Genomic DNA, 121,896 nt, shown 5'->3' with positions numbered 1-121,896 from the left:
GTAATCATACTTATGCACTATGATAGAAGTTCGATTTTTACTGATTTTCTTTCATCTAATAACTAACTATTTAATCCAGTAATGCTATACTTCTACTGAAAAGAAAAAATATGAGCACTGAGTTGCTCTAAGTCCGGACTCATCTCAAACCTACTTGTTTTTTCTCATTTCAAGTAAGTAAACATACACAGAGATAATTCTGATCAAGTTAAATGACATTTTTATCCTTGCGGAAGTCTTCAAACGAGACGTGGTGAAATAGATAATCGATCAAACCTCAAGCCCTGTTCTGTAAATTCAGACATTTCCATTGTCTTTCTTGCAAGTTATTACAACAATCGAGCTCAAATATCTCTGCTTTCCTTTGTACTCTTCTTCCAAATTTCAATTTCCAACTCCACCATCAAAATTCAACCACCATACACACACTTACCAAAATCTTAGATAAACCCAGTTGAATTCAACCCCAAATTTCCCAAACGCCTCTCCAAGTTTTCATTTTTTCACCCAAAAATCCATGTTTCGATCCTAAATTTCCCTCGTTTTCCTTCATTTTCCCGGAAAATTCCTCACGCCCCCAATGGCCGCGGCGCTCAGATCCAAGCCCTCCAGAGACACGGCGTCATCCGCCGTCTCCCAATTCAGGTACTTTGTCTTGAACTACATGCACGCCAGCAGGGTGGCCAGCTCTCACTATGCCCACCGCACCAAAAGCGAGGAATTGTTCATGAACACTCCCTATCACTTCACTTCCTTCAACCCGGTGTTGCTCGGCGGCAAATTTGTTGGAAAGGGTTCGCAGATTTTTAATCACCCGCGAGCTTCCCAGAGAGTTAGCAAGAATAGTGATAAGAATTGGGGACGGAAATTGAGCAGCAGCAGGTGTAACACTGTTGTGTCGTCTCAGGGGGACCCACCGGAGGTGTGGTCCGGTGATGGAATTGTGGTTCGGACTGCTCCCGGCTCGAATTTGGTTCGTGGAGGAGGCGGTGGAGGCGGTCCGAGCCCTGGCTCGGGAGGTGGTTTCGATTCGAATTCGAAGGATGATAATTGGGGTGGTTCCAATTTGGGGAATAATTTTCCTACTCCGAAGGAAATTTGTCAGGGGCTTGACAAGTTTGTAATTGGGCAAGAGAAGGCCAAGAAGGTGAGTTTTTGCTTTGGTTTTTTTGTGCCTTTTGGAGTTCCATATAGGAGAAGTTTATGTTTCTGCAATTCTTATAAAATATATATATATATATATATATATATATATATTTTTTTTTTATTTTTATGCAGGTGCTATCTGTTGCTGTTTACAATCACTATAAGAGGATATATCATGAGTCCCTGCAGAAGTGGTCAGCTCCATATCCATATACATATCTTGTTTGACTCTATGTTTTATGTTAAGAAGAATCATTTCGAGGCTCGCGTCGTAGATTGAAGGCATTTGTACTAATTATATCTCATAGCTTTAACTATAAGTCATGAAAAGTGAAATTCAGTTTAGTTTTGGTGTCTACTCAAAACCCGACTGGACTGACTGATGCTGACTCCTACTTTCTAACATGCTGCTTCTTGGGAAATTAGGTCCACAGGAGATTCAAGTAACGGGAAAGTAGATGCAACGGATGACGATAGAGTGGAGCTTGAAAAAAGTAACATTCTTTTAATGGGGCCAACAGGCTCAGGTAATTTAGAATTATCCTTGAAAACTTTGAACTACATTTTCACTATGTATTAAACTGTTCAATTGCTGCTTGGATTCGCCTGGCATCTTAGTTTCATGGATGTTGCATGTATTTGCATTATAGCTGGAAATTTGTATCTTTAATGCTTTCTTGTTTGGATGCCTTTTAACAGTTTGCTTTTGAAGTGTTCATTAGTTTGTTGCTTTGGTTACTGGTCTCATTTGTTCTCTTTGATGCTCTTTCAAGGACAGGGAAGACACTACTCGCCAAAACCTTGGCACGGTTTGTGAATGTTCCATTTGTTATTGCAGATGCAACAACATTAACTCAGGTAAGTTTTGTTGTTCTTCGTTGTTGTTTTGTAATTGAAGTTCTTTTGTAATAGAAAGTGGTTCTTCCTTTACCATTAAATTTGGAGTCACTATGCTCTAGGCAAGGATCAACCTTGGATGTTTTTTGAAAACGCTGGCCATCATGGTCCCTAGAATATTCATCGTACATGCATGGTTTATTATTTAGGTTCTTTTCCAAATTTCTATTGCTATGTAATGAGAACTGTAAGAGATTAATATGGATTACAATGGCATTGTTCTCGTCAGTATGGTGGTCATGACGCAATGTTGTTACTTGCAGGCAGGATATGTTGGGGAAGATGTGGAGTCAATTTTATACAAACTCCTTACGGTAAATTTTCTTGAACATATTTTATTTTTGTCCGTCTGAATCCGTGTGTTGATAGTCTATGCTCAATAGCAAGGGCTCCCTTTGGTGCTACATGTGCATCGCATTGTTAATTGTTTTCCGCTTATTGTGATTAGTTTTGGAATTGGCAACAAGAATCCTATTATTGAAACATCTTTTATGCATACGGTTTCATTCTTATCTTATATTTAAGTCTATAAGAAGCACAAACCTGTTTTAATTGTTTTATGCCATAATTCTGTGTGGAAATTTGAAAGTTGTTTTTTTGCCATAAACCTTTGTTATCATTACCTACCGAGTTCCCACTTATCATGAATTTTTTATTGAAACGTGCACTTATATGCTTATAGTGCTTAGTAATCCCAAGTTCATCTATGTGCTTCTGTATTCAATGCCAGGTTGCCGATTATAATGTAACAGCTGCACAGCAGGGAATTGTTTATATTGATGAAGTTGACAAGATTACCAAAAAGGTGCGTTTTTATGTTCATCTTTCTCTCTTTGTGGAAGAAGCTTTCAACTCTTTTATGTGTACCGACCTCTGCTCCTATTTTGCAGGCTGAGAGCCTAAATATTAGTAGGGATGTATCTGGAGAGGGAGTTCAACAGGCTTTACTTAAGATGCTGGAAGGGACCGTAAGTGCACATTTTACCTACTATGTTAGTACTAATGCTAGCGGGCATCGTGGAGATGGCATGTTGGTTAAGGCTGTGTCAAGGGCCTAAAGGCCCATCTCAGGATATTCTTGTACGCGGTCATAGATGTCTCATTTATGACTTGGATTCATTTAAACAATTTTAACCTGTGTGGGTTTAATTCATTGTATTCTGATCTGTTGATTTCTTATGATCTAGGTTGTCAATGTTCCTGAGAAGGGAGCTCGAAAGCACCCTAGAGGTGAAAACATTCAGGTATATCAGTGGCTGAAGATACATGTCTGAGTTATCTACACATTATATTAAACTGCATTACTCATGGATACAATTAGATATTGATCATAGTCATAAAAATAAGCTTATTCTGCTTTTCTTTACAATTTAACTAGTATTTAGCCTAGTAAATATCTTTGTGTGTTATGGTTGACTGATTTTTGGTTGGGTAGATCATTGAAAATGAGTTCGTAAGTTTACCCTTTTTTCCCCCATGTTTCTTCACAGATTGACACAAAGGATATTCTCTTCATATGTGGTGGTGCGTTTATTGACTTAGAGAAAACAATCTCAGAAAGGTACTTCTATACCCCCAACACTGAAATTATGTTATCTTCTTGTTCTCTCTCTCTTTAAAGTACTTCTTTGCCTTTTGCTTGTCCTACAGACGCCAAGATTCTTCTATTGGGTTTGGTGCCCCTGTTAGGGCAAATATGAGGACTGGCGGTGTTACAGATGCTGCTGTTACATCATCCTTATTGGAGATCGTAAGTTCCCATCAGTTTTGAATCAACAAGTAGCAGTTTATATAACCGTCTATTTTTATCTCTTCTTTAGAAATTTATAAATATGTGAGAACTGGTTTTGTTGACAGGTTGAAAGTAGTGATCTTATACGATATGGGTTGATACCAGAATTTGTTGGCCGGTTTCCCATCCTTGTCAGCTTGTCAGCACTAACCGAAAATCAATTGGTTGAGGTAATACATTGCATTCTTTTTGTTTCTGTAGAAACAGCTCAGGCATCTATGTCATTTACTCGACCATTTTTAATCTCAGAAAGTCTTTATGGATTGATGGCTAATTATTCATTACTAAGCTTTTGAATAAGTCCTTACTGATCCGTCCAGTAATTTGAAATTTTTTTTCCCCTTTGAGAGGAAATACGTCTGGTATGACTAATTTTAATCGACATGGTGGTCTACTTATTCTTGTCGTGCTCAAAGCTTTTACAAGTATTGTTTTTCTTGTTTGGATTTTTTTTTTTTAACGTTATTTGTTAAATGTACTGTCCCATGTGTTTCTTACCGGCAACTATGTTTTGTAGGTCTTGACAGAACCAAAAAATGCCCTCGGGAAGCAATACAAGAAGATGTTCCGAATGAATGGAGTAAGTAATTCTTATCTGTCAACGTGCTGGTTTTGTGCACTTCTATTGAAATCTTTGCTTGTTATGTCCGACTTACATTGTCCGTTGTTGCAATTCTCTCACTTCCATGGTTCGAGACACAATTGGTTTTTAGCTAAATCGTTTATGCTTCACTTCTCTCAGGTCAAACTGCATTTCACAGAAAGTGCCTTGAGATTAATTGCTAGAAAGGCAATATCAAAAAACACTGGGGCTCGTGGCTTACGAGCAATTTTAGAAAATATATTGATGGACGCCATGTATGAGGTACTCCCACTTATCCTTGTATCTTTTGCATCTTTGGGAGTCATCTGATATGTCGTAGATGATTTAATTCTCTTGGTATCTTTTGCAGATACCTGAAGTTAGAACAGGCAATGACATAATAGACGCAGTTGTAATTGATGAAGAAGCCGTTGGATTGGACGGCAAGGGTTGTGGAGCTAAAATCCTTTATGGCAAGGGTGCATTGGATCGCTATCATTCGCAGAATAAGGCGAAGGATGCAGAGGTACGTATTTCTCGTATTCGTCAATAAAGTCCTGCTTTCAGTTTACCACCCTCATGTTTTTATCTTCTAACGCCGTATTCTCGTCTAGCAGATTGCAACCACGGAGGGCACCGATGGAGAGCCGGAGGCGGAAACAGAGCTTTCTTCCGTTGTTGCTAGCATGTAAACTCGGCTTTTGTTGGACCTTATTTGTATCCCTAAATCCCAATCTTGTACATAATAAACATTAATTTAATAAATCAGATAAGCGTCATGTATAATTTTTTTTAATGATACAAAGCGGTATGTAGCCGATTCCACTTAGCGGGATAAGGCTTGGTTGTTGTTGTTTTGATACAATGCGTTTTGTATATTTCTCACAAGGGTTTTGGTTCAGTCCTGTTCAGCAGCAGGATGCATTACTTCTCGGTAGAAATTTGTGAGCTTGACTTTTTGCTTTACCCAGAACCTTGGAAATATGCAAATAACTTTTAATCAGAAATAGAACTTGAGGATGCTAAACAGACAATAATAAAAAATTTATGTTATTTTCGGATTTAAATTAGAGTGATAGGAATCTTTTCGTTCTATATATAGATTATTTTTCACATAATTGGTTTTGAAATATTAATATCGAGACACTCATCCACCGAAGACTTTATCGCACCCTTATATCTCCATCTCTTGAGTCGAGCTCAATCTTTGGCAGGTTTTTTTTTTTTTTTTTTTTTTGGGTAAGTAGGATCCAAAAGGATCGCCAACGAGGAACTTTTATTAAAACAAACACACACTTGCAAACCAAACAAAGGCCCAAATTATTCTTAGAAACAAACAAAGAACGGGGCTTAAAAACAAAGAAAACACATAAAATGAGCCCAACAACAGTGAAGCCCAAACAAAAACGAACTACCGAGAACCACCCATTGTGCTCTCCACCCCCGATCCAAGAATTAGCCAGCCGTCCAATCCACCGCAGATCATCACCTCCACAGGCGCCACCTACACACAGCCATCAACAAGAGATAGTTGGCGAGAGAGAAGCCAACCATCAGAAAGAAGCTCCGGGAAATTCCCGAGCAACACCGCCAGAAATAGCAAACAACAAGGATAACGTGGTGGTGTGGCAGACACCCGAGCCGGATACACACTGAAACTCTACACCCAAACTCAACAGAAAACATGGCTGCAAACAAAGAAAGGAAGCATGGCCGGGGCCAGGCCCAGTGCGGGCAAGGCAGCTGTCTGGGGCCCAAAAAAGTTGGGGGCACCAAAATTATTAGAGTGGTATATTTATATATGTTTTTATAAGAGTATAAATTTATAAAATTTGGTTTAGTGACTAAGAAATTTAACCATAATTGATGATTTTGTTGTTTAAAATTAATGAAATGAGAAGGTCTTAGGTTCAAAACACCATGGGTGTTTATTTACATTCCAATTTTTACAAATTCCTTTTCATAACTGTATAAATTTATAAAATTTGGCTAAATGATCAAGAAGTTTAATTAGAAGTAATGGTTTTTGTTGTTTAAAATTAACAAGAGGTCCTAAGTTTGAAATGCTATGTGCATGTTTATTTTTTTCAATTTTTACAAATTTTTGTTTGGTTGTTAATTTATTTACTAGCTAGTAGTTATGTTGGTTGCTATGTTTAAACATCTGTTCCAATTCAAGTCTAATCTTAAACAAAGAGTAACGCATATACTAAATTTTTAGACTAAATTTGCAAATAATATTACATGTCATCAAAAGGTTTAACTTAGTGTTCATTCATTACTTATACATATCCTTAAAGACTCAAAAACATTATTATTTTTTAAGTATTATATTGACGAGGTTAGTAAATAATTAAAAATACCTCACAACTTATACAAAAACATTTTAAAAGTTTAGATGGAAAATAAAACTCATAATCTATCTACTTGTAAGCCCGAAGTTTTTTAGTTTCCTTCTCTCGATACAAAATAAATTAGTTATTCCGTGTTTCTAAAGTATTGAGTTTGAAGTGTTTTTCTAAATATAATTTTATCGATGTCTTACGTGTGAAAACAAATAATTTTTTTATATGAAGTGAGGGCACATTTTTTGGCGTTGCCCTAGGCCTCAAAAATCTCTGGACCGGTCCTGCAAGGAAAGGCCATGAAAAGGGTACCCGCTGTGGTTGAGGAATTGGAAAGGCCATAGAGGAAAATTGAAAGAACCATCAGCAGATGGAAGGGGAGAAGAAAGAAAAAACAAAAAACCACCCACCGATCCCAGCCACAACTAGGATCGGCGACACCAAATGAAAACACGATCGGGAAATCACTCACACTAGATGGTGAGAAGCACCCTCAAACAGAGGGAAGGACTCTCACAGGGAGAGAAAAGAGGAAAGTATTCTTACTTCACTTTCCTTTGGCAGGTATTGTTTGGCCCAGAGTGCGGTGCATCATTTTGGATGATGAACCTATGTTTGAAGATGAGTTGAACAATAATCTAATCTAAGAAGGAAAACGCCTAGAACTAGAAAATAAGCGATTTCAATCGTTGTACAACATCAATAAGAATAGAAGGTAAATAAGAAAGAAATGGAAAATAAAAAAAATGGGACAACTGTAGACATCGAAATTTCAGTAAAACAAATGTTCACCAATGCATTAAAGTTTTGACGTGTCAAGGCATACATGGCATACGCCACGTGTTGTACAAATTGTACACATGGCGTGTGACTCAACAAAATAGGAAGAAATACCCTTGAAGGATTAAACAAGTTTTTCTTCTCATTTTGGGCAATGACAAGGCAAGTACATTTCAATCCATTGAGGATCAAAACAAGTTTTTCTTCTCATGTTGGGCAATGACAAGGTAAGCACACTTCAATCCATTACGGATCAAAGCAAGTTTTTCTCATTTGGGCAATGACAAAGCATACACATTTCAAGTTTAAAATGGTATTAAGTGGGAAATTAGGCCATAAGTTACACCACTTCAATTTCAATATTGCATTAAGTGGGAAATTAGGCCATAAGTTAGACCACTTCAATTTCAATATTGCATTAAGTGGGAAAATTAGGCAATGGTGCTTGGAAAGGAAAAAAATATTTTGTGGTGGTGATTCATTCTCAAAGCCTATAAATAGGCTTCTCCATCAAGGTATCAAGCATCAAGGAATTCACAAATACATTTCTCTACTCCCAAATTGGAAGAGAATTCCCCAAATCCTTGAAGCTTTGAAACTCCAAAGCTCTCAAGCATCCAAATTCCCAAGAATTCCGAAGGATCAAGAAAGCACTCTTCGTTCTTCGTCAAATCCTCCCTCAAGATCAAGCCTCAACGGCCCTTGAAGAACTCTCACCAACTCAAGATCAAGCCCCGACGGCCCCTTGAAGAAAGTGTTCATCATTCATCATCCGTTCATCCTAAGATCAAGCCCCAACGGCCTTTTGGATCAACAACCTCAACAAATCCACACATCCAATCGTTCTTCAAGACTAAGCCCAAAAGCCCTTGAAGATCCGCTCATCCATCAACCTTCAAGATCAAGCCCAAAAGCCCTTGAAGAAATCCACACAACCATTATTCAAGATCAAGCCCCGACGGCCCTTGAAGAAAGTGTTCATCCGTTCATCAACTGCTCATCCTTAGATCAAGCCCTGACGGCCCTTTGGATCAACAACTCATCCACAAACCTACACCCTACGAAGATAGAATCAGAGGACCAAATTTGAGAGAGATCGTAACCCTAAAATCATAAACACAAAAATATTATTTTGTACACGTTATTCTGGTTTCTTGTTTCAAGGAATCTTTCGTGTTCACAACAACTAATGAAAATAATTTGAAAATTTTGAGTTTTAACGATAAGGGCAAAATAAAGGGTAAAGTAAATAGTATTATAATTGACTTTTTAGTATAAAAATATAATTTTTTGTTAAAATGTAGAGTATTAGTACTTTTCGTTAAAATTATCTAAAAAAATTTCATGTTTCACGTGTGGTATAAAGAGTAAACCAAATGGTAATGACGTATGTGCGGCACTAAGGCATTCTCTAATCAAATCATAAGCGAATTGTCCTAAAACCTTTTGGAATCCAGTTAACTCAATCCACAATAGCCGTCCGATTTCAATCCCACTCTCAATTACTTTTCGAATCAACGGCCACCCTTGTCCCTCTCTTTTTCTCTCTCCTCACTCAGAGAGAGAGAGAGAGAGAGAGAGAGAGGAGAGAGAGAGGAGCGGAAAAGAAAAGAACCTTCTTTTCACAGAAGAGGGGGTTGGAATCCCACCAATCCATCTTCTCCCTCCTTCGCTCCCTCCTTTTTCTTCCACTTTCTGAAATTTTCCCGGAAAATAATAGGGAAAAGGGAAGGTCCGAGAGAAACCCAGCAGCTCCGAGCAATCGGTTCTTCGATTTGTGGGTTCGCTTGGGGATTTTGATTAGTGGGTTTTGGATAATTTTTCATTTTTGCAATTGGGTTTGGTGAAAAATTCGATCTTTTGGGGGTGGTCGAGGGGGAGAGCGATGGACTTGGAAAGCATCGAGTGTGTGTCGTCCTCAGATGGACTCGATGAGGACGAGATCCATCCCCACCACAACACTCTGCACCCGCATCCTCATCCTCATCAGCACCACCATGAATTTTCCAAGCCCAGAAGCAATGTCACCACCAACGTCACCATCAACGGGCCCACCGCCATTGCTCCCGCCACCAGCGTCCACGAGCTGCTCGAATGCCCCGTCTGCACCAATTCCATGTACCCGCCAATCCATCAGGTCATTTTTCTCTCTATTTTTCCTGCATTTGGTTTTAATTTTATTGAATTGGGGTTTTGTTTGGGTATTGGTAATTTTGTTGCTTGCATTTCTGTTTATTGGGTGCAATGGAAACTTGGGTTTTTGAATGAATTGATTAATTTGACGTATTTGTGGTTCTCTTCTATTGGAAATTGGCCTTCTTGATTGGATTTGTGGAACTAGGCTTTGGGTAGAGTTTGGCTTTAGGATTTTGGATAGATGATATACGGTTCTACTGAAAGCCGACTGGGGTTTGATTGTATGAACGAGCGATGTTAACTAGATTACGGATCTTTCGGGTCCGCGGATGATTCAGATGGATGATCCAAGTGCTGGTGATTTAGTATTTGGAGTCATGGAATGTTCTCACTAAGAATGTAAAAAGTTAGTCAACTGTGTCAAATACAAGCTCATGACTCTGCAAGAAGGGCATGTTCCGGGCACCGTTGAAACTTTCAATCACTTCTGGTTGTTCTTGTGAAAACTATAGTACATTAACTGTTGTTGCAGTCCAACGAAACACGGGTTCCTTACCGAGGATGTACAATTTACCATTTTAAGTAGCTGGCACTTTTCTTCCCAATACCTCCTTGGCATGCATATGCTTGTTTCCGTTGGTGTGAACCGTAGTTTTGCATTGCCGTGAGCGTGGTGCGTCGTGCAGAAAGTTTTCTTGTTATTGAAAGATGGATACTGATGGTTATTGTAATTCATATGAACTAATCTCCTTTTCTGTAATAAAATTTGCTTATCTGCAGTGCCACAATGGCCACACACTGTGTTCCACTTGTAAATCGCGGGTACACAATCGCTGCCCCACTTGTAGACAGGAGCTTGGAGATATTAGGTGTTTAGCGCTGGAGAAGGTGGCCGAGTCACTTGAGTTACCCTGCAAGTATTACGCCTTGGGATGCCCAGAGATATTCCCGTACTACAGCAAACTAAAGCATGAATCGGTGTGCAACTTCAGACCGTACAATTGCCCTTATGCTGGATCGGAGTGCTCTGTTGTCGGAGACATCCCTTTCCTGGTTGCCCATCTAAGGGATGATCACAAGGTGGACATGCACACAGGATACACATTCAACCATCGTTATGTGAAGTCAAATCCGCGGGAAGTAGAGAACGCCACATGGATGCTAACAGTAAGTGGCATGGAATTTAACTATAATGCAAATTTCTGTGGTTTGTTTATTGTTTGTCCCTCTTAACACCTTCGGCGATGATTACTGCTCTATTGAGAATGGGTCGGAAGATTGTTATTTTGGTTGAAGAACAATCAAGTTGAAATTGCTCCTAATGTTAAGGGTTGCATGCGGTTGATCGCGTTTTCTGTTTTCTGCAAGCTAGGCTTCATTCTCAATGTACTTACCCTGAATTGTCTTCTTTTCCTGTCAGGTCTTCCATTGTTTTGGTCAATACTTCTGCCTTCATTTTGAAGCCTTCCAGCTCGGCATGGCTCCTGTTTATATGGCATTCCTACGTTTTATGGGTGACGAGAATGAGGCCCGGAACTACAGCTACAGCTTAGAGGTTGGAGCGAATGGCAGGAAACTCATATGGGAGGGGACACCACGAAGTGTCCGTGATAGCCACCGAAAGGTCAGGGATAGCCACGATGGTCTCATTATCCAACGAAACATGGCTCTGTTCTTCTCCGGAGGCGACAGGAAGGAGCTGAAGCTGAGAGTTACCGGGAGGATATGGAAGGAACAGCAAAATCAAGATTCTGGGGTGTGCATACCAAACCTGTGTAGCTAAGACAAATGATTTTGAAAGTTTTAATGTTTGTTACTTGAGACACTGTCGTGTGTTGTTGTACCTGTGCCAGCTTCTTCCTGGTACGTTGTAACGAACCCGGTTTCTTGAGTTTGGGAAGTTTTCAGCTTTAATAAAATTGTATAATAAGCAGGCGTTTTCTTCACTTTCAATTTGCTTGGTAACAGTACAACTAGCATGCTTTTGAATCAAGACAATTCCAATAAGCCTCAATCCCATAAACCCACTAATTCCAACTGAGAAAAACGATCTATCACAAATTTTCACCAGTTAACTAAATTCAAACCGATACCTGCTCAGTTGCACCGTCACTTTTGGACTCTATCTCAGCTGAGCCTTGGCCTTCTTCTCCGCTAAGTTCCTCCTGACCAGTCTCTGCAGCTTCACTCGCTGAGGCAGCTTCACTTGCATTTTCAGTGGCCTCCGTAGAGCCTGCCTCGGGTTCTTTATTGCCGAACAACTTGGATGGAAGTAGGGAGGAGACCGCAGCTCTTGCACTTCTCTTTGCTGCTTCTGCTGCCTCGAGCTCCTTAGCCTTAGCTTCAGCCTTCTGCCTTTCTTTCTCCTCCATAAGCTTCCCCACTTCGTCCTCTCTCCCTTCCTTTCTCAGCAACCCTTTAACAAACTCCTGCACCTCCTCATCGAATTCAACCCCATCGTCATCCAGTATTGTATCTACCACATTAAGAACCTCATCAAGTTTCCCAGCATCACTCAACGTCTTCATTATAAACTGATAGCTCGGAATATCCATCTTGAGCTTCTTCACCATCAAATCAAAAAACGATTTTGCCTCGTCAATTTTTCCTACCTTAACCAATCCATCAGCCAACTTATTATAAACTGCCAAGTTCGGCCTCAGCTTGGCATCAACCATTTTTCTGAAGTACTCAGCTGCATCATCGGGCCTATTCTCCTCGAAACAAGTATCCATCAACAAAACGTATGTAAACTCATCCGGATTCACTCCCTTGTTGGGCATTTCTCCATAAAGCTCCTCAGCTTCACTCAGCATCCCATTCTTACATAATTGCTCAATCAAATTATTGAATGACAATGCGTCCGGACTACACCTATAGTCTCCCATCTTCCTGAAAACCTCAATGGCATCCTTAAACCTCCCCTCTGCGCAATACCCGTTCGCCATCACATTAAAGCTTCCCAAATTCACAGCCAAACGCCTCGGCGGGTTATGCTCCTGGATCATCCTATCAAACAATCTCAATGCCTCATCAAACTTGCCATTCTTGCTCAAGGCATCCAAAACCGAATTATAAGCCACGGCGCTCATCTTCACCTTGGAACTCTCTCCCACAGCCTCCTCATAACAATCCATGGCCTCCTTCTCCATCCCCCTCATGAAAAACCCCTTCATCAAGTTCCCATACACAACCCCATCTTCCACAGCCCCTCCCAGCTTCTCCTTCAACTCCTCATAAAGCTTGAAAACCCCATCCGAATCCGAATTCTTCACACATCCCTGCATCAAGTAATGGTAAACAACCGGGTCCGGTGCGAAACCCTTGACATCAATTTCCTCCTTGAGCTCCATAGCCCTGTCCAATTTGTTGTTATCCACCAACCCTTTGATCAAAATCCGATAAGTAGTGGGGGAAGGGTTGAAGGGGGCGTCATTGATCAGCTGCTTGTAGTGTTCCATGGCGGTGTCGGGCTTGCGACAATCCATATAAGTCTGGAAGATGAGATTGTGAGTGATGATATTGGGGGCAACGCCGGCCTGAGTGATGAAGCGGTGGAGGGTGAGGAGGTCGGAGTACTTGGACTGGCGGAGCTGAGCGGTGAGCACGGCGTTGACGGTGAAAATGGTGGGTCGGCAGTTGGAGTAGATGGAGTGGCGGGTGTAGAGAGCGGCCTCCTCGAGATCATTCTGGCGGACGATGGTGAGAATGCGGTTATGGAGGTTGAGGCGGTTGCCGGAGAGGGCCGAAACGGGTTCGGGAAGCTTGGGGGCGTTAGGGTTTATTTGGGGTTTTGGGGACTGTTGCTGTTGTTGCTGCTGGTTGCGGTGGAGGGAGGAAAGAGGGGGTTCGAGGCGGAGGCGGCGCTTGCGCTGGCGTCGTTCGGCGGCGGCTTCTTCAGGGGTGGCGAAGGAGAGAAAACGGAGGGAGATGAAAGAGGGTGGCGCTAAACGGCGGCGAATTGGGGGCTTTGCTAGGGTTTTGAGGTGGGTAAGGAAGGTGGGTTTGGAGAGAGCCATTGATTTGGTTCAGAGTTTCAGAGATTTGGGGTTCTGAGAGGGGTTTAGAAAATCTGATTTGGAAGAAGGGATTTCACTGAATTTTGATAAACTGGATTTTGTGGTAAAAGTTGGGCCGTCAACTTAGAGTTTGACATAGGCCCATTATGTTCTATGCTCTCATTTTTTATTCATTTAACCTCCAGCGCTAACTAGTTAGTAAGTTCTCTGTCAAATCAACTAGTATGTCAATACGACTTTACTTATTCTTTTTTAATTACTCCAACATATTCAGATAATTTGCCCGAATTTTAGGTCATAACTGAAAGATGATAATTGTTGTTAGATTCCACATCGTTCAGGGAAGTGGATCATCTATGCCTTATATGTACATGCCCACCTCCATATAGCACGAGGCCTTTTGGGAGCTTACTGGCTTCAGAGTTCATCGGAACTCCAAAGTTAAGCGAGTTCGGACGAGAGCATTCCCAGGATGGGTGACCCATTGGGAAGTTCTCGTGTGAGTTCCCAGAAACAAAACCGTGAGAGCGTGGTCGGGGCCCAAAGCGGACAATATCGTGCTACAGCAGAGTCGTGCCCGAGATGTGGTGGAGCCCGGGTCGGGATGTGACAATTGTAATTGGGTGATTGGAAGTGGAGGATTAATTATAGATTGGCATGGTAACTGGATCATTGGTTTATTTATAAAAAAAGAAGTTAGAGAAGTTTTCATTTTGAGCTTTGGGCTTTGTTTTACGGGTTGAGATAGCTAAAGCTAGAAATTTCTGATCCTTATGGAGGTTGATTCTGCTTTAGTGGTCTTTTTCATTTATGGTTCTCCTAGCTGCAATCATCCTCTTTATGGTCTTGTCTCGGAGTGCAGAAGTTTGATCAAAGAGAACTAGAGTTGCAATTTGCAGCATATGTTCATCGAGAACGTAATTTTGCATCTGATGGGTTAGGCAAGTTGGGTTTAAATAGAGAGATGGATTTCTGATGTACTTTTTGTTTTATGACACACTAATGAAAATTTAGGTAGGTTACACATTAAGATTAGCTATCGAGCCCAATTTCATTCAAATATCGTTATTAAGAGAACAACTTATGCAAACGAGTCTCACCATAACCACCCCCCACCCCCGGCGGGGATCATGATTTTGTCTAAAAGTGACCACCTTTCATTCATACAAAAAAATAACTTACATAAAACAGATTCATCCGTTTTAACTATTTAGCTTGCTTGTTTTTGTTTTCTTACCTCTTTGGGCTCTATAAATTATTTCTTTCTAACCAACTTCTATGGAAATGGAATGCCTAGCTAGCTAACGTGCACTCAATTGTAACAAAACTTTTATTAGTCACATCTCCTTCAACAAGACTTTGTGTGCGTTGCAATTTTGTTAATAGAGGTGACTCGATGAATGAATGACTTCACGTAAAACTTTTGGACACGCAACATTAGCACACTTGTTAACACACTTTCTAATAAAGCTGAGCTGTATTATTATGCGCGAGTTGATAAGCTAAGCCTGCCAAATCAAATTCCAAATTGTTCTCTCATCACATCCAATCCATTATCAGTTGATGCTTATATTCAGTTTGAATCATTCAAAGACTTTAGGGGTTTGAATTTTTGAATTTATGAGTTATTTTTTAGAAGAGTTTGATCTTATTTCAAACTCACTCTTGTAAACCATATATAAGTGACGTGAGACATGCAGAAAGCTAAATTATCTAGCCAAACTACAATCAAAGTTTCTTATACAAGTATCAAAAGTCAAAAATGCATTAACAAATGCACATACTGTTAGTTTTTGTGTGTCCAAATAACATACCCATAACTTAACGCAACTATCGCAAATACGGTAAGCAAAAGAGATTTTGCATTTATCAAATGGAAATTTCATTAACAATTTAAGCCGAAATGGTTTAGGACGGTGTTATTTACAGACTCATTTACTATCTATGGACTTCTCTTAATTTTCCGTTCGTCAGATCGAATGAATTGAAGAACATAAATAACATAAGGTATATAAGAGGTAAAAAGAAGTGTGTGGATACCACCACCCAAAATTAATACATACTTCAAGAAGGGACTTGATGAATGAAATAAATTAAACGTGTGGTTGTTGACAAGTATGTGGCGGACGTGTGTTTATGCTAATAGGGATTAGTAAGTTTAATTAAATGTTAATCCCATTGATGTTGTTCCTCATTGAAGGGTGTGTGTGTGAATTGTCAACCGTGAATTAGGCATGTTTTTGTACTCATATTATTATATTAATCTGTGTTGATCATTTTCTCTGTCTATTTCTATTAGTTGGAAAAGGATCTTCGTTGGATCCTTTTTCTGAGGATTCTGTAATTGTAATCGTTCATTGTATATTGTACAGTCAGAAATTATTTTCTATTTAAAATTTAAAATTAAATATAAATAGTACCTAACGAAAATTAACCGCACAATATACGATGAACAGTCACGATCACGAGATCCCCGAGATCCCTAGGAAAAGGATCCGGCGATGATCCCTTTCCCTATTAGTTTGCTGCTCTTCACAAGTGCTACATGTGCGAGAGACATTTTTTTTAGTCACGCATTTATCTACAATGGACAATTTATGTTATACTGTTTTGTGTGCCCCCTTCGTAATGTATTTTAACAATTCAAATTGTCTATCTTTTAGAATATTATTCATAAATCATTATTGCAAAAAATTAGACAAGTCCAAAACCATTAAGACATTCATCTATAAAGAAAATAGACAAATACGGTTCTGCAAAGAAACCATAATCCTTTAATCTAACGGTCATATGGTTTCAGATTTGAGTGATTTTTAGTAAATATGATCTTTAAAAGAATACCTAAAATATAGAAAGTTAGGATCATTAAAATACATTATGAAGTGAGCTCTACAAAAAAAAAACGTGTCAAAAGTTATGTAATAATCAATAGGATCCTCTCCAGATCCTTTTGGTGAGGATCCTGAAGATCCGTAAATCGTGTTCGTTCATCGTACATCGTGCGGTCAGTTTTTGTTAGGTGCATTTTGTATTTAATTTTAAATAAAAAATATTTAAAATGATTTCTAATTGCACGATGTACGATAAACGGATATAATTTATAAATCTCCGGATCCTGACAAAAAGGATCCCACAAGAATCCAGATAGCTTAATGAATGTGACTCGTATCTAGAAAACGAGCGGTTTTATTTTATTTTTTTTAAGCTAGATGATAGTTGTTTTATTGATATTTAAGCTTGACAATCTTTAATAATACATCACAAATAATATCCGGAGGACGATTAAGCAAAAGAGAACTCTCAGCATGTTTTCAAGTAGATTCGCTATTAATCAAATCATTATCACTCCTTTTTTTTTTCGACAGTGAAGGGTCTCAATGTTGTTAGATTTTCCCTCTCAACACAATCTTGTCTTGAAAAACCAGTAAAAATGATCAACAATTGACTAATTATTATTATAAACACAGCTTGTGGCCTTGAAATAAAAAACATATAATTTCAATAGTACGAGGCTAGGAGCTCCTGTACATATACACATACATATTTTGACGGTAGCATATTGACTAAAGTCATGGAGAGGGAAGGCTACTTCATTTCAAATTCAGGATATATTACAAGTTTCTTTGAGAATTTACAAAGAGATCTTAACTTTTTATTTTTTATTTTTACAGATCGCCTACTAAAAAAATTATAGACAATGAAACTCAAATCTATGTCTTGTGTAGTAAAAAGAACGATTATTATTAACTCAACCGATAGTCGTTGGCTCACAATTATCAGGTTTCGATTAGATCATTTGATACCATTTACACTCCAATGTAGTCGCTCTCTTCCTAATTTTTTTTAAATTACTTATTAATTGATAAGAATGTAAAAACTACAGTTCAAATTACCAAAAAATGGAGAATATTATTGAGCTCAGACAGTGGGCCAAGAAATTTTTTTTTCTTTCTTTCTTCTGAAAAATTGTCAATAAATAATTGTGTGACCAGCTGTTTTGTCAACAAATTATAAACTTTTCTTTTGGTCGGCAAATTGCGATCACGAACACCATTTCTACATGGTGTTCTTTCACGTGTACTGTCGCCATTGCCTAGTCCATAAGTTCTGTGTAACTTTAGGCTGCTTTCTTGCGTTTCAAATGTCATTCAAGCTCACTGTTGGATATAACTGGAATATTTTATGGATTTTTTTCTTCTTCAATGGCGGATAAGGTATTACGTCTTCCTCTGCTGTTGGCTGTGAAGGATGACAAGTTTATATGGAATAGATTCACTGTCACCGTCATATGTTATTTAAATAAAATATAACATGTGTATGTTTTTAATACATATCATTGATTAATTATAATTATACAATGTCACGTAACGATAAACACATTTTATATCAATTGGTCTCATGAGAAGAATAAAGATTATAGATAATGATGCAATGTCATGATACAAAACGTGCAAAAATGAAAGGTAGTGATACAAAAAGTACCATCAAATAATTGGTAGGGTGCACAAATTGACCCACATTATTACAATTTATTAGTCGGTGTGATTTGTTTAAAGTCGAGTTACTGAACGAGGATCATCTCCTCTTTATGAGGATTCCGGAGATTTTCAAATCGTGTTTGTTCATCGTACATTGTATGATCAGTTTTCATCAGATATTGTTCATGTTTAATTTTAAATAAAAATATTTAAAATAATTTTTGGCTACACGATATATGATGAAAGGATACGATTTGAAAATTCTTAGGATCCTCACAAATAGGATCTGAAAAGAATCCTCATTCGCCAAGCATATCCCATCAAATAGTTTTCTACCATGAGCCCACTTCTTTTCCTTTTAAGCAAAGAGTGGTACTTGTTTAGGGAGTATGAGAACTCATGCCATGTCCAATCGAATGAGGGTCATATGACTCTCTTTAACTTTATAGCTATTCAAGAAATTATATTTTAATGAATAGTGTTAGGCCATATTTCATACCATCTTCAACCGAATGAGCCAAAGGGTTATAGGCCAAATATAGTCATGTGACAAAAAACATCTCCAATCAAAGGGGTTAAAGGGCCATGTACCAAACATAATTTATTCTTTTAATTGAATTAATATAGTTAATTTAATTAAATTACCATATTAAAATAAAATTTTGGGACATAAGAAGATTATAAGAAATGAGGTAAGATAATATGGAATGGTGAAAAGTATGTGAGAAATAGTATTGGAAAAAAATTAGAATTAAAAAAATAAAAAAAAACTTCCAGAAAAAAAAATAGGTTCGTCAAAAAAAATCGTCCAAAAAAAAAAAAAGTGGACTGGCTGGAGATGGCCAACCCGCTGGCCTAATTTGGTGCTTTTAGCCCAGTGGGGCCCACAAGCCTTTTGGTCTAACCCTCGGTTGGAAACGGTTTTCGTGTCATTTCAGGCTATTTTCTACCCTATGGCCTTCTGGGCAGATCGGTTGGAGATGGCCTCATATACAAAGAGTGCTGCTTTTTTAAAGCAATGACTATTATTATTACCTCTTTTGCAATTATGTCACCAACATCGATTTACCATAACCACAATTTTACTTCCACAATAACCAGTGTCACCATTGCCGTCACCACCATCACTCCTATAAGCATCACCATCAACCCTATTATGACTACCACCATCACCATGACCGCTGCATTTACCATCGTCATCACCACCCCATCACCTCTGCCCTCATCCCCTTCGCCACCACAATCACTACTCCTATTATTTTCGTCAACACTAAAGATGCTAATTTTATTACCACCATCTTGTTGACAATCACCATGCGACCTCTAAGACTAATTTGTCATGGTCATCATCACCAATTTAATAGTAAAAACTTAAGAATATAAGCTTATTAGTAAATTGCTCGTTAAAATTCTAAAGAATTCTAACATTGAACTCTCTAAAATTCTGCAAAAATCAACCATTTAACTCATTTTATTTTTCACAAAAATATATTATCAAAAGTCTATGAAATTTGATAAAATTTAAGATACTCAGTAAAAATTTACTTAGATATGTGAAAATCCACTAGCAAAACTCCCTAAAAATCTTGATACACTATAGTGACTTGTATATGTTAAGGGTGGCAAAGCAAAAGTATCATATCCATATCTTATCATTTAACAAAAAATAAAAACAAAATAAACTCACACACATCACCAACGTTATTGTGACAGTTGCCTACTCGCACATGGAAGACTATCTCTAAAATAGTGCTAACATTGAAGACCACAAATTAATGTCCCCCAACTCCAAAGTAGTTGAGAAGGTAGGATAGCTACATCTCTCTAATTTGGTACCGATCATATCACCCCATCTCAATTGGGATATCACCAAGGATGGTGCATTGGTGCTAAATTTCCATCCACTTCGACATGGGACATTTAAGGAAGACACATCTAAAGTTCATGTTATTCACGTCGGCCTCGCTAGTTTTTATTTGCTAATTATTATATATTAATTCGAGCTATTTTGTATAAATCAATAAAAATTATAACATTAATAATATTTATGTTAATTATAAATAGGTTAATTATGTATTATATTTGTGATAATTAAATGCATTTAAAAAAAACTACAAAATTTGTTACTACAACTGAGACTCACTTCAACTGACCACTCCTTTCTCATTTTTTTTTTCTTTTATATTTTAGAATAAGTCAATAAATATTCAAACATTGTTCATTTCTTGGTTTTGTTTTTTACATTTGGAGTCAGACACTGGTTTGCAATGCTTGTTGCATCATTATGTTTTTCCATCAATAACACACTTCCTACGCTTCACACTTCGCAATCGCATGATTTTTTTTTTCTTACATTAAGAAATTGCAACACTATGTCCTTTTCTTGGCTATGTTTTTTACATTTGCTGCGCTGTAGTGTTTGTTTCTTGGTTCTTCAGCAGCTGACGTACGCGTGCGATCACTCTTTCCCAAACCCTGCAGCCACTATCCGCTTCATAATCTCATGGAGCCATGAAGGTCATTGATGGTTTGGAAGTAATTGTTTCAATCATGATGTAGCAGTAGTTGATCGCTTGAGCCATTGGGAACTGGTGCTCCTTGTTGTCACCAATTATCTCTTTTTCTTCATCAGAGGGAAAGATGGAGAAAAAGAAAGAGAGTATGAAGGGAGAGAATGAAGAGAAAATTGTGATGAAAGAGAGTAGATAGAGACAAGAGAGGGAATGGGATAAGGAAATGAATAAAGTGAAGACAAAATGATTTAGTAACTATTTTCTATCAGAATTGGATCTTATCCGGATCCTTCATATCTTAGCCATTAATCGTATATCGTGCGGTTATAAATTTTTTGACATTTTTTTATTTAAAATTAACACAAATAGTATCTGATAAAAACTGATCGCACGCCACAAAATGGATCCGGAGATGATCCTTTTCCATTTTCTATCTAGCTTAAACTCATATGGCATGCTTCATTAACCTATGTACAATTATTATAAATATTTCATTGATTATGTCAAAAAGATTAACATATGAAATATTATAGATTTTATTAACCTTTTTCTAAACACTCTCATTACTTGTAATGATTCGTTGAATTATTGGTTCTTTTTAAACTCATTGTACAATACATGTTTCATTTATTTTTAGGGATGTGTTATCCACACATCCCATTTTACTTCTTGCACACCTCTTGTTAATTTCTAGTCATTAATTTTCTTCAATTCATTTGATCCGACAGTCAAAAATTAGAAAGGTGTATGAATATCACATCCCTATTTTTATAACACTTTTTTTCTAATAATGCATATAATAATTCAAATATTTATACATAATAAAACTGCAGCACACTAACACGTGTCCATTAGACACTACTTGAGCTTCCAATAAAAGGAGGAGGATTCTCTACCCTCCTAATCTCTCTACCCTTCCATGCCCTTCTATTTAAATAGTCATGGTTAAGTCATGTCAACATCTTATATTGATTTAGGAGGGAATAGAAGGGGATGAAAATAGAAAAGTAGAAAATCATCCTCACCAATAAAATAATCACTATTATTATGTCCACTTAGCCGACTGAAAGTCCTCTTTCAATGTTGGACTTTCGGCCATCAAAAACCTCGAAGATGGCGATCGCTAAGTTTGAATTGGAGAAATAAAAAACTTTGAAGTAAAATATTTTATTTAAAAACTTCTTCATTTGACACGATATATTCTCAGAATCGCACGAAAACTAAAAGCAGTGTGAGAATCACTGACTTGTATATATATATAAAAAAAAAAAATTAAATGTTAGAATAAATGTAGAAATATAAAGAATAATCCGAATGATGATTTTGAGGTACGATTTGAATCGTTTATTTAAAATGTTATTTGCTCCCATTCGAATGAGTTTGCTAAAGAGTTCTTGGAAAATCACTTCCAGAATACAATAAAATATAAAATATTCGATTAGCAAAATCAAATTATATTCCCTTAGAAATAACTAGAAAAAAATTGTATGAATGTGATGGAGAAAGAAGAGAGCAAGGAATGTAGAAACAAATTTTTGAAATTGTGTGTGAAACATTATGCCACAATAGTTATTTATAGGCATTAAAGCATCTGTTCATCGAGTTCTTTTATTTTAATTGAAGATATACAACCATTCTTAATAGTGTTGACCCAAAAGACATGTCTTCTATTTAGAATTTTCAATTTGACTAATTATATATTTTAATTCTACTCATATAATTTGAGTAAGCATCATATCTTTTAACTAAAAATTTTAACCATTCAATAAGATATACAAAAGGTTGAATGAAACCCAACATTTTGTAAAGGTTGCCGACGATAGCTTGCCGCGCGCTGCAGCACCATACACATGCTGCACAAGGCAGCACCAAATCATATATCTTATATTCATATAATATAGATTATATATATATATATATATATATATATATATATATATATTCTTGAAATATTCAACAAAAAACCAATTAGTCGTCTATAACTATAAGCATGACTAATGTCCATACATATTTGAGCCTATGAGATTTTTAAAGATCACTTACACTATATTTGGATGATGAAAATAAACTTGGAATTTGGATAAAAATCAGAATTTATAAATTGATATACACCAATTTCTTTATTTGAATTCATAAACATAGAAATTTAGAATTTCCGTGTAGAAAAGAAACTTGGAATGTGGCACCTCCAATTCTCAAGTTTAAATTATATGTAAATAAGTGTCATTTCCCAATTTTTATGATTGAGAGTTTAAAAATAACAAATTCCATAACCAAACAAAAAAATTCACAAATTCACAAATTCCGTCATTCTAATTCCCATAGTAATCTTAAATTTATCCATTTAAACACAGTGTTAGTCACCTAATATGCATGAGTACTTTTCATAGAGTTTATTTAGCATGAAATATGTTAAGAGAACTTCTTCAAAAGTGAGACTTTCATTAATTCTCCTTCACCTCATAGTTCAACGTTAATTTTTGTTTATTATTATAAAATATTAAGTAAAAAACATGAGGTAATTGAGAGTCTAGAGCTCCACTTTTGGAGAAATTTTTGGGTGTTCCGGGTACACCAAAAAAATTTGGTGTACCCTCACTCATAATGGTGGACCCTACCCTCACTTTTTTTTCAATAAAATAATAAAATCAAATTTTAATGAGTGTGGGTACACCAAATTTTTTTGGTGTACCCGGAACACCTAAAAATTTTCCCCACTTTTGAGAGATTCCTCATGGTGTTTATCTTTCAGCATATGAGATTTCTTTATTAAAGAAGTGAACCAAACCCTTAAAAGTGCCGAGTCATTCTTACCGCTGCATGCAGTATAAGGAGAAGTTTTTTTTACGAAAAATCAAAGTGAACCAAATTAGTGATGGAGTTAGAATTTTTAAATAATAGGATCACACCTTCGAAAAGAAAAAAAAACATATGTCAACAACTACTATGATCACTAGAGGCTTGTCGAGACTCGAGAGCAATTGTAGGAAACTGTCTTTGACTGCCAAGGCTTGTCAATTAAGGCATATCATCGAGTACTTAGTTCGCACAATAGAATCACATACAAGAAGAGAGGAAAAGCAAACATGGATAATAAAAGAAAACAAAATAAGAAGAAGGAGGAACTTATGATTTAGTTTGCCATAATTTTTTTATAGAGGTCAAATACAAATACACAACCAAATATACCTAGGAATTTTGACGATGTTAGGATCATGGGCAAACAATAGTCTTATGTTGGCTCCACTACGGCCGGCTTGAAATTTTGGAGGCTCTGTGTAACACTCACAAGGGCCCTTATAAAATCTAAAATTGTGATTGCTATATTTTCTTTTACTTTTTATATTTTTTGTTTGTGTATAAATTGGTATACGCAAAAGAAAATAAATAAAAATGATGCATTGTGTGGTGGCTAGGTATCTGAGTTACAGATAAGAAGCAAGACTATGAGAGAACACTTACAATAAAAGCTTAATTTTGCACCCTTAAATATATGTACTTTATATACATGTAAAATAAAATCATAAATTGACGACCCTTTTAAACTAAGAGTCTTGTACAACAGCATCATTTACACACCCTTAAAGCTGGCTCTGCGCTCCGCCCCTGAATCAAACCATCTAACTGCTTCTATATTTTTGTAAAAATCAAAGTGAATCAAACAATCTAACTACTTTTATTAAAGTGCTGAGTCATTACTACAGCTGCATATAGTCCTGAGATTGTATGAGAAAATAGATTAGTTTGTCACTAATCTCGACAACTACTGTGTGATTAGTAGAGGCTTCTCGAGGGTAGTTAGGAATTTGTTGAGTAATGTTAAAGACTATCAATTAAGACATTTCATCGAGCATTTAGTGCGCTCAATAGAGTTGCAACAAAATAAGTGAGAAAAGGAAGACATGGATGATAAAAAAACAAAATTAAAAAAAAGAGGAAGTTATGATTTGGTTTGCCATAATTATTTATATGGATCAAATACAAATACAAAGCCAAATATACACTATTAGAGTTATGGACAACCAATAATCTCATGTTGGCTTCGCAATTGAATCAAACCATCTAATTACTTTTATTATAAAAATTGCTGATTACTGTTGCATGCAATAAAAAGGGAGGGAGTAGGATTCTCTCCCCTTTTTTTTCCCTTCTCTTTCATCCCCTCCTATTTAAACGGTCACGGTTAAGCCATGTCAACATCTTATGTTAATTTTTTTTATAACAAGAAAAAGACAAAATAAGAGAATGTGAGATAAAAGGATGAAAGGGGATGAAAAGATGATGGGAGATAATCCTAGTCCAAAAGGGAGAAGCTTTTTTACCAAAAACCAAGGTGAATCTAGCAATCTAAATACTTTTATAAAAGTGATGAGTCATTGCTACAGATGCATGCAGTATCGAGCCTGTATGAGAAGGAGTATGAATCTCTCATTTTCTATTTTCTTTCTCTTTCTATTTGAAGGTTATAGTTAAATCACGTCAACATTTTGTGTTAATTTTTTAATAGTCAAAAGAAGACAAAAAATAATATGTGAAAGTAGAAGAGAGAATCCTATGAAAAAGGCGATTAGTCATGTACATGCACGAGAACGTGATTCAAGTGAATCTAATTAATCTTAGTTTAGTATGAGTCAAATCATGAAAGCATAAAGCTAATGAGAGCCGTTGATAACTGTATATTTTTCAATTCCCACTTTAACTAAATAGAAAAAAATCTAGGAAATGATAAATAAACAAATCAACATCTTCTCTGGGGAAGAAGGAACAACACAAATCACAATATATTATTAAATTCCTTTGAAAACATAAAGTAAGGATAAAAAAATAAGGTCAAAAATTTGGACGTGCGCAGTGAGGTGGGCGGGACCGGCGGGTCCTGCTAAGATGGAAGGAAATTTGGAATTATGTCTCTCTCAAATCGCTTATAAACTCGCAGTCGGCAATTTTGAAAAGTAAAAAACTAAACAAGGAAAGCTCAAGAGGTTGAGAGACAGAGAGAGAGAGAGAGAGGAGAGAGAGAGACGGGTCACTTGCTCAGAGCCCCATATCGACAGAAAGCTGAGAAAACTAGAACTCTTTTCAGTTCCCAGACAAAGATTTGTACTTGCAGACGAGCAGAAAGAGTTAAGCTTCAAAAGCATTAATAACAACACCTCACGTTCTTACTGTTTGGAACTGCACTCTCTCCTCACAGGTCAGCTCTCGTTTTTCTCACCACAGTTTGATTTTTTTTTCGACTTTTGGCCATTTGTTGAGTAAATGGAACTGGGTTCGGCTCGTTTTTAGTTGTTGACTTGTAATTGTTTTGGTTTTCATTTGGTTTTTGTTTGGTTGCCGAGAAAATCCGGGAAAATTTTAACACCATGTTTGAATTTGGTCACTACTGATGGATATTCCCAAGGATCAGATTTTGTGAATCTTTTTTCCTACTTTTAAAGTTAAATTAATCTAAACTGTGAAGAGGGAGATTCGAATTCAGTTGCATAACGAGAGCACATCTGCTATGGTTAGAGTGATTATGTCCACGTCTGCATATGAACCATTTTATGTTTGGTTCACAGAATGCTTGCATAATATCTGCGGTCCCTTGCAACGAAAGCGATGTTCGTATCATGAGATAAATACAACGCTCATACATTTTCTCGTTGCCCTTGATCTTCATAAGTTTTTAGTTTCTACTTCTGAGGTCAGTTATAGTGTAACAGTAACTAGCACTCAGATTTCAATAATTACTTAGGCCCTGGAGGAGGCCAGATTTGCTTACGTAAGCTTCATTGCCATTGAGCCTTTATGCTAAATGGAAAATTCTTGGGATATTTTGATATAAGCGTCTTAATTTTGAATTTTTTAAATCAAACATCTATGTTTTTTAGTGATTTGATTAAATTTTTTTTTGTAATAATTTTGGTGCTATATGCACATTATATTGTAACAAATTTCCTATAATCTAGCCTTTTGATTACACTCCTCCGTTAGAGATCATTGTAAAAAAAAAAAAAAAAAAAAGTTGGTTAGATTCAATTTATTTTCACAATAATGCTACAATTTAGCAATAATTATCTACGATTGAAGATATTTTCTTTCCAAAATAGTTTAAAATATTTTTAAATCCCCAAAATCAAGTGTACCGAAATGAGTTTTTATTTTAGTACGTTAAGAAAAAAATAGGATTGAGAATGGTATAAATGTACCAATACACAATGTGTACAAAATAAAACGTACCAAAATAAAAATTATGTACCAATATTAACAATATGTATCAAATCAAACGTACCAAAATTGCAAATAAATGTACCAATTAATGATTTTTGTAAATTCAAACGTACTTGCAGATAATATATATGTAATATATTGTATCTAATAATAATTCGTCAACAACTATACTTGAAAAACAGCAAAAAAAAATATAATTTCACAAAAAAATTGAAAAAATTAGACGGGACTTTTATGTTGATCACCAACTATTTGAAAAAGAAAAAACCATTTGGAAAAAGAAATAATATTAAATGTTTGCATAAAAAAAACATATTTAGAAGAAGAGAAAATATAATTTAATTACTAAAATCTCTACTAAATAAGAAAAAGTGCATCCTTCAATAAAAAATAAATTCAAAAATTATTTTAATTTAAAAAAATAGAGGTGACTATATGATATAGAAAAACTGTAGAAGATTCTAATTTTTCCAAAATTCTTGGTTATTTGGAAGATTGTGAAATTTCCGATACATCTTTCGTATTTTCTCCTTTAAATATCAAGCACATTCCTGCCTGCCGACTACGAGTGGCAGAACTCAAGGATAAGTGTTTGTTACTCATGGCCTTTGGTTTTGTGTGATTATTTTATTTTCTTATGTTGATCATTTCAAAAACAGCGGACCTCATTTAGTGGGATAACGCTTGTTTGTTGTTGTTTCAGCTGTTGTTGTTGATTGTTTCAAATATGCATTTGTGTGTTTTAAAACAATTTGTTCACTTTTTTGAGTGTGATAAAATATTATTGACTGAATGCCATCCTATCTTGATTTGCTGCCAAGTGCTAAACTGTTTTATAGCCATCCGGTCATTCTGTCTTGCTGATTGTTCAGGAACTCCGAGTGAATTATGTTGGTTTGTTAATGGGCTGCTATTGTTCAAAGGAAGCTAAAACGCCTGGCTATGAGGACCCTGTGACTCTTGCTGCTGCGACACCTTGTAAGCATGCTTTATCACCCTTCCACTCACTACTCTGCCGCAACTGTTCTCGTTTACATCTTCGTACTTCCACTCATAGACAATCGTACTCATTTTTTCCGTTGAAACTGCTTTTGAAGTGATAACTAATCTTAAGCATCCATCACTAGTTCATACTTAACTGATAGTTTGAGATCAACTTGGATGCTGCTAAAGATATTGATCACGTATTTTGTCTCCTGATCATGAGAAGTTAGATATTAAGTTACCCAAATGTAGAACTGGAGTTTTTACTTGAATTTTTCTTTGTTGCAGTTACTGTGAACGAAGTAGAAGCCTTGTATGAGCTTTTTAAGAAATTGAGCAGTTCGATATTTGATGATGGACTTATCCACAAGGTAGGTTTGCTAAAACTTTCAAGTAATTACTCTAAAATTTGGGTGCTTACGTTCAACAGAATGATAATATTCTGTCATCTATCTTTTTGAGCAGGAAGAATTTCAGCTCGCGCTCTTCAGGAACAGAAATCGGAGCAATCTTTTTGCAGACAGGGTGTGTAATGCTGATTCCTCTTCTCTCAGATTATTTCATTTCGTTATTTGCTGAAGGGAGTGTGATGATGGTGCAATACGGGAAGGGTGACTGATGTTCATTTTGACGTGTGGAAAATCTTGTGTGTTTATTATTAAGTAAACGCTAGACGCGGTTTTTTTATCTACATTACATTTAATCTTTGGGTGTTCATGTAGATTTTTGACTTATTTGACATCAAGCGCAATGGGGTTATCGAGTTTGGAGAATTTGTTCGATCATTAGGTGTCTTTCACCCCAATGCACCTGTCGAAGACAAAATTTCATGTAAGAACATTACCCTTATCCTCTGTATATCAAACTAAATCTTCTGCGAGAATATCTTCAATTTATCTGGAAAAAGAAACAAAATTGGAGACATCTTACTAAAATGTGTTGTAATCTGCTAAGGGACGTGGGAATTCTTTTGCAGTTGCTTTTAGACTGTATGATCTGAGACAGACAGGGTACATTGAGCGAGAGGAGGTCAGTTTCTTACAGACTTCATTCTTACAATCTGATCTCTCTAGATCGAAATCGCTCCTCGTTAACTTAAGGTAATAATATTCCATGACAGTTGAAGGAGATGGTACTGGCACTTCTGCACGAATCTGATCTGGTACTCTCGGATGATGTCATCGAAGTGATTGTGGATAGGGTGCGAATTCATATATATTTATCGCGATTCCTACACTTCCTTGCTCAGTTAGCTGAATGTTCTTACCTTCTTTGCCCTTTTTCCGCAGACATACAGTGACGCAGATAAGAAAGGCGATGGGCGGATTGATGAAGAAGAGTGGAAGGAATTTGTGATGAAGCATCCGTCTATGATCAAGAATATGACTCTCCCGTATTTAAAGTAAGCAATATAATTAACTTGAAGTTTGTTCCTCTTAGAAAATTTTACTTCACTGAAACCGCCCTCTTCGTATTTCTTATTTCCCTTCTATTTGTTACCATGTTGCAGGGATATATCAGTAGCGTTTCCGAGCTTTGTGATGAATTCTGAAGTTGAAGATTCAGAAATATGAGAGTATGACATGAAAGATGCTCATGTGCCAAGATGGTAATTACTTCGAAGGGCGTTCGAATGAAGCTACTCGCACTTCACGAAGAATAAGTTACTATGGTGACACTTCAGGGGCCGATAGAAATCTCGAGATTAAGATGAAGCCGCGAAGAACTGCTGACGAAGAAGTCGTTCCTGGAGTTGCATTCATCCTGTCCTCAATGTCTCAACTGGTTCTTCAAATCTAGGGCTGGCAAAGATACGTGTATGTATAGTCTGTCCATATATGTGCAGATCACGTTGTCTTTCCACTTTTTTTTTTCTCCCTTTGTAATGCTGCTTCAACATCAGATGTTATGTGATCAGATTTGTCGTAGAGTTATGTATGCCAGCCGATCCTTCGATGCGAAATTGATTGTTTTCAACCCCGAGAGCCAGATGCACATGTGAGCGATTATTCTTTAACGTTGCGCACATAAAAGTTTGTGTGAACTTTGAATTAAGCGGATGCAGGTTAAGCAAATTAGTTAGAACAGTGCGCTCAAATTTTATACAAGTTTGAATTCTTTTTCTTGTCAATTTGAGCCTATGACAGATTCAAAAATTTATCCTTGAAGGATCATCTTGTACAAACATCAAAAAAAATTTAGATGAAACTACATTTGAAAATTAAACGATGCTAATGTCGTTCATGATTCATACAAAGAAACGTTAGGAATTGGAGGACAGATGAACACTGTTGATCTTGATTAACCAATTATTCGAGATGGGTTAGTCCAACACTAATCTTAATTAACCAATTAGTCTAAAAACATATGATAAATTTAGACTCGTGTGAAAGTGCTTGTAATTGAAAACAGTTTCAGACTAGAAAGTACTTCGAGTGCTTGTTGCAGGAAACACTTCAAATATTTTTTCAAGTTTTACTTTTATTTTTATTTAAAATTGGTTCCAAAAATATTTCCGTTCTGAAATGATTTAATCTTGATTAGCAAATTATTCGAGTTGGGTTAGTCCCACACTAATCTTAATTAACCAATTAGTCTAAAAACCGACGGTAAATTCTTTTCGGCCGTAAAATGATGAGACTTACTTTTGGAAAAGGGATCCTCTCCAGATTCATTCTACCAAATTCTCTTCATCAACTAATTCGGGCTCTTAAAATTTAATTCAATGGTTACAAATAGGGGTATACTTTAAAAATTATAATAATTTTAATCGTTAGATTAAATTTCAAGAATTCAGATTGTTTGATAAGAAAAACTTGGTGAAAGAGATCCGAAAAGAATATCTTACTTTACTTTTAGTCAAAGTAAAATGATGAGAATTAAATTAACTATTGAGTAATTAATGTGAAAAGACGGGGAGCAATCATGTACCGTGGGCTCCACCGCGTTACTCAATGTAACATTTGGCGCCTGCCCCTTGATCAACCGAGAAAATTGGCATATTAACACGTGGCGTTGGTCAGTTGCGAGGTATTCGGGATCTCAAATGGCCACCGAATTAATGATAATAATTCGGCGGGTGGATGCCGAAGACTACAAATTCTGACAAGTGAAATTTTGCCTACAATATTCCTTATGGTGATTTTTTTTTTCACTCTAATGAAAGAAAGTGAAATTTTCACCAAGGAATGTGATGCCAATGATCTTTATGAATCGAATATATCTTCACTGTGACGTTTGATATTGTTTATATATCATGTGCAAATTTATTTTCATAATATTACATTATTAGCTCAAAATTTCGACATACTTGTGCATAAAAATTGCTCTCCTGCAATAAAAACTAAGTTTATTCAAAATTTCAAATAAATACATGTGAGATAAAAAAATAGAACACACAACTCCAGCTAAAAGATTAATAATTTAATACGCACTACTCAAATTTAAACTACAAATCGCTTACAAATTACATTACGATTGAATAAGCTTATACCTAAGCCGTATTGCGAAATTGGTTGATGAATACCAAGCCACAAAATCTTCAATGCCACCCTGCCATATAATTTTGACACTCCATTCATGTTATAAAAATATTTAAATTGATAGTACCGTGTGACAGTAATATTGCAACGGATTTAATTATGTTGTGTATTTTTGTTCATCATTAGCATGGCGCGTGCATCATACCCAAAAAGCTAAACCAGATCTATTTGTTGTTAATTAGTTGCCTAAAACGATTAAGCATGATTAAGCAAAACAAGATAGAAACGTCACAGCCTTCTTCAACCATCGTTTCCTGGAACATTTTCAACGCACGTACCGCTAACATCTTCACATCTCTCTCTCTCTAAAAGACAAATCGATTCGGTGATTCCAAAGAATCGAACTTTCTCGGAATTCCAATACGATTCTCTCATTTTTCCCAGGAATCCAAAAACCCCACAACTTTGTATTGCTTCGGAGCTTTCATGGCCGATCGTTTTCACAGGTTCTGGTCCACCAATATTTAAAGTTCTTCGCTTTTTGTTATTTATTCGATTTCACTTTTCATTGATTGATAGTTTTTGTTCTGTTTTGTTTGTTTTTGTTGGGTGGAGGTGCAGTTTGGTAGTGTTTGATCGGATCCAGTGGATAGTCTCCTGCAGTGCCAACAAGGAGCTTATTATTGGGATTTCTTAGAAGGTAATAATTTTTAATTAATTACATGTTTTAATCTTAATTTTGCTTTAATTGCTGAGGAAGTTGTGTTGAAGTCAAAAGATTAAATTTTTATTAATGGGTTTTGGATTTTGATTTTTAATTGCTATTTGTGGGTTTGATTGATGAAGAATTTTGATTTTGTTTGATTTATTTTGTGCTTTTTGTTGATTATATGGATATTTATTGATTGCTACTTTTTGTTGGTTAGATTGATCTCCTGTGATTGTTCAATCAATACCAATTCATATTTGTAATGCAATCAGTTGTTGAGGATCATAAGAAGAAGAATTTAAAGCGTTCGAGATCATTTACTTTCGACATGCCTGTGACTGACCTGAATTTGACACAAAGTCTTGATGACTGTGTTCTTTTCCCACTCGAAGATATTGTGCAACACCCGTTGCCGGGATATATTGCTCCGACTTCAATCAGTTTCAGTCCTGATGATACTATTATAACTTATTTGTTCAGTCCCGATCACACTTTGAATCGAAAGGTATTTGCTTTCGATCTCAAAACTGGCAAGCAAGAGTTGTGTTTCAGTCCTCCTGATGGAGGACTTGACGAGAGCAATATATCACCAGAAGAAAAGTTGAGGAGGGAGAGGTCGAGGGAGCGTGGGTTGGGAGTGACACGGTATGAATGGGTGAAGACAAGCTCGAAAAGGAATGCAATCATGGTGCCATTGCCAGCTGGGGTGTGTTCCTCAATCCCTTGGTGCAATCAAACATCCTTATTTACGCATACATGTACATATTTGTATTTTATATATTTACAGATTGAGTTCTCATTGATGATGTAGTCCTTGCTTTATGGACAGATTTATTTCCAGGATCTTTCTAATTCACAAGCCGAGCTCAAGCTTCCGTGCACATCAGGTTCACCAATTATTGATCCCCATCTATCTCCAGATGGTACAATGCTCAGTTATGTAAAAGATTGCGAGTTGCACGTTCTAAATTTGTTATACAATGAATGTATTCAGTTAACATCTGGTGCCAAAGGAGATGTTTTGGTAAGTTTTCTATATAGTAACTCTAGGTCTGGACTAACTGAGTCACTTCAATATTATTAGTATTTTTACAGTTTGCAACTATAAAATCTTTCTGTCACAATTAGTATGTTTTAGTGATCGGAGTTTAAGATAACATCCTTGTGACTTGGCCTCCATCGCTTAAACCAACATAAATTCTTAATCTTTCTGTCACTTAAGCCAACATAAATTCTAAAGGAGTTCTAGTGGATTTGTAGTTTGTATTTACATTCAGTGCTAGTAGATTAAGATAGTTGAATTTCTGATCTTTTCATTGATATGAATCTGGTTTTTCTGTGTCGCAGACTCATGGCCTTGCGGAATATATTGCTCAGGTGAGAAGTTCATGTAATAACCTCCTTTCATTTGGATTAAATTGATGCTTTAGAAATTTCTCAGAAGGTTTATTTAAAACTATTCTTAGATTCGCCGAATTTTACTCATTACAGGAAGAAATGGATCGCAAGAATGGGTACTGGTGGTCTCTAGACAGCAAATTCATTGCATTCACAGAAGTTGATTCTTCTGAGATTCCGCTTTTCAGGATCATGCATCAAGGCAAAAGCTCTGTTGGTTCTGAAGCTCAAGAAGATCATGCCTATCCCTTTGCGGGAGCTTCAAATGTCAAAGTTCGCCTAGGTGTGGTTTCTTCTGCTGGAGGTCCTATTACTTGGATGGATCTTCTGTGTGGGGGAGCGGATCAACCAGACAGTGAGGACGAATATCTGGCAAGAGTAAATTGGATGCACGGAAATGCTTTAATAGCTCAGATTTTGAACAGGTCACACAGCAGACTAAAGATCCTTAAATTCGATATTAAAACTGGGAAGCGAAAAGTTTTATTGGTGGAAGAACAAGAAACATGGGTTAGCTTACATGACTGCCTCACACCTCTGGACAGAGGAGTAACCAAATTTTCAGGGGGATTTATCTGGGCTAGTGAGAAAACAGGATTTAAACATCTTTATCTGCATGATTCCAATGGAACATGTTTAGGGCCTATCACCGAAGGAGACTGGATGGTTGAGCAGATTGCTGGTGTAAATGAAGCTGTGGGACTTGTTTATTTTACTGGAACCTTAGACGGGCCTTTGGAATCACACCTTTATTGTGCTAAGCTTTTCATGGATGGAAACCAACCCTTGCAAGCTCCAGTGAGGTTGACTCGTAGCAAGGGGAAACATGTGGTGGTGCTTGATCATCATATGAGGAACTTTGTTGATATCCACGACTCTCTTGATTCTCCCCCTAAAGTTATACTGTGCTCCTTGCACGATGGAAGCTTGATTATGCCTCTGTACGAGCCGTCATTAACGGTTCCAAGATTCAAAAAGCTTCAACTTGAGCCACCAGAATTAGTCCATTTGCAGGCTAATGATGGGACAACATTGTATGCAGGTCTATATAAGCCTGACGAAACAAGATTTGGACCTCCTCCTTACAAAACCTTGATCAGTGTGTATGGTGGACCGAGTGTACAGCTCGTCTCTGATTCTTGGATAAATACGGTTGACATGAAAGCGCAGTATCTAAGAAGCAAAGGCATCTTAGTATGGAAGGTGAGTATCCTTCTGTGACAAATTTAACCATTCCGGGTTTTCTATTTTTTCTAAATTTTATTCTTACCGTCAATTTTTCATGTTTACAGTTAGATAATAGAGGAACTGCTCGACGTGGACTGAAGTTCGAAGGCTCTTTAAAGTACAATTGCGGTCAGGTTGATGCTGACGACCAACTGACTGGAGCTGAGTGGCTTATAGAAAAAGGGTTAGCACGAGCAGGTCACATTGGATTGTATGGTTGGAGCTATGGTGGATATCTTTCAGCTATGACTCTTGCCAGGTTTCCCGATGTCTTCCGGTGTGCAGTGTCCGGCGCCCCTGTTACATCGTGGGACGGGTATGACACATTCTATACCGAGAAATACATGGGACTGCCTTCTGAGAACGAAGAAGGATACGAGTCTAGCTCCGTGATGCACCATGTGCACAAGATGAAAGGAAAGTTGTTGCTCGTCCATGGCATGATCGATGAAAATGTGCATTTCAGGCATACTGCAAGGCTCGTCAATGCTCTTGTTGCGGCTGGAAAGACTTACGAGCTATTAATTTTTCCAGACGAACGTCACATGCCACGCCGGCATAGGGATCGGATTTACATGGAAGAGAGAATCTGGGAGTTCATAGAAAGAAGTTTGTGAAAAATGAACCACCTGTTTATGTCTTGTGAAATTTTGTTGTTCGTATCCTATAACGTTCTTCCAATTTGGATGTTCTGTCCTAATTCCATCAGTGATCAATAAATTTCTTTTTCTTCGAGTGCAAGAAACGGAAACTAGAATTCTCTTATTACTGTCAAATAATCAAACACCAGAATTTGAAAATTTTCTCTTAAGTTCTTTAAATCTCAAAACAGTTCTTACAGGGGTAAATAAATTCATAAAAACAAGAAAGAAAAGAGCTTGAACTTCAAGTTTTAGGCTTCTTTTGTGTGCCTGAACCTTCAGGGTCAGATTCGCGCTTTCTGTCACCGGGAATGGGTGCCCCTTGGAAGTCAGAACTGTTCGACAGTGGCAAATCCGCTCGCTGGATCACTTGCCTGACCCGAAAGAAACAGAGAAAAAAGAAAACAGAAAATATGTACAAATTGTTGGTGAGAAAGGGCAAAAGATTTTCCAGAAAAAATGTGATGGCACATGCATTAAAATGTCATGTATCACGGTGGAGAATTCCGGCAAATAGGGCAAGTCGCATTCATTTGAAGCCATTCATCGATGCAATCAGCATGGAAGCAATGCTGGCATGGGGGGATGGTCTTCAATGTCTCCTTGGGCCGGTACTCGGACAAGCATATCGAGCACGTGTTGTCGTCGGACTTTGGTAAGCGCCGGCTTTCTCCAAGGACTATTTTTGGGTAGGCCTCGAGGCTCGGCCTATCGAGACCCCTGACGATGGTGGGCTGCGGAGCCACTGCGGAATTAAACTCAGGCAGAGTTCTACGGCCCCTTGTTAACGACTTGACCTTGCCAAAGACGCAGCATAAAACCCCCAAAACGCACAAGATTGTTGGCACTCCAACTCCAACAGTAATAGCATAGCGTGCGCCCCTTGGGATTCCTGATCGAATTAGCAATTCAGTTTTGAATTAAGATGTAGTAAACGTATGAGAGACAAGGAAATAGAGACCAAACACATGCATGCAAACACAGGCCCAATCATGTTGGGTTCGAGGAGTATTCAAGCTCGGGGGTATGGAAGTTCTTCTTGTCAATTGAGCCAACTCACGCCATGTATATCGTATATACAGTCGTAAAGTTCGTTGATGGGTCATAACTCATAAGATAAAAAACTTGTGTAGAAGCACCTAGATACATCACCTGCATATTACTATGGAAGCTTTCCACAAAGTAAACTCTGTTTTTTTGTCCCTCTCAACCTTATATCGACTCTATTGTGTGAGATTTGTTCTAATTAGGCAACTGTTCACGTACAAGTTTCTCCAAAAGTAATGCACTAGACAAAGCTTTCATAATTTGACTCTATAAATGTCGAGTTTTGACTACAAGTGATATTACCAAGCTAATCTACACAAAGGGGAGAGGTTTAAACCCGAACCACAACTATGAGTTGAACATCCACCACTTGCACATAATGTCGAGTTTATACTGCCATTTTCCAACTCTTTGCGCGTATGGAGGTGTTGACGAAGTAGGGTTTAGTGGGTGGCTCTAATTAATGGGCGAAAGGTCAACTAAACCAAAGGATACGATGTTAACTTATGATCGCAGTCTGGAAAGCGTCGAACGCACTTCCAACAGAGGAAGACTCTAACGCTTACTTTTACTTATCTTCAAGAATCGCCAATCAATCACAATCTTAGGCATTCCACGGTAGTTTGAGTGAGCGTGATACTTATATATAAAAATCAAGCAATCTGGGTTTGATATCTATAATACTATTGCTGCACTAGTATAAGTTCAAGATGTTGATATCACACTAATGACTCCAATATATTAGAATCACACTCAAATTTTCCGATGCACTATAAAATGTAATTAGTATATAAGTTCAATATATTTGTATCACACTTACCTTTTCCAACCTAACCTTTATAAAATCAAATTGTTGACCACTCCCATTACAAACCAAAGATAAATGAGTCATGACCTAAAAGTCAACGCAGATAAGTTTCACACACGTATACTAACATTCTTTCAACTCCTTTATGCTTATAATTTATAACTTTTACAATATGATGAAGTCACATATGAATGCAACAGAATTAATTCTTAACTTATTAAAAACGAAATTAGCTATGTTATTGTCACTAGACTATATATGCACGTCTGCAACTTTTGATCATTAAGTGTATGACACTCACATCTCATTAACAATTAAAAATCACTCACGTGAGAGCGAAAACAATTGCTTCTACCAAATCTTTAATGTGAACACTTCACAATTTGTACTAAACAAGTACTTTGGATATGAAGTTGGCATAAAACTTTATTTTAGAGGGAATAAATGTTTGGCTTAAATGTCAAAATGATCCTTACGTTTTATCTTATGGGTCAATTTGATCTCCGTGTTTTTAATTTGGCCAAATTAGTCGTCGTAAGATCAGATGATCGATACGACACCTCAAAATATTTTTTGCGCCAAATAACCTTCTGGACATCTATCTGTTGGATTGCAAATCAGATGAAACATAGGTACCATGTTGACATTTAAGCCTAAATGTTTCACCACTAAATTATAAGACGAAACATGAACATGGTTCCTAGTTTGAGAACTTAATTAAAAACAAGAAATAAACCACTAAGTAATCAGGAGTAGAGCAGTAATTAATAGGTTACTAATCAATTACCTCGCTGAGGAAGTCTTGAGCAAACAACTTGACGACTAGAATTATTCTCAAACCCACACCGGCCACCACGTGCGGCACAACGGCCGCACCCTGGCCTGTCCCATGCGAGCCGGAGATAGCCATTCAGGTCTGACGACACAACCTCCGCGTACAACGGAAACTCAACCGGAACAACAAACGTACCAATTTGAGTGCATGTCGATGTGGACGCCAAGAAACTAATCACCCTAGAAGAAGTGGTGGCAAAAACTGTGTACGTAGAGCCGCTCATGCAAGCAATGGGGTTTAATAATCTGTATTTCAAATAATCCAACGAGCAATTAAAGAACGTAAAGCTTTCGTTTGTCCCGCCATAAAATGGAGAGCCTGAGAGATTGAGGGACAGAACTCGTTGTGCGAGGCAGCTGTTTGGATCGTTAATCCATATTTGTTGTTCGGCATAGTCTATACCCTGGACAGCGAACTGCCCGGAATAAGGAAGGGTGAGGATTGTATGGTTGCTGCTGTCACAGGACAGTTCAAAACCGGGATAGGAGCACGACTCTGGCTGTTTTTTTTGTATCCCAAACGGGAATTGGATGGCCGGCTCGCCATCGTCGCAGATATCATCCAACATGCAATTTTCTAAGCTGCTTGACAAGAAGAAGAAGAAGAAGAAGAAGAGGATGAAGAAGGAGAAGATTGGTCTGGGAATATTCATTTTTTGATGGAGAAAAGCTTATGCTTGAAAATGGATAGCTGGGCAGGCACAGTTGCTGTACACTTCCAATTTATAAAGCAGTGTATCATATTTGACTTTATAAAATAAAAGCCAAGTCCTTCAGTCACCTTCAGTTTTTTTAATTTTAATTCATTTTTAAACCCTGTAGACTAATATTTAATAAAATATGAAGGCGAGGATGACATGGGAACTTTTCAACTAAGTATATGCCGTAAAAGTGCGATATATGTATGTATCAACACAACGTGACAAATATACAAATATTTAAAGTACATAATTTAATCTTCTATTTTTGGGCGGTGATAGTGGGAGTGGCCATGCACGATCAGGATCAATGGAAAAAGGTAGAGAAATTTGGGGGTTCCTCACTGCATCAATCTTGCTGGTAAAGACCTGTTCAAATGGTCTGGAGGTGGTCTATTCATGTGGAAAACACACAATGGTTTTTTAATTCAAACCAAAATATAACAGGGCTGCTCTCTTAGCATCCTTTGAGAACATATGAGGTCATTTTTTATATGAGTTCTCAAATTAATCTAACAGTAAATTAAGATATTTAACTTAAATGATTTATGTTACACGGATATAAAATACTAATTAATAAATAAAAAAAAGAAAAAAAGAAGGTTTCACGTCATGTCCCTTTCATCTGCAAAACATGATCTCCTCATCGAATATCTAAACTCAGCAAATCCAATTGCATAAAACCCTAATAACTTTACACATCCAGTTTCATCTCATATTCTATAAATAATTATTCAAACTCAGTTAGTTACAAAGCACCCAAAAAATTGAGATTGAGTGGTTTCAAAAATTGGGATCCCTTCCTTCTTGAACGCATGAACCCTTTTTATATGAAATTATTCACCGATGGTGAAAGTTTTGAAACAAGTGCCTCTCCCTTTTTCATACGCAAAAAGGAGAAAACAAAAAAAATCAAGATTAGAAGGGGGAGTGAATGATTGAGAGAGATGGAGGGAGGAGGGGGTGTGGAGGAGAGAGACGGTAGGGAAAGAAGACGGAGTATAAAAAAGGACCTTACAAGCATGGGTGGAGCCATGAAGGGATCAGAATGGTCCCCAGCCTACCTTGATTTTTTTTTTCGCACAAAAAAAAAAAAAAAAAAAATCTAGAGTTATCCCTCCTATTTCCAAAGCTTTTTTAGGGTATTCGAACCCCAACCAGAATCTTTCCTTATTTCCTTCACTGGGTTCGATTTGAGGCTAGTGGCTCTTATGCAATTAACTGACGTCATTGTGAGTTTTGAGGGACTCGGATGATAAGAAGAGAGAGAGAGAGAGAGAGAGAGAGAGAGAGAGAGAGGAAGTAGGCAAGAGAACTGATTTTTACTTTTATTTTTTATGGTATTCCCTGGAGTCTTTTAATACCATTACTTTTGTTTTGAATTTGATCAGTTATGATACTAGGCATGGGGATTGAGTTGAGGATGAGGATGACAAGAACGACAACATGCCAAACCCAAATGATGGTGGTCTGTAGTTATGACACATCAGATCCATATTTTTCTTAAATCAGAAGAGTGTTTTAAGGTGAAACTTTTGGCCCCTCCTAAGCCAAAATTAAGGCTGCGCCACTGCTTACAAGTCCCCAAAATGACAACCTTAGCAAAGCAGTTTTGTTTTATAATACCCTTAATATAACCTTCTCTATTTTTCTCTTATCAATAAAACACCTCGTTCCATTGAACACAAACATTTTCTTCTAACAATACTACGTATCAAAACGACTAATGCTGACATTATAAATAAATATGTTTTGTTAGATGTACAAAGGTCATATCATCTTCTTGGGGAAAATATATATTTGGGTGTCACTAGGCCTGCATATATCCTCGAGTGAGTATAAGTCCTATAGAATCATCACACTGATATTACTCTAGTGACATATAAGAATCTCCAGTCATCTAAATGGTCTTAAAGATCGATGCAAATAATTACAATGTTATGAGTTTCATATGGGATCATCTTTGATGAATGCACAGTTGAGATGTGTTGTATTTTGCGTCATATTGAGGCAAGCACAACTTGAAATGGTCAAGCCATTTATTCAAGGGATTAGATCACATCTAGAGCTATATATAGTGGTTAGGGGCCAAATTGTCATGTAGGTAGCATTAATGAGGCAGTTGAATATCATCAAATAAAATTGTAGATTGATCATCCTGAAATTCAACGGTTGGTGTTTACATATCAGAGATATGGTCCACCAAAGGGCTGCGCAGCACCAGGTTGGTCTGAATGATGTATGTACAGAGGATGATTGGGATCATCGTATTTGGTTGCCTCAGATTTGTTGGAGGGCTTTTGCTGTTTTTTCTGCCATAGTTGACAGCTTGTGTTGAATTGGATAGTGTTTAGGTGTTTAGGGTTTATAGAGCGGAAGATTGTGTTGGTTACCAGGATCGTTTCTGCTCTATAAACCCTAAACGCCATGTCGAAAAAGATTGAATTGTATATTACGTAAACAATGAACTAATACATAGGTTATATACAGCGTAAGGATCAATCTAGAATCAAGAATCAAGGTATACATAATGAGGAGAGAAACTGGATTTTCTTGTGGCTCGACAAACGATTGTATTCGCTTATGAGCCCATTTCGTGTTTGCACTTTTGACATTGGACCCATTATTCTAACTCACTTTCATCTTCTTTTTGTATTTTTTTTATATACGAGCGATGATAAGAGAGAAAAATAGCTTTCAAGTCCTCAAATTGAAAATATCATTTGTTCATTGTGAGACTAAACTCACCCCCCCTTCCTTTAGTGTAGATAATACCATTTGTTAAAAAAAAGCCCTAGAAATGAAAATGGAAATGGCGGAGCTATATAGGAACCTAGGTGGTCCTGACTAGAAACAGTGATGAAGCTATACATGAACCGGAGTGGAATAACAATTGTATAATGACATGTGATGTTCCGCCCCATGTCTCACCAAGGTGGTCTCAATCCCCTTGTGGCATGAATTGTATTTGTCAGTTGTTATGTAGTAAAACAACTTAACAAACTATAACCAATTGACACTATAGTCCAATGGTATTCTTCTTTACTAGTAAGTGAAAGGTCTCAAGTTTGATTTTTGTAGATCGTGTCGACATAATATATTTGTGTTGAATTATCTAGTTTATGGCATCTGACCCCTGGCCTAAACCAATTTCTCATCCCCTTAGAATATAATTTGGGTAGTGTTATTCACACACAAATTCTCACTCACTCTTTAAAATTTTCGACCGTCGGATCGAATGAATTGAAGAAGATCAAGGCCAAAAATTACAAAAATGTGTGAGAGATAAAAACGGATGTATGAATAATACTTTCTTATAATCTTGTCATTCCCTTAGAGTAGAATATCTTATAAAACAAGGGGCGGATGGAAGAGCGTCTCGTGTGGGTGGGTTTAGACTTAGTTTGATGCTGAAACCCATGTACTACATTCAACTCTCTAATATGTCGTTGACAAAAAAACCCTCTCTTGTTTATTTTCTTTCATTTTATTTACTTTAGTTGAAGCCTACATATATAATGTTCATGCATGTATCACTTTCATTTATGCTCCATTTTATTAGCTACAAAGATTTCAAAGAGATAGACTAATAGTTCATCATTAATCATAACGATATTGTCATCAACTTGATCATATGTGTAAGCTTATAGGCGTGGAACTTTATCACAAAATGCATTGATGCAATTAAAATTGGAATGGTGACTTTTTACATTATTCAACACATTCATCTTAGAATTTGCTGGGATTGCCATACATAGATTGCACGCTGCAGAAAACATATTGGAAAAAAAAATGTCATAATTCGAACTAGCATTAGTTGCAAACAAACATACTTTACAAGCCATTTCATGACTTTCTAATTTAATCGTCGATATAACTTCAAGAAAACGAGACATAAATACATCTTTCAAGGTTTACTAAATCGCCTCTAGTATTTAATGGAAGGAAGATAAACATCGAGCAGAAAACGGAAGCAATAACCCTTGAATCAGTAGAAGGTTTGCGAGTCTGAGTCTAAAATGACGATTTTGAATCTATTCAGCGATTTTCTAGTTTTAGTGGCGACTTTACCACTTTTAGTGACCATTTTTTGGTTTAAAAATGTTAAATGACTTTTTGCGATAATAAATTCGTCACTCTTTGCTGCCAAAAGTATATTATAGGGCGATTGGAAGGTCGCCGCTAAAGGTCCACCAAAATTAAAATTATTTCCTTCCTTTTCTGTTCAAGTAATATTTTGTGTTTTGAACGAAACCATTCAGGTGATGATTTCCGTCCAAATAACCAAATTTTAGGAACCTCTTTGAAGGCTCCATGTGCCTTACCGGTGATTTGGCTTCCTAATTCGTTATCCTACGTTCACAGTTTTATTACAACCATTTTAAACGAAATTTGGTAACGATTTCCATGGCAGGTCTTGATCGCTTTGGATGATTATGCCTGGACGATTGAGACTCATACACCGGCTATGGATCTGCGACTGTGATATACATTGAAGCCTGCACATTCACCCAACCAATGTTCCATAAGCATCTCTCCAAATTAAACTTCAGCTCCCAAATCAGCTTTTATAAACACAAAATAACAGCTTTTCTTTCCCCAAACTAACACTTGCAGTCGGACAGAAACTAGGCACAAAATTTGGAGGACATTATGAAAATCACTGCAAAAACCGAAAACAAGATGAGAGCAATGATATGCACAAGGATTAGGGTTTTACCAGGATGTTTCCATGCTGTTGACAAAAGATTTAATCACTTCCGCGCCACGCAATTTGGTAACTGTATCTCAACTCTTAGCCATGTTCGACTGATTTCCTTATCTTGCCAAATACAACCAAACTGAATGGAGAATCTCAACAAGCACTTGCAGACAATGAGATGCAAACTCCGACAAAAATTGATGTTTAAGTCCTAAATAAAACAGGGATGGCATGATGAAGCTCATTTGCCTCACAAGAACCAACCGAAAACAGAAATTCGACATTCATGTTTCCCTAGGTGCATTACCTGTGCTTTTGTCGTTCTAGGAATACTGATACAGTGATGTTATATACTTTGCCTGAGACTAGTGAACGAAGGGAATCAAATAGAACCGACGCTTGGTGGTTCAAGTGGTAAGGAGCCTGTTCTCCTTAAGCAAGGTCTCGAGTTCAAGCCTTGTGAACGGAGAAGCCAGCATTGGGAGAGCTTGCCCCCCGAATGGGGTACGACCCAGCTCGAGGGATTAGCCCTCGCCTACGTGCGGGCGATACCCTGGATTCATCCAAACAAGGAATCATATAGACGAAAAGTACCTCTAAAACCAGTTACCAATTACAAAGTAAATGAGATGCCAATCTCCAAACTATTCGATAAGGAATGACTTGTTGGATCAAACACTATTAACATGCGAATATTTTCCTATGGTATGCACTTACGGACGAAATTGAAAACAGTAATTCAAACTTTGAAAGGACTGCAGAATTGGGGATGTTTGTACCATATTACATCGACCTCGAACCACCGAGTACTGGTCAATTGCCAATTAGGAAGCCTCGGTAACCCTCCGAAGGATCCCCCTCTTCGGCAAGGGTGCCGAAGCGCACGAATCAACCTCACCGAGTACTGGCCAATTGTACATGTACAAGACTAAAGCCCAATCAAAATCCAAGTTTCTTCGTTCCTGGTTTTCATCTGGTGCTGTTTCGAGTTAATTTTAGCTAATTTAGACAAACAAATAACCAGAGATTACGATCACCATTTTTATTTCATTCATCCAATTCCAAGCTAAAATTTCACAAAAAATTACATAACATTATTACCACGATTTGGTCAAATCTGGAAAAAAGAAAACTCAAAAATCACAGCACCGACCGTTTCGCTCCCAATCGCCGAAACGGGTGGGCTCCGGCCCTCTGGGCCCACCGATCTCGCCGGTCTCTTTATTCACCAACCCATCGTCGTCGTCGTCGTCGTCTTCTTCTTCAGCTTGATTTTCGTGTTTTTCTGCGACGGGTTCACTTTGCTCCTTGCTGGGTTTTTCGTGCTGGGTCTGCGATGGCGAGGCTGACGAGCACAGGAGCCGACTCACTGAGTTGAAGGCGGCGCGAGTTAGAGGCTCCGTTGTGGAGGTTGAGAGGATGGTCGTTGATGAAAATAGACGGCCCAGATTGATCGCCATCTTTGCTGATTTCTGTCCTTTTCCTTTTCCTTGCCCGTTGTTGCGAAAGAGGGGTGAAATAGAATAGGAAGGAGGCAGGAGGGGAACACAATGTGGCTGTTGATACGGCGTCGTGTCATGGAGTTGCTGAGCCACGTGGTGGTTGTCTAAGTTTTATCGGGCGGAAAGAAATTCTCTCTGGATCCATTCCTTCTGATCCACCAAATCAGGGTCTAATTTCATTAAATCAGGGAATCCATCCAATTGAAAATTGATCAAACGGCTGAAGTTATTATAACTTTTAAAGTGAACCCCTATTTGTAACCGTTGATCAATTTTTAACTACAAGAATTTCCTGATTTGATGGATTAGAAATAAAGAATTCGGAGAGGATCCCTTTCCTTATTGGGCCGTCTATATTGAGTCTAAATGGGGAAAATTTCTTCAGTACGCCCAGACGCACCAAATCTGGAATAATTTTTGTGTCCCACCGTCAGATTAGGTGCACTATCATATCCACTGTACCGCTGGACTGCATGTAGGTACAACTATAATACAAAGATCAATACTCCTTCCTTAAGTGGGTCGAGTGAGACATGAAAACTTCTCTTACATTCTCTTTGAGCAAAAGTTATCCCGCTTATTTGTGACAGACAGATGACGTAGTTGGACATCGTACACAAGGATTGTGGATTTCTCCCTCAGTGGGCTTGTTTGGGCAAGTGGTCCAAAAGACATTTAAATTGTTGATGAATAAAGAGCAACCAAGAATTCCCAACATGTGGATAACCCAAAACAGAAAAGGTGAGAGAGAGAGAGATGGGAAAGATACGACATCAAAGGCTACTTATGCTCTACGGATGACGTGATTAGACATCTCTATTCAAGTTTTTCTATTCTCTATTTAGGTTTTGCTTAAAAAACTCAACATGAATTGGCACTTGGATCAGATGTCCCCGCACCGCTGAAAAACACGACTGTCAGAGGCAAAGCTTCTCTTCAGCCGGAACGTACAGCGGTCACAGCCAACGAAATAGATGCCATACATGTGAGCAAAATTTTACTTATCTATAACAACATATTTGGATGTAGTATCTTTCCGGTGCGATGACTTTGTTCATTTTGCAGTTGGGTGGATGCAATTGAAAGAGAATGTACGAAACAAAAACTTACAAGCTCGGATGCAATAAAGAAGATCAAATCATCGAAGGATGTTTGTTATTAAGTTTTTAACTGAATCATTAAGGAGCCAACTGTACATTTTTTGTACAGAATATTTCTTGGCCTTAAGCATTAATGTCATAATTTCATAATTCAGCTTTTAATTTCTTTTTCTGGTCTTAAACATAATAATTTCCCTTAACATATAAATTTTAAATAATTGGTAAAAAACCAAAACTGTACATTTATTTTTTTAATAATAACCACGCAAAAAGAACCGGGAAAAACTATAAACAAATTAATAATATATTTTAAAACCCCTATATCCAGCTCCCGCTGCAAACTAGTTTGTTTCTTCAGCCACCACCTCCCGCTTCTGCTGCTCCCTCCGGCCTCAGCTCCATTGCAGTGGTGAATCCATGAATCGATTGCGAAAAATCCTTCCGAAACCGAAACATGTCAATCTGCGTGTGATTTTTGCTGCTGCTGTTTAGGTTCTTTAACAATAATAATCTTGGATGATGGTCGAGTCGTCTATGTCATCACTGTGTGTTTACTGCTACCTGTTGGGTTTCTCTTGCTGAGGTCTTGATGCCTTTTGCTAAGATCTGGATGGCTCCCGTTGCTGATGGTGCGGTCTTCTTCCTCGTTCAAGAGGTATTTGTCAACCTGTGCAGCGGCTTGCCTTCCCTCTGAGATTGCCCACACCACAAGGGATTGACCGCGCCGGCAATCCCCAGCGGCAAATACCCCATCCACATTGGTTGAGAACCGACCATAGTCCGCCTTGTAGTTTGAGCGTTGGTCACGTTCCAAACCCAAATTCTCTGCTACCGTCTGGAACAGAACACACAGAAAAACCTAGTGAGCAAAACATGTATTCGAATTTCCAAGAAAGCCTGAATGTCAGTGGATAGGAATTCAAAACACTAACCGCCTCTGGTCCAAGGAACCCCATTGCAAGTAGGACGAGGTCAGCCTCGAGGATCTCCTCAGATCCCTCGATTTCCTTGAATTGGAACCGCCCAGTTTCATCCTTCTCCCATTTGACACGTACCACCTCAAGTCCTTTCACGGCCCCATTCTCATCTCCCACAAATCTCTTTGTCAGCACCTCATAAGTTCTTGGATCTTTGCCAAACTTAGCTGCAACTTCTTGGTGACCATAATCCACACGGAATACACGCGGCCACTGCAAACACAAAGTAAAGAAAATAAATACGCAAGACATGTAATATGCATTCAACGTCACAAAAACCTTGGTTAATCAGCGCATCCAATCAAGAGTGAGTTAAAAACGAAAAACACAAGATTTTACAATAATAAAACGAAAAACACAAGATTTTACAATAATCCAACCTGTGGCCAAGGGTTTCCTGGAGCCCTTGTTCGTGGTGGCTCAGGGAGAAGCTCCAGATTTATGATGCTAGTGCAGCCATGGCGTACGGATGTTCCAATGCAATCCGTGCCAGTGTCACCCCCGCCAATTACCACAACTTTCTTCCCCTTGGCAGAAATGTAGTTACCGTCCTCGAGATTGCTATCTAATAAGCTCTTGGTGTTTGCACGTAGAAATTCCATTGCAAAATGTACTCCGGACAGCTCTCTCCCTGGTACAGGAAGATCCCTGCACAAAAATAAATAAATAAATAAAACTTATGAAACGAATGAATCATTGCTATAAACCATATTTAGCATTTAGAATTACAAGTTACCTGGGTTTCGTTGCTCCTACAGCTAAAACAATGGCATTGTTCTCCTCTCGAAGCCTATCAAGTGAGTACAAGGGATCATTTCCAATATTAGCGTTAACCACGAAGTTGACACCTTCCTCAGCCATAAGGTTAACCCGCCGTTGAACTATCTCCACTTTATCAGTCTTCATATTAGGAACTCCATACATCATGAGCCCTCCGATTCTATCAGCACGCTCATACACAGTCACTGTGTGGCCTATTCTGTTTAGCTGATCAGCAGCAGCTAGACCAGCTGGCCCACTTCCTACAATGGCAACCCTTTTCCTGCAATTATAAAAAATATCAAACTAATGATTCATGCACAGAAAACTTGCGAAATGAAATATATATTCCGACAATACAAGATAGCATCACCCTTAGGCTGAGAAGAAAACCATACCCAGTTCTCTTTACAGGAGGTCGTGGCACCATCCAACCTTCCTCAAAAGCCTTGTCTATGATGGCACATTCTATGCTTTTGATAGATACAGGATTCTCGATAATACCCAGAACACAAGAACCTTCACATGGTGCCGGACAAACCCGACCAGTAAACTCGGGGAAGTTGTTGGTCTCAAGAAGTCTCACTAATGCTTCACGCCACCTATTCTGGTACACCAACTCATTGAACTCTGGTATTTTGTTACCAAGAGGGCATCCAGTGTTCTCCTGCAAATTTTTTAAATGAACATATTCAGTAATTGGTAGGAGGTAGTCTGTCCATAACTATATAATTCTCGATAACAGGTAAAAGAGCCAACAAAAATATACAAGTTCTTACCTGATGGCAGAAAGGAGTCCCGCAATCCATGCAACGGGCTGACTGAGTCTTCACAAGTGGTCCAGGTTTAGTTTCCTCCATAACTTCCTTCCAGTCATTCATCCGAACATTAGGATCCCTATATTGAACGCCCTTGCGATCATAAGAAATAAAACCGCGATGTTTAACAGCATCAGTGACCTGAGAAGGCCTCTTCAATGCTTCAGCATCTTCTACCTTCAGCAAAATTCAACTCTCATATAAGATTACAGAATCCGTTGAGGTTACCGGGATGCAAACTCAAAATAATCATATTTCTGTATATAAATTTTAAACCAATTACGCTTGTAATGATATGAACACTTTAAGACGAAGCCAATGTGAATGCTACTAAGATCAGAGATGTTCCACATATAACTGACATTATACTCATGAAAACAAATCAGAAGAGAGATCCCCACAAAACAAAAGTTCTTTTGTTTGTCTAACAAAAAGGAGAGAGGGAGAAAGTCAAAGACAGATGCGTATTCATGCTTATATAATAAGGGTAAATAATTCAATTACCTGATTGGATTTCCCATTTAAAGATGCAGCCGCCAACTTCTTAAGTTCTTCAAAAGCATCTTTCTCTTCAAGCTCTGGCTCATCTTCCTCCTCGTGCTCTATAACCTGTTTGGTTTCCTCTTTCATATCTGCAAGAACACGCTTGTACTCTCTTGGAATAACCTTGATAAACTTAGGAAGAAGATTTTCGAAATCAGCCAGTACTTGAACGGCCAGCAGGCTGTTAGTGTGGCGTTGATGTTGTTGTATCATCATTTGAAGAGTCAGAATATCCTCTTCTTCAAGTGTATCAAGATCTACAAGCTCAGGATTACATCGAGACCGAAATTGTCCATCCACATCATAAACATAGGCAACACCACCACTCATACCAGCAGCAAAGTTCCTTCCAGTTTTCCCGAGCACAACAACAGTGCCACCTGTCATATATTCACAGCCATGATCACCAACACCCTCGACAACTGCCTTAGCCCCTGAATTGCGAACACAAAATCTTTCTGCTGCCATTCCATTGAAGTATGCTTCACCACTAGTGGCACCATATAAAGCTACATTACCGATGACAATATTTTCTTTTGGGTCAAACTTGCTTCCCTTGGGAGGATAAACTACAATCTTTCCACCAGACAAACCTTTACCAACATAATCATTACTGTCACCCTCAAGCTCAAGCATGATTCCAGAACACAAAAATGCTCCAAGACTCTGCCCTGCACTTCCACTAAATTTGATATGAATGGTGTCAGCAGGAAGCCCTGCCCTGTTGTAACGCTTTGTCACCTCGTGGCTAAGCATTGTTCCAACAGCACGATTCACATTGCAAATTGGTGTCTCAAAATATACAGGAAGAGCCTTTTCCAAAGCAGCTTTAGACATAGCAATTAACTTGTGATCAAGAGCCATATCCAAGCCATGGTCTTGTTTCTGAACACAATATTGTGCAGCTCCAGGCCGAAGGTCTGCTGCAGGTCGAAGTAACAAAGATAGATCAATATTGTCAAGCTTCTCATTGTTTTTAGTCACTTCTCTATCAACTTCAAGCATATCTGAACGACCAACCATCTCATTTATAGTACGGAAACCAAGCTGCGCCATAATCTCTCTGAGTTCCTCGGCTATCATAAAGAAAAAATTAATAACATGTTCAGGTTCTCCAGCAAACTTCTCACGAAGTACAGGATCTTGAGTTGCGATGCCAACGGGACATGTGTTCTTGTGGCACTTCCGCATCATAATGCAGCCAAGGGTTATCAGAGGTGCAGTGCTGAAACCAAACTCTTCTGCACCAAGAAGTGCAGCTATGGCAACATCTCTTCCAGTTTTTAGTTGGCCATCAGTCTGGAGAGTTGTCCGGCCACGAAGATCATTAGCAACCAAGGTTTGATGAGTCTCAGCCAAACCAAGTTCCCATGGAAGCCCTGCATTCTTAATTCCTGTCCATCTAGAGGCCCCCGTGCCTCCATCATGTCCAGAGATCAAAACATGGTCTGCGTGCCCCTTCACAACTCCACTAGCAACTACTCCAACACCTGCCTCCGATACCAACTTGACACTAATTCGAGCTGCTGGGTTAGCATTCTGCAGATCATTAGAACAGAATTAAGATCCAAATTAAAAATGCATTACTCCACAAGCAGTAGAAGCAATATCACAGCAGGAGAAGCAGTTTATAGGATTCATTATTGAAACGGAACATACCTTAAGATCATGAATTAATTGCGCAAGGTCTTCAATGGAGTAGATATCATGATGGGGAGGTGGACTGATAAGACCCACACCGGCGGTAGAATTCCTCGTAACTGCAATGTCTCCAATAACCTTGTGTCCAGGAAGCTCACCTCCTTCACCAGGCTTGGCACCCTGTGGAAGACAAAGAAGTTCAGTTTATGTTAACTCCAAGAAACAGTTAATGTAGGAACATAGGAAAAAATTGAAGAAAAATCCAAGGTCCAGTGTATATATAATTATATACCTGAGCCATTTTTATCTGCAGTTCATCAGCATTCGTCAGATAGTAACTTGAAACTCCAAATCTCCCACTGGCAACCTGCTTAATTGCACTCCTCTTTGGATTCCGTGAACCATCTGAAAGAGGCTCCATACGAGATGGTTGCTCGCCTCCCTCACCTTTAGGAAGGGAAAAAAATTCATTAGCAATATAAAGAAGCAACAGTTGATGTATTAGAAAAGTTCCAAGTAAAGATTTGAAAAACAAACCTGTATTTGACTTTCCTCCAATTCTGTTCATAGCAATGGCCAGTGTACTATGCGCCTCCAATGATATTGATCCATAACTCATAGCACCAGTACAGAACCGTTTAACAATCTCACTAGCAGGTTCCACTTCATCCAAGTGAATCTGCTGCTCTGTGTTTTTAAATTTCAAAAGACCCCGGAGATTGCAGGCTTTATTTAATTCATGAATGAACTTGGAGTATTCTTTATATGCAGCAACACTGTTAGTTCTGGCAGCCTCTTGAAGCTTCGCTATAGCAAAAGGATCATTTAGGTGAACCTCACCACCTTTTCTCCAATGGTAATCCCCAGGATTTGGCAGTGCCACTGCTTCTGCACTTCCTGGAGGATAGCTTCGAGAGGGAAATGCCAACTCGTGCATATGAAGTTCGTCACGAGCTAGCATCTCGAATGTTGCACCCTCAACTCTACTAGGGGTTCCTGCGAAGCACCTCTCAACTACTTCCGATGAAAGACCCAAAGCTTCAAAAATCTGTGCACCCTTGTAAGAGGCCAAAGTAGATATCCCCATCTTGGCAAGAACCTTCATCATTCCGTAGTTGCTTGCTTTGAAGTACTTTTTAACCAGTTCATCCTTGGAGTATATTGCCCCATTAGCTTTTGGTGGGATCTTTCCGTCCACCTGCAGTCTCCAAATGGCCTCTATAGCCAAGTATGGGCAGATAGCATCTGCACCGAAGCCAACCAGTGTACAGAAATGATGAACTTCACGTGGCTCAGCAGATTCAATTATCAACCCCACTTGTGTGCGTTCAAGGTTTTTGACTAGATGTTGATGAACAGCGCCAACAGCCAAGAGGGAGCTTACTGCAACACGCTTTGGGGAGAAGGCTGCACATTGAAACAGCGACAAGTAAATAAAACATAGTTGTAAATCAAGTACTTAAAGTTTTCAACTCAATGGTAATATAAATATACAGGCCATACCTCTGTCTGAAAGAACAAGTGTGGTATATCCCTTCTTTATTGCTTCACGCGCTTCAGCACAAATCCTGTCCAAGGTTTCCTCCAATCCTTCCCTACCACGTTTCTTGGAATAAGTTATATCAAGAACTTTGCAGCGCCAACCTCTATAGTTCATTTTCTTGATTGCTTCCATTTCGTCAATGGTCAAAAGAGGACCTTTGAGTGAGAGACGGTGACATTGCTCTTCGGTGGTTTCTGTCAGATCACCCTCTGGACCAATCATGCATTCCATAGAAGTTACTACCTTCTCTCGGATGGGATCAATTGGAGGGTTTGTTACTTGAGCAAACATTTGCTTGAAATACTGGAATGTAAGCTTTTCTCTATTAGACATAACAGCCAACGGGGTATCGTTTCCCATCGACCCAAGAGCCTCTACACCATCTTTTGCCATGGGAAGCAACAACATTTCCAAGGATTCAACTGTATAACTGCAGAGTGGGCAAATATTTCAGTTACATGAAAGTCAAAAAGGCTATAACAATAGGTAAGACAAGCAAGAACCACATACCCAAAAGCTTTCAGTGGTGCCAATAAACCGTGGATTCCCATGTTTTCCATGGTTTCATCATCAGTAGATGCCTAGAAGACAAATGATATATAAAAGTCAGAATCGACCACATAATAAAATCTAAGAAAAAACAACAAAGGCGACTTGCATATATAGTTAAGTCAACTTACAGGAATAGCTCCAGCTATGGACGGAGGGACCCTGTCAGATTCATGAACAGAATCTACAATGTCCTTGAGCTCAATCTTTTGCCTTTGAAGCCACTCCCCATACGGCCTTGCCAAGGAATATTGCTGCTTCAAGGCTTCGTCGTCCACAACAACGTGGTTCTCAAAGTCCACCAAAAGCATCATTCCAGGGTTAAGTCTTCCTTTCCTGCTGACATCTTCGGGTGGAATGTCCACTACGCCAACTTCACTGGCCATAATAACGCGTCCACTGTGGGTGACGTAAAATCGACCAGGTCGGAGTCCATTACGATCCAGTGTAGCTCCCAAATAGCGTCCATCAGTAACTGAAACAATTATTTGTTAGAACATAAGTACACAAAAGTAGTAACTGATGTAAATGTATTACCAAGTCAAAAACATTTTAGAGCATATTTTACATGATATAAGAGCTGGCCCATCCCATGGCTCCATGAGAGATGAGAAATACTCATACAGTGCTTTCCTATCCGGGTCCATGTTCTTGTCATTTTGCCATGCTTCAGGAATCATCATCATAATAGCTTCAGGGAGACTTCTTCCAGCTTGAACCAGAAGCTCAAGAACACCGTCAAAAGCTCCTGCATTATGGAACAGTGATTGTACAATCAGACACGCAAAATGGAACCGATAACCAAATACGCTCTTGTCACTTTAAAAGAATGTAGACGTGCATGCACATGCTAACTCAAGTTTTATAAACTCACCTGAATCCGAAGAACTGGCATCCACAATGGGTAACAGCTTCTTTAAATCATTTTCTGATAGACCAAGTTCCTTACACTTAAGCAATCCCTCACGTGCCTTCATCCTGAGTACATTTTACAAGAACGTCAGGAAATTACAACATCCAATATTGACAAGGGTACAAGGCACACAAGACATCAAATGAATGAGCAGGAATGTATACAGAACCCAATAACGGCTAAAAAACAAACCAGTTAACATTTCCTCTGAGGGTGTTGATTTCACCATTGTGGCCAATGACACGCATAGGCTGAGCGCGATCCCAGCTGGGAAAGGTATTTGTTGAGAATCGTGAGTGAACCTGCACAAATAATCAAAAGAACAAATATTATCATGTACAATTCCATATTCTTTATTCATAATATGGAAACCTGATGCTAAAAGCCTAAAACAACACACACAAAATTGTGTTCAGGCAGCTCCAGTCAAAAGCATACAGCAGGGCAAGTACAATTTGAAACCCTAAGCTATACTTCGACCAAACACAATTTCCTTTTCACCACTCATTCGTAATTTTCATCCTCGACAACTGATCATAGAGAGCACTGCACCAAGTTTCTGCAAACATGATTTACTTGATAATGAGGTTTCTTACCAACTCACCCAATGCATCCAATCCAGCATCCAATTTCAATTAGTAATCAAGGGAGTGGAAGAACTTAAGAGATCATTCAAACCTCAATGCCTCAGAAGTCATTCCTCAACCTTGCACCTCTTCAGTTACTGGTTGTTCCCACGCTGTTTGTGGAGCATGGAGTTAGTGGAGAAACATAACAAGTGAATGGATAAAATATTTACCAGGGCCATGTAGCTCGTAAACCTTTCATTGCCAAGATCTGCATAATAGTAATCCTTCAGCTGAACGGGTTTCAGCTGACCTTTGTACACAATAGTTCTACATAAAATCAAGTAACAGATTGAATTAAATGATCGTACAAATTATAAAACTTCGTGAAAAAGAAAGCATACGAAATATCTAAAGAACAAACCTTGAGGAAAGCGAACATATATAAAAGTCTTTAGCGCCACCAGGTTCAAGGTTTAATGCAGCTCGGATAGCAACCATTGACAGCCTTCTTAATATGTACATCTGGAAGGAAGGAAACGTAAAACAGAATCATATTATCAGGCACATATGAAATTAAACTACTCATTTTTTTTCTCTAAGACAACCCCACACTAGACCTCCATGGTTGATTCACGACATGGGAAAAAATACCTGTTGCTCGAGGTCAAGTTTTGATCTTGGGGTCGCAGTAAGAAACACTTGCTCAATAACAGGTTCTGTCTGCAAAGCAGACTTCCCCAAGTCTGAGTTATCTGTTGGGACAGATCGCCACCCAAGAACAGTGTGTCCAAGGGACTCTGCAACCTGAAAACATATGAAGAATTTTCACATAAATTCCATCGGACAAGAAATGAAGGTCACAATTAGGGATAGCAATTAACAAATTTACACAAAAAAGATCCACCTAACAACAAAATGACACGAACAAATTAAGCATTGTCCTACTGATGCACACCACAAAAAATTCTGAAGGACGCCGTCCAATAAGAAATTATATGAAATTATTCCGTTTTCATTTCCACATTTGTCTAAACAAACTAAAACAAATGTATTGAGTTCAACAAAGTGATAAAGCTCAAATTGACGGGCGTCAATGGAATCATAAGATTATACCTTTGCAAATACTCTTTTGCTTTCTTCTCTTCGACTCTCAGATGCAGGCAAGAAGAACATTCCAACAGCGTATTCCCCTGCCGGGGGAAGGTGGAACCCGGCATCTTTGGTAACCTGAAAAAGAGCAACCCGCAACAACTATCAGTGCTGAGCATGCAGAACTTGGTGATGAAACCATAACTTCAAATGGATACATTCAACAATAATTAAATGTTCTTCAATCCAAAATTCATACTAATTTCTTTTCTTCCAAAAAAATAAAAAATAAATTCACAGAAAATTACCATGCACATTTAATATATTTAAATAACCAAAAAAAAATTTAATATCTAAACAGAAACAGAAATTTCAGAAAAGGATATGATCTATATAGAAGATTTTTCTATTTTTATAACAAAATAATCTACGAGAAAAATGATTTGAATTTCAGTTACGAGCACATGACCTTGACCAACTAACTAACCAACATTATATATTTAATCTCATTAGAACCCGCCAAAAATAATACATAAAAATACTAAATAAATAAATAAAAATTTCGAAAAATTAGAGATAATCCCCACCTCCTTGTAGAAGTCGTGAGGAACACCGACGAGAATCCCAGCTCCATCACCAGTATTCGTTTCGCACCCACACGCTCCTCTGTGCGTCATCCGCTCCAACATTTCAATTGCATCCGTAATCTGAAAAAACACACACACAAAAAAGTAAATAAATAAATAAAACGACACCATAAACGTGCGTTTAGCAATTTTCAAATCCACCAGCATAAACAAACACGACGGCGTACCGTTTTGCGGCTGACCTCGCCGGACAATTCGGCGACGAAGCCGACACCACACGAGTCCTTATCAAACGACGGGTCGTATAGCCCGAGGGGCTTCTCTGGAACGGCGGAGAGCATGTTGCGTACGACGACTCGGAGCTTTGGGGAGCGACCTGGACCGTCGGAGCGCCACAAATGGAGCCTCTCGGATCCGGACGCCCTCAATCGGGTCCCGAAGAACTTCTTTGCCAGAGCCTTGCTAGATTTCCGGGAAGCAGAGCAGGTTGTCACCGCCGCCCTGCTCCCGCCGAGCCCAGCTACCGGCGTCGCATTGAGCTGCGATGGCAGAAGTGATGATTTGGTTCGGAGCTGAACGACGGAACCGCCAGTGCTCGCCAACATTATTCAGAAATGGAATCGGATTGGATGCCGATAATTTGCAAATATATAATAATAATTATATAGAAATATATATAAAATATGTGCTTAGAAGACTAACACAGGATTAGATCCAGATTAACAAAGCGACTGAGCTTTTCCTGTGAGATCTGTAGACGACACCGTTTCGAGATTGGGAAGGTGAACGGCTGGAAGTTGGAAGGGGAGAAAAGGTCAACAAATTCGCCGGTGTTTTCTGTTCCCGATCTCAATTTTCCCGGAAAACAAGCGAGAAAGTGATTTTCCCGGAAAATAGTGAGAGAAAACTGAGAGGGAGAGGGAGAAAGAGGGGCAGCACAACCAGGAATATGAACGGCCCTTTCAGCTTTTGGGTTTCTATGAGGCTCTCAGGGCGGTGTTTTTATAGAAAAAAACAGAGGCAGGTTTTCTAGAGAGAGAGAGACGGAGCGGACTGTTTAAGTGCTAGAGAGAGAAAAACAGGGGAGTGTGGGGACCACAGGAAGGGGAGGGAACCGGGCCTTAATTTACCAAACGCTCACTGTTTCATTTATTTGATTTTTTAAACAAAATAATATTATCCACGTCAGTGAAGCTAGATTTAATATCACATACTAGTAATAATATTATTTAAATTCATCTTTCGTAAATATCAAATCTAAAACCTCTTATTTACGAGAGATTTTTCGGTATGAATGTCACATGAGTGGTACATCACGTGTCATTATATAAATGATAGGATATGTGTGTTAAAAAGTTAATAACTTAAAAAATAAAATTTCTCACCATTTACATAAGAATACATAATGTACCATCTGTATATCAGTCACAACTAAAATTTTTTCCTTATTTACAAGTAAAACGCTCACTGTTTTATTGAAGTGACGGGTACAGCTCAGAATTAGCGAAATGCCACGTGGGCAGTAACCGATGCGGCACGCGACAGCCGCTGATGGCTGGGGCCCGCGTGAAATACTTTGGGTATGAGATAGAGGAGAGAGAAGGTATTTTTTCTTTAATTAGATAAACTCGTTTCGGATTTTGCTTTTTGATGTTTTTCTGTTTGCGTCAGGCCGCCTCTCGCTGTATCCGAGCCTGCAGATCTGACTAGGTTCGGATACGACCTCCGCGGTAAAAAAAAAAAAAAAAATGGTAGGTAATTTGTTGATTTGGATAACTACGACGGTTACCGGTAATCCGGTTTCTTTTATTTATAAAGAAAATTAAATTCTCCATGTTATTCCGGGTTTTCAAGCTTGAATGCCCAGTTTGTCCTTGGAAATCAAAATGTTTTATTTTCTTTTCTTTTATGTTTCAACTAATATCCAATTTAAATTGCATCGATAATATTTAATTGATTAGAGGTTGGTCGTTAATTCAACTTGTACAACCCTCAAGGAGGCCCACAACTTTATATTAAAATAAGATTCTTGTGTGTCAAACATGAAACTTAATACATATTTTTATTTTTCTTACTACGACTCTATCAAATAACGAACGACAAACAGTCTTTTTAATAGTGAAAGTAAAAATGATTTAGTTGTTTTAGTACCAATCGCATCCTATCACATTATCCTTGTGTTAATCTGTGTGTTGTTCCTTATCATATTTGTGTGCTAATTATGTCATTACATAAATAAGGAATTTTCAATCAGATTTTTATTTTTCTCTAAATAAATAAAGGTTAATTTGGTAAATTAACCTAGTTCTTAGTGATGCCGCAAGTGACGAAATACGCGGCCTGCGGCCAGCAGATTTCATACGCGGCCAACAGTAAAAGTTGGTTTTAATTAACTTTGCTAAAAAGTCCTTTTACTCGATTTCGAAATTTAATTTTTGTGGTTCTAGTGATCTGCTAATTAAATACGAAATTAATGACGATCGATAAGATTAAATGTTGACCTCTCTTTCTGGATTGTTCTATCCACTGAAATTTTGGCCACATTTTGTTTTAATTACTCCACATTTTGAAAAGTCTATCTTGACAAAAGACCAAATTGAAGAAGTTTAATAATAAAATAGAAATAAAAGTGACCCGTCATAAATGACAAGTTGGTTCGGCAGTACTTGATTTCTATTTAGTTGGAAAAGATACTGAGATGGTTAGCGTTTTTATTATTATTTCATGTTTTTTTATCATGTAAATAACATGTGATTTTCGCAAGATTTAATGTTCAAGTCGACTCATCCATGTATTTCTCATGGGTGAACAAACAAATGGATAACAATGACAGAAGATCCTGGGAATGCTGGAAAAGAAACGGACGAATGTCTCACTCGGTGCTACTTGATCGCTAGTGTACAATCATACGGTGCTCAACGAAATGCTTCACTCAACAACAATCGGCAAGGTTTGTCGACTACACTCAATAGCTGTCTGTATGTCATCTCGCTCTTAACAACTGTCAACAACAGATGTCGATGTATCATATCGCTTAGTAGGTTATGCTTGCAACACACTTTATTTTTAATGACCTAAAAAAAAACGTCATTGTTTACCAAGAACTATGAGAAGTTACTATTACTTTATTTTTCTTTGTTATTTTTTCTTAAAAAGTCGTTTAATAATAACTTCGTTTTTACTTTTCAATTAATCACCACATTTAATTTTCAAAATAATAAAAAGTGAAACTTGAACTCAATTTTTGAAAACTCAAATATTTACTTTGAAAGCTAAAAATAATGAATAAACGAGATTTCAATTCCATTTAAAAAATAAAAAAAAAGTTAAAACAAAACTTCATTCAAAAAAATAAAAGTTAAAACAAAATAGTTATCAAATCGCTTTAAGTGAAACTCACGGATCCGCCACTCGCACCGTCACTCATGCTAATTACAGCTTACCTTGTAATCTTCTTGTTTAACCTTCTAATAATTAGCTGCAACTCACGTGTCCTCACCTAATCCCACACCCTATGCAATGGTAGGTCTTTAGGAGTTTGGGATGGGACCAGCTACTCAGCTGTCTAAATCAAAGGGACTATATCATAAAAATATAGAATTAGTTAGGGCACTTTTTGAAAACCAGATTATAAGGACTCCTTTGTATCAAATATACCGAAAAGTACGGATGCCCAACAGACTTTTCAACCTAATCTCGAAAACGACGTAAATTTTCGCACAAATTCAAAAAATTGCCCTGTCACTTTTGCAATTTATATTTTGAAATTTTAAAGAAAAATTCTGATACTATTTATTTTAACGAAAAATCATATTTTTATATTAAAAATTTAATCCTGATACTATTTATTTTACCTTTTATTTTGTTCTTATCGTTAAAATTCAAAGTTTTTAAGTAATTTTCATTAGTTTTTATTTTGGACAAGGGTTGTCTGCCCTCCCACTTTCGGTGCCCTTCCGTGTCCTGTTTGTGTAGTCACGGTTAACCCACGTCAACATTTTATATTACTATTTATTTTTGTCTTATTTTGTCTATAAAAAAGACAATATAAAATGTTGACGTGGCTTAACCGTGACCACACAAAACAGGAGGGCACCGGAAGTAAGAGGGCAGACAATCCTTGTCCTTTTGTTTTTTACACTAAAAAGTCAATTTTGATACTCTTTATTTTATCTTTATCATTAAAATTCAAAATTTACAAATCTTTTTCATTAATTTTTATTTTTTATTTCGATTTAACTTTTTATTTTTTGGTTTAAGGGGACAGCAGGGAAACACACACGTGGTGGGGATTTGGTGGCCACCAACCACTGCGATGTTAGGTGGGTTTTAACAGTAAAAAGTCCAGGCGCCACGTGGACTTTGGGTTGTCCCCCCATACGATACGCTCTGTACCAAATCAGTGGAGACTCGACGCATGCGGACTCCTTGCGACGACTTGTTTACTTTCACCAACCCAAAGGAAATTCCGGTTTTCCAAATCCAAGCATGTGGAGTAGGTTGAATTTTTCATTGTATTGGAAAGGCTGTTAATACACCAAGTATGATAATATCATTGGTTTGAAACATAAAAATAAAAAAAATTCAATTTTATATTTGATGTACCAAACTGTATTTCCAACACATTAAAAAATTTCTCGTATAGTAGACATATATAGTATATATAAGAAATGAAGGTCACGAATGCTGAGTCTTTGACTACTAGGTAGTTCGATAACTTACCAAAATGCATGTGTTTTCACACAGAAAAAAATGAATACAATGTGCTTTTTAGAAGTAAACAAACCGATCAAAACAAGCACACTGTTATGCGTTTTATTTTTCACATAAGAATGCATATCGGAATGTTATATCACCAAATGGTATTCTCATGACAAACAAAGGTAACAGTATGCTCACATGTTGAAAGTTTGATAGTTCGTAAACTACATTTATGTTGTGATACTTTATAGAGGAAATTGTCGTTTGACCTCCTAAATTATTACCTCAGTTGTGGTTGACTATAACCATTTTTTTTTGGTAAATTAATCTCTTGAACTATTCAAAATTAGCCAATTAATCCCTCACTGTCAGATCGATGAAATTTCATCTACTTTGCTGTTAAATACTGGCACATGACAATCACGTGATTCACTCTCAGAAGTAAAGTTGTGATAGTATTTAACAGCAAAGTGGATAAGATTTCATTGAATATGACGGTGATGGGTTAATTGGCTATTTCAATAGTTTAGACAAACACTTTCAACTAACGACAGTTTACCCAACTTTATATCGTAGTTGATAATGACAAATACACTACGTATAAGGGAGAATGATGATGATTAGTTAAATGTGCACACAAATGCTTAAATAAGCAAGTTTCAAAATTGTTCTTCGTAAGATTATATTGATTGATACATCGACAAACGATAACTTGAGTTTGTTGTAAAATTTGTTTTAGATTTTGCACGTAAACATGCATCAGATGAAATTACACCAATAGATAAAGACCTGCCATACCACACGACTTGTCGTCTACGACCTAAAAGAAATGGATTGGGTTGGAATTGGATGCGATTAAGATTTAATAAGAATCGTGATCATGATCGTCGTTTTTATCGACGAATTTGTTTGTGTTCTATTAGGTTCATAATTCGTATTCTCACTAAAGTTACACAACCGACGACGGTTTGTTTTGTTGGCCTACATTAACTTATAAAACGCCTAGGATATATTCCAAATCCATGCATGTGTAGTAGATACATCGAGGCAGACAATTTCGACTAGAACAATAGTTCAAGTAGTCAAACGACAATTTATTTTACTTTATATCGTAGTGAAAATGAGAAAGACACTACGTATAATGGAGAATGATGGTGATTAGGTAAAGAGTAATGCTAGGCAGCTAGGGAGATCAAATTTTAAAACCAAATGATATGGTTGTTGATGATTGGATTATCATTTAAGTGTTAATTAACATGCTTATTTTATATTGGTGATACATCATTTAGTTTAAAAATTCGGTCTCACTAGCATTACCCTTTAGTTAAATGTGCACACAAATGCTTAGGTAACCAAATCTAATTTTTTTTTTCTTTTTTAAAAAGGGGACCAACAAGTGGTTTTGTCATGGCAGTCCACCATTTCAAGGGTCCGAAGATTCACAGAGATATTTCAACCTCCCCCTAACGACCATTATGTGATTCACAAACATCAAAAATTTAACCCAGAATGCGCCATATTAAAAATTGTTCCTTGTCGTAAAAGTTGTTTTGTATTTTGCATGTAAACATGCAAGAGATTATGCCTATTGATAAGGACCTATCATTGTCGTATACAACCCAAAAGGAATGGCTTGGGTTGGAATTGGATGCGATTACGATTTAATTAGAGTCGTGATCATCAACGTCGTTTTATCGACGAATTCGTATTCTTACAAAATTTACGCAAACAACGACGGTTTGTTTTTTTTTGTTGCTATCACTTTTTTTTTTCATTTTTTATTTTTTTTTGTCAATGTTTGTTGCTATCACTTCTCATTGACATTATTCTGGTGGTACGTTAATTTATAGAACGTCTAAGATAAACATGGTGACTCGGATATGGATAATTACTGGATTTTATTTATAATAAATGGTCATAATCAAACATTAGTTTTAACTTTTAAGAAATTAACATAATCTCTACTAATTAATAAAACACTTATTGTCAACTAAAATCCTATGAAATTACCAGTTTAATTCTTTAATTAAAGCACAACATGAATAAGAAATATGGGGCAGAAATGTAGTTTCACACAACCAAATTTTTTTTTTCTTTTCAAAGTCTCACCTGCATGTAATTCTTACATATCTCTAGTTAAAAAATAAATAAAAAAAGAAAAATCCCGCTCATATGCTAGTGTCTAATTAAAGTAAGAATTTACGACGGATCCAATATGTGTGGATCCAATTAGCTTTGCCAAAGCACTGTGCCGGCCTCCTTTTGTATGCCTTCGTAAGTATATCTACGAACTAAACTAACTCATTTTGTCCTTAATTTAGAGTAAATAGTTTAGAGTTGTCATCTTCAAAGAAAGTACTTTTTGATGAGCAATGAAGACGAACGTATTAAACTGTGCAGGCGCATATTATGTAGGATTTACAATTATATCTATGAACTAAGAAATATGTTAAGACACCTTTTGTTCTTAAGTTAGAGTTATGTAATGTTGCCGTTGTCTTTAGAGAAAGTATCTTCTGATGATCAACAAAGATCAACGGCTGAGACTTGATTTGTTTTTAGAAAAATTAACAATCGAACTCAATAATCAAATGAACTAAACACGAGACATTTTGAGATAAATACCGTTACAATATATGAAGTGTTCATTTTTGGGGAGAAAAATTTTGGTGTGAAAAATGTAGAATTATCAGAGAGACGGCCCATACAAGTCACTTCCAACAATATCGATATTGTCTCTAACTTGGTAATTACCACCTGCACAATCCGTCAGGTGTGAAGTTTTATTGCAAAAGATTTCGGTATTAGTTGAAGTGAGATTAAGATATTTAAACCATTCTTTTATCATTAATAAAGTCAATGTTAGACATTTCAACAAAAAAAAAAGTCCAAAAGGATGGAAAAATGTAGGAACGGGTGAAAATTGATTGGGAAGTTGTGCCCCAGAGAGCACAGTGCACACACGGACAAAAGAAACACGTGTAATTGACAGCTATTCGACTCAACATTGTTTTGTGACTTGTCATTTCTGTCAGAAAATTCAAAGCCTGCTGTCTTTGTTTTTTTGTTTACTAACATTTGGAAGAAGTTATCATATATTTCTGAAGAGTTCAAATGTTAAATTATAAGTTTTCTTTCGTAAAAACAGAACGCGAAACATTTGAAAGAGATTTTAGTTTGTTTATTAAGTCATTTCGTTGAATACATGGTGGTTTTATTATCGTTAACCAAACAATGTTGTGCATATGTCAACAAATATCAACATATGATGAGGTAATTGATGAGTGATATTTGATAAAAAAAAATTAATTGTTGTCAACCCAACTTGTTAAGATATGCCTAGTAAACGTTACATCAAATACTTAGCAAACACAAAGAGAACTCGTACCAAACTTTGAAAGGTCATCAAAAAACCTTCACAAGTATATTTCTTGAATTCCAGTAATCCTCAAATTACCTTGATCCCAATGCATATCCATCACTACATTACTATTTAGTTTATGTGAGAAAATGTTGTTTGAAGGGTCCGAAACGAATTTTGTTGGAGTGTGAAAAACTCGTTTGGCTTAATTGTTACAAGCAAACATCGATGGGACCTAAAGCTTTTCACTCTTTAGGACCTGATTGAGCATGATCATGATCATAATGCTACTCCTAAAATATGGTTCAGATCAATGATCGATGACTAAATCAGGTCCACAGCCACACGTGGTCTTTTCTTATGGTGGCAATTAATTAAATATATTTGGGAATGGGTCCATGTTGGCACCATATTCCACATTCGACTAGTGCTGCTTGCGAGCAATTATTTTTCAAGGGTCTCTGTCCAGCCGATTGTGAATCTAAGCTTACTGGCTTAACATTTGGATTTGTCTTTAAACACTTGATTAGACATGACTATGTCTATGAATCCAAAGGCGATGTACATTGGGACTAAGGTGGTTTTAGGACCATTCAAAAGCTGAAAAACAAGCATGCGAAGGTCCTCTGAGAAATCTCTGAATGTTTGGTACGAGTTTTGCTTTGTGCCCACCTAGGGTTCGGTGTAATGCATGATAGTCGTATCTCGGAAGCACTTAGCAAGTTGCATTGACAACACTTGACAAATGCTCTCGATAGCCAGCACTCATCATATTGCTTTGGCAAATGTTGATATCTGTTGACTAGTGTTGTGAGAAATTATTTTTCAAGGGTCTTTGCCCTGCCGAATGTGAATCTAATGAAGCCTACTCATAACACCTGGATTAGTCTTTAAACACTTGATTAGACATGACTATATCTATGAATTCAATGGTCATGTACATTGGCATCAAGGTGGTTCCAGATCATCCGAAAGCCGGAAAATAAGCATGTGAATGTCTTTTGAGAATTCTCCAAATGTTTGGTATGAATTTCTTTTGTGGTCATCTAGTGTTTGATGTAATGTATGCTAGACATATTACAATAGTACTTGACAAATTACATCAACAATACTCGACAAATGCTTTCAATAATTAGCACTCATTAGATTGTTTCGTAAAGTATCGATATCTATTAACTATTGTAGTGAGAAATTACTTTTCAAGAGTCTCTGCCCCACCAAACGTGAATCTAATTAAACTTACTGGTTTAACATCTGGATTAGTCTTTAAACACGATTAGACATGACTATATCTATGAATCTATCAGTAATAAGGTCCTTTCTCTTTTTAACAGTACACGTATACAAACAAACGAAGAACATCTAAAGCATGAATCATGACTTAGACAACTAGCCGCCCTGCGTGTGGGAGATTCTTCCTTTAAATATTGGGATCCCATCTTTAGTCATCAATTCTCTATAACTGAAACCTTATTGAATTTCAGTTTCTGATCAACGTCCCTTAACCTTGTACACATCAACATTTTACTATTCACATATTTCTATTGCCAACTTTTTATTTCATTTATTAAAAAATTTTAATTTATAATTTCACCCTCATTATCACGCCCAGAATATTGGATGAGCAGAGTTTAGTGAATAAACAGAAATCTCAAAATTTAAACTTATTCAACAATAATAAATAAGGCGATGAGCGTTACCACCATTTGAGGATGATGAGAAAAAATTTACCCAAAAAAAAAAAAAAAAACCTATATTCAAGATACCACAAAGTTTATTAACACAAATTCTGCACAAAAGAAAGCATGCATAAATCAAAATTGCAATTCAAATAAAAAAACACCAGTTCTTCAGTTAAATTAATTTCCATTGGCAAGACTAGTTTTACTGCAACTCCGAAGCAAGATGGAGGTGAGGGATGGAGTTTGTCCGAACCAGATGACCTGCCAACCTCGCAAGGCAATTGGTTACATGTCTTTCATCGACGAATAAACAAACGGAACAGAAACCCTAAGAGAAGAGAAAAGGTTTTCTCTCTCAGCATATTTCGTAACCGCCGCCCTTAATATAATTAATCATGTCATCATGTTCAAGGAGAGCAATTAGAACAAGAAAAAGTTGGTTCTCTTATTTAAATATTGCAATTGACCATACCTTTTAGCCACAATATTTTAAACGCTAATCTCAATAAATTATGGTTAAACATTAAAAAAAAGAATTATAAAAATGGTGTGCCTAAGATTATGTGATTTGAAATTTTGAAAACATTGTTTGACATCTTTCTTGATGAGGGTAGTTGAATAAGAAAAGAAATTAAATCTTAAACAAGTTTATTAGAGTTCGCTTGAAAATGCTTTTAAAACGACCGAAACTGTTTTTGTATAAAATGTTTTTGGGCTCCAAAAACACTTGAAGTATTTTTTTTTATGATCCACTTACGTCTTCACTAATGATTAGTTCAAAAACGTTTTTAATGAAAATGTTTTCAGTAATTTTAAAAGTAGTTTAAAACGAATCCAGCTGCTTGTCCACTAATGGCATGGGACTACATGGAAAGACAAAATCTATGACAGATTGATTAGCAATGTAATTGTCATTTAGCCCGCCCGTGCAACACAAAAGCACAAGCTTGTCATAGGCATTGGATATGTAATTAGTAATATAATTAAGTTTGGGCAAGTTGTCCCCTCATAAGATATATCATTTGAAATTTTAATATTAAGTTGGGCAAGTTGTCCCTTCATAAGATATGTCATTTGAAACTTTCTTCACGCAGGGTTTTTCTTGTTGATCCTCTCCTTTCTTTTTTCGAAAAATGAATACAAATTGTCACGTTGTTAAAAGATGTATGAAACGTTACTATGAAACTCTAAACCGAACTGAAATGAATCGAACACGACTTGATCAGTTATGGATATACACCATTCTTCATGCGTGCCCTCAAAGAGATAGGAAATCTACCAATTTATACACCTAATAGAGGAAAATGAGAGGCAGAAACTTTACAGACTTATATACAACATGTGCATTCCTTAAAAAAAAGAAGTTTATGCCATCCTATAAAGGGCATTGCCATTAGGGTCCCTTTGTATGAAGCCATGTTCATGAACATGAACTGAAAGACTTTTGACTTTGGAGAGAGTTGATTTTATTTTAATTATTTTTGTATAATTAATTAATATGATATTTTAATATAAGGGGAGAGATATATATATTTTACTATAAAAAAGGAAAATTAAGCTAAGTCACATAATAATGTGGCAATTATAACTAACTATGGAACTCAACAAAAATATTATACGCCATTGTCATCTATACATGACGAACATAAGACCCTCTCTTATTAGTTGGTAGAGATGTATGGTTCTTTTTTATTTGAGTAATTTTTTTTATTAATTTAATTGGTTACAATAATTGAATGAAACCCATAATGTTAGAATGAGAGCCATTCTGATCTTTGTGTTCGGAGTCCGTAGACAAGATATCTTCACCATTCGAGTGTGAGAGAGAGAGAGAGAGAGAGAGAGAGCTGTTCAAGTTTATGGGTTTTTGTAAAGTGGATGAATAAAATAAACTAATAAGAATATGATTGAAATTAAGTGGTCTAAATCTATCAGTCCGTAAACTCTAGACACATACATCTAGAGTTGATCTCAATCCCATAATGTCATTGTCACCTACTTATCAGCATGCAGTCATGCGCATGCATAATTATATTTTTATACGAATAAAATTTGAAAACTTACTGTCACGGATGCGGCTCCTCGCAGCCGTTGGCTAATTTGTTTTTGTTTGTGTTTTACATGGAATTCAGATTTTGGTTGGAGGAGACATAAGAATTTGATTGCAGCGTGCGGCTGTGCGCTGGTTGTGACTCTGTCTCGCTAGGGTTTGGAGACTTTGTAGGTCAAGAAAGGTCCCATGCATTTTGGCGTAGACCCAGCACAGTTGGCAAAGGGGAAAGAACTAGATTAGCAAGATATTTTTTAAGTGTGACGATCACATTGTTATATAAATTTGTTCATGTAAATATATAATGTATAGTATGGGTAAATGCCGTAGTTAGAAATTATGGACATACCTTATAGTATTAATAAACAAATCCAACTGTTAACATGAGTGATAAGTGAAATGATAACACCTCATGACACGCTACAACAATGACAAAGTCTTATCCCACTAAGTGAGATTGGCTGTATAAGTTTTAGAACACGATTTTGCTTGGTTTTGTGTCAAGTATTATGTTAGTTCAAAGTACTCGATATCTTTTCTTGAAGTCTCTTTCCAAGTCTTCTTAGTCTTCCTCTACTTTTTTGTCCCTAAGCATCTGTCTCTTAATCATATCTTTTAACCGAACCATTTGTATGTCTTCAATTTATATGTCTAAACCACCTTAGTTGATCCTAAAAATAAATAAATTAAAGCATAAGAATGTTTTTATGAATGATAGAGTCCGTGAATACTTTCTTGCTTTAATTATTTACTTTTTGTTCAATTACTTGACGTGCTTTTATTCCTTTGTTATTTAAGAAATGAATTATTTTGATTAAATATTTAGAAAAATAATGATATTTGGCCGTTTTAGTTGTTCATTCAAATGGTCGTTTGAGTAGCTGAGGAGTCCTTCGATCATCATGCTCATCACTCCTTCGCAGAGTCCAAGAGTCAATGCTTTTCTTGCTAAAATCCAAATTTATTTTGTTTATGAAATTAAAATTCAATGTTGAAAACAATAATGCTACGTATTTAATAATATTTTCTTTAATTTTAATTGCCAAAATACGTAGTTATTACGTACCTACAATTCATACAAAGTATATGGTCAATCCACCCGGTATCAGTTGGGTTTGGAACACACAAGATATTTTTTTCAGTTTCTCGAAAATACAGCTTAATATACTATTTTTTTTTTAAAAGTCAATCAATTATATTTTTACACATAATATTCGAATTGTGTTTATAATACATTGAAATTTTTCTCTAAAACACACATGATTATCATTCGTTCTGACAGGACCAGCTTTCAGATTATGTCCGACACGCGCTGTAAGATTAGAGGTCATGGTACTGGTGTTCTATGTGCTGTGCCAAATTGATTTACACTCTTGATAAAAAAATGTGGATGCAAACAATAATAGAAGAGTCAAGAGACATAATACAAGGGATTTATTAACATTTAGGTTTGCATTTGAGGCTTCAAGTTTGAATTTTCATCTTGTTAGTACGATTCTTCACACCGGCAACTTTTCACTCATGTTATTAATTTTTATATACATTATATCACGTGAAGTAGTAATGTAATAATGAGAATTGCTAAGGAGACTTTTTTAAAGTTGAACTCTTCATGAACTTTCTGCCACCTCACAGTTTAACGTCAATTTTCGTGCCAACATTATAAAATATAGTGTCACAACATATAATGACAGAGAATCCATGAAGAGTCTAACTTTTGAAAGACTTCCCTTAATATTTCTCAGTTCCAAACACAAAACTAATGAAACGATGACTTGTCAATTGCTTGACTTGTAGTTGCGGGGTCGAGTTTTCTGCATGGTGTCATGGCATGCGTTTCTTTCGACGCTCTTCTCTCTTTTTCTTGTTGTCTGGTCAAATAGTTAGTTGTGTTTGTATATACAATTGTCAAATTGTTTTCCACAAAATGCATGGAAAGGAGAAAGAGGTTAAGACTTTTTCCTTTCGAGATTTGCAGAGTCAAAAGTGAAACTTGTGCGCTAAGAAAGCACATTTGACACCCCAATCCGAGACATTAATCACACTAATTAGTAACTAATTAATCCAACTTTAATTGTCTTTGTTGCAATCACATTAAACTTCTTCAATTATCTTTGACCTGCTTAGTACATAATTAATCGGTGAATTTTAAACTTGTTTGAGTCTCTTGCAAAAAGAAAATAGGCAAATACAAAAATAAGAAGAAACCAACATTGCTGCTCTTCTCAGACGAATTGCACGTGAAACCTGGAAAGCGAAAAAAAAAAAAAAACTATAAATATGTAAATACCTAAGTGAAATTATTAAATTTCAAAAAATATATTAGGGGCCCATTTATTCGTCTCTAATAGTTGAAACTAATAGCAGCAATTTTTGTTTCGCCCCTATTACTTCTATTAGAGGCAGATTTATATATTCGTTCCTAATGCAAAGTAATAAAAACAAATCCATATTTTCGCCCTAATCTACCGCCCCTAATGGTCAATATTCTTGTGGTGATGATGTGATTTCATGGAATGAGAGTGCCACAAAGTTGGTATCTCAAGTCAGTCACGAGCTATTATGTAGAAGACAAAAAATGTCTGAGATTGTTCGATTGACTAGATATACTGCTATAATGGAATCTCCATAATAAGTAAGTGATATGTCGATAAAGTTGGTGAAATTATCAATATGAATTGTAACAGAAATAAATGTGATGTTTACTTGACTTAATATACTACTATATTGGAATCTCCATTATAAATAAGTGACCTGTCGAGAACAAGCCATTGAAATTATCGATATGATTTGTATTATAAATAAATTTTTGAGGCCCCAGGGTGATGTTGGTGGTGGCTCATGGCTCTCCAAATTCCAAAGGGTAGATGGTGGTAGGTTTGTTTATTATTAGTTGATCAACCATACACTATATGAGTGGGTTGGTAGCTCAAAACTATATTGGTTGTTGGATTAAGGTTAATGAGTCTAATAGTTCCTCTTAATGATAATTAAACAGTATTTGTTTAGAATTTGAGAATAAGGTCACAATCATGAATCATCACAAAGTGATTAACCATTCTCACCAACCCCCTTAAACCCAATTCACATTCCCTCTAGCTTATTTGACTTGAAGTCCTCTACTTGCTTTTGGCTTTTGCTTGGTAAAAAAAGCAACTTTTTAACAGCATAAAAAAAAAGGTAACAAAAATGCTTTTGATACATTTGGCAACAACTTATGCAAAGCTTTTTCTACAAGATCTGGTGGCATCTGAAACTTATTTTGGTTGGTGGGAGATTTTTACTATAAAAACTTAGGCGGGATGATTCGGGTGTCATTCGTGGAATATAATATATCTTACGAAAGCATGAAACTTCTATAATTGTGTTTTACTGAATCTTATACTAGTCTAGTATCCTTGTCAAAAAATAGATTTTTCAGTGTGCCAAAAATATGGACCGGACACACAAAATGTAATATAATACAATTCGCTGTAAACTTAAAAAAATAAAATTTCAACTAACAGTATTATGACACTTGATATACCAAACTGTATTCCTGGTGTTGAAAAATTTTTCCTACCAAAATGTATATCAACTTTGACGAAAATGAATCCTCGTCGGATCCTTTTCCTGGGGATTCTAGGGATTCCATTGTGACTTTTCATCGTACATCGTACGATCAGAAATCATTTCAAAATTTAAAACTTAAAGTTAAGTGTAAATAGTATCTAACGAAAACTGATCGCACGATGTACGATAAACGATCACGATCGTGAGAATCTAAGATCCCAGAAAAATGATTCGACGAGAATCCTTTTACTGACTTTGACAAAGCAAAGGATTATCTCTTTTCAGCGAGTATCTTACTTTCCCTTTTGGAGTGGACCAAGAATCAAAGAAAATAAAGCAAGGCTGCAATACAAAGCAACATCATGAAACACACTTTCATTATTTCTGAAGGGCTTCTTTTAGGCTCTTTTTTGATGTCTTGATTGTCCCCATTCGTCACGAAGAAAATAATTATTGCTAGTCATAAAGATGGTTAAAAAACTTCATTCAAGTGGTCCATATCTTACTTAGACTAGGAAAGGTAAGAGGGTAGCAAATGTACAACACGTGGAAAGGTATTTTATATTTTTAGTTTGAGCAATTTTCTGTTGCAAAATGAGTTGAGTGATGGTAGCTGTCCCTAGTGGGTGTATGTTGCCTCTATCCATGGGCCCAGGAGTCCGTTACATCATGGTTTGATGGCTCGGCCCTACAAAAATACCGCCAAACTAAAAGCAAGTTGGTTGAGATGGTCTGTATCTGATGCCACGATGGAATGTATTTTGAACCGTTGTCCGAAAACAAAAATGAACATCACATTAATACAGGTAGATGAAGATGATGATACTCATGAACACTTCATCAATTGGGCAAGTAAGTTTTGGTAGCTTAAATCACATTTTGGTATGTGGTAGGCAGCTGTTTCTAAGGGGGGGTCGATTTGTTTTTCACGTGCTTTTTCTGGTGCTCAGTTCCCATCTGTCACCATACGAAATTTTTTTAATTGTGATCGGAATGCAAGTGGTACACCATGTGTTTTAATAGGAATGGTGAAAATTTTTATTTTTTAAGTTATTAACTTTTTAGCACACATATCCCGCTATTTATTTAATGACACATGATGTATTACCTCGTGTACCGATCACAATGAAAAATCTCTCGTCAGCATACAGGCATTTTCAGGCCTCAATGATTTGGTTAAAGGAGAGGCGGCGCAGAAGAACTTGTACATTTCCAGAAGGCATTCATTGGGCCCCATAGGTTGCCGACAGTTTTGCATTGAGAAAACCAGAGCGCATTATTGGCCCAACATTTTTTTCTGTTGCCTGAGATGGGCTATTATATGGGCCTTTTTGGGCCAAATTATTAAATGTGGATCCAAATTTCTGGAGTTAGGATATACCTACATCCTCGGGATGCTACAGTGGCATTATGAACTAATAACAAGATGTCATGTGTTTTAAGTTACTCACATGACATCACGTTATTGGTTTGAAACACTGTCACCTTCCCATCCCAGTTTCATGTAAGTCCTTCATTTTGTATGCCAAAGATAGGGTTAAAGGAACATCAACAAGAAAAGAAGTTGAGATTGGAATATGAAGCAAAAGAATATACAATTTAGTTGTTCCCGGATGGGCCATAAACACAACGAAAGCAGTCAACCAGCTCACAAACGGCTCACAAAAAAACTGAACCAACAATGTTAAAAGAGATCAAACCGGATCACAAAATTCTCAAGAGTCTAACCCCGAACTGTTTTGAATTGCATGATCTAAAGCTCGGTGTCACATAAACGAATCATCAGTCCCGAAACCATTCTTCGAGCAAAAGGAATGTAGCTCAGGCTGTACCTGAAACAGTTCAGCCGTATATAAGTTGTCTGGATGAACCATTAGTATCCGTATTATGTTTATAAACTAAGATGTTACAAGGTAGACAAGCCGGAAGTTTTCTTCCAGACGGGTGACATGGCACAAAGTGCAAATAATATTCGGCTACTTTGACATTGAACTCGGAAAAAGCTCAGGGTGCATACCCTTTTGCATTTTTTCACTTAAGTGGAAAATAAAATATAGTAAAATAGGCGAACGTGAAAGGGGAACATACCAAATAAGGGCGCAAATCTCACATATGATTGCAATTATTGTTAAAATCTTGCTACGGATCTGCAAGATGACAAGGGAAATGTCAAGATTTGAATTCAGTCCAATAGATCAATGTATTCGGAAAGATCCAATAATCATGTACTGTGATGATAAATTGACATGAGTAGTGGGCACGAGCCAGTAAGCGGGAGGCTGTGAAGACAAGAAGTTGAAAGAAAGGAAAGTTAACCTACATAACCACCTTGCTATCATTACTCAGAAACACAATATTTTAGTTTATACATATTGAAGGTGGGATTGTTGGACAATTGCGGCCAATAGGGATGAAAAAGTGTCGAATCAGGAAACGTGTGGGCTCACTTATATACAGTACAGAAGTTAGAACCATCTCCCCTTAATTACCACGACTTACTGAGAATCAGACCCCAAAAAATTTCTAAAGTTGTAGCTTTCACTCAAATTTCTCCATAATATCATAGGATAAAGATTTCATACTAACCAAGAGAGCGCAAATGAGTGCTAGAACAACACATCCAAGGTAAATAGCTGTTGCAAACACTCGAACAGTATCAAACATCATCCTCATTTGTCGTGCAGGGCCAAAGAGGAAAGCTGTACTGCCAAACAGGAATACAGGTTAGCATCTGAACGACTGTGATGAATTTTAGTCAAACTCAGTCGGAGACATGTGCACAAGAAAAAAAAGGTAATTTAAACAAGCCGGAGGAATAACAGTAGAACTAATGCCATCACAAACCGATTCATGTTGACCCACCTTCCAACTGCCAACAAATTGCCAAAGGTGAACAAAACGGCAAATTTGATGGGTTTGGCAAAGACAATCATCGACTGCCAAAGAAGCAAAAGTTGTAAGGAAATGAAGTAACAAAACATCGTAAGCAAAAGTTACTTTTCTCATAATTAAGTTGCAACTCCCCATACTTGGTTGCATTATTCTCCCAGTATTACAAAATGGAGATGGAAAGTTCCTCTCATGCATAACTAATCATACAAGAAACTGGCTTAGCTGAACAAGAAGCAGAAACGAGTTCAAAATCGCACGATTCCTGCCCATGAGTAGAACTTTCTTTCCTTATCAAGAACATTCATGTCGAAAAAGAATTTAAATTCCAATATAGTGAGTGTACATACACAATTACATATTAACTCCACCCTGAAACTCCAACAATTTCACCAAAACACGATGAATCATATGTTGAAAAAATCAATTCTTTTCCAATTTCTCTCCCATTATATATAATTCAGTACACCAACAATACACATTCAAAACAAAATTCAGCAAAATAATAAGAATAAAAGTTAAACTACATTAAATATATAGAGGGGTGAAGAATTCACATACCAGGAACATACAAAGCATCCCAGCCAAAAAACAAGCTGCAAACGCGTACATTCTCTGATCAATTCAAAAACCCACATACCCAAAAGCAACGTCAAGCTAAAAACAAAGAAATATAGCAAAAATCACACTAAAAATTGAAACTTTATTTGCTATATAAATTGGAACCTGAGTAGCAGAGAGATTAAACAAGCCCTCAGATTCTTCATCCAGTAAGCTCTCTCCTCCCTCTTCATTGTCTCCGAGGATAGATTGGTTCAGCTTCCCCCACATTTTCCCACAAATTAGCCGATCTCCCTTTTCTCTCTCTCTCTCTCTCTCCCTCTCTCTCTCTCTCTCCCTCCCCTTCTCACTCTGCAAGTTTCAACGGCTTCGAGGAGCTTTACAGCCTGCAGCAGAAAATAAAGAGAAAATTCGGGGTTTTATTAAAAAAACAAAAAGAAATTAAAAGGGAAATTGCTCAAAGGACAGCTTGATTTTTCACTTTGTGCATTTACCACCAGAAGAAAAATTAAGGTCTCAAAATTACACTTTCGCCTAATTTTTATTCACAATTTTGCTAAATATGATTACACGACTTGCATCTGAGCTCAAGGTCACTCTTTCTCTCATGCATTCCTAAGTGCAGTGACGTTTTTGTTAAAAAAAAATTATCCTATTCTCGGACATAAAATATTACATACAAACTTATTCCCTGCACAAAATACAATGTTTTCTCATCATTTTCTATACAAAAATTCTAAAACAAATAAACGTATGATATACAATTGATAAGTTTAATGGTTGTGTTGCATTTTCTATAAACTCCCTAACAAGAATGAACTTATAAAACGCAGGTCATAGGCTTGTGAATCGATGAAAATTGCCCCTCAAAAAGTGCCCTCATACAAGTCACGCTCCTGTATTTGACGAAATAGTAGATGATAAATGTCTGGGTGGTTAATTATAAAACTTTTCAGTTTGAAGGGTAAATTCACAAGAGTGAAAAAGTTCAGTACCATTTTCGCAAATTTCTCAAGAAAATATTCCTCTTTTTAACGGCCAGGTGGCAGGAGTAGTGTTACTTCTGCAACCGCCTTACTGTAAAACGGCCTCCCTCAAACGACGAAACGCTGTCGTTTGCGTATCACCGGTTCCTTCTCACTCTAAAAATTTGGAGATTTTGCTTCGTCCCCAGAGAGAGAGAGAGAGAGAGAGAGAGGCCTAAAGCCCTAGCTCCTCCGTTTGACAGAGAAGATGTCGTCGACGCTGCTAGAGCAGACACGTGCAGCTCACGAGGAGGTGGAGCGGCTGGAGCGGCTGATAGTGAAGGACTTCATGAACGAGCCGCCGTCCAGCAAGGACCGCTTGTACCAGGGCCACCGCGTCCGCCAGCTGATCGACACCATCACCTCCACCACCGAAAAACTTGTACGTATTGCTCCCTTCCATTTCTTCACTTCCTACACACTCTGTGCGATTGCGACTTTACGGAATGTGTGTGGATTCTTTGGAATTTAGGTTTTTTAATTGCGGAAACTCTAGGGCTAGGGTTTTTGATTTTGACTGCGAATTGGGGGGTTTCTGTGTGTGTTTGGTTTCAGATTGAGATCTATGAAGATAAAGATAATGCGAGGAAGGACGAGATTGCGGCTCTCGGAGGCCAGACTGCCACTGGCACCAACGTTTTCAGCGCATTTTATGATAGATTGAAAGAGGTATTTCTTTCTGTTGGTTTTGTTTGTCGATTTTGTTGTATGAAGAAGTTATAGTTTTAGTAATGGTGTTTACTACTTTGGGGATTTTTGAAGTGGGAGCTTTAATCGTTTGTCCAAATTTGTGTTTTTGCGTGTAAGAGTGTGTGTGTTGCGTACTGATTTTCCAAAATTTAGTTTGGGGAACCAAAAAATGAGAAGTCGGAGTACTTGGTAGTTTAACGATGAGTCTATCAATTAGGTGTGAGTTGGAGTTTAAGTTTTTTTGGTGTAATGTTTGCCATATGTGCAGATTCGTGAGTATCACCGAAAGCATCCAGTTGCTCGGGTTGTTGATGCTAATGAGGAAGAAGAAGCACTGCTTAAGGAGGAGCCTCAAATCGAGTTCAGTGGAGAGGTCACTATCTCTTTCTCACACTCTCTCTTTCCCTATCTCTGTGTTTATGTCTCTGTATCTATCTGTGTGTGTATGCATGCCTGTGCAAACTATTCTTGAAGTTACAAAGACGAGTGAACTTAGATTGATTCAGTTATTTTGCTTCCACACAAGATGTGGAAATATCGATCCGTAAAATGCTACTTCTTTGTTGTTTGTTTGTTCCTGTTGGACAGTAACTATGTAGTTAGGCAAATAATACAGAAATGGGTATATCTGGTTATCATCTTTGTTTATTCAGGTTGTTTCGTTTGTCTTTTGATAAACACTACTTAGTTGTTACATTTATACTTCCTATCCTTTCATTAATTTGTTTAGTTCTGTTTTTAGGAAGCTTTTGGACGATACCTTGACTTGCATGAACTATACAACCAGTATATTAATTCCAAATTTGGAGAACCTATTGAGTACTCTGCTTACCTCGATACTATTTCACAACCACAAAAGATTCCTCGCAAACTGAAGTCGTCAAGGTGAAGTGTTATATTATTTTCTTCCGCTGTTGCTTTTAATTCATGTACATGAAATTTGGGAATGATTTTGTTTTTTTTTTTTCAGGCAGTACAGGGAATATATGGAAAATCTACTCGCATATCTGATATATTTTTTCCAGAGGACAGAACCTTTGCAAGATCTTGACAGGATATTTTTGAAGGTTCATATCAATACTATCTTCTTTACTTGTATTAGTGTGATGCAACAGCATCAATTTTTAGTCTTGTTTTCATAGGAAAGTGAATCAGAAATATGTATTTATCATTCTTAATAGTTTCCAGTTATGAATTTTCTAAGGTTTGAATGTAATAATTCACTAGTACTCTAGTAAATTTGCACGAAATAATGATAAACGTTGCAGTTGAGCATACCTTTGTTATATTTTAATGATTTGAAGGCTTGAATCACAATTGACCGTAGTAGTAATTCATGTTATTCATGGGCCTTAACAATCTCTTTGTGTGTATGTACGTTTGTGTACATTTATGTATGTATGAAATCAATTTATCATTGTGAACTTAATGTTTTCTGTTGAATGGGCTATGCAAAAACATTTAGGCATGATTCGATATAATTCCACGGTATCTCTGAATTTGGACTGTGGTTGGATTTGGAATATTGAACTATGGTATTTTTTTGGCAGGTTGAAACTGAATTTGAAGAGCAATGGGTAGATGGTAAGGTTAAAGGATGGGAAAATGAGAAGCAAGAAAATGGGCATGTTCAAGATCAACTTACTATGATCGATCTTGATTATTATAGCACAGTGGAAGAACTTATGGAAGTGGGTCCTGAAAAGCTAAAGGAGGTAAGGGTGACGTTTATGATGTAAAAAGAAAAGTTATTGGCAAAAAATTAGACCTTAAATGCACACAGCTTGAGGTAAAACGTTACTAAATAATGATTATTAAAATCTCAAAATTAACTTGTTAATGAATAGAAATGTTTTAGTATTAGTGAGAAATAGAGAAGAAGGGAATGGGAAAAGTGGAGAGGAAATTAACTAGTTAGGGAATAGGGGTTGCCTGCTGTCTTCATTTTAGAAATTCAAAATCAATAGTTACCAGAATTACTTGCACAGTCTTTCATATGTATTTGAAAATTCTTATAATCAATGATGTTGTTAGATGTGTCTGGAATTAAAGAACTAGAACGAATTTAATGTCACCCAAAAAAATATAATCCAAGTTCAATTCTATGTTTAAAACACATCTTAAGCAGTCTCTATATATTTCTTTCTCACAAAATAAAAAAGAAATTTTCCTTATATTCTCTCTTTAAAATATCTTCCAGGCACTAGCATCATTAGGACTGAAGACGGGTGGTACTGTTCAGCAGCGTGCAGAGAGGCTTTTCCTTACAAAGGTGGTGGTTCTGTAACTTTTTCACCGATAAAGTGGCCTATTTGATATGTGCTTGTACATAATCTGTTCTGTAGTTTCTTAATCAGTATTCTAGGCAGTATGTCAAAATACTTGAAATGTCCTAAAATTGGTTTCTTGTTGTGATGGGGATCAATAAGACTATTAACTTGGCCACAAATCAGGGCGCCCTAGCTTACCCAAATCATTGCAGTGCATGCTGCTATGTTAATGATGTATTATTCACAAATTTGAATCCTAATGGAAACCTGTCTGATCATGTGACTTCCTTTTCACCGTTTCTGATTTAATTTCCGTTCCACGTATTACTAAATCTCTTTGTTTATGTTACACAGGACACACCTCTGGAGAAGTTGGACAAGAAACATTTTGCCAAAGGTTCGCGTGGTGCTGAACAAAATGGGGCTGCTGCAGCTCCACAACAAGTTGACAATTTAAAAGAAATTGCTTTATTGGAGGCTAAAACGAAAAAATTATGCGACTTACTGAGTGAGGTTGGCATATGTTAACTAATTTTCTAGTCTCACATGTTTGGGTCTGTAGTTTGTTTTTAATGGCCTACTTCCATTGCTTTTGAGTTTGAATATCATTGCACATTTACAAAAATAATCGGTGGAACTGTGCAGGCTATTGAAAGAACAAGAGACAACATCATGAAGAAACAGGCTTTGACGTATGAAGAAATTGAAGCAGAGCGTGAAGAGGTAAGAAATCACCCCCTAAAGAAATATGCTGACATCAATGAAATCATATAGTTAGTTTTCTTTGTTGATCACATTTGTGGTGATATTGTAACAAATGCTTTGATTGGGTTTGATTCCTCACAGGAGGAGACGCAGGCCGATACTGAAAGTGACGATGATGAACAACAGATTTACAATCCACTGAAATTGCCAATGGGTTGGGATGGGAAGCCCATTCCGTACTGGCTGTATAAGCTTCATGGTCTTGGTCAGGTAAGCCAATTTTATTTTGCAGAATGATTTAGTTCTTCATATGTTCTTGTTTCCCGCTTGGATGTGAACCATGTTTTACTGCCAAGGTGCCTGGGGACTATTTTACGTGTGAGATTTGCGGAATTAAAGGTCAGGTGATTGCAACTCTATCCATGCATTTCAGGAATTCAAGTGTGAGATTTGCGGGAATTACAGTTACTGGGGACGTAGAGCTTTCGAGAGACATTTTAAGGAATGGCGCCATCAACATGGTATGCGTTGCCTTGGCATACCGAACACCAAGAACTTCAATGAGATCACATCAATTGAGGTATATTCTTTTCCGAATAATTCGCTAGCTTAGTATTTTGCAGAAGTCTAAACCATTTAACCATGCAGGAAGCTAAAGAACTCTGGAAGAGGATACAAGCACGACAAGGGGTGAACAAGTGGCGCCCGGATCTTGAAGAAGAGTACGAAGACAGAGAGGGTAACATATACAATAAGAAGACATACACCGATCTGCAGCGACAGGGACTGATTTAAAGAATGCAGCTGTTTGGTGTTATATCATTCTTTGCTTGATATTATGTAATGATGCTGAGTGGAGTTGTGCCAACCTAGCCATAGTCTCTGGGTTGCGACGCGGTTGAGAGCGGGCCGGTGAGATTGTAGGATTTTTGTAGCGAAAAGTATAAGATCTTGATGTTACGTAGCATTTGAACACATCAACCATTCTACTGCCTCTTGAATCTGTTGTGCATGTTCTATCTTTATGGAGTTGCTTCGCGTTTTTTTCGCTCTCTTATTATCGGGATGTTTTAGTTGCATGAGCGTGCTTGTGTTCGCGTTAAATGTTGATGGAAAACATAAGAGGACTAGATGTGGTTTCTCTGAATTGCTATCACTAACAAAGAGACAACTCCTTGATAATTACACTCGGAACAATTGTTATTTAACAACTTTCATCGAAACCAGACCGTGTAAATAAGAGTGCAGAACCATTTACCCCACGAAGGACGAGCAGTCTGGAGTCGACGTATGTTCCACACACGAGCTTCGACAAATCAAACATTTCAGGCGGGACTTGTGTCCGAATTTCTTGAACAACATTTCCTGCACTATTGAGATTTTTACTCAATGGATCACCGAGATTCAGTGTTACTCCATCGACGCCGCTTGAAACGAGTTTGGCCACGGGCAGGCTTGATGGGGACTCCTTAAATGGGAGTGCTTTCCTCCACTTTCCACCTGATAATTTCTGAGCAAAGGCGTCGCGAGCATTAGATGGGCTGAAAGAGAGTTGTCCCGTGTTCTTTTCTTCTTCCTTGAGATATAACCGTCTCCCGGCCATTAATCTAAATAAAGAGTTTACTTGCAGTTTCCCCTCTACACCAATCTTGTCATGGGGCCAGTTCTCGCCGGTCATGACTGTGAAGCCAATGTCAGAGATAAACGACAGGTTGGTGTTCAACTTCGATACTCTTGATACGGTTAGGTGTACATGGCCAATGAGGACTTGTTCAGGAGGTTGCCGAAAGGTTAAACCAATGTGCCTTCCAGTACAGTACAACAGACGCCACTTTCCTGGCAGCAATTCCAGCCAATTCTGCATGTCCAAAATATAGAAGAAAAAGAATAGAGCGAGGATAAATAGAGGCGAGAGTATGGAATGTCATCAAGCAATAGCCAAGCAAGAGACACATGAAAGAACACATAGTTCACTACCTTTGGCCTTGAATGAGGATTTAGCATCTCCATTAACTCGATGAAGTGAGATAGCCTGCTACGCTGAAACATAAAATTACACAGTCAGTAAATTTCACAAGCACCAAGTTTCTGCATTCACAAATTATGACGACAAGTCAGTAAGACTCAGTGACTCATACGAAAAAAGTTCATACATGATGGAAAAGAAACCATATACCTGAGGCTGGCCGTAAATGTATTCTTCTGAGATTCGCATTGCAGTTGAGCCAAGTCCCCATCTGATGATATCGATGGATGGGACTACCCGCCACCGAGGTCCGCATAGAAATGGGTGTGTAAGAGAATCTAAGCAACTGTGAAGGATTTGAAAAGGATTATTGTATTTGGAGTTAGTTCTCTCCATAAGAACACTTCACTTGAAGAGTAGATCCCTGCTTCACATATGAACCGTTGCATACCTTACTCTTTTAGAAGGTTTTGTTGCTAGCAACAAGGATAAAAGGTTCCACCCTGCACCCCAATTCCTATCGAGTATCTGCAAGTAAGATAATAAACAAAAACGCTTCACCAAAATGGGAAGGGGTCTTGAATTCACAGTAAGTTGCACTGATGGCACAGTACTTACTTGCAGTCCAGCGTTTCCAGATGAGGAATTTCTATGGAGTATTTGCAATAAAAATTCACGCAAGCATGAAGGGTCATTTCCCTGAATTTGCACAATTGATAAAAATAGGCATTAGAATAAACAAATCCATCAACCAAAGACCAAAGTTAGGAAAATTTTGCATTTCACCTTTGTGAGAAATGATTTGAACTTTGTAAATATAACAGGATCCATAAGTTCCTGCATCACCATTTTTGCCATCATGAATCCAAGACATCTGCGCAACACGTATGGAACAAAATAAGTATTCAGATCCTGCGGAGAAATCAACGCGAAACTTTTTACAAATATCTCTTTGTCATCTCCAAACTGTACCTCATGTCAAATGCAATCATCATTTGTCGCCTATCCAAGTTATTATCCATAGTTCCATCCGGACGATCCTCATAAAAGTCAGCAGCACTACCTAATATTCCTACCTGATAGGAGAGAAATTCATTACACATAAAAAAGATTCATAAATAGGAGGTAACTGTTCTTATCAGATTCCATATCATAGTTCACGTCACTCATGTCAGTATCTATAAAAAATCTGGAGCTCACTTTAATGTGTCTATCCACTGGACTTATGTGCACATTCTCCAGCCTCAATTCCGTGTGGGCAAGTCCATGGCTGTGCAAGTAGTTCACCTGAGTTGAAATAAGCATTTGAAATACCACAATCCATCATTTTCTTGACCGAAAATACTAGGCATTCATTACTAAAGAAATCATACATACTCCAATTAAGAGATCTCTCATCAATATTCTAGTCATTCGTAGTTGCCGAGAAACTGCAGATCCTCCAACTGTGTCATCTCCCACTTTTCTAACAGATTCCTTGTCCAATGCAAGAGTAGCCTCCAAGGTTGGGAGCCAATCCGATTGTTGTAGCCAATGTCTTAAAGAAAAACTACCATGATACTGCAACAAAAAAAAATATTAATCAGTTCTCTCTGTGTTAGTAGGTCAGATGATCAAATGATTCAGAGAAGAAAGTTTTCAGGTATACTTTGTTCAACCCACATGCTATCTAAGTAGAATTCATGATACAACAAAGGGACCTACCCCATGGACCAGAGTGAATGAGGAACGACCACTACTTGTAGCTGAAGAGATGTAACCATGCACTTGCATTGAATAAGAATGGTACATGAGTCTACGATGAGCTAACTTCTTTAACACCTGATGACATCAATGATTCAATAGTAAAGAATTAGAATCGAATAAGATGAAACCTTACATAACAAAGTATAACAATTTAACAAGTCCACAGACCTCTATTGCTCGTCTACCCCTACGCTGAGCTCGAACACTAGTAAGACGTCGAAGTACAACTTGTGTATTATACAAAGGGCTGCAATTTCATAATACGAGTCATCAAGATTGATCTTGCAGAAAAATGTCATTATCAAACCAAAAGTAAACTTACCTATCAGTATCCTTTACTATAGCTTCAAAAACCACTTCGCCTGCCTACAGAAAAAAAAGCTCGGATCATTTAGACAACAACGAAATCAACGGATCACAGGTATAACATTAGCACATGCATAAAAGTACAACAGCTTCATACCCGACCACCAAGGCCAACACTAACAAGGTCAAGAATCTTGAAATCGGAGATCTTGAACCTTATGACATGCCCTGATTCTTCTTCCACAGGAACAGACAAGTCACTTGGAGCATTCTCCTCCATTTTCAGTGATGAACAACGGACTCCCAAACACAGTCTTCTCTTCCAATCCGATGTCTTTCCAATGGTCCGCATAAGGCTCGGTCTGATCAGTCTTGTCGACAAGTTTCCACCAACACAAACTACTTCAAAACTTTCAAAACTTGGACTCAAGCCAACCCCACATAGCGCCATTGATCGAGCTTAAAACGCCACGTAACAAAAAAGAAGATGATATCAGTTTCTGAAACTTCTCAATTAAGAAGCATGTTGGAACACAACCTTTAATCAATAAACTTCTATGATCAAGCACTTCATACCGTTCCGGTTTAATCAATTAGTTCCATAATCCAACTCAATTAGGTCCGAATTATTCATTTCCAGCATTACTTTTCTTTCCCGTTCAATTTTCTCACCAGCCAAACAAAACAAGTTCCAACACAATTCTTCCTCAATCAATCATAAAAACTGAAGAATTAGAAAGAAAACAAATCGAAAAGCACATAGCTTTCACATTTTTCAATTCCAGCTCCCCAAAAGAAACAACAAAAAAGAAATGCAATTTTCGAAAACTAATTCAGCTCCAATTAAACTAAACAGTCTTTTTTTTGTTGATTAAGTCTGAAATCTTGGCAGTTATTGTGAATTACGTTAAAGTCCGGAAAACTATTGAATCGAAACCAAAATTTCCAACAATTCGATGCATTTTCTCGGCAACCAAACACTCAAAAGCTACAAAATTTAAGAGGGAAATTCATAAAAAGGAGCAGAATTTCGCAGCACTTACCGGAAAAATATTGAAAAAGGAGGACACGGCTAGTTACTGAGGAATGAAACTGAAAGGGAGAGGAAGGGAGTGTATGTATATATGTATGTATAGGTGTACGTATAGATTGCGAGCTTGAGGAGGTAAGCGGTGCGCACGTGGTGGAGGAGAGTTGCGTGTGCGAGAGACTGGGCGAAGCGTTTCGCCATGGGTTTGTCGCACGTCTGCGTCCCGCCCCTCCAAATATCTTGTGGCTTTCTTCTTTCTTTGATCGGGGCCGTTCGTTAATGAGTGCCAATCATGAAACGACGGTTCTGATTTGGTTGAATTTAATCGGCGTTGGAATCTAAGTTTAAGCAGATGAGGACAACCTCGATGTTAGTTTTTTGTTCTGTTAGTGAAGTTATAATATGATTAATTTTTAAAGGTAGCAAGACCTAAAGTAATACAAATTATACCAGAAAGGTTCGACCTCCGTTTGATTACGACGTTTGAAATTTCTCAAAACGGTCAATATTTCCATGAAAGTATCGAAAAAATGGAAGAAAAATATGAGGAGATAGAGTCTAAACTTAACAAGATTTTGGAGAAACTCTTAAATTTCTGTCAAAATCTTATATTTTCGAGTTTAGGCATATCAGTTGAATATTGACCAACTGCCGTATGTTCGCACGATAGAAGGGTAATCCTTTATGTTATGAGTCAATATTGTAGGCTTTTTTATTTTCTTTACTAGGTCCATTTTCTCTAAGCACAAGTACTATTAAAGCCTTCCTCAGGGGTAGTACTACCAGTAAAAACTCTCGATAATAAAACGTAAGAAAGTTTTACGTTTGATGGAATCCCGTCCTTACTTTTAGAGATAAAAAAACGATTATCTTGCAGTGCTTTCTAGTAAACTCTGAAAGTACTTTACTTTTGTAAGGATGTTTTCACAAATTTACATATTGATATTGCCAACACTACCGATATTTTAAATATTGGTGAATGTGAGGCAGATTTGAACTCGGCCAGTGAATGAGTGTGTCCAACTAAAATTTGTCACACTTGGGTTTGGCATGCTGAGTTTGCTGGTTGATTTAAAAAGGGATGGGGTTTAGGGCTTTCCATCTTGGGCTTTTATAGGCAGACCCACACCCTGGCCCAGCCCAGCTGTGCACAAAAAATGTTCAAAACTCAAATGCCAACTTCAAGTTTCGAACTTGGGACTTGAGAAGGCAGCTGTAAATATTTTTTTTTTAATTTCACCACTTTTTTTTTCTTTTCTTTTAAAAATTATGGCCTTCTTTGTTGCTGGTATGTCAAGCATTTTAGGACACAACTTATTTGACAGACATTCACAGTCACACGCATTAATATTTATTTAAAATTTATATCTTAATGAGCATCTTGTATTTCATAAAAATTAGTGGCAATATAATCCTTAGCAAGCATGGATGATAAACAAATTTCTTTTTCAAAAATTTTAAATCGATTTTAGAGGCTAAATTTTTATTACTTTTGTCTATATGGGTTTTTTTTTTTTTGGGTAATACTTTAATTTCAATGAACTATTTATCGAGTCACCTGTTAAGAATTTGTTAACGAGTTGAGTCGTTATTAAGTCAAGCGTTAAAAACCTGACAAGATATCGTTTGTATTAGGCATGATAATTTTTTGAACGACCCGTTAACTCAATGCGAAATGACGTTATCTAATCACCTATTAATAATCCGTTAAAATAACAAATTTAACACGACACGATTTATTAAAATAACAAGTAAAATACAAAAACAACACAAACACGACCCATATACAGGCCTACCGATGAGTTATTTACAACTTGGAAGGAAAAAGACCCCATCAAAAAGAAAAAACTCAAAAGGAAAAGATAAGTATTATTTTATTTTATTTTACTTTTTTCAGGTAAGGAAACTATGGAATCAGAGGAATCCCGATCGGAATCGAAATAAACGGAAAATGGGAAGGGCAATCGCGTCAGATAAAAAACACAAAAACTGTCCACCAAGTCGTCTCTGAGTCTCATTTACTCTCTCCAAATCCGATAAACCAACAAGAAACAGAAGCCTCGCCTCTCTCTCTCTCTCTCTCTCTCTCCTCTCTCTCTCTCTCTTCATCTTTTTAATATCACGTGTTTTTCCACATTTATCCCCAGCCGACGCCCACTCCCTCTCTGTCTCAGCCGTAATTTTCACCATTTTCGATCCCAATCTCATACCTTCTATACACCGGCGATCCGCCCTCTCCGCCGCCGCCCGCTCTTTCCTTCCGGTTAGGTTTTTTTATTTTATTTTCTGGGCTTGGTTTAACCCTTTAAGAATTAGGGTTTCCAAATTTGCACATTGGATTGGAGCACTCGGTTTCGTTACAATTAGGGTGTCAATCTCCAATCTGAACACTGGATCTATCTCGGCGATTGAATCTGGGATATCCGCTATTCGGTTTGGGATTTCAATTTTTCGTTAGGGTTTTTTGAAATTTTGAATTTTGTTGAGATTTTGATACTATTTGAGGATTCAAAATTAGGGTTTTGAGTGCTTCGCAGTGATGACGAGGAGTTCAAGGCACAAATCAAGCAAGCATAGCTCGAGGGATACCAGGGAGTATTCGGATTCGGAGAAAGATTCGAGCTTAAAGGATCGAAGGGGCAAGGAAGAGAGTGGTGTAGTTAGGGTTTCAAAGGATTCAAGTTCGAGTGAGAAGCGGAAGCTTGATTTAAAGGATGGGAAGGACTCGGGTGGCGGCTCCGGGAATGGGGACTATTCGGTGGATTTAGTATCGACTAAGCGGCGCAAGGAGAGGCTTGATGATGGAGGGAGTGATAGGTGGAATGGAGGCGATGATGATCACCGAAGAAGCAGTGAGGGGTCGAAGAAGTCGTTGAAGGCATCAGGGGAGTCCAAGAGTAAGAAAAGAGATGAGAGTGTGGAATTGTATGCAGAGGGTGGCGAAGTGAAGAAGAATTCTAGTAGTAGTGGAAAGGGTGAAGGGAGGCATAGGGATAAGGATAAGGAGTCAATTCGAAAGGAGGGCAAGGAAGGTGGTGGAGCAGAGAGGGAGAAGGAAAGGGACAGGGAAAAGGAGAGGGACAGGGAGAGAGAAAGGGAAAAGAAAGGTAAAGATGGGAGAACCGAGCGATTGGTCAGTAGCGACGAACAACGTGTCACTGCAAAGCAAGTCAATGAAAAAACTGGTAAGGTAACTGATTGGGTTGTTTGTTATTTTGTAGTTTATACGTCTATATGGATTCTTTTCCAGCAGTGTGTTACTTACTATGACTAGTTTACTGTATAGTCATATGCTTACAGTTTTACTCACCCTCCCCCACTTTTCCGGTCAAGAGAATGTTGATAATTTCAAAGATCGTAAGCACTTAGTTTACTTCATTGTAGTTTACTGTGATTTAGTGTGATGAATTACAATATAGTACACCATTATGGTGTAACTGATCCATCTTTGTTTGATTGTAGTACTATATTTCTGAGTAACTGTCATATCATACAATACAGATTGCTGACTCTGATAGGGAATCCCTTTTCAGAAAAGCAAACCAAATTGGAAACAGCTTATGAAGAATTTGTTAGAGGCATATCTAGTCGCTTAGAATTAAAATTCTCTTTCTATCCATCTATGTAGTGATTTCCGCGTGTCATTGTAATGTGATTCTTTTCATCGTTTACCTTGATAGAATATTTATACGCTTTTCACAAATAAATTTTGGTGGAAATTGAACTCTGATGGGGGTTAGAGATTTAGATAAGAGGAATAAATTTTTTGGAGCATGCCGTATTTGATCGGCAAGATTTTTTAGCACAATTTGAAGGGAAACTATATTTGAGTTCATTGAAGTCAGATTCATGACTTTTGAAAGGGGATCCATCTTGGTAAAATTTGGATTTTGTTATATTACATAACGTAGGTGGGAGTGGTACTAAATGAAAGTTTTTACATAGATCTTAATGCTTCATTTTGCAGTTGGTGGATAGATCTTACTCTGTTGAATAGATATATAGATTGAACTCGATATACAGATTGAACTGGAGTGATGATGTAAAAGGGGTTGCTATTATGGCTTTTTGTAACATCTCATATCTATTGGATGCTGCAGTCTGCCTTAATCGTGGGACCTACTGCTGTCTTTGTATATTAGTAATTATGTTCCTTGTCATTATTAGTTTTGTAGTCACTTAAAGACGTTGGGCTCACTATGTTAATTTTTCCTTTACCATTATGCTCCATTTGACTTTCTATTCCCAAATTTACGCTGGATGCAACATCTGGGGAAATGATCCATGTGACTGCTTGAGGTTTAGTGGGATTGCCTGACCTTATAGTTGCCATATTCTCATTGGTCTACTTGACATGGCCGTTTCACCTCTAGATTTTGCAGGGGTGATCCTATCAAGTCTGTGCAGTTAACCTCTCTTCTATCACCTTCTGAATTTTTTTTAACGCCCATATGTGAATCGAGGGGGGATCGAAACGTACTCTTGAGAAGTTTGGAGGTGTAGCTGTTTTCTTTAATTTTCCCTAATTCTGGAGTGATTATGATTTTCATCTTTATGACACTTTGGTTGCTTGTTGATTATCTTATCGGTTGTTTGCCCTTGGGGAAGATGTGGATGTTTTGAGCCAGGTTTGCATTTCTCATATTTATAGGTTTTATGAGTTGTCATTGTATTACTTGTGTAGTTGAATATTGTCTTTCCCATGTCAGTCATTAAAATCTCTTAATCATGTTTATTGATTCAGTTTCTTAATTGCTCTTTTCCACATCTTTTGTTATTTTAATTGTTTTTTCTTAAAATGTTTATTAGCGCAAGGGCTTATCCTGTTGGCTGTTTTAATAATTGTTATAATCATTAACTGATTTTCATTTTAGTTAACATTCAGTATTTGTTTGGAATGGAACTAGATGTATGAAGGCACCAATTATGTGTGTCAATTGCTGGATTAATTGCTAAGATATGAATTATTTCTGTTAATGAAGAGGCAAAGAGATCAGATCATTAACTGATTTTCATTTTTTTTTTCCTGCATGATTCTTCAGTAAGACACAGTAAAGGCCATTGGAATATATATTTTGCTTCATGCAAAATATAATTAATGTGTTGGACCAATAAAAATTTGTATGTGTCGTTTACCCTATGCCAAATGACGTATGTTGTTTTGAGGTATGTAAAAAATATTTAGTGGTACGTAACATGTGTGACCAAAAGCTAAAAAGGCTACCAAATGACTTATCTGGCTTCAACATAATCTTTAGGGGGCATGTAGTATTAATGAGTTGACAATATTCTATAGTATGTAGATGACTTTGCTAAAACTAAACTTTATGTTCGCAGTTTTATTTTGGAGTGCAATTCTATGTCTTATTTCATGTGGTTTTGCAGATTTTAATGCATGGGATGAATTGGAAAGTCCTAACTCAGAGAACCAGATTGAGAGACGAATGAGGAAAAGGAGAGATGATTTTGGTGATGGGGATAAGCATCAAGATGATGTGGAAGACATCAATGACGGGCTATTATCTTATAGGGATGATTCTGGCAGGGATAGCAGGCATAAAGATGAGAAGCGGAAGGATGAGAGATACAGAGAAAAACATCGGGAAGATGTGGATAAGGACAATAAACACCGAGATGACAAGCAAAGAGATGAGCACCCTCCAAAAGATTATGCTAGCAGCAAGTCTGATGAGAAGCATTTAAGGGATGAAAAGGATTTGATAGAAATCCAACAGAAGAGATCCAAGATTCAAGATGGTGAACGCAAAGTAGATCATGATCGCGATCGCGATCGCAATAGGGACCGTGACTCATATCATGTCCGTGATCGCGATCGCGACCGCTACCATGATCGTGAACGCGAACATGGGTGGGATCATGGTCGTGACCGTGATTATGATCGTGATTGGGATTGGGACCGTGAGCGGGAGCGGGAGCGAGATGGGGACCGCGAGCGAGACCGCAATCATGACCGTGATAGAGATGGTGATCGAGATCGCGATAGGGATTATGACCGGGACTATGACGGGTCACATATTGATGATCGCAGCACGAGATACAAAGATAGTAGCAGGGGAAAGAAAAGATCTCCGGATGATCGTGATGATGGTTGTGATAAATCCAGAGGCATGAAGGCTCGGTACTCTGACTTGGAAAAAAAGTCATCCAGTGGTGATAGAGTTGAGTCAGATGCTAACAAGGGAAGATCTCAGTCGCGGCAAGCTTATGTAGACACTAAATTGAGTGTCAATAAACGCAGGACTTCCCTCGTTTCTAATTCACATGGTGGCATAGATGAGTACAGGTACCCCTCTCTCTCTCTCTCTCTAGTTCTGTGTGCAATAGTTTCATGGTTGGAAAGGAAATACTGTGATTGTGTTTAACCCTTTCATTTTTTGATGCATTTTTGTATTGTATGCTAATATGTCATCATTTTTTTCCTGGTCCAAGGTATCTAAATTCAGAAGATTTGAAATATAGGGATTCTGGAGTAGAGCATAGGTCCAAAGCAATGCCTCCCAAAGATGGTTCTGGTCCCACTGGAGTTTCAGAAAGAGGTTCCAAGTACAGATCCATGGAGAAACCCAATAAAATGGATGATGGCCATTTAGGCGAGCTGTCAAATGACAAGTCTTCCGGTTCCAAGGCTTCACCCCTGCCCTTGATGGAAAGGTCTCCTTCATCATCAAGTATTGACCGCAGTTACGTGAACAGAACTGGTGTCAGACGGAGTCTTGACATTGAAGAAACAGGTCGAAGAAGCAGCGCTTCCGTGGACAACAGAGATTTCTCTAATACTGAGGATAGACTGGGTCGGGACCTACTGTCAGAGAAGCCTTTGGCAGATGAGTCATCCCCACCTGATTCGTCAACTAATAATAGAAGTAATCAGAGTAATTTATCTTCTTTGTATCCCCCTCACCCCAATTTTAGGGTCGGAGTTGACAGCCCTTTTATTGGTTCAATGGAAGAAGAAGGTAGAGGTAACTCCAATGCACGTTACAGGAGGGGTAGTGATCCCAATTTGGTTCGAGGGCATGGTAATGCATGGAGGGGTGTCCCAAGCTGGAATTCACCAGTTCCAAATGGCTTCATGCATTTCCAACATGGGGCACCTCACGGTGGTTTTCAAGGGATGCTACCACAGTTTCCAGCTCCACCAATTTTTGGTGTTAGACCTTCAATGGATATTAACCACTCTGGGATGCCTTATCATATGCCTGACGCTGAGAGATTTTCCAATCACTTGCGGCCACTTGGGTGGCAGAATATGATGGATGGTTCAGGTCCTTCTCACTTGCATCTATGGGATGGGAGTAATGGTGCCTTTAGGGATGAGACTCACATGTATGGGGGTGCCGAATGGGATCAAAGCAGGCATCCAATGAATGCTCGCGGATGGGAATCTGGTGGTGAGACATGGAAAGTACATAACAATGATGTGAAAAGGGACTTGCCTTCCCCACCACAGAAAGATGATTATCTTGTGCAGGCTGCCATGGATGATGCTGTGGCTGGGAAGACAGGTCAGATGTCTCTCCATGAGGATAACCTGGATCTTGGAGTTTCTAAAACCGTTGAAAGAAGGTCCACTGTGACCTCTCCTTTAAAGGAGCCTATGCCTAAAAGTAGTCACGAGAAGTCACCTGGCCGCTCTAAATTTCAGAGTGATGATGTCCTCTCATTAAGTCATTATTATCTTTCCAAGCTTGACATTTCATCAGAACTTGCTCATCCCGAGGTGTATAGCCAGTGTATGAGCATACTGGATGGTGAACGAAGTGCAACTGTTGATGAAGATGCTACTACACATACAATTTTGGAGGTGCAGATTCTTTCCAAAACTTAGTTTAGAGCGTTTTGATTTTAGAACCTAGTCTTACTAATTGCATCTTCCTCCTAATGTCACAGGGTGTAAGAGCAGGATTGAAATCGTCCAGAACCTTATTAAGTTCCTCACTTTTTCCTCCTTTGAAAGATTTTGTCTTTCAGGTATACTTGAATTTATTGCTTACATAATTGCAGGTACAAATCTTTATGTATTTGCATCCTAGTTGACTGACATTTTATTTTCTGACTTGCAGAAAGCGATGAATCTTTACAAGAAGCAGAGGATGGAAACTATAGGATTGCCAATTATTGCTGGAGGAGCATTGGATATTATTTTAGCATCTGATCCGGAGAATATGGAATCAAAAGACCGTTGTGGTGTGGAGAAAGTAGAGGGAGTAGTCCTGACTTCTGATGCAGAAATGGAAGGTGCTCCTGTCTTGACTTCTGATGTAGGAATGGCAGATGCTCCTCTTGGCACTGCATTGGGTGATGGTGCTGAGAACCTGGAGGTACCAGTTTCATCTCCGGATCACGAGGTGCAGAACGACACATGCGACCCTTCTCCTATTTTGGAAATGGCAGCTGGAGATAATGGTGGAAGCAAAGCAGGAGATCCCCAAACAATTCCAAATGCGGTTGAAATAGAATCCTCGGAGCAGGTGAAATTGGATGTTGGCGATGCAAATGGTCTCTCATCACCTGGTATCGAGTCTCTTGCTACCACCACTTTACCTGCAGCTGCTAACGACAATGTGATTAGCAAGACTAGAGATGATAATCCAATTGATCAGGCTTCTACCGAAGGCGCGGCTGATGCAGTAACTGGTCCTTTAATAATACCCGAGGGTTCCCAAAAGGCTTGTGGGGCTTTGATGCCGGGGTCTAATGAGTCTGATTCGGTAATTTTAAGTCGGATACATCATTCTCCTGAAAGTACACATTGAACAGTTTCTTCTCTATCCATGTTTTTCTTCGGTTCCTTTTATTGCATTTCAGTTAATCATGCTCATCTTATTTTCTGTGGCTGCTCATTTCAGCAAGGAAATAAAATCAAAATTTCGGTTTTCGGCTCCTTGAGCTTTGCCCGTAGTCTTGTTTTCTTCCAGCCCTTGACCTTGTTGCGTTTCGTTTTACCGTTCATTGTCTTGCATTGTCGCCATTTTCTTCGACGTCGATAATTTGTTGCTTGAATTTCTTGCATGGTGTGTTTTCTGCTTCTACCTGGCTTTTGTACACTCCACACACACACACACGTGCAGTAACTTTTCGAGTTTGTGTTTCTTAGGACGTTGTGTAAAATTCGTTAAATGTCTTTAGATGTACAAATGAACATGATTTGGAGTGTGTTACAAGGAACATGACCAATTCGCCATCTGGAGATAGAAAATTAACCAAAAAAGCCAACTGCCAATCCAGTCAGTAACGGTAAAATATAACATCCGGCAAACATATAGAGTTCTGATGTAGTCATCTGCTCCGCCTTCGTTTTCATCCTTGTCGAGAGCCCCAGCTTCATCGGGCATGGACTTGAGGATCACATAAGCTTTGTCGTCCTGATAATCGCGAAGCCTGACAAGAACGATATCATCTGCTGCAATCCAAACCTTCTTGTGCATCGTACTGCGGATGTGACAAAGTCGCTTCTTCCCAGCAATGCGCATGGCTTCACACCGGCCATTACCAAACATTCGGAGCACTTGGGCATACTCCTGTCCATCTTTCTTAAAGAAAAGCTCACCTTTTCGTCACCAGCCTCGTTCTTGCCTCTCTTCCTGTTCTTTCCTCTCTTACCCTTGTTCCTCGGCATGATTACTAGCTCTGTTTCTCTGCTTTGCGAAGGGGCGAAACTTGCAGGTGGATATTCGATGGAGGAGCACAATACAAGCAATAACGAGCAATAAATCCTAATAAACTTAAAGCGAAAACTAAAGCAAACCCTAAACGTATACAACAACAACAATATAGTCTTTTCCCACTAAGTGGGATCGTCCATATGAATCCTAGAACGTCATTGCACTTGTGTCATGTCTTTCGTTAGATCCAAGTACTCTTAAGTCTTTTTTTAGAGTCACTTCCTGGGTCTTCCTGGGTCTTCCTCTACCCCTTGGGCTTTGAACCTCTGTTCCGTGATCGCATCTTCTAACCAAAGTGTCAATAGGCCTTCGTTTCACACGTCCAAACCATCGTAACCGATTTTCTCTCATCTTTTCCTTAATTTCTGCTACTCCTAGTTTACCTTGGATATCCTCATTCCTAATCTTATCCTTTCTTGTGTGCCCACACATTCAACGAAGCATTTTCATCCCCGCTACACCCATTTTGTGTACGTGTTGATGCTTCACCGCCCAACATTCTGTGCCATAAAGCACTGCTAGACTTATTGCCGTCCTATAAATTTTTCCCTTGAGCTTCAGTGGCATACGATGGTCACACAACATGCCGGATGCACACTTCCACTTGAGCCTCCGTTTGCACTGAACTTGTACTCCATATACTCTATCTTTAACCGACTTAGGCAAAGACTTCTGCATTTACTCCTTCCTGAGTTTCGTCTATCAACACCATATCATTTGTGACAAGCATACACCAAAGAATATCATCTTGAATATGTCCGGTTAACGTATACGAGCAATAAATCCTAATAAACTTGAGGGGCAAGCAATCCTAATCCTTGACCAACAAGAAAACAAATATCAATAATAACAACGAACACCCACAAAGTTTCTCTTCTTTTGGGGTAAAAAAAAGCAATATAGTTTTGGGTCATCCTTGTTAACATCGGTAAATCGAAGCTTCATACTTTCCTCTTCTTTTGGCCAAGCAGTTTGTTTCCTGCATAGAAATAAAATAGTTGTCTTGGAAATGCTAAGCTTGTGCAATTTGGGACACAGACGAATATAAGTACCCCATAAGTATGTTACAAATACAATACTGCATTGCATTCTTCTCCAATCTCCCAAGGGGAAGAGCACAAACAAGAAGACAACGAAGACGTTGTTGAGATGGAGTTCACTGAAGAAGACTTTGATGCCTCACAGAACAGGATGATTGCCTTGCTTGAGGTCGCTAGGCTCGCTACCGAGGACCTGGTACAGGAGGAGCTTATGAAGCAAAAGAGGAAGATCAAGAAGCCTATGCTGATAGATTGGGCGGCCAAGAAAAACAGGTCGTCGAATATTTCTTTCAAAAGAAACTGGGAGATGGTAGATGATCCTGGTGATGTTGATTGCACGCCAGTGGAACTCAAGATGCAGAAGATGTCGTTGAAGAACAATACCAAGAAAGGCGCGGACACGATGAATATCGCTTTGAAGAAGAAAGAAACGATTAGTCCTTCTGCGCCTCTTGGGTATCATAACTTGCCTGAAGAATTCAAGAGAGAAATTGAGAGGTTGGGCGGGACTAAAGTGGAGTTGGTGATAGAGAAACAATTCACCAAGACTGATCTAAGTTCGGGAAATAGGATGTCAATGCCTCTAAACCAAATCGTTTCAATTAGTTTTTTGGAAGACGAAGATATGGAGATGCTTGAGAACGGCGAGACAATGACGGTTCGGTTGATAGACCCTGGTCTTGTACAAGGAGATATCAACTTGCGGCGGTTGGAAATGGGAAAAAACCTGATATATGCTTTGAGGACTCAATGGGGGGATGTTGCTCGGAAAAACAAACTCAAAGCAGCCGATCTCGTTCAAGTTTGGTCGTTTCGGGTTAATCGAGCGCTTCACTTAGCCCTAGTTTTGGCTAAGAGCAGCAGTGTTGAAGGGGATCATCAGGAGAGTGATGGTGGTGGTGATAGCGAGTGTCAGAGTAGTATTGTTGATGGTGGGAGTAGTAACAGTGGCGGTAGCGAAGCGGAGCAGAGATCATGGAAGAATGGAACAGGTGGTGACAACTACGGGATAATTAAAGGCTTTTAGTTATACTTTTTTCAAACTTTTGGATTAGGATTTTAAGTTTGACTTCCTGGATCAAAACATGTTTGTAATCATTCAGTTTCCATTCAAGAAGCATCTTAATTTTTTATGAATAAATGATTTTGTTTGGATCCAAAATTACACAATCGGTCCGAATGATCGAGGCTATTGAGTGAATGAAGTTCTAAGCCATTAGGTGTCTGAGTCAGGATAATTTTAGTTATTGTTAAGGAATAATGTTGTGATTTTTATCATAATAATTATCTCTTAATAATATATTGAATTATCTAGAGCATAGTTGGGTGATAAAGTCATGGTGATCTGATATGATGCCGTGTGAATTAATACTAGTGCAATCTCGTGGATAGATGGCTTGATTATCATGAATGAAGTTAGGAGTATGGCAGATTATCTTCCATGCATTTATACAAATACAATGGAGATAAAGATGAGATCGTATTATCATTGGAATTTGATCAAAGTTAGGTGGCTTAGATAAAGATGATCTGATAACCATTGTTGATTGGTCAACAAGGTGGAGGAAATTGGGTTACTCATCCAGCAGGGGGTAACTTGCCTAGATAATTAGCCAATAAAGGTGCTGTTTATTTTATGAACCCATGCATGTGGAAATATGGGATAAAAGATGGCATATGCCATTTTATCCCGTTGTGATTTCACCTGATGGCGCGGTAATTGAGATTGGGATAAAAGATGGTTGTGATTTAATCAAAGATGGTTGGATGTTCACGGCTTGGATTCTACAACACGTCTAAGAGTTTAAGTTGCAATTGAATTCTACAAATACCATCAGGTTGTGAGCAGAGACTTCACTATAAATACAAGAGGTTGTGCAACATGGAAAGGACCTCCAATTCAACACACAACTGCCCAGCGCAATACCTCTCAAACATCTTGAGATTTTTTTTATTTTCTTTCTTTTGCCGACACATCTTCAGTTTGGATAAACAGCACTGTGAAGGCAACCGGCGAACATCTTCAGTTTGGATAAACAGCACTGTTGCCGTAGAATCAGCCGTTCCTGAAGCACCTTCAGTTTGAATAAACAGCACTGCGTCGAGACCGACTGGTTATCTATCCAAGTCTCGGTCGACAAGGATTTTCAAATCCTTATTGGCAGATGTCATCTTATTAGCCTTCTCGGCGAAGTGAGGTGTTACCAGGTTACTACATTCGGCACCCGGAGAGCCGAATTTGATAGTGAACTTCGCAGAATTAGTAGCCTTGTCTTCAGGCTTTAGAACCCAGAGACCGAGAGCATTCCTTCCTCGGTCGCAGTCGCAAGATAAAGAAGTCAACAACGTGCTCAACGCGACATCAACGAATTGTACTCCTCGGCCGACGAGTTGGCACTCCCCGCATTCAACCGAAGGACGTAGTTAGCTTATTAGTTACTCGGCATGCGCGCCACGTAAGCTTTGTAATTTTTAGGATCAACAGATTTATCGTTATTTTATCACTTATTTCATAATTAAGTTTCCTACATTTTTTAATTTTTATTTCTTCAAGCTTCAAAATCAATAGAACACAAAAAATCTATCGCAAATATCATGCGTAAATTATAACTTACGGGTTTTCATTTAATTTAAAGAAACAAAAAATAATCATCGTGAATATTGGCTTGCATGTTGAGAAAGAAGCACTAGTAGAAATCTGGTCAAGGCTTGATCATCTATGACGACTTTTTCCTCAAAGGCCACAAAAGAGCCACAGACTCCATGTCAGTGAAGTAGGAGAGTAGCTGATCATTTAGAGTGAGGATCTTCACTAGGAAAAATTTTTAGGAGTGCCGGGTACACCAAAAATTTTTGGTGTACCCTCACTCATAAAAATTTGATTTTACTTTTTTATTGAAAAATAAGTGAGGTAGGGTCCACCATTATGAGTGAGGGTACACCAAAAATTTTTGGTGTACCCGGCACTCTGAAAAATTCCTCCTTCACTAGATCCTTTTGTGAGGATTCTCATCGATTTCTCTTTGTGAGGATCTCAGAGATCTTTAAATCACATCTTTTTATCGTACATCATGCAGTTAAAAATCATTGTAAATTTTTTTATTTAAAATTGAATATAAACAATACCTGACGAAAACTAACTGCACGATGTACGATGAACATATGTGATTGGAGGATCCGACGAGGATCCTCTCTCAATTATTTAGGCCCCAGATAACGGTATATGTGGCCCTGTGGGACAATGTGACGCCCACATAATTTTTACTAGCTAGTGCTTGTGCTAGAAAATATTTTATCACGAGAAGTTTATTCAATGTTGAGAATGACATAACAATGGATATTATGATTTAAAAAAATAATTCCCAAGACTGATTGAAAAACATGAGTATAGTTCACATTTTTTACAAAAATGTCTTTTGAGTTTGAAAGTTTTAAGCCATTTGGAAGAAGTGTTCATACCATTCTTAGTCTCATAAGTATTTTTCTTCTAGTAAGTAATATGGCGTCGCATGTCATTGCTGCCTTTGTTGCTATGGAGAATTGTAATTGTCCAGGAAGTGGAAGTCCAGACATCTCCGAAATAGTTGCACGAATTAAAGAGTGTCAATTCTTTCCTTGTCTTTGTGGGCAAGCAGTTTGTTTCCTATTTAGATACGGATTTTTTTAGAAATTCCAAGTTCGATTAGTGTTATATTACCAGCGTTTCAGCAATTACAGTACCTAGTTTTGGAAGGATTCCTAAACCTGTGCGGGTTTAATTTCCTGAAACCCTAAGATTCCTATACTTGAAGGGCACGCTTTTAGTCGATCAGTAATTCCTAATCACACACTGATCAGTGCCGTAAAAACCTTATAAAATCTCAGTAACCCCCTGCAGGGTTAACCAGAACAATACATTTATATTTGTTCTAAGCTCTGTGCCATACTTTGCTTACCTCGTATCTTCTTCAATCTCTCGAAGAAGAAAAGGAAGAAGATAACATGGCGCGGTTATTAAGTGAGAAATACTTCGATAGCTTGACGGAGTGGCCTCAGAACTTTACCAAATTCGACTGGTTGGTTACAATTGCTGGGGTTGAAGTTGAGATGCATACGCAGGAGGAGAAACTGATGGACCGAAAGAGAGAAACTTTGATGAAAGAGAAGGCTCTCAAGAAGCCGATGCTAGTCGAGCCGCCCAAGAAACAAAGGTCGCCCCCTATCGATTCTACAGGAACAGATTATTCGTTGAAAAGAAAATGGGCTAGCAATAGCATAGATGATCATCGTGCGCCGAAGATACAAAGGTCGCTCGGCGGACCGAAATTTTTTTCCCAAAGCATGTATGGTGGTGGTGATGATCTTGGTAGGGGTGACGTGGGATGCAAGAAACAAAATGTGATGCCGAAGGACAAAGTCAAGAAAGTCAAGGGATCGACCAAGAACTCTCTGAAGACGAAAGAACCAATTGGTAGTCCTTCCACGCCACCGAAATATCACGACTTGCCTGACGAATTCAAGAGAGAAATTGCAAGGTTGGAGGGGACTAGGCTGAGCTTGGTGATACAGAAGCCATTGACTATGACTGATGTAAATCAGAACGACAACAGGCTGTCAATGCCTGAAGCTCAAATCGTATCAATGGATTTCTTGGAAGGTGCAGAGAAGGAGTTGCTTAAGGAAAATCAAACAATGCCGGTTCAGTTGATAGACCCTGGTCTTGTAAAAGGAGGTATAAACTTGAGACGGTGGCACATGAAAAAGAAACCGGAGAAAAATAGCAGCAAACCGGAGAAAAATGGCAGCAAAATCTATGTGTTGAGAACTCAATGGGGTGCGGTTGCTAAGAGGAATAAACTCAAACCAGGTCAGCTTGTTCAGGTTTGGTCGTTCCGGGTTAATGGAAATCTTTACTTGGCTTTGGTCTTGGTTAAGGAGAGTCGCGGTGAAGGTGATCATAAGGAGAGCGATGGCTGCCATAGCGGGGGTAAGAGTGGTGTTGTTGAGGGTGAAACTAGTGGCAGTAGTACTGGTATTGGTGGTAGCGGAGGAGTAAGTGAGATAATGGAAGAAAAGAAGGATGACAACAATGGGAATGCTAGTGGGGCAAGTACTGTGACCAATGGGTCGGACCATGCAAGTCCCAACCCTAGTGAGGACCATGCAAGTCCCAACCGTAGCGGAAGCAGGAAAGAAGATGCGGACGTGGAACCTAAACTCTAAACCCTAAACTGTAAACTCACACGCTAAAAGATAAAACGTTTTTGTAAATCCCTTAAATGTATGCCATTAATTTTTCGGAACAAAATTTTGTATTTCTTTGATATTAAGATTTTTTTGCTGCACCATATCACTTTGTTTCCCCTCAATACTTGGGAATTAGTACTATATAGTCCACTGATGAGTTTTTTATGGTGCAAGTGCATTGAAATTAGTTCAGTCCGAAAGAAGAAAATCTTGATTTTACTTGTTAGGTCAACATTTGAATTTTGTTATGTACACGAAATAAAATTAAACATACTTGGAGAGGCAGCACCTTATGTCCAACAATCCAATACAACCAGAAAAAATAGGGTGTTCTACCTTCAGATCACGTGTCTGTATAACCATCTACACAAGATCAAAATCTTTCTATATTGTGTATCCTACATAATCATTCATGATCACACTCATAAAAGAGTGCTACATACTGTTGGTCGGATACAAGAATTTCTTCTTGTTGATATCGTAATGATAAAAAAAATTAAAATAAAATAAAAAACAAAAACGATCTCAAACCAATAAGGCTCCCTACTTTGCAAAAATCAGAAGAAGAGAACGCTCATCATAAAAAATTATTTATACGCATTACCATTTTGATACTACCTGAAAACTAGTACCAATTAAAATGGTAATGCATAAAAATAATTTTCTACAAGTCCATGTGGGTGGGTAAAGTTGACCACGTGGATCATTATTTCTGGCCTAAACCAAGCAGAGAAATTAGGACCGCTCGTGTCCACAATATCTTATCTTTCCTCCTAACAATTTATCGTCACCGTCCCACAAATATAAAGGATCAGAAAATGAAGAATCCAGTGGCATATACTTTATGTAATGCAAGCTATTAAAAAAGCAGCAACCAAAAACCAAGCAGAAGATATGGCGCATCATTTGCTAGCGAGCTACCCCAACATATCAGGAAAACTCAGCAAAGAAATTTCACCATATGGATTTACTCCTTCTAGACCAGCTAATATTTTTAGGACAAGTAGTTCATCTTCTTCTTCAGTGCAATGCAGCAGCAGCAACAGTTCGACGTCGTCGACCAATCGGGAAGAAGTAGGGTTTGTGGGGAGTGGGAAGTTTGGTATTGACAGAAAGGGAGAGTTCAAGTATTTGGTGAGTGAGTTTGGTTGGAAGGTCAGGAGTTTGTTCAGAAACGGGGATGAGGTGAGGAAGGCAGCTTATGTTCAAGCTGAAGCATTTCATGAACCTGTATTTCTCTTTGATGATTTCTTCTTCACCTTCTTCCAGGTTTTTCTTATATCCTCTACTTTTTTATATAAGCAATATTTTACTTTAAACGTTGTTTTTATTAATGAAAATAAAATATTTTACTTTATAAATTTAAAATGATCTAAAGTGCGAGAGAGAGAGATTTAAACTCGGATGCATAGGAACCATATTTGCTTTAATCCTTTAACGAAAATGACTACGCTCATGTCTGTTAATATTCTTTCTTGTTTTTTGGTTACTCTTCAAATTTCATCATCATATATGGTCATAAGTTTTAGTTTAATTTGGTTTCTGCAAATACAGGCTGAAGTGCTTTCTGGGCTTGTATATAAACTTAGGAATTCACCCCCAGATAGGTAAACAATTTTATTTGAAAATTGCAATGTACATTGTCATATGTATTATTTAGCGTAATAATTATGCGTTTTTATGGTATCTCATTAATAATTCAACAGATACGCTTGTTTAGTTGCTGAGTCTACCCCTGAAACTTCCGAGTCACAAGAACTTGTGGGAGTTGCGGACATCACGGCATCGAGGGACCAGGCCGTCCTTCTGCATCTCCCATCTAGGGCACCGGAATATCTTTACGTGTCCGGCATTGCTGTTTTGAAGAGTTTCAGGAGGAAGAAAATAGCAACCGTTCTGCTAAAAGCGTGTGATGCGCTCTCGGTCGAATGGGGTTTCGAGTATCTTGCCCTCCGGGCATATGAAGACGATTACGGCGCTCGCCAATTGTACTCGAACGCAGGCTACCAAGTTGTCTCCAGCGATCCTCCATGGCTGAGTACTTGGATTGGACGGAAACGCCGTGTTCTGATGGTCAAACACTCTACTAAGACATGATACGTTAGATCATTGTGTGTTTGCAACGTAAAGGTAGCGATTTTTAACGAGAAGTGTTAAAATCGCCAGTCATAAATGACGAACTCATACCATCGCTAACAAAGAAAGAACGACGACGTTCGAATAGCCGGCAAAAACTATGAGCTTTTATAGTTTTATTGAGCTAAGAAGTTTGTCCAAAGAAAAATTAAAATTAAAATACAATATTCCTTTTTTCTGCTCTTTTTTTTTTTTTTTTACCTTGGCAAAATTACAAATTTGGTATATGGACTGGAGGGTTAGTTGTTCCTTGCGGTGAAACAATGGCTGTGCAAGTGAGGGCGTATATATCCATCATCCTACTAATTCATGAATTTCCGACAGTTGGGAGCTTTACATAGACACGGGACTTTGAATTCGTCAGGCTCGTTAGGATCAAACAAGTAATCGTACCTGCCAGAGGCAACAACGGAATATGCAGCAGCGTTAAGCTAATAGCTTCCTCGTAAAGAACTGAGAGACGGTGAGAGAGAGAGAGAGAGAGAGTGTGAGAGAGATACATACGTTAGCTCATCGCCGCAAGTTACATCAGCCTTTGCAATAAGTACAATCCGGCTTTCTTCATCACCCACACTCATGATCCTCGCATAGCAATTCGGCATGCACTGTAGTAAAGATAGGCAACAACAATAAATCCGTAAAGACAAGTCACGGAAACAAACTGACAACAAGTAGATGATTGAATCTATTGAAGAACGGTGGAGGAGCAAATCATGTACGGACAGCACCCTAACATTTATCAGAATGACTTACCGAATGGTTGATCAGGCGTGCTATATTTCCTTTATCAGTGGCATCTACAACCACTTCTTCACTGATCTTAAACAACTGCAGAGTAAACATGAGCCATGAGAAAACAAGCAAAAACGGAAAGAAAAAGGAATGCAAAGCATTTAAGAGCTGAAATTCTAGCTGGAAACAGAACTTGGGAAACACGGGGCATGAGAGATAAATAGAGCCAATTTTGAAGGTAATAATTACACCACTTGAAAAGAATTCAACTCACATAACAGTCTTTGCCTTCTGATCTATACCGTGTCTCCCTAAGATCTGCAACACTACGTCTCACCTGTTCACCACGATATTCAAGAACCTGAAACAGACGTATGCTTCTTAGTACATTCTGTTTTCAACATAGTGGATTAACTTCTCAAGATACAAGAGCTTTTACACTTAATGAAGGGAAATGATTTGAAAAGACAACGTTCAAATTCCATATACCATTTCTCCTTCTTGTATGTCTCTACGGGCAAAGAGACCCCAGCCATGTATCCCAGATTTACCAAAGCAAACACGATCATGTTCTGTTCTCTGCATTCATGCACATATAGTAAGAAAATCGAACATTGAATATTGAATGGGAAATGAGGACGATACTTGCCTGTAAATGTTGTAGCCGTTCCCTAAAAGATGAAAAAGTTGGACGATCCTCTACTACCTATTGAAAAAAAAAAAAAAAAAAAGGTCAATTTGAGATTAGTTTATTTTAAATCCCATATAAAAGGGGAAATACTATTTCATCAAACTCTGAAAAGGCAAAAAAGTTACTCTGAATGTGTTCAAACTTCGAATTGCTTCCAAGGGATGATGGGAAAGTCCCTTCACATGTTGGGCAACGGTTTCTTCTTCTGCTCTCTAGAATCAGAGAAAAAAAAACAGTGAGAAAAGATCAGGCTAATTACATATCTAATAATTCAACAATCTAACCGTTTATGTCAACTGAGGATCACTATAATGTGTATGGACAGATAACTAGGCATCAAGGTAGAATACCTTCTTATTATTTTTCAATCTATTGTACACCCGGCATCTTGCAGCAGATAATGGCTCGGGCTCGGACTCAGGCTCCATCATTTCAACTGTCAAAACCTCTTCAAGCTTTGTTCTATTAGATGAAATTAACCTTGAACCAGGCTTCTTATTTTGGAGAAGGCTTTTCGCTGAAAACACACCTAGAGGAGTCTGTATGATTAAAACCGTATCTGGATTTGGAGCCCTGCACGAACATTGAAAAACAGAAGAGTTGGGAGAAACTTACATATGTACAAGAAAACCAACAATTTGGGAGCAAATGGACATAAGACAATATGAGAACCCACACCTGTGGTAAGCACAATAAGAAACCATTTTTGTGGTCTGTTTTCCATTTTTCTCCAAACAATGCAACTGCATATTAAGAATGCACATACAAATGCAATTACATATCACCAGATATACGAGTAATCTGATTCATAATGAGAAGGTGCCATAGATATGAATATAATGAGAACAAACAAAAAGCAATAAGATACTCACCTCCATGCGATAACCTGCCCTTGAGGCACACATTGCATGGTAATAAGTGGAACACTTGCAACATTGCGTGCATGAACCGTGAATTTGCTTACAAATAACGCAAATCTGAAGCAGATGTGAACAACCCAAAAACCCTTAGATTGCATCCTCTAAATATTTCAGGGTTCAATCTGTAAGATAAAATTAAAAGAACAAACTAGACTCGCAACCAATGACACAATGCATTCTGGAACATTTCTAGATCCACTATGTCAAAGTTATCGCACAACTCAGTTCTTTATTCACTAATTGTAGATAGGAAGGGTCAGGTGTCACTTTTTTTACATTACCATGTTGTTACATTTAAGAATAGAAGTCTTCGAAAGAACAATGTCAATTTCAATCATATGATTAGATGTAATGTATAGTAACCTTATCCTGAGTTTGAATTGGAATAGCCAAAAAACAGTAACCTTATCCTGAGTTTGAAATGGAATAGCCGAAAAACAATATACGAGAACAAAGAACCCACCTTCACAAAAGAATTTGATGGAATACTCAAGATGCCAAGAGCAGGCTCCATCTTTTCATCACTTGCAAAAGAGACTTCAGGTCTGAACCAAGCACATGTAATATGAACCCACAATCCGTCAATATCAGTTGGCTTTAACGCACCTCCTGCAGGGAAAAAGTAGATAAGCAAGATCAGATCAAAGACATGAGATCACAACAGCTAAGTGAAACCTGATGACATGACAGTGTATGACTCAACAAATCCACTCTAGCTAGAAACTTGCCTTTGACAGGACAGAGACAACATTCTTGCTTGACTTTGGGTGTTTCACATGCTTTGCAGACCCACGAAGTGAAATCTCGAACATTTCTTGCTCCATAGCATTCTTGATGGACGGCTATCTGACATCTGATAAAAAAGAAACATTAAACATTTCCTGGTTTTCATGCCTTTATAACCCATGGGAGTCTCTAAGGGGCATCGCACAGTTGGTCCTCCAACATCACTGATTTGACAATGATAACTAATGAACTCTATTGATGATACCTATTGCAGATGATGATTTTGTTATAGTCCCAATCTTCAACCCATCTACATACAGCGCATCGTTCTGTTGTCCACTTGGCATGAACAGGTTCATACTTTTCTGTAATAGTAATCAAATAAATGCAGTTAGTTTACATCAAATGTAGAATTATATGCACAAATATAGAAAACAAACATACCTTGCAAAAAAGTAAGCAACTTCTGCTTTCGTTCTTTAATAGAAGGCCGTTTAGGGGGTTTAGAAGACACAAGAGCATTTTCATGATACTCTGCTAACTGCAACATCTGCAAAGTCAAGCGGGATTGCAATATGAGTATGATTCCCAAATTGAGAGGCCATAGGCATACTATTAAACAATGGGGAGTAAACTCAAAGAATAGTACCCATTGTTCCAGTGGCAGTAAGGAACCTTTCACTCTGACACTAGTCCTCCAATTTCTCGATTTGGAACCTGTGTGTCGCTCCCATTCACTAAGTGCTTGCTTTTCTGCCCCACAGAATCCACACTTGCACACGACACTGAAACATAAGAAAGAAAATGTATATGAATAAAAAAATTTCAGATGTCAAACCAAAGTAATAATCAAATTGACTTATTAAGGCAAAAAAAATTAACGGTTAAGTAATATGAATTTAACCACCAAGACTAACATCAATTATAAATCCTAAGAAAAATGGAAAACCATTCATTCTTATGCTTACGAGTGAAGACTTGGAAAATAAATGCCTTCCACGCAGTTGCAGACAACAGTAACCTTGTTAGGCAGCACCAATTGACCATTATTTTTACTCCATCTGCATCAGAAATTCTATAATCAATAGGGACAAGTCGGTGAAATAATAAACCCAATTCACTCATAAAATTAAAATTTGGATAAACTTACTTTGCGTTTGGTTGCCCCCTTTCAGAATCTGATAATTCAAAATTAAACTTGACTTTGCACGTAGGGCAGTAGTAATCAGTGCCTCCCAAGTTCTTCAAAAAGGTAATAACACAGTCAGGGAAGTCTAGAATCTCTTTAAACTAATTATGAATGAGAAAAACAACGAAGTTGGGTAATTTAATATAATAGACGGACCTTAAAAACGTTACTGGAAATTTTGTCACATTCAGCATGCACCCACACTTTACAACCATCACATCGGACCTACTCCCAAAGGAAATATATAACAATAAATTGACAAAGAACTGCACTCTAAAAATAGGAAGTACAAATCACAAGCCAAGCATAGTTTGTAGGTTTCCTCACCCAACTGCCACTGTCTGAATCATTCCAAATCTTCTTGCATATCCCACAATAATGTTTCGATTTCACTAACTGCAATAAGAATGATGCAAGTATTGTCAACAATGCACAATATCCGGAACGCAGAGAAAACCTTCTTTTACTTTTATTAAGAACTGAATTTAAAACCAATAAATAACACCTAACACAAGGTAGGTCATACTAACCCTAGCACACAGTTTACAAAGATATTGGCCTCCGGGAGTTGGATCCTTCATTTTGTTTATCATTTTAAAAGGAACGTACAAGCCGCAGCCTTCACAGGGTCGTATGTCTTTCTTCTTCCCATATACATCCTGCTCAAAGAAACCAAATTCAATACATTGGAAATAAAAAAGATAAGTGTCTACTATTGCAGCAAAAACCTCCCCTTTTTCAACAGCTGAGAGAAATAAGGAAAGAATATAGTTTGAACCTAAGGTATATTTACACTGGATAGCCAAGCAAAGAAGCACAGTTCTGTAAACTTCTCAATAACTAAGCAAAGCAATAGCCAAACTTCCATTAACAACCCCGTTCTGATGATATCAAAACTGTTTGAATTAATTTTTGGATGGTGTTTGAGAAATTCAATGTTCAATATTGTGTCCTAGAAACTACACAATTTAAAAGACAGGAAACAATGCTCTAAGAGAACTTGCCTGGTCCAGGTCATGGTTTGAACCGGTAGCCTCTTGAACCCCTCTCTGTACAGAGTCATCATACATTGCTGCCATATTTATATCCGCTATCAACTTTTCTGTAAACCCTTGTTCCACCAAAAATGCCTCCTCAATTGCCATCTGGAATTCAAAGGGCTCGCAGTTGTTCAATTCAGGCTGCTCCTGGAACCTACATCAAGCAAAATGTTACATAATGACAAAGCGGTTACTACATTGCAATTCAAAAATTTATGAAACAACAATAGCCACACACCTGTCCACATAGTCCATAAAGGGAAAAATCTTCCCACGTTCAACCCAAGCATAATCCTGCTCAAGATGATACGAAATCTTATAACAAAATGCCACACTCTTCCAAACATGAAAACATCACAAGTTCATAAAAACAGATGAACTCCGTACAGAAAGTAATTCATACCCGTTGATTCCCATTCCCAGAGTATCCAAAGAACATCACACAAGCTGCATCGGGTATGCAAGACCTCAAAACAAGCTCAGGCGCTTGCGACATTGGATCAATGACAATCGCAGGCCAGAAAGGCTCCTTTTTCCCTGGCATTGCCCACACTATATCGCCTGAATAGAAGTCTTCGGGTCCATACAAGCCATCTTTCCTCTCACCATTCTCCTTTGCAGCCCTCACTGTCTCCACTAAACCATTTCCTTCATCTATTTCCACAACTACACACTTGTCATCGTCACCCAATTGCTCATGCATTGACGAGAGTGTGCTTGGTGAGCTTGAATACTTCCTAATGTCGAAACTCTTAAATGGCACACTCCCCTCAACTTCCTCCTCTTCATCTTCTTCATACAAAGCCGAATACTTCTTACTGTTATATCCAATTCTATCCACATTTCGCATCTTTTTCGTATTTTGGCTAACTAATTTCTGCGCTTTAAAGCTAGGTTTCTCCTTTTTACATTCAATCTCCTCATCTACATTATAATCTCTTAAACTAGTCTTACTTTCTTTCTTCCAATTCTCAATTACCGAATCATTAAACCGAGAAGGAAGTACCTGAACTCGGCCCCGCGACGTCCTCACCAGCGGCGGCCGTGAAACCTCCGTCTTCGCTGTGGTGGCTGACTCTCTGTTCTTCGATTTCGACTCATCCTCGGGGGAGCAGGAGACTTTGGTGCACCACGAAGCAGAGAACCCCGGCTCGGCGGCACTGATCGAGCCGAGCAGGCCGTGGAGGCTGACGGGGATAATACTGGCTGCGACCTCGCCAAGCAGACTGAGAGGATAATACCCATTAGTCTTCCTCTTCTTCCTGCCCGAGTTATCGTCGTCCTCACCCGGTGACTCGCCGAGTTTGCACCGTTTCAGACTCGGCATTTGGGATTTGAGATTCTTCTTGATAATCATTGTATCAAAAAATGCAAAATTCAGAGGCCCCACGAATCGATGAATCCCATAAACCCAAAAGACTATATATTTTCACTTCAATATTAACACCCACAAAACCCTTTTGATTTCATCAAAAACCCAATTCCCAAATCTCCTATAAACCCTAATTCCCAATTGGGTTTCCCCAAACAGAATAATTGAAACGATTCCCGCTACAGAAATTTTTTTGTTTTCTCTGGAAACAAACAGAAAATTGGGAGAGAAACAGAGCAGAAAGAATGCTCGAGAATTAGACGAAAAGGATCGAAATTGAGAAGAAAAAAGTTGGATTGGGAAATAGGGATCGATCTATCCAGGAAGTTTCTTCCCAACTGCTTCAGAGCGCAGAGAGATATGAAAAGAGAGACAGAAGAGAGAGAAAATCAAATTGTTGTAATTGTAGTGTAATTATGTTAAGCAGCCGAAGGAAAACAGTAAAATTCGAGACCTGGAAATTTTTCTCTTTTTAGAGGGCGAGAGAGAGAGAGAGGAAGCGGGGAGTTAGAGAGAGAGAAGGGGGTCGGCGTTATCTTTCCAAAGCGTTATATTGGGGAGAGAGAGAGAGAGAGAGTGTCTAACGTGCGCCTGACGCGTATAGAGCGCAATTCTTCCTGGCATGGTCATGAGAGAGACAGAGCATGGTCGTCATGGACAATCTGGTAATATAGTAACATTCATCGGGCGTGTTCTTTTGTTTTCGTGATTGTTTTTGCAGATTTAATTCGAGGTTGTTTCGTTTTAGAAAATTTCGTTGCAGAGGCCAAAACATGTCGCAACGTTTTTGTGTTCCAAGAAAGTTGGGAACTTTATATCCGAAACAAAAGTGTTGGCATCGAATCCAAGTTCAATGTTTTTCGTTTTGTTTCGATTCGCGTTAGTCGAACGTTAAATCGACCGAACTCAAAAATTTTGCAAACTTTAGTACGATGGTTTGTTTGGTCGATTGATGTTTGTTGGATTTTGGTGGTGGTCACCGGAGCATGGCGGCAGGCATAGGTACAGTTTTTAAATTTCTTCAACTTTTTTGGGGGGTATGATAGTTTGAAGCTCCACCAATGGAAATCTAGAATTTTCCCACCAATTTCATTTTGGTGGGGTTAATTTGGGTATTTTGCTCTCAAAGAGTTTCATGTTGGTTGCCCTGCTAACAGGTCAATATTAATACGACGACGTCTGTGAATAATTATTATTATTTTTTTTTCTTATGTTTAATTAGGAATTTAGTACAACCTTTGGAAATTAATCATCTGCGAGCCCTGGAAAAGGAAAAAAATTGATAACTTTGAAGTTGTCGGCGGACGGAGATGGCCATGGGGATCTGAGATGGCCTTCTCTCAAATTATTTATTGTTTTTGCGGTACAGAGAAAATAAAATTTGCTATAAAGTGTGGTTTGGTGTGGTGGTGTTGGGTTGAAAGTTGAAACTAACATGTTTCTGAAATTGAACAGCATCATGGCCTCCCTCTGTTTTCGATTGGCTACCCAACTACAGCGGATATGAGATCTTACTAACCCGAGAGCTTAAGAAGTATTTTGTGTGATTTTGTTCAAAATGAACAGACCTAGATCAGTATTATCTTATCTAACTAGACTTAATGCAGACAACTTATCACTTTAATGATCTGTTATCCAAGTCTACACTACTAGGCTCGACGGCCTCTCTTTGTTTTTAGGCTCAAATGAAAGTTGACATATTCCTTCAAATTTTTCGATTTGTAAATTGGTATTTTTCGATAAGTTTTTTTTTGGTTCAATCGATGGATAGCTCGTGAGAGAGTGGTGAGGATATTTTTTCCAACATTTTTATATTGTGGGTTATGTTGCAAAGGTGGGTGTTTGTTTTTTGAGATTGGTCGTGCTTTTAGGTGGATGGTGTTAGACAAATAAGGAATATGGTTGGAGTCCTTGTGTAATTGTATATAATATTATTATTGGAAGAATAAGCCGTCCTACAGCCGTCAAGCCGTCCTACAGCCGTCCTACCTTGTTCTACCTACACACTAGCCGTCCTACAGCCGTCAAGCCGTCCTACCTTGTCCTACCTACACACTAGGACGGCTACCTTGTCCTCTACAGCCGTCCTACCTTGTCCTACCTACACACTAGGACGGCTACCTTGTCCTACCTACACATTTGTATCATGTATATATATCCTTGTAATCTTGTAGAGAAAGATAATGAAAAAATAAGCATTCTCTTCCATTTGCATTCTCTTCCATAAGCATTCTCTTCCATTTTTCCACATTCATGTATCAATAACAAATATAATTTTTAGCCTACATACCTTTTTCTACATGGTATACAGAGCAGGTTTATAACCCTAGCCCTAATTTTTTTTTCGGCAGCTTTTTCTGCCGTTCCCATGGCTGTTCGTGGCCCGTCCCGTCCCTCCTCTGCTCGTCCTCCCCTCCACTGCACCTACTGCAATTTTGATTATCATACCCGAGACACCTGCCATAAACTTCATGGTTATCCTGTTGGCCATCCCCTCCATGGCCAACCGTGGCGACCACCGCGCCGTGCCACTGCTTCCAGTTCTTCCCGCAGCCATGCACCTTCCAGTCCTCCCCGGTAGCCACGGTTTTCTGCTTCCCGACCCCATAATTTCACCCAGGCCCATCACGTGCAAGGCACCCAGGCCCCCGCCTCCTCTTCTACTCCAGCGACCCACTAAGTGCACGAGACCCAGCCCATTTTGCATGACTTGCAGCTTGCCATGCCTGACCTCTCTGCCGAGCAGCACTCCCGTGTTCTAGCTGCTCTACGTGACACCACCACCCCTCCTCAGGCTAATGCCGTGCTCACTACTGATTTTGCCCAAGGTTTGTTACCTGTCACCTCTCGTCATGGTCAATGGATTCTTGATAGTGGTGCTACGGATCATATTACTTATTCCGCTTCATGTTTGGTTAATCGTTCTCCTTCACATTTGCCGCCTATTTCTTTGCCTAGTGGTGCTTCCGCTCCCATTACTTTTACCGGCACTCTTCCTTTAAATTCCTCAGTTACTTTGAAGGATGTTTTATGTGTCCCTAATTTCCGAGTGGACCTTATATCGGTTGGTAAACTTACAGATGGATTATCGTGTTCCATAACCTTCTTTCCTTCTTGGTGTGTTTTGCAGGACTTGGTTTCGAAGGCAATGATTGGTGTGGGTAAGCGACGTGGCGATCTGTATTACCTTGTGGCCCTTACCTCTTCTCTCCCCACCCGTCAACCTCTCTGCAACATCATTACCATCCCCTCCTCCCTCTGGCATAGGCGTCTTGGTCACCCCTCCTCCACTCGTTTGCAAGCTTTAGCATCTAGCTCTCTTAATTGCACTTTTGATTCTAGTCATATTTGTGATGTTTGTCCGTTGGCAAAACAAACTCGTCAACCTTTTCTTTTGAGTTCAATTTCATCAACTTTCCCTTTTGCTTTAATTCATTGTGATATTTGGGGCCCGAATCGTCAATCTTCTCTTTCTGGTGCTAATTATTTCTTAACCATTGTGGATGATTTTTCTCGCTTTACGTGGGTCTTCCTCATGAAACATAAATCCGACACTCAACAATTAATTAAGGATTTTTTTGCTTATGTCACTACCCAATTCCGCACTACCATCCAATGCATTCGTACTGACAATGGTGGTGAATTTTTATCTCTTCGTAGTTTTTTCTCTGATCATGGGGTGCTTTTACAAACTTCTTGTGTTTATACCCCCCCAACAAAATGGCGTTGTTGAAAGAAAACATCGTCATCTTCTTGAAACCGCTCGCGCCCTTTGTTTTCAATCTCATCTTCCTATCAAGTTTTGGGGGGAATGTGTTCTTACCGCTACTTATCTCATCAATCGTCTCCCTACCCGTCTTCTCTATCATAAATCCCCATTTGAGGTTCTCTTTTCGAAAACCTCATCTTATGACCACTTCCGCGTCTTTGGTTGTCTAGCATATGCCACCTCTGTCACTCCCACCACCAAATTTTCCCCTCGGGCTTATCGTTGCATTTTTCTTGGTTATCATCATGGACAAAAGGCCTATACCCTTTACGATCTCGACAATCACCGCATTTTCACTAGTCGAGACGTCATCTTTCACGAAAGTACTTTCCCTTATGCCGTTTCTCACCCTCCTATCCCATCCTCTTCGCCTACCTTACCCATCCCACCCCCTCTGGACTTTACATATAACCCACCCCTTCCTGCCCCGACGCCTCACCCTCCTCCACCTTCCTCCCCTTCCACGCCTCCCACAGATTCCCTTGCTGCCCCATTACCCGTTCATCCCCATGCCCCTGCCCTCTTGGCATCCCCTCCTTCCCCCCCCCCCTCGCTACTTCCTTACCTTTCACCCTTTTACCCACGGACATCCCTACCCCCCCACTACCTACCAATCCTCCCCTTCCCCGCACCTCTTCCCGTGCCCATAAACCTCCATCCTATTTAAAAGACTACGTTTGCTCGCAGGTGATTCTGCCATCCCACCCATCTTCGACTTCGCAACCCGGTTCTACACAAGGTACGCGATATCCACTTTGTAATTTTCTCTCTTATCACCGTTACTCTCCCAGGCATTTTTCTTACATTAACTCTGTCAGTCGGACTGTGGAGCCTTCCTCCTTTGCCGAGGCTGCCACTGACCCCAATTGGCAACGTGCTATGACTGAGGAGCTTCAAGCTTTACATGTTAATGGTACTTGGACTTTAACTTCCTTGCCCCCTGGCAAAATTCCCATTGGTTGTAAGTGGGTGTACAAACTTAAGCACAATTCCGACGGCTCTATTGACCGCTACAAAGCTCGTTTGGTTGCTAAAGGCTTCACTCAGGCTGAAGGTATTGATTATCATGACACTTTTTCTCCTACTGCTAAGATGATTACGGTGCGTTGTCTTCTTGCTCTTGCTGCTAGTCAGTCTTGGTCTCTTCATCAGCTTGATGTTAATAATGTTTTCTTACATGGTGACTTACATGAAGAAATCTATATGTCTCCTCCTCCTGGTCTTCGGCGACAGGGGGAGAATCTTGTGTGTCGCATTCACAAGTCACTTTATGGTCTTAAGCAGGCTTCTCGCCAATGGTTTGCCAAATTCACTAGTGCCATCATTTCTGCCGGTTTTCAACAATCCAAAGCTGACTATTCATTGTTCACTAAAAAGTCTGGTATTTCTTTCACAGCTTTGCTCATTTATGTGGATGATATTGTGATTACAGGCAATGATGCTAGTGCCATTAATTCTCTGAAGTCTTTTCTCCGTGATCATTTTCGGATAAAAGACCTTGGTGATTTAAAATATTTTTTGGGTATTGAGGTTTCTCGTTCCAAACAAGGGATTTATATTTCTCAACGCAAGTATGCATTAGAGATTCTCAAGGACTATGGTTTTTTGGGAGCACGACCCATTGCTTTTCCTATGGATGACACAAAATTATCTGATAAAGGAGAACTTCTCAAGGATCCTGAAAAGTATCGACGATTAGTAGGTCGGTTAATATATCTCATTATCACTCGGCCGGATATCACCTATTATGTGCATGTTCTAAGCCGTTTTATGCACGAGCCAAGGATATCTCATATGGATGCTGCGCTTCGTATTGTTCGTTATTTGAAGGCTACTCCAGGTCAAGGTTTATTATTTCGTTCTGACAACCAGACCAAGTTAACTGCGTTTTGTGATTCTGATTGGGCAGGTTGCCCTATCACTCGCCGTTCGACTACTGGGTATTGTGTATTCTTGGGCGGTTCTTTGATTTCTTGGCGGACGAAACGACAGAAAACCGTTTCGCTCTCTTCAGCAGAGGCGGAATATAGGGCCATGGCAGGTGCTTGTTGCGAGATAGTTTGGCTTCGTTTTTTGTTGAAGGATTTGAACATTCCTTTGGATGGTCATTCCATTTTATTTTGTGATAATCAAGCAGCGTTACATATAGCTGCCAATCCTGTTTTTCATGAACGAACTCGTCACATTGAGATGGATTGTCACTTTATACGAGATAAAATTGTAGATGGCACAATAGAGACCAAGCATGTGGGTACGGCACAACAGTTGGCAGACTTGTTTACCAAACCTCTTGGGAAAGAAAAGTTTTCGGGTATGTTACGCAAGTTGGGAGTTCTTGACATCCACTCTCCAACTTGAGGGGGAGTGTTAGACAAATAAGGAATATGGTTGGAGTCCTTGTGTAATTGTATATAATATTATTATTGGAAGAATAAGCCGTCCTACAGCCGTCAAGCCGTCCTACAGTCGTCAAGCCGTCCTACCTTGTTCTACCTACACACTAGCCGTCCTACAGCCGTCAAGCCGTCCTACAGCCGTCCTACCTTGTCCTACCTACACACTAGGACGGCTACCTTGTCCTCTACAGCTTCCTACCTTGTCCTACCTACACACTAGGACGGCTACCTTGTCCTACCTACACATTTGTATCATTTATATATATCCTTGTAATCTTGTAGAGAATGATAATGAAAAAATAAGCATTCTCTTCCATAAGCATTCTCTTCCATTTGCATTCTCTTCCATTTTTCCACATTCATGTATCAATAACAAATATAATTTTTAGCCTACATACCTTTTTCTACATATGGGTTTTTGAAAATATGAACAAAGTTTGGTGATTTCGTGTAGAGATTCACCCACCTCCCACTTCAATTTTTTGGGAGGTCAACGTCAACCTGCAAGCACAAGATAATCGCCAAGCAATGTTTTTGGGGTTCAATTTACGAAGTAAAGGATTAGACACGAAGAAAATCTTGTGTCCAGCAGTCGGATCACGTGTTTGCTTGTATACAGAGTTTCATGCATTACAATATCAGGATTCTCTAGTCCCACCTTGTGAGAAATGTGGCTCGCGCCGCCGCCCGTACGGGCGTACGCAACTTCTTTCTTCCACGAAGCTTTGGTGGTTATGGTGTTTCAACATAGAGATGGAGCCGGAAGAGTTCTGTTCCAAGACTTTAGGAAATGTTACTAAAATTGGACGCCAAAAAGGTTCGACAGCAGCAGCTTATGTTATGTTTGTGGGTCCATCTCTATCCCATGTTTTTGGAAGTTAAATTTTGGAACACACTTTTGACCGTACTTGTTCGGTTTGCATGGAGTTGTATGAGAAACTGGAACTGAATAGTTAGGAGTGGTAGGTAAGAACTAGGAGGGTTGCAACACGACGACAGCGGCCGGAGCAAGGAGGTGGTGACATGGCGGCGCGATCTCTCCTCCATTTTTAAGATGCGATCTGATTTTATTTGGATGAGTGGCATGTGAAGTTGTGAACTATGGGCGGCCGTCAGCAGACCTCGCCGTACTTAACGAGGATCGTCGTCCTTGCATTGGTAGGGTTGAGTTCTCTTGCAAAAGTGAAACTAATATAAAGTCGGATGAGATATAAAATTGATCAAATCACTCGCGTTGTTAGGCAGTCTGATCGAAGATTTTCTCGTAGTGGAGAAACCTATTGGTACGGTGCTATTAGGAATATTTTCCGGTTTGAGGAGAAAACCCAACTGGTAGAAGTTGAAGCTGCGGAGGAGAGACCACTTATTTTTTCAGTTTTTTTTGGGCTCCAGGAATCAGCACGCTTTGGGCCTCCCTCGAATCTGGGCTGGCCTGCAGTACATTTGTGAGGCCCAGGCGAATCTGGAAGTGACGATCGATGGAACAGAAGCAAAGCATTAGTGTTTAAAAAGTTCTTGGCGAATAGATCGAAGACTGGCAGAGAAATCCTCTCGCACTTCCTATTTTGTTTTTTGTGTTCTATATGGTTGGGTTTCGCACTTTTTAGTTAGATTACGTGCTTGATGGATAAATTTTTGATAATTTACTTATTTTGTTAGGGTACGTATTTGATTTCCTAACCTATTAGGATTTTGGATTTACTTCCAATTAGGATTAAGATTCTCATTGCTTATTGAAATTTAAGTCCTATGCACTGTAAATAGGACCTTAATATTTCTCTTTTTTGGTTTTGGGGTGGAATTCACTACTTGAAATTACGAGTATGTAGCAAATTTGTGGCTTATTTGAGTGGCAAATTAGTGAAAGCCAATTTGTGAGTTTTAAAGTTTGAGAACAATTTGGGAGAATCTTCTTCGTTTGTTATAGGTTCTTTACTCATTTGGTTTAGAATCTTCGGGTCATTTAGACTGTATGACTCAAACCCCATTTCGAGATTGTCTTTTCACCATGTTATTCTTTGGTTTGAAATATTATTTGAACGCAAGGCATAGTAGGTTGAAGAGAAAGACTCTATCTACCGTAACAATCCATCACTAATAAATATACAAAAGAAAACTAAAATTAAACCGGAAACTGCTTTGGTTCTATACATAATCCCATCAAATTACTTCAATAGTTAATATTTTATTCAATGGTAAATGCTTATAAGGGGCAAAAAACATGAAACCAACCAAACTGGATTGTATTCTCACTAGCAAATAACATGCACAAGAAAAGATTACAGCAGTGGAAGAGAGGGACTAGAAAAGATTGCCATTTTATAACATGTAACATGAACAAGTACAACTGTTTGCTTCCCCGGCCCGATTATTCCACATACATACGTATTTACATCCGTTCGTAGATTGGCCGTGTACATACGTAGGTCTAGAGAAGATGTTGTTATTCCAGCAGATGATATAAGAGATCAAACACCTAGCAGAGGAGGATTTTAGGGGGTCTAGTTTATTGATGAGCAATACCTAAACTGACTACACTACTACTACTACTGATCTCATCTCTTTCATCGCATCATCGTTGACCTGGCTACTTCATTTCTACGTTCATTATTTTATCATATGTATAAGTTAACAGTTATAGCCTCTTGGCATACGATTCTTCGGTCTTGGCAAACCTTCCCCGGATCCTTGGCTGGTTGTCTGCAAGAGCCTTCCTGCATGCGTACTGAAACGAAAGCATTTAATCAGTTTCCTACCTACTGCAACGTATGAGCTCAAGGGCCGAATCCAGTAAATTGGAAGTATATAAGAAAGTGCTTCAATCGACATGAGATGCTATAATAGTTAAAGTATGGAAATGCAGCATTTTTTAATCTAAGCTATTAAACGGGACTGAAAATCATCCACTCATATAAAGCGAACAACCAACCCTGTTTCAACAGCCTCGAGTGTTTAATCACAAAGGTCAATCAGAAAAGGTGAAATGTTTGTAAGATCATTGTCAAATGCTGCAAATGTTGCTTCAGTACATAGCTATGCAGGAATTTTGGCTCTATATCTCAATCTGTTATGTTTCCATTCAATTATTTACACAGTATTATAGAAGTGAATCCACAGAAACAACATTGATCAGGATTTTACCTTGATTTTCCTGCCGAAGTTCCTCTTTGTCTTCTTGTTGCGGTATCTTGAAAGCTTTTCCATGCGTTCCTCACTGCTGTAGTTGCTGATAACTATGGGCCGCTCTAGGGAGGACTGGATGAGCCTTGTGTTACTGTTACCGAGAGTCTGTCATAAAAACTCAGTATCAATGACCTAGTCCCATCCTGTGGAAATGGCCAGACATGTCTAAAAATTTTTCAGTCCAACAGTCTTTGTTACAAAGCCAATAATCGCTTATTGATTAATTCAAATAAATGAATTATCAATCGGTCCAAATAACTCCTAGATTTGTAGACGTGGGGTCAAGAGATTCACAGACATCGGTTGCACAAATGCATCAATCTCTCAGCTGGAAAATGTTTGGTTAGTTCTCTTAGGCATTGCATTGTTTAATAGACCGAAGAATGGTAAGGAATGGGGTTCATTTCGTTATAGACGGTCTAAAGGCTATGAGAGAAGGATTTAAATCATTGTTTGTATGACCTTTTAATTCATAACCTCTTCTCAACCGAATCGTTGTTGTGTAGATAGGTAATATTTTAGTTCTTGTAAGAATATGAATATTTTCAAACCTAAGATATATAGCATAAAATAACTAAACTAACTATATCTGACCTTAATATCACCTTCACTGTATGCTCGACGAATCCCATAAGCACTCAAATCCATTCCAGGAAAATCCAGAAAACTTGCCTTCGTTGAAGTTCCGTGCATCCAGTCCATTGAGGTTAAACATCCTGAGCTCACACTCTTCTGGAATGACACGTCGCGAGGCGGTTTGTTTTCCTGAATATGATTTCCATCCACTGTCAAAACAGAAAATTTGATATCTACGGCCTCAGAAAGTGGTGCTCCTATCGCATCTTTCCCCAAAAGATCCTTGTCATAGAAGACATCATTCAAAAGCTGCTCGCTTTGAAGTGATTCAAGGTCTGCAACCTTGAGTCCTTGAGAGGAGGTGACATCTTCGCCGCTAGATATCATTGAAATGACTGCTGTCATGGGATCAAGGCCAATGGCCGGTTCTTCGATGATAGGCTCTGGAGCTTTGAACAGATCCCATTCTCCTCCCAGGTCATATTCCGAGATCATCGAGGCCTCGGAGAAGCAATTCTGCATTAGACAAAGAAAGAACCGAACTTCAGACCTAAACTAACATCAAAGTGATTGTGGCAACACCTAAAATTTCAGACCAAAACAAAGAAAGAGGAAAAGTTGGCAAGCTCTCAACTTTATGAAACTCACTAATAGTTGGGGACCAAAGCAATCACTACTGCTCAAAGTTTCATACAAATTTTACTGCAAAGTAATTCTTTGAACACATAAGTTACAGTTCCATGAAGATTCAACTTTTTTACTTTTTACCACCAAAGTGAAAAAAACAAAGTCAGTCTTTTCCTTTTTAGCATTCAGATTGCATTTAGAGGAAAAGAAAGCTTTTTCCTTCTTTATCCAGCACATAAAGCAAAGTCCAGCTGTTCCATCGCATGCTCTGATGAAATAAAAACAAGACTGTACAGACCAAGATATTTTTATTCTCCTTTTCTTTTTCCAATTTTGTTTTTTCTGGAAACACATAAACAGTGTTTTGGATTGAAATTTATGATTAAAATTTGACATTTGTGCCTTGTTTTGATTGTTACATCTTCCAACTTTACTTACAATTAGTCAGAGAAATTAACAATTTTCTCACTTTCCCACTTCCTAACTTTAATTCCCCAAATTTGGCATTTTCCCACTGGTTTTCTCAGCAACCAAACAGGGAATTAGGTGAAAAATCAAACCAATGAACATAAATATATGCCAAAGACTTGAACTTTGAGCTTCTTTGGTTCTGACAAACAATGAATCCATAAATAGTCCCCATTTTCTCGAGATTAGAGGGTTGTTGATGGTATCATACAGAGTACACAGCAGATCACAAGAGAGCAACCCAAATTCACAGACTTTATACTAATTCAGCTAAAACCCATCTCAGAATAATCAATTCAATGCAGATCATGCAAATCTATGAGAAAAACCAAACAAGTGCATATATTTGTTTGTAGAGAGAGAGAGAGAGAGAGAGAGAGAGAGAGAGAATATGGGTACCATTGGAGCATTTGACTTTTGGCCTCTGCAGAACTCCTCCAGCTGCTGGAAATCTTGAGAAAAGTTCTGGAAATATGGGAACAAAAGCCCAGTTTCTGCATACATTCTCAAAAGAGAACCCAGAAAACAGAGCTAACAGAAATCACACTGAAATGACTGCAACAGAGCAGACAAAAATTTCTAGAGAGAGAAAGAAGGAAGGAAAAATGAGTCTAGGTTGGTTTGGGTTTTGGAGATTACAATTTATAAGTTGAGAAGGAGGAGGGAGAGAGAATGTGGAGAGAGAATTTATATAAATAATTATTGAGTGGGGGGAGTGGTAATATTGGGAGAGTGATGATGATATCATATAGTAAAGGACAAATTAAAGAAAAGGACAAATTAAAGAAAAGGACACAATTATTTTTATAATGCAGTGTCCCCTTGTATTTTATCATGCTCCCTTTTTAATATTTATTTTTTACTATTTAAAATATCTATTTTAAATATTATTTTAATTGCAGATATATGCTATTTGTGTTTATTAATTTATTGCAATTTGCAAGATATGCTATTTGTGTTTATTAATTTATTGCAATTTGCAAGAGAGTGAGGGTGAATTGCACCAGGCCAAAAAACTCTCTTGAGATGTTTGTGGACTGGACTGTTTGGTTCTTGGAAGTTGGAAACATCATCCAAATTAATTTCCAATTTGGCAATTTGGCAATCTCAACTTCAAGTTCATTGCATTTGGAGTTCACTGTAGAACTCAATTTAAGGATTTAACTTCACTGATGCTTACATCCAATTCTGGTTGGACACATGTTCTATTTTTTATTAAAATTAGGACCAAATTTAGCTTAATTCTTTTAGCTCAATTCCCCTTAATACTTTGATTGGAGACTAATTTTATCAAATTTAAGGTTGAATGTGACTTTATAACTCTTGGCTAGAGATGGCCAAAGTTACATAAAGCTATAGTGGATTAGTCCCCACTCCCCAGTTATTAGCTACAAAATTTAATTAACTTTTCAAATCGTAGGTGGGAATGCCAAAAAGATATTGAGTGGGAGCTCCTTTTTTTGTTTCCTTTTTCCTAATTAAGGTTGTATTTTATTTGCTTTGCTTTGTTTTTACAAGTCTTATGACACACCAATATACAAAATTAACATTGTTGTGATTGTG

General features: G+C 38.1%; 16 protein-coding genes across 28 annotated transcripts; 8 read left to right on the top strand and 8 right to left on the bottom strand.

The window, feature by feature from the left end:
* Window positions 1-339: 339 nt before the first annotated feature.
* LOC137720181 (CLP protease regulatory subunit CLPX1, mitochondrial-like) lies at window positions 340-5,241 on the top strand. The gene is made up of 15 exons (XM_068459197.1): window positions 340-1,147; window positions 1,279-1,340; window positions 1,573-1,673; window positions 1,925-2,004; window positions 2,307-2,357; window positions 2,774-2,848; window positions 2,934-3,011; window positions 3,231-3,287; window positions 3,534-3,604; window positions 3,694-3,793; window positions 3,901-4,005; window positions 4,353-4,415; window positions 4,578-4,700; window positions 4,789-4,944; window positions 5,036-5,241. Exons 1-15 carry the CDS (start codon window positions 581-583, stop codon window positions 5,108-5,110), a joined length of 1,764 nt encoding a protein of 587 aa, XP_068315298.1. The 5' UTR covers window positions 340-580; the 3' UTR covers window positions 5,111-5,241.
* A 3,895-nt stretch (window positions 5,242-9,136) lies between these two features.
* Window positions 9,137-11,625, top strand: LOC137720052 (E3 ubiquitin-protein ligase SINAT5-like). Its single transcript, XM_068459053.1, has 3 exons — window positions 9,137-9,680; window positions 10,460-10,846; window positions 11,100-11,625. Exons 1-3 carry the CDS (start codon window positions 9,429-9,431, stop codon window positions 11,460-11,462), a joined length of 1,002 nt encoding a protein of 333 aa, XP_068315154.1. The 5' UTR covers window positions 9,137-9,428; the 3' UTR covers window positions 11,463-11,625.
* Window positions 11,614-13,745, bottom strand: LOC137720051 (pentatricopeptide repeat-containing protein At3g49240, mitochondrial-like). The gene has a single exon (XM_068459052.1). It carries the CDS (start codon window positions 13,696-13,698, stop codon window positions 11,761-11,763), a length of 1,938 nt encoding a protein of 645 aa, XP_068315153.1. The 5' UTR covers window positions 13,699-13,745; the 3' UTR covers window positions 11,614-11,760.
* Window positions 13,746-25,638: 11,893 nt separating this feature from the next.
* LOC137719559 (calcineurin B-like protein 4) lies at window positions 25,639-29,894 on the top strand. Of its 2 annotated transcripts, none has more exons than XM_068458597.1 (9): window positions 25,639-25,883; window positions 27,742-27,880; window positions 28,175-28,257; window positions 28,352-28,411; window positions 28,609-28,717; window positions 28,863-28,915; window positions 29,007-29,087; window positions 29,176-29,288; window positions 29,397-29,894. In XM_068458597.1, the coding sequence occupies exons 2-9, from the start codon at window positions 27,805-27,807 to the stop codon at window positions 29,458-29,460; spliced, it is 639 nt and encodes a 212-aa protein (XP_068314698.1). In that variant the 5' UTR covers window positions 25,639-25,883; window positions 27,742-27,804; the 3' UTR covers window positions 29,461-29,894. The 2 variants fall into 2 exon arrangements, with proteins under 2 accessions (XP_068314698.1, XP_068314697.1); XM_068458596.1 differs by having other exon boundaries at window positions 25,640-25,883; window positions 27,775-27,880.
* Window positions 29,895-31,638: 1,744 nt separating this feature from the next.
* LOC137719557 (uncharacterized) lies at window positions 31,639-35,437 on the top strand. 4 transcript variants are annotated; one of them, XM_068458593.1, is made up of 7 exons: window positions 31,639-31,874; window positions 31,990-32,068; window positions 32,350-32,783; window positions 32,907-33,101; window positions 33,425-33,454; window positions 33,569-34,678; window positions 34,768-35,437. In XM_068458593.1, exons 3-7 carry the CDS (start codon window positions 32,406-32,408, stop codon window positions 35,317-35,319), a joined length of 2,265 nt encoding a protein of 754 aa, XP_068314694.1. In that variant the 5' UTR covers window positions 31,639-31,874; window positions 31,990-32,068; window positions 32,350-32,405; the 3' UTR covers window positions 35,320-35,437. The 4 variants fall into 4 exon arrangements, with proteins under 4 accessions (XP_068314694.1, XP_068314692.1, XP_068314695.1 ...); XM_068458591.1 differs by having other exon boundaries at window positions 32,295-32,783; XM_068458594.1 differs by having other exon boundaries at window positions 31,984-32,068.
* A 102-nt stretch (window positions 35,438-35,539) lies between these two features.
* LOC137719558 (putative RING-H2 finger protein ATL21B) lies at window positions 35,540-38,712 on the bottom strand. Its single transcript, XM_068458595.1, has 2 exons — window positions 37,986-38,712; window positions 35,540-36,235 (listed from the first exon to the last, which is right to left on the bottom strand). Exons 1-2 carry the CDS (start codon window positions 38,683-38,685, stop codon window positions 35,835-35,837), a joined length of 1,101 nt encoding a protein of 366 aa, XP_068314696.1. The 5' UTR covers window positions 38,686-38,712; the 3' UTR covers window positions 35,540-35,834.
* Window positions 38,713-44,565: 5,853 nt separating this feature from the next.
* LOC137721057 (uncharacterized) lies at window positions 44,566-44,892 on the bottom strand. The gene has a single exon (XM_068460180.1). It carries the CDS (start codon window positions 44,890-44,892, stop codon window positions 44,566-44,568), a length of 327 nt encoding a protein of 108 aa, XP_068316281.1.
* Window positions 44,893-46,147: 1,255 nt separating this feature from the next.
* LOC137720940 (glutamate synthase [NADH], amyloplastic) lies at window positions 46,148-56,711 on the bottom strand. 3 transcript variants are annotated; one of them, XM_068460062.1, is made up of 22 exons: window positions 56,250-56,711; window positions 56,023-56,142; window positions 55,460-55,573; window positions 54,998-55,150; window positions 54,768-54,868; window positions 54,577-54,673; window positions 53,970-54,079; window positions 53,739-53,842; window positions 53,433-53,612; window positions 52,996-53,339; window positions 52,826-52,896; window positions 52,276-52,745; window positions 51,310-52,179; window positions 51,065-51,219; window positions 50,791-50,952; window positions 49,093-50,670; window positions 48,550-48,765; window positions 48,169-48,437; window positions 47,748-48,053; window positions 47,392-47,659; window positions 46,967-47,224; window positions 46,148-46,869 (listed from the first exon to the last, which is right to left on the bottom strand). In XM_068460062.1, the coding sequence occupies exons 1-22, from the start codon at window positions 56,625-56,627 to the stop codon at window positions 46,567-46,569; spliced, it is 6,627 nt and encodes a 2,208-aa protein (XP_068316163.1). In that variant the 5' UTR covers window positions 56,628-56,711; the 3' UTR covers window positions 46,148-46,566. The 3 variants fall into 3 exon arrangements, with proteins under 3 accessions (XP_068316163.1, XP_068316164.1, XP_068316165.1); XM_068460063.1 differs by lacking the exons at window positions 54,768-54,868; window positions 54,998-55,150; window positions 55,460-55,573; window positions 56,023-56,142; window positions 56,250-56,711 and adding an exon at window positions 54,382-54,516 and having other exon boundaries at window positions 54,599-54,671; XM_068460064.1 differs by lacking the exons at window positions 54,577-54,673; window positions 54,768-54,868; window positions 54,998-55,150; ... (1 more) ...; window positions 56,023-56,142; window positions 56,250-56,711 and adding an exon at window positions 54,374-54,512.
* Window positions 56,712-72,922: 16,211 nt separating this feature from the next.
* On the bottom strand, window positions 72,923-75,172 carry LOC137721374 (uncharacterized). Of its 2 annotated transcripts, none has more exons than XM_068460468.1 (6): window positions 74,984-75,172; window positions 74,819-74,872; window positions 74,213-74,304; window positions 73,955-74,072; window positions 73,457-73,515; window positions 72,923-73,200 (listed from the first exon to the last, which is right to left on the bottom strand). In XM_068460468.1, exons 1-6 carry the CDS (start codon window positions 75,086-75,088, stop codon window positions 73,122-73,124), a joined length of 507 nt encoding a protein of 168 aa, XP_068316569.1. In that variant the 5' UTR covers window positions 75,089-75,172; the 3' UTR covers window positions 72,923-73,121. The 2 variants fall into 2 exon arrangements, with proteins under 2 accessions (XP_068316569.1, XP_068316570.1); XM_068460469.1 differs by having other exon boundaries at window positions 74,231-74,304; window positions 74,984-75,169.
* A 735-nt stretch (window positions 75,173-75,907) lies between these two features.
* LOC137720295 (splicing factor SF3a60 homolog) lies at window positions 75,908-80,555 on the top strand. The gene is made up of 12 exons (XM_068459345.1): window positions 75,908-76,225; window positions 76,399-76,512; window positions 76,802-76,906; window positions 77,276-77,418; window positions 77,504-77,600; window positions 78,084-78,248; window positions 78,734-78,805; window positions 79,158-79,316; window positions 79,449-79,526; window positions 79,650-79,778; window positions 79,942-80,088; window positions 80,157-80,555. Exons 1-12 carry the CDS (start codon window positions 76,052-76,054, stop codon window positions 80,301-80,303), a joined length of 1,530 nt encoding a protein of 509 aa, XP_068315446.1. The 5' UTR covers window positions 75,908-76,051; the 3' UTR covers window positions 80,304-80,555.
* A 92-nt stretch (window positions 80,556-80,647) lies between these two features.
* On the bottom strand, window positions 80,648-84,765 carry LOC137720294 (probable plastid-lipid-associated protein 14, chloroplastic). Its single transcript, XM_068459344.1, has 14 exons — window positions 84,570-84,765; window positions 83,684-83,985; window positions 83,543-83,586; window positions 83,389-83,467; window positions 83,179-83,295; window positions 82,852-83,034; window positions 82,675-82,761; window positions 82,447-82,550; window positions 82,261-82,348; window positions 82,093-82,173; window positions 81,926-82,002; window positions 81,685-81,820; window positions 81,486-81,548; window positions 80,648-81,366 (listed from the first exon to the last, which is right to left on the bottom strand). The coding sequence occupies exons 2-14, from the start codon at window positions 83,975-83,977 to the stop codon at window positions 80,713-80,715; spliced, it is 2,007 nt and encodes a 668-aa protein (XP_068315445.1). The 5' UTR covers window positions 83,978-83,985; window positions 84,570-84,765; the 3' UTR covers window positions 80,648-80,712.
* Window positions 84,766-86,455: 1,690 nt separating this feature from the next.
* Window positions 86,456-93,453, top strand: LOC137720242 (uncharacterized). Of its 4 annotated transcripts, XM_068459281.1 has the most exons (6): window positions 86,456-86,819; window positions 87,094-87,741; window positions 89,942-90,860; window positions 91,007-92,381; window positions 92,468-92,548; window positions 92,641-93,453. In XM_068459281.1, the coding sequence occupies exons 2-6, from the start codon at window positions 87,096-87,098 to the stop codon at window positions 93,331-93,333; spliced, it is 3,714 nt and encodes a 1,237-aa protein (XP_068315382.1). In that variant the 5' UTR covers window positions 86,456-86,819; window positions 87,094-87,095; the 3' UTR covers window positions 93,334-93,453. The 4 variants fall into 4 exon arrangements, with proteins under 4 accessions (XP_068315382.1, XP_068315381.1, XP_068315384.1 ...); XM_068459280.1 differs by having other exon boundaries at window positions 86,456-87,741; XM_068459283.1 differs by lacking the exon at window positions 86,456-86,819 and having other exon boundaries at window positions 87,641-87,746.
* A 1,938-nt stretch (window positions 93,454-95,391) lies between these two features.
* On the top strand, window positions 95,392-96,309 carry LOC137721054 (B3 domain-containing protein At1g05920-like). Its single transcript, XM_068460176.1, has one exon. The coding sequence runs from the start codon at window positions 95,392-95,394 to the stop codon at window positions 96,307-96,309; it is 918 nt and encodes a 305-aa protein (XP_068316277.1).
* Window positions 96,310-101,333: 5,024 nt separating this feature from the next.
* Window positions 101,334-102,622, top strand: LOC137720915 (GCN5-related N-acetyltransferase 10, chloroplastic). Its single transcript, XM_068460036.1, has 3 exons — window positions 101,334-101,777; window positions 102,063-102,115; window positions 102,215-102,622. Exons 1-3 carry the CDS (start codon window positions 101,358-101,360, stop codon window positions 102,603-102,605), a joined length of 864 nt encoding a protein of 287 aa, XP_068316137.1. The 5' UTR covers window positions 101,334-101,357; the 3' UTR covers window positions 102,606-102,622.
* A 273-nt stretch (window positions 102,623-102,895) lies between these two features.
* LOC137720914 (histone-lysine N-methyltransferase ATX4-like) lies at window positions 102,896-109,842 on the bottom strand. Its single transcript, XM_068460035.1, has 23 exons — window positions 108,346-109,842; window positions 108,181-108,236; window positions 107,907-108,096; window positions 107,433-107,561; window positions 107,230-107,298; window positions 107,059-107,127; window positions 106,864-106,955; window positions 106,682-106,774; window positions 106,363-106,498; window positions 106,158-106,263; window positions 105,979-106,078; window positions 105,716-105,840; window positions 105,451-105,596; window positions 104,940-105,044; window positions 104,746-104,810; window positions 104,418-104,640; window positions 104,193-104,279; window positions 104,026-104,082; window positions 103,866-103,955; window positions 103,651-103,737; window positions 103,398-103,472; window positions 103,149-103,249; window positions 102,896-103,037 (listed from the first exon to the last, which is right to left on the bottom strand). The coding sequence occupies exons 1-23, from the start codon at window positions 109,297-109,299 to the stop codon at window positions 102,947-102,949; spliced, it is 3,246 nt and encodes a 1,081-aa protein (XP_068316136.1). The 5' UTR covers window positions 109,300-109,842; the 3' UTR covers window positions 102,896-102,946.
* A 7,942-nt stretch (window positions 109,843-117,784) lies between these two features.
* LOC137720894 (uncharacterized) lies at window positions 117,785-121,001 on the bottom strand. 3 transcript variants are annotated; one of them, XR_011066593.1, is made up of 4 exons: window positions 120,733-121,001; window positions 119,257-119,754; window positions 118,621-118,805; window positions 117,785-118,204 (listed from the first exon to the last, which is right to left on the bottom strand). XR_011066593.1 is itself a non-coding variant. In XM_068460016.1 (4 exons), exons 1-4 carry the CDS (start codon window positions 120,835-120,837, stop codon window positions 118,115-118,117), a joined length of 762 nt encoding a protein of 253 aa, XP_068316117.1. In that variant the 5' UTR covers window positions 120,838-121,001; the 3' UTR covers window positions 117,785-118,114. The 3 variants fall into 3 exon arrangements, 2 of the variants coding, with proteins under 2 accessions (XP_068316117.1, XP_068316116.1); XM_068460016.1 differs by having other exon boundaries at window positions 118,621-118,767; window positions 119,335-119,754; XM_068460015.1 differs by having other exon boundaries at window positions 118,621-118,767; window positions 120,733-121,000.
* Window positions 121,002-121,896: the final 895 nt, after the last annotated feature.

Source organism: Pyrus communis, chromosome 16, assembly GCF_963583255.1.
Source record: "Pyrus communis chromosome 16, drPyrComm1.1, whole genome shotgun sequence".
NCBI classification, from domain to species: Eukaryota; Viridiplantae; Streptophyta; class Magnoliopsida; order Rosales; family Rosaceae; genus Pyrus; species Pyrus communis.
Note: the sequence above shows the minus strand (reverse complement) of the source record. Positions and strands in the feature narration are given on the sequence as shown.

Excerpts from the sequence above, each read along its gene's own strand:
- LOC137720294 (XM_068459344.1), bottom strand. The coding sequence starts at position 83,977 with ATGGCGCTATGTGGGGTTGGCTTGAGTCCAAGTTTTGAAAGTTTTGAA. Across the intron at positions 82,551-82,674 it reads CAGTGGATAGACACATTAAA|GTAGGAATATTAGGTAGTGC; the intron begins GTGAGCTCCAGA and ends CTCTCCTATCAG. Across the intron at positions 82,174-82,260 it reads TCAAATCATTTCTCACAAAG|GGAAATGACCCTTCATGCTT; the intron begins GTGAAATGCAAA and ends GTGCAAATTCAG.
- LOC137719558 (XM_068458595.1), bottom strand. The coding sequence starts at position 38,685 with ATGAATATTCCCAGACCAATCTTCTCCTTCTTCATCCTCTTCTTCTTC. Across the intron at positions 36,236-37,985 it reads CTCAAGACTTCCTCAGCGAG|GAATCCCAAGGGGCGCACGC; the intron begins GTAATTGATTAG and ends TAATTCGATCAG.
- LOC137719557 (XM_068458591.1), top strand. The coding sequence starts at position 32,340 with ATGCAATCAGTTGTTGAGGATCATAAGAAGAAGAATTTAAAGCGTTCG. Across the intron at positions 32,784-32,906 it reads TGGTGCCATTGCCAGCTGGG|ATTTATTTCCAGGATCTTTC; the intron begins GTGTGTTCCTCA and ends CTTTATGGACAG. Across the intron at positions 34,679-34,767 it reads AAGGCATCTTAGTATGGAAG|TTAGATAATAGAGGAACTGC; the intron begins GTGAGTATCCTT and ends TCATGTTTACAG.
- LOC137720914 (XM_068460035.1), bottom strand. The coding sequence starts at position 109,299 with ATGATTATCAAGAAGAATCTCAAATCCCAAATGCCGAGTCTGAAACGG. Across the intron at positions 106,775-106,863 it reads AGGGGGCAACCAAACGCAAA|ATGGAGTAAAAATAATGGTC; the intron begins GTAAGTTTATCC and ends TTTCTGATGCAG. Across the intron at positions 106,079-106,157 it reads GTTGCTTACTTTTTTGCAAG|AAAAGTATGAACCTGTTCAT; the intron begins GTATGTTTGTTT and ends TTACTATTACAG.
- LOC137720295 (XM_068459345.1), top strand. The coding sequence starts at position 76,052 with ATGTCGTCGACGCTGCTAGAGCAGACACGTGCAGCTCACGAGGAGGTG. Across the intron at positions 77,601-78,083 it reads TTGACAGGATATTTTTGAAG|GTTGAAACTGAATTTGAAGA; the intron begins GTTCATATCAAT and ends TTTTTTTGGCAG. Across the intron at positions 78,806-79,157 it reads AGAGGCTTTTCCTTACAAAG|GACACACCTCTGGAGAAGTT; the intron begins GTGGTGGTTCTG and ends TATGTTACACAG.
- LOC137720051 (XM_068459052.1), bottom strand. The coding sequence starts at position 13,698 with ATGGCTCTCTCCAAACCCACCTTCCTTACCCACCTCAAAACCCTAGCA.
- LOC137720242 (XM_068459281.1), top strand. The coding sequence starts at position 87,096 with ATGACGAGGAGTTCAAGGCACAAATCAAGCAAGCATAGCTCGAGGGAT. Across the intron at positions 92,382-92,467 it reads CTACACATACAATTTTGGAG|GGTGTAAGAGCAGGATTGAA; the intron begins GTGCAGATTCTT and ends CTAATGTCACAG. Across the intron at positions 92,549-92,640 it reads TGAAAGATTTTGTCTTTCAG|AAAGCGATGAATCTTTACAA; the intron begins GTATACTTGAAT and ends TCTGACTTGCAG.
- LOC137721057 (XM_068460180.1), bottom strand. The coding sequence starts at position 44,892 with ATGGCGATCAATCTGGGCCGTCTATTTTCATCAACGACCATCCTCTCA.
- LOC137720915 (XM_068460036.1), top strand. The coding sequence starts at position 101,358 with ATGCAAGCTATTAAAAAAGCAGCAACCAAAAACCAAGCAGAAGATATG. Across the intron at positions 101,778-102,062 it reads TCTTCTTCACCTTCTTCCAG|GCTGAAGTGCTTTCTGGGCT; the intron begins GTTTTTCTTATA and ends CTGCAAATACAG. Across the intron at positions 102,116-102,214 it reads AGGAATTCACCCCCAGATAG|ATACGCTTGTTTAGTTGCTG; the intron begins GTAAACAATTTT and ends ATAATTCAACAG.
- LOC137719559 (XM_068458597.1), top strand. The coding sequence starts at position 27,805 with ATGGGCTGCTATTGTTCAAAGGAAGCTAAAACGCCTGGCTATGAGGAC. Across the intron at positions 28,718-28,862 it reads TGTCGAAGACAAAATTTCAT|TTGCTTTTAGACTGTATGAT; the intron begins GTAAGAACATTA and ends ATTCTTTTGCAG. Across the intron at positions 29,289-29,396 it reads ATGACTCTCCCGTATTTAAA|GGATATATCAGTAGCGTTTC; the intron begins GTAAGCAATATA and ends ACCATGTTGCAG.
- LOC137720894 (XM_068460015.1), bottom strand. The coding sequence starts at position 120,837 with ATGTATGCAGAAACTGGGCTTTTGTTCCCATATTTCCAGAACTTTTCT. Across the intron at positions 119,755-120,732 it reads AAAAGTCAAATGCTCCAATG|AATTGCTTCTCCGAGGCCTC; the intron begins GTACCCATATTC and ends TGTCTAATGCAG. Across the intron at positions 118,768-119,256 it reads ACAGTGAAGGTGATATTAAG|ACTCTCGGTAACAGTAACAC; the intron begins GTCAGATATAGT and ends TTTTTATGACAG.
- LOC137720052 (XM_068459053.1), top strand. The coding sequence starts at position 9,429 with ATGGACTTGGAAAGCATCGAGTGTGTGTCGTCCTCAGATGGACTCGAT. Across the intron at positions 9,681-10,459 it reads TGTACCCGCCAATCCATCAG|TGCCACAATGGCCACACACT; the intron begins GTCATTTTTCTC and ends GCTTATCTGCAG. Across the intron at positions 10,847-11,099 it reads ACGCCACATGGATGCTAACA|GTCTTCCATTGTTTTGGTCA; the intron begins GTAAGTGGCATG and ends TTTTCCTGTCAG.
- LOC137721374 (XM_068460468.1), bottom strand. The coding sequence starts at position 75,088 with ATGTGGGGGAAGCTGAACCAATCTATCCTCGGAGACAATGAAGAGGGA. Across the intron at positions 74,073-74,212 it reads AGGTGGGTCAACATGAATCG|TACAGCTTTCCTCTTTGGCC; the intron begins GTTTGTGATGGC and ends CCTGTTTGGCAG. Across the intron at positions 73,516-73,954 it reads CACTCATTTGCGCTCTCTTG|ATCCGTAGCAAGATTTTAAC; the intron begins GTTAGTATGAAA and ends GTCATCTTGCAG.
- LOC137720940 (XM_068460062.1), bottom strand. The coding sequence starts at position 56,627 with ATGTTGGCGAGCACTGGCGGTTCCGTCGTTCAGCTCCGAACCAAATCA. Across the intron at positions 56,143-56,249 it reads GCGAGGTCAGCCGCAAAACG|ATTACGGATGCAATTGAAAT; the intron begins GTACGCCGTCGT and ends GTGTTTTTTCAG. Across the intron at positions 47,660-47,747 it reads GTAGGAGCAACGAAACCCAG|GGATCTTCCTGTACCAGGGA; the intron begins GTAACTTGTAAT and ends ATTTTTGTGCAG.
- LOC137721054 (XM_068460176.1), top strand. The coding sequence starts at position 95,392 with ATGGAGTTCACTGAAGAAGACTTTGATGCCTCACAGAACAGGATGATT.
- LOC137720181 (XM_068459197.1), top strand. The coding sequence starts at position 581 with ATGGCCGCGGCGCTCAGATCCAAGCCCTCCAGAGACACGGCGTCATCC. Across the intron at positions 1,674-1,924 it reads AATGGGGCCAACAGGCTCAG|GGAAGACACTACTCGCCAAA; the intron begins GTAATTTAGAAT and ends TTTCAAGGACAG. Across the intron at positions 4,006-4,352 it reads CCGAAAATCAATTGGTTGAG|GTCTTGACAGAACCAAAAAA; the intron begins GTAATACATTGC and ends TATGTTTTGTAG.